The sequence below is a fragment of the Puma concolor genome, chromosome A2 (genome assembly GCF_028749965.1).
Source record: "Puma concolor isolate L17-30 chromosome A2, mPumCon1.1.hap2, whole genome shotgun sequence".
NCBI classification, from domain to species: domain Eukaryota; kingdom Metazoa; phylum Chordata; class Mammalia; order Carnivora; family Felidae; genus Puma; species Puma concolor.
Window position 1 is genome coordinate 27895448 of NC_141668.1, and position 139670 is coordinate 28035117.

General features: G+C 36.1%; 1 protein-coding gene across 3 annotated transcripts; it reads left to right on the forward strand.

The window, feature by feature from the left end:
- Positions 1–14085: 14085 nt before the first annotated feature.
- On the forward strand, positions 14086–94748 carry POT1 (protection of telomeres 1). Of its 3 annotated transcripts, none has more exons than XM_086691141.1 (20): positions 14086–14256; positions 15046–15230; positions 23525–23597; positions 27461–27552; positions 38037–38150; positions 38909–38956; positions 42319–42433; positions 56707–56837; positions 60024–60314; positions 64733–64888; positions 70261–70430; positions 71553–71641; positions 76733–76789; positions 78877–79033; positions 80397–80602; positions 83849–83984; positions 88572–88660; positions 90518–90609; positions 92247–92352; positions 94388–94748. In XM_086691141.1, the coding sequence occupies exons 2-20, from the start codon at positions 15108–15110 to the stop codon at positions 94498–94500; spliced, it is 2358 nt and encodes a 785-aa protein (XP_086547267.1). In that variant the 5' UTR covers positions 14086–14256; positions 15046–15107; the 3' UTR covers positions 94501–94748. The 3 variants fall into 3 exon arrangements, with proteins under 3 accessions (XP_086547267.1, XP_025785612.1, XP_086547270.1); XM_025929827.2 differs by lacking the exon at positions 14086–14256 and adding an exon at positions 14273–14556; XM_086691144.1 differs by lacking the exon at positions 14086–14256 and adding an exon at positions 14273–14500.
- The last annotated feature ends 44922 nt before the right edge of the window (positions 94749–139670 follow it).

Sequence of the window (139670 nt, forward strand, 5' to 3'; positions counted from 1 at the left end):
TCAACATGGAGAATTAAATCTGTTATTTTTAATTTATATTTGCCCTTGCAGTAGAAGAGAGAAATTGGAAATGAAAAGGAAAAGCAAAGACAGAGTCCCTGCCATATATTATCAGACTTAAGATGCAGAAAATACAATTGGCTAAAGAGAGAAATCAAGAATATTTATTTTTAACTGCTTATAAATGAGTGATATCAAGGCAGATGGCTTTCATTAAGAAAGGAAATGTGGGGGCGCCTGGGTGGCGCAGTCGGTTAAGCGTCCGACTTCAGCCAGGTCACGATCTCACGGTCCTTGAGTTCGAGCCCCGCGTCAGGCTCTGGGCTGATGGCTCGGAGCTTGGAGCCTGTTTCCGATTCTGTGTCTCCCTCTCTCTCTGCCCCTTCCCCGTTCATGCTCTGTCTCTCTCTGTCCCAAAAATAAATAAGAACATTGAAAAAAAAAAAAAAAAAAAAATTTAAAAAAAAAAAAAAAAAAAAAAGAAAGGAAATGTGTACCATAATGTAATTTAACATTATTTGAAATATATACCATTTATATCTAAGGTAAGTTCAGCCCAATAAAATTATGCTTACAAATGTGGTGGTGGGGGGGGGGGGGGGGACGGGAAGAAAACTTTCTTTATTTGTGTCCAGGCTCCATTATTTATTTTCCCAGGAAGGTAACTGACATGCTAAAAAGAATTGCATTGGGAAGATTTGTACGTATTACCACAAACCCACATCTGAAACACATTTTCAGAAATGTGCTCTAGGAAAAGAAGAATGCATAGAAATAGAAGAGAGTAAGTAGGAGAAACACTTCTTTTACCTTCCTGTGTTGAAGCTTCACAAGGCATATTTCCATATTAAAAGCTTCTATGAAGCTTTTAAGAAGTCCTTTTAAATTTTGTAGAAATAAGATAGGCTTATTTTTTTCAGAGCTAGCTATACTAAGGGAGTCAGCCACTATCATTTGTCTGCTGCCTTTACAGATAAACAAGAATCTAGAATAATACAAAATATTTAGTCACACTTCCTCTACTTGAGGATTTTCGAGAATTGTTTTACTTTGCTCTCACGCTGAAAAATGCTGTAGAGAAGGTTGAAACCAATCTTATGAGTGCCTCAAGGTGAGTTGATCTTTTATTTTACTTAGTTTTGGTTTCTTGTGTGCCACAGAAATCTTTCTTTAGTTTTAAGTCCAGGAAATTTATGTGAAAATGTCACAGTGTTAATAAGTCTGAGTCAATTTTAATTAGTCCACCTTCAATTTATGGAGTCAAGTGTCTTTTTAATTTCAGGAATTTTTTCTTGATTTATATTTTCAAGTCTACTTTCTGTCCTAATTGTTGTTTTCTTTTTTATGTGGACCCTGGGTGTGTGTATAATGGATCTATTTTGGTCAAGTTTTCACATCTTTTTCTTCCTAATTATTTAAATGCTTTTTTTTTTTCTATTACATAATTTAAGGTACTAAAATTTGTCCTTCATTTAGGTAGATATTTATTTTCAATGGTGTGGATGCTTCAACTGTTGCATCACTTATATCATTTTATCTTTGTTCCCACTTTTTTTGTTGTATTATTATTTCTTCTCTGAGTTCCTGTATTTTCTGTCTTGACATCTTCATGCATGGGGAACTCTTTTTTTTTTTTTTTTTTAACAAAGCTATTTGATTCCATAGGAAAATACTTCACCAAGGTTTTTATTTACTCTGTGTTAAAATATTTTGTTGGCCATCTTTGTTTATGGCTTTTCATGGTTTTTTTCTTAATGACTTTTTGCCTTGTATGTTCCTTTTATAATGCTGCACACCTGTGAACGTGAGACATTCTTTCTGGCCCCAGTTATTTACAGAATTTGAAGTGGGAAGAGACCATATGAGTACTTTGGGCTAACATGAAGAAGAGCGTGGTAAACAGCTTTGTTGCAAAAATGGAACATAGGTAGGTTTTTTTCCCTTCGGCTCTAACTCCCTTGCCGCTCCATGAGAACAAAGGATTGGGAAAGCTTCCTCAGCCCACACATTTGAGCCTGATTTCTAACACGAGAGTTAATTTCCCCCTGGCTGGCAGCAACCACTTTGGAAACCTGCTGCTCTAACAGGTTTGCTCGAGATCTGAAGTGGTCTGTGATCTCTCAGCCATCTATCTCAGAATGGTCCCTTGTTCAATGCACATCATATCCTTTATTAAAGTTTTTTAAAGTTTGGGATTATCTGTGCTAAATGTCATCTAACATAAAATCTCTACTTCCTATTTGTCATTTTCTTTGTTAGAAGTTGGCAGAGATTTTGTTTCTCCTCCAGCTTAAAAGTGAAATGTCTTCATTGTGTATTTTTTAAGAGTAGTTCTTTTATTCTCTTTTCCATTTTATTTATAATGGCTCGTTAATTCAGTTTCTTTCACTCTAGAGCCCATTTGAGCAATTTATATTTCCCCCCAAAATTATCCATTTAAGTTAGCCTTTAAATTTTATTGGTGTAAATATTAACACCAATTAATGTTGTTTCTTTGAGCTTTTCTTTAATTTTTAATTTTTATTATTTTTTTTAAACGTTTATTTATTTTCGAGAGAGACAGAGAGAGCACGAGTGGGGGAGTCCAGGCTCCGAGCTGTCAGCACAGAGCCCCATGCAGGGCTCAAACTCACAAACCACAAGATCATTACCTGAGCCAAAGCTGTACACTTAACCGACTCATCCACTCAGGTGCCCCTGAACTTTTTTCTCAATACACGCATTATAGCATAAATTTCACTCTAACACCTGCTTTGGCTGCATTCCATAGGTTTTGGAATATTGTGACTTTTTCTTTTGATTTGAGACGTACCTTTTTTTTTTGAGACATATTCTGATTTGCCATTTGATTTCTTATTTGGTCCATTGCTTGTGTAGCAACATGTTGTTTAATATTTACATATTAGATATTTCATATTTATAAGTAATTTTTACACCAAGTGTTTTATACTCATTTAATATTCTACATCTATAATAGGTCCCTTTTTTTCTGATATTTTTATAACATCTAGACTTACTTTGAAGATGTTAATTACATTCCTTTTAAAGTCTACTGTTTGTTCTCTAAAATCTTGAGATTAATTTCTTGTCAAATTGGGTTTGGTGACTTATGTTAAAACATATTTTCCTCAAAATATTGGTGTTTTTTTTTCACTGGCTCCTCATATTTTTGTTTGATGATTTGTTTTTGCCTGGCTGTGGATGTACATTCTGACATAAGAGCTGGCCTCAGGAGATTGTGGGAGCAAAGTGCTGGTAGACTATGCCAGAAATCTCTGTCTGATTATGTCTGGCTTCAATGATGCAGGCGCTCACCCTTGACACTTTGCTCCAAGGGCAAATGTAGCTGATGCCCAGGGAAGGAGAAGACTCTGTCCAGCTATTCCACATTCACTCACCCAAATAATCCTTCTCTGGGGGCCTCCCCAACTGTTTGAATGTGTTGCTCTGGGCTTGAAGCAACCTTTGGTACCATTTCACATCTGCTGCTCAATCCCCTTCTGTAAGCCTTTTGGGCTGTGGTTTACATGAGCCTCTTTTCTCTGTTTTCTCTATTTAATGGATTCCTCAAATGACAAGACTAATTGATAAAAGATATTCTAGTTTTCCATCACCATTTTAGATTTATTATTTAGTAATATCTTTGGGCACTTAAAGGTGATTTAGGGGCATCTGGGTGGCTCAGTAGGTTAAGCATCCTACTCTTGGTTTTGATTCAGGTCATGATCTCACAGTTTTGTGAGTTCAAGGCCCACATCGAGCTCTGTACTGGCATCACAGAGCCTGCTTGGGATTGTCTGTCTCTCCTCTCTCTGCCTCTACCCCACTCATACTATCTCTGTTTCTCTCAAAATAAATAAATAAATAAACTTAAAAAAAATTAAGGTGATTTGGTTTGGAGAGTTCTTAGGTTTTGTCAGCCATCTTCATCCAATATCCTTGTTCAGCACTTCTGTGACTACTGATTTGAACCTGTTTTATTTTTCTGTGGCCTGGATTAAACGTTTCTAAGAAGGTAATGTAGTGTCTGTATAGATTTATCTTTTCTAGGAATCTGGAGGTTTGTTTTAGTGGCATTTTTTTGTAAGGGAATTTGTCACTGGCAGAATGTTTTTCCATGTCTGTTTAAAGACAAGGCAGCTTATAAAGGCCATAATGGTAGAAGACTGACCTGATTTTACCTTATGTATAATTCATGGTGCAAAGATCTGAAAAATGTTGTTAGATATTTTATTATCTAACAGTCCTAATTGAAAGGGCCTTTTGTAAATTTTTAAAAAATTATTTATTTTATTTTTTTTTTTTAAATTTTTTTTTTTTTCAACGTTTATTTATTTTTGGGACAGAGAGAGACAGAGCATGAACGGGGGAGGGGCAGAGAGAGAGGGAGACACAGAATCGGAAACAGGCTCCAGGCTCTGAGCCATCAGCCCAGAACCTGACGCGGGGCTCGAACTCACAGACCGCGAGATCGTGACCTGGCTGAAGTCGGACGCTTAACCGACTGCGCCACCCAAGCGCCCCAAAAATTATTTATTTTTTAAAACTTAATTTTTTTTTTAATTTTTTAAGTTTATTTATTTATTTTTGAGGTGGGGGGGGAGCTCAAGCAGGAGAGAAACAGAGAGTGAGAGGGAGACACAGCATCGAAAGTAGGCTCCAGGCTCTGAGCTATCAGCACAGAACCCGACACGGGGCTTGAACCCACAAACAGCAAGATCATGACCTGAGCTGAAGTCATATGCTTAACCGACTGAGCCACCCAGGGACCCTGAAAGGAACCTTTTTAAACTTTTGATTTAGGTTACTTGGGGGCTTTTACATATTTAGTGGTGCCCATGTTTTTCATCTCTGTAGTAGTCATCACCACAGAATGCAAATATTAGGATGCAGACATAGTACAGAAGATGCTATGAAAAATGTGGCTGTTTGCACTACAACTTAAATGGCTGTTGTTTTTGTTTGTGTTGAGAAGGAAAAACTTTCTTCTACCATTGAAGATTCTTTTGTGTAATCTAAGAATCAAATTGACAAGAGACAGATTAACAGGAGAAAATAAAATTTAATTGTACATATACAGGGAATCCACATAAACATGAGACTCTAAAGACAGCAAGGCAAAGTGAAGTATATATATATATATATATATATATATATTTTTTTTTTTTTTTTTTTTTTTTTTTTTTCTAAACTAAGGACAAGGGGGTAAGGAGTCCGGGACTTCAAAGGGAAGGAAAGCAATTCACAGGAAAATAAACAAGAATGATCAAATGTTTGCGGATTTGGTAATCAAATTGTTGCTGGGCCATTCTGAAACAAATGACATACAGAGAAATTTTAATAGATTTTGCTGAATGCCTTTCTGTCTATCATACTCAGCTCATATTATACTGTAGTTATTTATGGTAATAGCTCACTTTCTGGAATATGTCCTCTATCTGAATTCTTTTAGACAGTTGGGGAGAAGGTGAAAAGTTCATCCTGAGCCTTCTGTTTCTTAAAAATAATCAGCCTAAAATAATCCACACGCCAAAGAGACATATTTTGGGGTGGCAAATTTTGCTCCCACACATTTTCTTGCATTAAAAAATGGGGGATATGCCAAAGATAACTTGGAAAATCATATTAAATCTTGGAGCTATCTGAATATAATCAAACTATGCAATTATAATTAGAATATACTTAAACCATCAATCTACAAATGTGACTCTAGCTGTACTGTGTATTTTACTATTTGGTTCTGAAGAAAGCTAGAAAATTGTAAAGTTTATATAGGCTTATAGAAATGATCCCATGTAAAATTTCTGGGAAGTCTTAGAATTTTAATATTTCATCCTTACATTAATTTTTAAACAGGCTTTCCAGGATTTATAATTGTACTAAAATACTATGATAAATAATTGTATTTACTAAAGAGTCCTATGAAACTGGAATTAGATTAACAACTCATCACAAATCCCAGTTATGTCCTGAAAAGTGTCTTTGTTCCTGTTTTCTCCCAGATTGCTTATTTACCCTCAAAAACAACCAGTTTGAATTAGGTTTGCTTTGCCTTGAGGTACTCACTGTCTGGACTTGTTCTTTTTTATTCAGTAATCCCTAAAGGGTAAATACTTTACCTCCTAATTCATATCCTGAAATAGTTTTAAAGTAGTCTTCAAAAAGTGGAAGAAAGATTCCTCGAAAGACATGCCATATATTCTCCCTGTGTCTTTCCACACCTTCTTGCCATTCTGTTTTGACCTGCTGCCCGGTTCCTGAGAAGGCTGACAGGTACAGACCACATTACGGCTATCCCATATCCTCTGGCTTCTGGATGGCTTCAGCCAATGGTAGCCCTGGTCGTAGACCTTAGGGACTATGGATCTGTGGGGTGGCCTGAAGTCAGCCGCCTTACTACATTGAAGTCCTATCTGTGCTCTAGGCAGCCTCCATTTAGCAGAGAGATTGAGGGGGTTATTTGAATACAAAGGTGAAGAGGTGGTGGGAGGCTAGATTCTTTCTTCTGGGTTGATAAATTTTTTTAAAAAATATTGCGTAGAGGAGTGTCATTTTCTAATTATATTATAATTTATTTATTTAATGTTTATTTATCATGAGAGAGAGAGAGAGAGAGAGCGCACGCACAAGTGGGGTAGGGGCAGGGAGAGAGAGGCCCTTCACTGTCAGCGCAGAGTGCAATAAGGGCTGGATCCCACCAACTATGAGATCATGACCTGAGCCAAAATCAAGAGTCTGATGCTAAACTGACTGAGCCACCCAGGTACCCCTAATTACTTTTTAAAAGACTCACTCTGGGTCTTATGTAGAGCATCAAATGTAAGAGAATAAGAAGTTTGGAAAGCATCCTGGATCCAGGATGGATATGTTCTGAAGATAGAGACAACTGGACTTGCTTACAGATTGCTTATGGGCTTTTATAAGAATTAAGTGTATCTTCAAGGCGGCTTGGACTAAAGTGATTAGTTGCATGAAGGTGGTGTAGTTTGTTGAGTTAGGGAAGCACAGTATTAAAGAGGAGCAATTTATTTATTTATAAAATAAAATCGAGTGTTCTTTTTTAGGCTTGGTATGGTTTGAAAGTTGGAAATATCTTCTAGACATCTGAGTGGAGATCTCTAGTATGCAGCTGAAAATATAAGTCTGGAATTCATAGCAAATATGAATTTTGGAAATATGTCTAGCATAGAGGACATATATTGGGAAGTCATGAGCATGTAACTGCTTTGAGAGTGGGAAGGGAGGGATTCCAGAATAGAATGTCAAGGTGTTGTAGGATGGTGGATGGACAAGTTAAAATCAGAATTCTTAGAGGCTATTTTTTTTATTCTCTCATTTAGTATTGGATTTTGCTAAGGGAAGATTTCTAGTGATGTTAGATGTCTCGTATCTATGAATTCAGGTGCTCACCTGATTTGACAGCCAACAACAAAAACCTGAAAACTCAAAATGATTTAAACAGTAAGGAAATTTCCTAGCTCATAGACCTAGGAATTCAGAGAAATGTCAGGTTTCAGAGTTAGTTGATTCAAAGGCTTAATACTATCATCAAGTTCGCATAATTAAAAAACAAAATCCAACATTCTGCAGAGTCACCATAGACTGGCTTCATCTTAAATTTGGTTCCCTTTTAGTCATGGAATGGGTGTTAGGGGTCACTGGTCTATGGGTTTCCTCACTTAGTACCAGGAAGAAGGGAGGTTGATATGTCATGTTATCTCTACAGAGAGACCAAAAAAAGCCTCAGCCAGTAGTCTCCAGCAAGTATCTCTTCATCTCTTCTTGGATTGCATTGGGTCACATGTTCCTTCCTGAATCTGTAACTGTAGCAAAGAAGATAGGATTTTTTAAATGGAGGAATAGGTAATTTAATACAAAGAAAATCATGCAGAAATGGGAGGTGGGGAAGAGGCACTTCTAATATAAGGGAAAATTAGGGAGGAGGTTGATCAAACTTAGTATCATTAGCACTTGGAAGTATAAAAAGAATAGAATTAGCAGATTACTTGGAGTACATAAAAAACTCTTAATGGTCAGATATAAATGACAAAACAAAAAAGAATATATTTCGTTTTTATCTTTTTTTTAAAACTCTAATACACTTACGAGACTGTTAAACAAACATGCCTCTAGACCTTGGACCTGTTTACACCATCTTAATATGAAAATAAGTAGGAATGGCAGAGTATTTGTTTTTATCCATCTGTTCTATTTCTTTGGCTGTGCCAGACTCTGACACTGCACTCTGGGTTGAATGTACCCTAATTAAACAGAAGTTTTTCAAATGTGATTATATAGTAATCATTTCTATTCTGCTCTAATTATAGGAAAGATGTCTTGGACTAATTTTTTACTATTGAGAACTAGATAAAAGTAGGGCCAACACAAATGATATTTTATCCTCTAATTAATACAGTAGCTACAACTTTATCATCCTAACAACATATAATCTTTGATGGGCAAGTTGTGGGAAGAAAAGATACCCTGTCACTTAGCCATAAAAAAGTCTCACTGTTATTGTACACAAGTGAAAAATGAATAAAATACCCTCAATGCTCATCAAGGGAACTCTGTGATGTTAACTTTTCCATTTCCTGAAAAAAGGTGTGAATATAATGAATAAATGCAGATTCTATTTAAACTAATAGAAGATCTGACAGAGTTACAAAATGTCTTTCTGTGTTAAAAATGCATTTTGAACCTAAAGCAAATGGTTCTCAATTATTCCAAATAACTGTGATGAGTTTAAAAAATATGCAACTTCCTAATCAATTTTCCATTACTTACAACCTTTTGTTATAAAGGGTTTTAAAAGTGCCTATTTTGGGTCACCCAAAAAAGAAGGGAAAAAAGAGAAAAATATCAGGCTAACAAATAGCTACCTCCTATGGTGCTCTTCAACTTCTAGACCATTGACTTTCCAAAACAAACATCAATGCAATTATTTATCCTAAGATTGCCTAGAAATAAGGTTCTAAATGTGAGTGTTATTGTATGATTTTTCAGGACACACCCTCATAGTATAAAATATAGGGCATGTAGAAAAGAGGTACTCCAAACGCTAGACATAAACCTTTACTTTTACAGTGTTAAGAAGCTGAAAGATCCTCTAATCTATCCTACATGTCTGTTAATTTCCAGCAGGTCTTTTCCTCTTATTTTTCTTCATCTGCCTTTTGTGTATGCTGCCTCAATTATAACTGGATCAATCGGAACATAAACCAAGTTCTTCACTTCCTTACTATGAGCTGAATAACTTCAGTAAAGATTATTTTTTCTTTTCAGAATGGGTGAATGGAGGACAAGACAAGCATCAGAGGGTATACACCTTCTAGTTTTCTTATGGTTCCTCCTCAATTTCTCTCTTCCCCACCTCCACAGAGAAACCTGAAGAATCAACCATATTCTTAGGCAACATGGTTCTTCTCACACATAGACACCTGTGAGTCTCATTTTTTTCTATAAGCCAGCTTGTCAGAGAATCTTTTTCTGAATTAATACTCATGTTAATGTTTGTGAATGCAGGTTTTTTTTCATCTCAACATGTATCATTGGTGTAACTCAACAGAAGGCTATCTTTGTTGAATCAGCCTACCTCAAACTTCTTATACACTGTGAGCCACTAAGTGCCACATGGCATGGTCCAAAACAGGAGAATGACCCCTTCCTCTTCATGTGAAAATTTTGGCCCTTCTTGCTCGGTCTGGGCCTTGATTTACACACTCGGATTCCATATTATGCTACCTTGGTGTTTAGTCATTTATTTTCTATTTTCACTGATTCACTTTTCCCTTAGTATATGGCTTGTCCCTTAGCATTCCTCTCAGACAGGGCTTTTTGCCAAATTTGATTTGAAGGAAAATGGAAGTTATGCATGTAAAATTTCAAAACTTTGACGCTAAAATACATAAGTTTTGGGGTGATCTCTTCAACAGACACTGATGTTTTTCTCAGTTTATGGTACTCAATATGATTTTAAAAAATCTATATCTTCTTAATACACCCTGATTACAGACTTCATTTAATTATAAATTAAACTTATAACTTACACCTAAATTTGCTATAAATTTGTTTGAATTATCTTGTTTCAAACATAGAACAATATAAAAAGCTGATACTTCAAATAGGATTTTATACATTGATCTAAATGTTCAATAGGATTGGACAAAAACACCATTAGGTCACCAGGAAATGAACTCCAACTGATGTAGACTAGCTAGGAAATCTTCTTGGAAATCTCAGAAAACAGTAGCAAATGATATTGTCATGTTGTAGGGATGCAACATGACAACAATGGCTTGCAGAGAGATAGTAAATCACAATGGGAATAGGTTAATAATGCAGCAATTATTGCAAAGAAAATAAATATAAAGTGTTGGGTGATTAGAACATGTAATTCCAAGTCTCAGGTTACAAAGTAAATAGTAAAGAGCATTTTGAAAATGCTAAAGAGGGAAGAAGTATATCAGGGAGACACTTAGCATGTCTGACTCCAAATCGCTTCTATTTCTTTTGCTGTTGTGACCTATGGCTTAGAAACTTCTGCTTAACTCTGCACATAGGCATGTTACAGCTAAGATCTGTAAAAACTGCTTTTTACCCAAAATCTACCTCACCCAAGGAGATAAGGAAATACATACAGAAGTGATTATGCTATGTTTAAGATTTACAGAAATGGCATGACCAGATTTCTGTATGCAAAGATCAACTGACCAAGGACAAAGAAGTTACACAACCTTTACTTGGATGTCTACAGATGTCAGTCACCTTTTGACTTGAACTTCCTCCTACTTTCCTCTTTTGCTAACATCAAAGATGCTGGAATTTCATGCCAGGGGAGATTATAGTTTGGGACTATACTCCACCATCTCCTCAGTTTGCTGGCTTTCCAAATAAAGTTGCTTTCCTTACCCCAACATCTTGCCTCTTGACTTATTGGCTTATTGTGTGGTGAAAGAAGGAGCTTGGACTCAGTTACAGAAGTACCAGATATTTTCAGATTAATTCCTTTAATCTCTGCTCAATTACTTATAAACAGCACCATATCTTTATATTTATGCTTTTATTAATAAAAATACCCACCCACTTTTAATGCTTATTATTTATTCGTGAGAATCTCATTTTAACTTTGTAAAAATTAAACATTTCACATTGTAGTTTGAAAACTTGATGTGACCGCAGCCATTTTGAAATAGAGCTTGAGTGGCCACAGCAGAGAAAGTGCTTATGCTGTCTTTGTTTGAACTGGGCCATAACTTTTGCACTAAACAAAACAGAAATTGTTCTAAGCAATTGCTTGAGAACAGACATCCTGATTACCAACTGATTGTTTGAACTTTCTGAAGATACAATTAGTAGCCAATGTAAAACCTAGAATTACTTGTTAACACCCACTGATAACTTTTTTTCCCTCTTCAACTCATGTAATTGGCTCCCTTTCTTTCCCTCATAAAAACTCTTATAATCCACAAAACTAAAAGTCAACTGACAGAATGGGAGAAGATATTTGCAAATGACATATGGGATAAAGGGTTAGTATAAAAAATCTATAAAGAACTTATCAAACTCAACACCCAAAAAACAAATAATGCAGTGAGGAAACAGGCAAAAGACAAGAACAGATATTTTGCCAAAGAAGACATCCAGATGATTAATAGGCACATGAAAAGCTGCTCAACATCACTCATCATCAGGGACATACAAATCAAAACCACAATGAGATACCACCTCACACGTGGCAGAATGGCTAACATGAACAACTCAGGCAACAACAGATGTTGGTGAGGATATGGAGAGAGGGGAACCATTCTGCACTGTTGGTGGGGATACAAACTGGTGCAGCCACTCTGGAAAACAGTATGGAGGTTTTCAAAAAATTAAAAATAGAACTACCCTATTACTCAGCAATTACACTTCTAGGTATTTATCCAAAGAATACAGGAGTGCTGATTCGAAGGGGCACATGAACCCCAATGTTTATAGCAGCACTATTGACAATAGCCAAAGTATGGAAAGAGCCCAAATGTCCATCAACTGATGAATGGATAAAGAAGATGTGGGGGCGCCTGGGTGGCGCAGTCGGTTAAGCGTCCGACTTCAGCCAGGTCACGATCTCGCGGTCTGGGAGTTCGAGCCCCGCGTCAGGCTCTGGGCTGATGGCTCAGAGCCTGGAGCCTGTTTCCGATTCTGTGTCTCCCTCTCTCTCTGCTCCTCCCCCATTCATGCTCTGTCTGTCTCTGTCCCAAAAAAATAAATAAACGTTAAAAAAAAAATTAAAAAAAAAAAAAGATGTGGTATATATATATATATGTGTATACATATGTATGCATATATATGTATATACATACATACACACACACACACACACACATATATATATATATATATATACACACAAGGGAATATTACTCGGAATAAAATTCCACATATGAGTAAAATCACATGATATCTGTCTCTCTGACCTATTTTGCTTAGCATAATGGATTGCTTTAACATTTGATCTCAGTGCCTTATCTAGTTGGTCCACTCTTGTGTTTCTCTCATTATCTTAAGTTGTATTGTATATCCATATTTAATGTTCAATTTTCTTCACTTGTAGAACAAACTAATTGCTAATGTGAGGGAAAGCCGTATAGGCTCTGGAGTCATATGTACCCCGGCTCTACCACTAACTGGGAGACAGTAAAGAAGAAACAAGACTGGAAGTTACTTGGATGTGTATGAAGTGTTTAGGTCCTAGAGAAAGAGAGAGCAATCACAACCAAAAAACCAGTTATAGATATCGTCATCAGGGCAGAATATGAACATTTATAGGCTAACTGGAGGAAGAGAGAAAAACTTTAAAAGATTCAGTTGATATAGGATGAGGTAAACTAAACATGTCAACAAAATGAAAATGTTTAGAAAGATAAGAAAGACTAAAGCATGTAAAGAGTGCCCTTTGGCTTAGCAACAAGGAGGTCTTCAGTGAACTTGGCAAAGGCAGATTCAGTGTAATGGGTGTGGAGGTAGGGCCAAGATGGAGAGGAGGAAGCCAGAGGTGAGGAAAGAGAACACTTTTTTCTGAGCATTTGTTCATTCAACAAATATTCAGCCCCTACAGTGTGCGAAATACTGAACAGGCTCTAAGCATATAATAGTAAACAATTCTCCCTGCCGGTAAAAAGCTTAGGCCGTGGAAGAGTATGTTTAAATGCCAATGGGAAAGAATAAGACGTTGAAAATATGTTGAGAGAAAATACATAACTGATGGTAGGAGGTGAAACAAAAGCGGCCAGAATCCAGAGCCAAGGTGGAGGCCTTCACTTAGGGAGAAAAAAACAGTATTTCTAAGCTGGGTAAAGCTAGAGTACGAACAAGGAGAGGATCTAAGCCTCACTTAGTCTAGTTTTCTACAAATGGACAGCTCAGCTTGCGAGTTCAGACTCCTGTCACCGCGGGTTTATGCATGATATGTGAATACATGGGGGTGAGGGGAAGGTGCGCTAAAGGAATGCTTCCTCCAAGAAAATAGTTACTTTAAGCAGCTATTTCCTCCTGCAAATAAGTATCTGCAGCAGATATTTTAGTCCAAATTAGCCTTGGAAATATTTATGTAATTATTACATCAGGTCTTTGCACTGAGGTGGTTTCACTTTCATCAAATGATCGGGAAATACAAATCAGAAATTCGCAAAGAACTCACATTTAATAATACGTCTTATTAATTATACTCCCAAACCATAGCCCTATAGATCAATGAAGAAGTTAATCCGATCTATCTAAAAATAGCATTACTCACTGATGGAATTATTTCTTTGCAAAACCTGCCTTTGGTTAATTGCTTCTGAGGTAGAAAACCTGCAGTTAAAGGAAGTTGCCCTGCCCACAGGAGCTTCTAATTTCAAATCCCGCCCGGGTTTGGGGAAGACTTTTTATTGGTTGCGGGATTTATGAATCGCGCTGCGGACCGCCCCCGCTTCCCTGGCCGGCGCCTACAGCCCGACCCCAGGCGGAGCTAAAAGGGAACCGGACAATTCCGAAAAGATACAGTGCCAGCCCCCCACGCCACCCCGGGCGCGGCGCCGTCTACTTATTCCGTGAAACTTCCAGGACACTTTATGCCTGGGAACCATCATGCAGTTTGTCCTCCGCGGGCGTAGGAGCAGTAAGCGTAGCCCTGCAGACCGTGTACGCATGCGTGAGACCTGGGCCGTCGGCGTGCGTGTGGCGTCACGCGCGCGCCCTTCTAAACTTCCTTGTTTTTCTCTAGAGTGGGTGAGTGAAAAAGTCGGTTTGCAGCTCGTTGTCTGAGTGCAGGGTGGTTCGGGTTGTGAACGGTATCCCAAAGAGGCTGATTTAGTTTAGATCAAAAGGTGGTGTAGTTATTGCAGAAAGACCCTTCATACTTTATCTATAGCGTGAGCCTGCTGTGGTTAGTAGCTTGCTTGGCATTTTGTGAGCAGCTGACTTGAGTTCATCCAAGTCCCCGCCCTCACGGAACTCAACTGGCTTGGGGAAGGTTGGTGCGCACACATTAAAATTAATATTGACACTGGTGGATGTCCCAGTCAAGAGGTATGACAAGATTGAACCTAGGAAGCACGATTTAATATCAGTTCAGTACTTTCGATTATGTATAGGGGCTGGAGAGAGGAGGCAACCGGTATGTTTTGGAGTAATAAGCTTTTGGTGCCCAGTTTGCCTACACAATATTACCATGGCCAAGGGGATTAAAAAACAAAAATTCAATTCCCCTCCCTTTCCCAAAAGTTTGTACATTTTAAAGCACAATTTTGGTAAGAGACATTGTTAGTGTGGTTTTCGCAGATCCTAAAACTGGCTTTTAGAGGTAAGTCTTTAAGTAGAAAACTAAATAGAAAAGGCTGGAGTCTCAGTGTCCTAGGGGAATGGGTGTATTGATCTTTGTAATAAAATTATAGACTAATCCACCCCACCGCCAACAGTGATTACTAATTTAGAGGAAAGGAAAAGCAAAACTAAGTCAAAGAAGCTTAAAGCAATTTTTGACTGCTTTTTGGGTAAAACGTTGGTCTTTGTTTTCAGCCGCAAGCTGTCAAATTCCCTAGTTGAATTTGCTCTGGACAGCATTTTGAAGCAGATCTGATATGCCCCTTGAATTAATAAAAGAAGTGAATGGAGTGCCCGAAGTTGAGCTGCTAAGTGAATTAAACAAAGTAGATTTCAGATCTCTACAGCCAGGTTGTGATTATAGCAAGAAATACATCCAGGTAAGAATTTTCATAACTCAGAATGCTTTTTGTCTTCAAAAAGGGAATGCTAATTTTTATGTTGAGCTTATAATAGTTGTTTTAGAAATGGTTTTGTGTGTGTCATAACGTGACTATTTTGATGCTGTTATTCTTACTTAGCAAACATTTATTGCATTGTTTTGTGATACACTGGAATAAATTTTGAGGGTACAGAGATGAGTGAATATGGTCCTTGAACTAAAGGGGACTGAATTTTTGTGGGTTTGGACAGGTAACCTAATCTCTAATTATAATAAGTTGGTATTAGAACTATGGTATGTGAACATTTAGGAGGGAACTTTTGGTTCTGACAAGTTAGGTCTGGAAACTAGAGCTGGAACTTAAAGGGTGACTCAGACTATACCTTTTATTTTGGGTGTAATAGTCCTAATGTGCATTTTGAAGAATTTAGATGTTACCCTAAAAACTATGGGAGACCCTTAATAGATTTTAAGCAGGACAGGGACATGATTCATGTTGAGTTTAATTTACTCTGCCTTCTGGGTGAAGAATATATCAGAGAGGGCAAGATTAGAGGAAGGATAATTAGTTAAGAGGTAGTTGCCATAATCTAGTTTAGAGTTGATGCTGGTCTGAAGCAGGAACAGAGGAGATGATAGGAAGGAGACAGACAATATCATAATAAAATTATAATAACAAAAATTAACATTGAGCTCTTTCTAGGAGTTAGGTGGTATTTTAAGTGTTTTGCATATATCAATTCATTTAATCATCACAAAACCCTGTGAGTTAGGTCCTATTATTCTTCATCTGTAAGTGAGGATACTGCATTTCCAAAAGGTTAAGGTTAATGATTGGCCTGAGATACAGCTCGTAAGTAGTAGAGTTGGAGTTACAATCTAGACCTTCTGCTTTGGAACTGACAGAATAAAGAGGTAGAATCAACAGATCTTGGAGAGCAATTAGATGAGAGAGGTCAAGAGTTCAGGAAATTTCCATGTATTTAAGTCCTGTCAGCCTTGGGAAGATAATAAGAGTCACACGTTTAGGAAGAAAGAGGAGTTAGTTCAGTTTTGGATGTCTTCATAGGTTTTTGGAGGTATCCAAGTGGTGATGTCCTATAGGCAAATGGATTTGGGATTCTGGAGCTTAAAGGGTTTCCTTCTCTGGGAGATTTGGTCCAAAGAATAGAATGAGGAGTGTTGAAGGATTTCAGTGAAAGAAGGTAGCATGAATAAGAGTCTGAGTTGATCCAGAGGTGTAGGAGAAAAACTAGGAAAGAATGGTGTCTTGGATATTTAGTAAGTTTCAAGGAATGAGTAATATTAGTAACTTTTACATAAATTGCCATATTGTAAGCACTCTTCTAAGTGCTTTACATGTATTCCCACTTTTAATCCTTGAAAGAATCCTATAAATAGATACTATTATTCCCATTTTATAGTTGGGAAAATGGATACAGTTTAAGTAATTCATTCAAGGTTAGATCCAAGGTTAGATAGTAAGTGGCTGAGTGTGATTTGAATTTTCATTGTCTTTGCTAGTAACCAAAGCATTATATTGCTGCTAGATACTCAGTCTAGTCTGAAAAGAATGTTTGATTTAACAACCAGAAAGTATAGATCATTTGGAAAGACTAGTGTTGCTGGGTTGGCTTTTTAGTGGTTTGAGAATTGAATGTGGGGTGAGAAAGTGACAGCAGGAAATGTCTTTTGAGGAATATGTACTGGTATTTTGATATTTTAATTATGGTAAATCATAGTCCTGAAATGGGAGTGGAAGACTTTAATTTTAGCCAAGTCAATTTTGCAGTTGGTTAACAGTGACTGGCTTTTGCGCCACCTGAAATCAACTTCATAACTAACTAATGCACTAAAGTGAAATAAATTCAATTTTTAAAAATTTATCCGCATTTCCTTTTCTCTTCTGTTCTCCCCTTGTCCCATCCCTCTTCCACCAACACACTTCCAAACTCAAACTCACAGGCCCTGGTCACAAACTTACTCCTATAATAGTTTAGTATTCTAAAAAGGAGTGGAGGTCCTGAAGATATGCTGACTGGATTTAAGCACAGATCCACCATTTACTAGCTATGTAATTGGAAGTGATTTTACCTGTTGATACCTTATTTTTTTCATTTGTAAACTAGGAATTATAATAGAACCTACTTCATAGAAATGCAATGAAGATTAAATGTAACTTGCTTACTTGGTAAATTCAAAGCATTTGGTAAATGCTGGTAACGATAATGATATCATCAACAACATGCCTTCGGGCAAGGAATTTACCTGGTATCGGTTTTCAGTGAAAATAATGTACCATAATCCCATTGATCAGTGACAAAATTATTTTGCAGTTAGTAAAGTTGAAGCTTCAAAGACTCTACTTGAACAAGCCCTTCTAAGCCCATGTTAGGGGTCTTAGAAATGAATTTACATTTTCACATATTTGTAAAATTTACACAAATGGGATGTTTTAACCTAGAGTGGTTAAGATTGGTGTCTCTTTCCATTTTGACTTCCCCTCCATCACATTTTCTGTCTTATCGAGTGGCCATTGGAGTGGCTGAGAACATTTTTGGAAGGTGGTTAAGGGGAAGTTGACTTATGGTATAATTTTAGTGAGATATATTTGTGTGGTTTGCAGTTACTTCTGCTTATAGGTAGCATATGCCAGCTCTTCTGGTGTAGGAATGTTTTCCAGGAACATTCCAACTCACTGGGTAGCGTAGGAGAAAAGTATGGGGACCGAAGTTGTACCAGGGTATGGATATATATTGTCACACCTAGCATAGGGTGTGTGTAGTTGGTGGACAAAAATAAGTACTGAAACTATGGAATCTGAAGCTACTTTGAGGACAATTGTTACAAATCTTACAGCTTATATAGGAAAGAAACTCAATAGAATTTTTTTTCAAACTTGACAACAGTCCTAAAAATTTACACGAGGTTACTAATAATGAGTGATGAAATTAAATACAATTGTTGTAAACTGTCAATAACAAAAATAAAATTTTAATCAACTATGCTATAGGAAAAACGGAATTTCTTTATATTTTATGTAGAAACCATACAGGGCTTAATCCCATGAACTGTGAGATCATGACCTGAACTGAAATCAAAAGTCAGATGCTCAACTGACTGAGCCACCCAGAGGCCCCCTATTTTTCAGTGTTAGCCCTTTATTACAATAATTCCTTTTAGACATAAGTGAACATGTTAGTATTCAGTAGGGTTAAACCAAGGAAACACCTTTTACTCATTTCTCATGATTATCACATTTTCATGAACAATGCTCATTTTTAAAAGTTAAGTCAAAGTATATAATCTCTTCTTTCATCTATCAGAATGAATCTCTTATTTTTCATATCTCAGTTTGAATCCTTAACCCTTTTTTAAATTTAAAAATACTTTATAAAAAAGTTTATTCTTGAGAGAGAGAGAGAGAGCACTCCTGCGAGCATGGGGGAGGGACAGAGAGAGAGGGAAAGAGAGACTACCAAGCAGGCTCTATGTCAGCACAGAGCCCGACACGGGACTCCATCCCATGACTGAGATTATGAGCTGAGCCAAAATCAAGAGTCCGATGTTAAACCGACTGAGCCACCCAGGCGTCTCACATAACCTTTTTTTAGCCTGCAAATATCTCTTACTTATGTTTCGTGAATTTTATTAAATGCATTTTACCGCTAAATTCACTTTTCAGTATACAGTTCTGCAAGTTTTGACAGATGTATAAAAACATATAACCACAAACATAATTAAACTGCATAACAGTCCATCACCCCCAAAATTTTGTAGTCGGGTGCTACTCCCAATTCCAACCCCTGGCAACCACTTTTTACCAATTTTCTGACAGTATACTTTTACCTTTCAAGAATGCCATGTAGATGGAATCCTGCACTAAGTAGCCTTTTGAGGCTGTCTTCTTTCACTTAGCATGATGCATTCAAGATTCTTTCAGGTTGCTGTTTATTAGTACTTTTCCTTTAGTTCTTAAGCAACAGTGTATAATCCACCTTTCGAGTTGGTGTGCAGATTTGGTTGGTCAGGAGACAGGGAGCCAAATAGATCAGGTTCCTACTGTGCACAAAAGCATTTGTATCCCTTTTGAGAGGCACTGACCTTAGGAAAACCCCACTCTTATAATGATGGGATGATACATTTTTTTTTTTTTTTTCAACATTTATTTATTTTTGGGACAGAGAGAGACAGAGCATGAACGGGGGAGGGGCAGAGAGAGAGGGAGACACAGAATCGGAAGCAGGCTCCAGGCTCTGAGCCATCAGCCCAGAGCCTGACACGGGGCTCGAACCCACGGACCGCGAGATCGTGACCTGGCTGAAGTCGAACGCTTAACCGACTGCGCCACCCAGGTGCCCCGGGATGATACATTTTTAATATCTAATACTAATTGACTTTTATCCTGGGAGCTAGCAGATTTCTGGAGTATAAGCCAGCTATTATTTTTACTCTCAGCAGTGACTGCATCAGTTTTCTATCCCCACCTTCCTCATTCAAGACAGTACAGTGAGGATCAAAAGTCTTCCTGTGTGTACAAAGGGGATTTCTTGTGCTGTAGAAAAGGAACCTTGAAATTATGAATCTGGGAGTTTATATAGGATAGCTATCCAGCTTTACCTTCCCCTCCTGAGAGACAGAGAGAAACCTAATCTCCCTAATGTACATACATCGTTTGCAACGTAGAGAAATGTCTCTAGGTTTCAACCACCCCTTATTGAAATGAAATGTAAACAACTGGGGACATAAATCCCCCCTGCAAGTCTCTCATTATACAGTCATCCTTAAACTTCAAAGCTTAATCTTTAGTTCAGCCTCCATTTTTCTCTGCTCACTTCAGCTGAAGACAGGAACAAATTTTGTATTATCGTTCTAATGGAATAACTCTTACTGTGAATAAAACTGCCTACTTTATATATAACTGAGGGCCACATAATCAACTGAGGGTGTTTTCTTAAACTTTTGAATATTTTTTATAACTATCCCTAGGAGCAAATCATACTGTTTGTTTTTAGTTAATTTCTGCTTTTCACACAGGAAGCACTATACTAAGGGCATACATGCTACCCTTGGAAACAAAGAGTTTACAGTTGTTAGGGGTCCTCAAGAAAGGATGTGGATCAATCAGGCAACATAAGTTAACAGGTCCTCTGTGTGGTCTGCCAGCTGGGAAGCCCTAAGGCCCCCAGTTTATTCCTAGTACTTCAGTTTAGTCCTTGTGTTCAGAGAGACTGCTTGAGGGCAGTCACTTAAATCTGGCCTACTTGTCCAGTTCATTTGCCCTGTAAGTTGTGGAATCATTTGAAAGTATCTTCTATTGAAGGTACAGGAGCTGGGCCATGCCCCTCAGGTGCGGATGCAGTTAGTTTTCAGAGTTTCCTATAGTTTCTGAGAGCAGCTCCAGGACCTTTCCTTTGTGGTGAGGGGACGGCTTCTGGAATAGTTAGGAAAGACAAAGATTAAAATTCCTTCTTTCCCCTTTACCTCCTGATGTTTAAGGAGTTCCTTTTCCAAGTTTGGGGGGGGGCTTCTCCCCAGGTGCTGGACATCTCTCCCTAGTTGCTTGAATTCTTTGCTCTCCATTATTATAGACCTGTGTATCCCATTCCAGAAAGCGTAACATCACATTTTTTTCAGTCATTCTGGACTCTCATTTAGAGCGTACATCCGGTGGGATCAGGTGCAAGAGTAACAAAATCATCTGTTTTGAGTTCGGTTTGATTAATTTAACCTGATTGAGGTTCTCTTGATTGCTTTGTGTCTTGACAGTGTTCTTTCCTGTTTTTTTTTGTTTTTTTTTTTTAATGTATGCCTCTGTAATTTGTTGTTGTAAACTCTGGCTCTTGTGAAGAGCAGTGGAAACCATATTCAGTAGTTTTTATTCCTGGAAAAGTGCAGGCCTTTCTGCTCAGCCTTTTGTGTGGTGTTGAGTTAATCCAGTTAGAAGTTGAGCGAAGTTTGGGATTTGTTGTTGTTCTGGTTACTTTGGTGCACTACAAGCTTTTAATTCCTTTAGAGTTACTTTGTATGTAGGATGGGGTCTGGTTGGCCAGAGGGGTTTTCTCATTGTCTAGTTTTAGGTCTTTTCTTTATGCTTAACCTCAGCTAAAGTTTCTCTCCCAGTTCTTTGCTTCTGTCTCAATAGTGGGTCATGTTGATTTTTACTGGACACTTGTTAGTCTTGCGATGAGTGGATGTTCTCTGTTCCAGTTTAGCCTCAGTCTTGTCGGGCAGTGCCACCTGAGTCTTGTGGGTGAGGTCTTCTTAGTGATTCTGGCCTGTCCTTAGTTGTAGGTCTGGCCCTCAACACCTGTACCTTTTCCTGCTTATCGCTTGAAGGGGTAGAGAGTGTTTTTTTTTTCCTACAGCAGGTTTTCACTGAAGCTCTAGTAAGATACATAAGTTTGTTGCTCTTCTCCCAGCAGTTCAAGGACTTTGTTCTGAGAAAGATGGGGAACATCCAGGCAGGGTTTCCTACTGTAACTCCTACCATCCTTGTATCCCCACCCCCTCTTGGCCTCAACTTTGTCAGGTTTGTGGAGAACAGCTTATAAGCGGGTGAGTTCCCCTTGTATTTGCAGCTCCCAAAAGCTTCATGTCCTGTCACTACCCACACTTGGCCTTTAGCAACGTATTAAAAATGTTAGACGGGGCACCTGGGTGGCTGACTTGGGCCCAGTCATAATCCCATCGTTTGTGAGTTTGAGCCCCCATATTGGGCTCTCTGCTGTCAGCGCAGAGCCCACTTTGGATCTTCTCTCTCTCTCTCTCTCTCTTTCCCTCTTTCCCTCTCTGTCTGTCCCTTCCTCCTTCGCGCTCTCCCTAGTTCAAAAATTAATAAACGTTAAAAAAAATATATTAGATGAATTTTCTGACACATGTCAGGCAGCTTTACCTCAGGTGAGCAAGTGGTTACCGCCCATCTCTCCCTGAAGATTTTCCCTTTACATTTCTGATAAGTTGGTTGCCTTGTGACCTCAACTCCCTGTTGCCCCAAGTTTTTCTCTTTTCTTAGATTTCTGATTAGTTGGTTGTCTTTTGACTTCATTTCTCTGGTGGGTCAAGAAAGATGTTGAAATTTGTACATTGTCCACCTTTTTGTTGTTTTTTCCAGCTTTCTGCCTCCTAAGTGGAACTATTTACTTTTACTTTTGACCAAATCCCGCACAACTGATAGCCTTATTTTAATTTTTTTTGAATTCCTATCTTATAAGTAAAATTGGTCTACACACATAGTTTTTTGTTGTTGGTGGTTACATCAAAGTCTAGAATATTAGCATGGGAGATGTGTTTTACGTGATCCATTTTAAAAGTCTTTTAAACTTTTATTTCTATATGGAAGTTTTCAAAGAAACCTATAATGTATTTATTGATAGAATCATTACATTTTAGAGCCAGAAGAAATTACAGAAACTACCAGGTTAAATACTTCATTTTGTCTGAGGAACTCTGATTAAGTAACTTTTTTAAGCAGATAGCTGGTTCATTACAGAAAACCGAGGACTAAACTTGATGTGTGCCTTCGTCCTTTGCGTCGTCCACACAGACCTTACTTACGAGATGACCATTCTGCACTTTTTAACCCTTCTTTATTTATTTAAAATTTTTTTTTTTTTAATGTTTGTTTATTTATTTTGAGAGAGAGAGAGAAAGAGCACCAACAGGGGAGGGGCAGAGACAGACCTGTCTCTGTCATATAAGTACTTGTACATATATATATATATATATATATATATATACACACACATATATATATATATATACACACACACACATATATATGTATGTATATATATATATATATATAAAAGGACGTTATATAAAGTAGGACAAGTACAAAGAGAACTCAGAGAGAGAGAGAGACTGTTGATCTCCTGAACTGTGAGATGATGACCTGAGCCGAGATCAAAAGTTGGACACTTAACTCAGCCACCCAGGTGCCCCTTCTTCAAATTAGTGTTTCTTTCTTTCCAGGAGCAAAATTTTTGTTTTTCTTTAGTAGAGTATAACTTTTTAGGTTAAAATGGAACTGAAGGTGAGCCTCTTCACTTTATCTGTAAAATGAGGTACTGGATAATATTTGACTAACAAGATTGTTTAACAGTTAAATTGTGAACCTAAATAATTAGGTCTTTGGACATTGCTCTAGTAAAATCACTTTCATGTCTTAAATATGGTGACATGAACACAGTACCTTGTTTTTTTGTTTTTTTTCCCCCTTTTTTCCTTATTTCTTGCTGTTATAATAAGCTCTTTTGGCTCTTCTGCATAACTATTTTTTTCTCATTTTAGGGAAAACTCTCAATTATCTCTTCTTTAACTTTTGGTGGAAATAGAACAGCTGTTTTGAAGATTGCATTACAAGGTATATAATATAATACGACCATTTCTGCTTAACCTTTTGCTTGTAATCTGCAAATGGATAACTTCATATATGTACATACTCACATAGGCACAGTAGTGTAAGAAACTATAGGATGAAATAATTTTTTTCCATTAAATTTTCCCCCACTATCTATCCTCTCTCCCCTCTCCCATTGCTTCTGTTTCATTTCAAATTTCTTTAATCTCATATCTAGACTGTTAAATAGCTAACTGATGCCTCTACCTTCTAGTTTCACTAGTGTGACCTAAACAGCCTAGCAAACTTAACTTTCTTAAAATACTACTTTCAGCATGTTATTTGTTACCTAGATATAGTTAGGAGATTATTCCTTCTTCCTAGTAACCTTCAAATAATCCTAGTAAGCTAGGAAGAGCTACCATGGAGTATTTGAGGACCAAAATAGATCTCATCTAAAGCCTGAAATTGGTTTGAAGAAGGGTCTGCAGCAGCGAATGGGAAACAGACTTTGAACTATAACATTCTGTAACTACTGAAAACCAGTTACATATGAGATACTGTTTTAGATATGGGAGATACAGCAGTGAGTGACCAAAACAAAGCCCCTGCTTTCATGATGTTTGCATTGTAGGGGAATAAATAATTACAAAAGTAGTTAGTATTAAGTAGAAATGTCTGAAGAAAAATAAAGCATGATCAAGTGGTAGGCCTGATGTATCATCCTTTTGATATTTTGTTAGTTTGATTTACTAATATTTGGTTAAACAGTTTATGAAGGATGTTGTTCCAACTCTGTCTTTTCTGTGGTGATTTTGACTGTGGTATCAGAGTAATGCTGTCCTCCTGAAAGGAGTGTTAAGTGCCTCCTCTTATTTTCTGGATGAGTTTATCTGCTTTTATTTCTTCCTTAAGTATTTGTAGAATTCATCAGTGAAGCCAGCTGTGCCTGGAAATCTCTATGGGAAACTTTTAAACCCTGTGTTCAATGTCTTCATTTTTTATGGGGCTTTTTGGGTTATCTTTTTTCCTTAAGTAATGTTGATAGTTTGTTTCTAAAGGAATTTTTCTGTTTCATCTTAGTTGTCAAGTATATTGGGATAAAGTTATTCCTAATATATTTTTGATATACTTTTAATGTTGGTATGATATACTTTTAATGTAGTGATGTTCTGTTTCATTGATTCTCTCTTTCTATCATTTTTTTTCCCCGATCATTCTGGCTAGAGATTTGTTTTGTTGATCTTTAAAATCAACTTTTCATTGATTCTTCTCTGTTTTTAAGTTTTCTGTAACAGTTTATTCATTTTAATCTGTTAACTCCACTCGGTATACTATTAACCTCTTTTTTTTTTAATGTTTTAAAATTTTTTAATTTTAAAAATCATTTTTTTATGTTTGTTTATTTTTGAGGCAGAGCAAGAGATAGAGTGCAAGCCAGGGAGGGGCAGACAGAGGGAGACACAGAATCTGAAGAGGACTCCAGGCTTCGAGCTGTCAGCACAGAGCCCGACACAGGGCTCGAGCTCACAAACTGTGAGATCATGACCTGAGCTGAAGTCTGATGCCCAACCAACTGAGCCACTCAGGCGCCCCAATTCTTTTTTTTTTTTAATGTTTGTTTATTTTTGAGAGAGAGAGAAAGAGTGTGAGTGGAGGAGGGGCAGAGAAAGAGGGAGACACAGAATCCGAAGCAGGCTCCAGGCTCTGAGCTGTCAGCACAGAGCCCAATGTGGGACTCAAACCCATGATCCGCAAGATCATGACCTGAGCCAAAGTTGGTCATTAACCGACTGAGCCACACAGGTGCCCCATATTAACTTCTAATGTTATATTTTTCTACTCTGAAAGCTCATTTTGAGATTTTTTTTTGCATCTTCCATTTTCTCTTCATGTTCATGGCTGATAATTTTTTTTATTGGATGCTGGATGCTTAGAATTTTATATTGTTTAATGTTGGGTTTATTTGCTATCCTTTAAATACTATTTGTCTTGATTTTAGGATATATTTAATTTTCTTAGAATCAGTTTGATTAGCTTTGTTGGGGTGTGTATAGAACAGCCTTTATCTTCAGGCTAATTTGGCCTTATTACTAAGAAAATACCCTCCCGACAACTCTATTCTAGGCTTTGCGTATGAGGATACCATTCTGTCTGGTTGGAACTAGAATAGCTCCTAGCTCTATGTGAGTGTCAGAACTGTTCTGCCTACTCCTTTCAAGTGGTTCTTCCGCTTCTTGACCTTCTTGCCTTCATGCCATTGGAGATCAATATTCCACGGAATATCTGTAGGCACCCATCTTCGTATCACTAGGGCACTCTCTGTCTGTGCTGCTGTCTTCCATTTGACACTCTTCTCTGCAAATTCTAGCCACCTTAGTATCCTTGTATCTGAGCTCTTCTGAATTCACTGAGGCTGCTGAGCTTTGTTTGAATTTGAGCTCCACTTTCTGCTGCCTGGAAACTCTCCAGGAATTAAGCTAGGGGTATTGCCTTATTTTCCTCCTCAAAGAGATTGCTCTCTGGGGTACTTGGGGCACTTGGGGCACATGTTCAGTCCCACTTGGGCTCAGGTCATGATCTCACAGTTCGTGGGTTCAAATCCCAAGTCAGGCTCTGTGCTGACAGCTGCTTCAGATTCTGTGTCTCCCTCTCTCTTTACCCCTCCCCCGCTCATGCTCTGTCTGTCTGTCTGTCTGTCTCTCTTTTAGAAATATTAAAAAAAGAAAGATTGCTTTCCTACACTTACTATTGTCTGATACCTGAAAACTGTTGTTTCATATTTTTTTTTCTTAGTTTCCTAGTTGTTTTAAGATGAGAATAAATCCAGTCTTTATTAGTTCATGATGGCCAGAAACAGACCTCTGATAGGTCGTTTCAAATATTAACAAAGTGTGTTATATTTTGATTAGAAGCCGCTATGTGTTTGAGAAACATTAGTGTTTCAATTTATGTATATACTTGCTTTGAGGAGTTGAAGAGGTAAGTGAAGGGAGGTAATGTGCAGCCATGTGTTAGTTATTTGACTGCTCAGTGCCACCAGATCTGACAGAGTAGCAGACTCAACAGTTCCGACTCACACAGAGGACTGTCAGTTTAGCAAAGGTCTTTCATGCACTGCATAGATTCAAAAAAATCTGAAATGATGGCAGTTTCTTGGAGTAGTTGAGTACTTGAAAGCTGATATGAATGAGACTTTCCTCAGATGGTATAACTGAGTCTTAGCACTTGGCCCTACCGCACTGGTTACAGGAGGTGACCTCTGGAGAATGCGGATTGTGCAGATTCTTTTCCAAAGCCTGGAAGATCCAAATGAGGTTACTTGTAGAATATTCATTCCTTATTTCCCAAGTAAATTTCATTTTCAGAGTCACAGATACTTTGGTCTTTACACACACTCTATTCTTTTCCATTTGTGAGTGTGGGAGGAGAAAATCACTTCTCTAGAATAAAACTTAATGTACTGACACTGTGGATTACTAGAAGTTCAGTAAAAGTGAACTGCTTTGGGGAAGATATGTTATACAGTATAAAAATTGAGTAATTGTTGTATTTCATTTCCGTTTATTACAAACATGGAAAATAAATAGAAAGTAGTTATCGTGTGCTGTTAATGTGATATTTATAGAAATTTATAAAATATATTCTAGTTGAAACTTGTTATAATTTTGATTTTGGTACCTAATAGCATTCTGTGCATTATTTTTGCAATACCTAAGGTTAACCTAAAAGTGAATGATAAAATTTTTAATTCTTCATAATTGCATTTTGAATTAACTATTGTTTTTAGAATATAGCTGTCATCAATTTTCTTGTGTGTGTAAAACTGCTGTATCTAATTAAGTGTTTTTTGTTTTTTTTTTTTGTATGTGTGTTTCTCTTTGTAGAACAAGAAAATTCAGATTCAGACATCAACACCATCAATGTATTATTTTTTGGAAAATTAGCAAAGGACTGTGCAAAAGTTTTCTATGAAGGGGTAAACCATTTTCATATTACTTTATTGTTCTAGAAGTAGATTGAAAATTATTGATACTATATTCATCCTATAGATCTTTTTTTTAATAGATTCATTATATATTTGTAGTTATGTAAAAAAATGATATTAAGCAACATCTTTAAAATTGCAACATTCTTAAGAGATTGTAAAATTTATCATTGACATAAAAAGCGACAAATTTTCCTCTCACTTCATCTTAATGTTTAATATTCAATATAGTCAGTATTCAATGTATATGTACATAATTAAAAATAATTCTTAATAACTAAAAAATAATATAAGCTATAACACTCTGTATTTTTGAGTTATTTTCTAATAATTGTTTCAAAATACATGCCTCCTAAATCCAACAAGATACTACCAACGGCATATTAAAAGGAATTGACAATATGACCAAGTGGGATTTATCCTAAGAGTGCAATTTGATTCATCATACAGCAATCAATCCTTATAATACATCACATTAATAGAACAAAGGGAAAAAACAAATAGTTGTCTTAATTGATACATAAAAGGCATTTGGTAAAATCCTAAACCCTTTTATAATCAAAACACTCAGGAAACACCACAGCATAGAAGGGAAATCCTCAACACAATACAGGGCAATTATGACAAACCCACAGCTAACATCAAACTCTGTGGTAAAGGAATCAAAGCTTCCCCCTAAGATTAGGAACAAAACAAGGTTGCTCATTTTACCACTGCTCTTCCATGTTCTACGGAAAGTTCTAGCCCCAAAACAAAAGGACAACTATTGTGTGTTTCCATTCATATGAATATGTGGAATAGGCAAATTCAGAGTCAGAAAGTAGATTAGCAGTTATCAGGGTCTGGGGATGGGAGGAGGGGATGGGGAGTTATTGCTTAATGGTTAAAGAATTTCTGTTTGGGATGATGAAAAGGTTTTGGAAATAATGATGATGGTTGCATGCATCGTGATTGTAATTAATGCCACTGAGTTACACACTTAAAAATAGTTAAAATGGCAGAGCTCCTGAGTGGCTCAGTTGGGTAAGCGTCCGACTTTGACTCATGTCATGATTTAATGGCTTGTAGGTTCAAGCCCCACATCGTGCTCTGTGCTGACAGATCAGAGCCTGGAGCCTACTTTGGATTCTGTGTCTCCCTCTCTCTGCCCCTCTCCCGCTCTCTGTCTCTCTGTCAAAACTGAACAAATATTTTTTTAAAAAAGAGTGTTTTAGACCAGGAAATTGCAAGTACAAACACTCTGAAGTATGAGTGCATGTTCCAGATGCAGTAGGGGTCAGAGTGTCTAAATCCTAGCAGGTGTGACTGGGGCAAAACACTTAATTCCATTCAGCCTTTTTTATTTTAATCTTTAAAGATTAAAAAAATTCTTACAAAGTTTTTTATTAAAAAAATCTCAAGTTAAACAATAAAAATTAATTTAAAAAAATCTTTAAACAAATCGTAAGATAGGGATAATACTACCTACCTTTCTGGATTGTTGTTTGGATTAGAGATAAATGTGCCTACTGCTGGGAATAGGTGGGAACTCAGTCCTGGCAGCTGTTGTTATGACTCTTTTTATCTTCTCTTACTGAAATTAGGTGCAGCCCCAATGAGGAAGAGCAGGGTGGAGAAAGGGCAACTGAGTCTGAGCCCCAGAGTGTGGCTTCCAGTTAATTACTGGATTTTGAGTAACCATTGATAATCTCCAGATATACATTTAATCAAATATGAAATGAGAATGTTGGATTAGCTGTGAATTCTGAATCAGTCCGACATACAGTAGTTTCAGAAACTGGTGATGTATAAATAGTTCTGTGGACTTGAGAAATGGTGCTATTTTGTAAAATCTGTCTTTGGAGTCTAGAATAAAGATCTATGTCAAGGAAACTGTAAGAAAATCTGCCTTTTTTTTGTTTTTTTTCTACAAGCATTTTGAGAATAGATTGCCAAACTCAAGTTTTGTCTTTTTTGCTAAAGCTTCTGTGAAGAGGTGGTAAATCAGTTAATTTCTTCCTAATTTATAATGTGAAAGAAGGGAAGGAGAATCAGCATAGTGGTTTTTCCCACCTGTGAAAAGTTGTTATTACATCACTGGTATATTTTAAAATCTTACTTTTAGAATTTAAGGAAATAAGGTATTTGCTGTGTAATTTACGTACTGAAACTCCTAGTACATTTTATCAGACTTTCTCTCAGAATGATAGCTAGAGTAATTTGGGGTACAGTTTTAAAAATTTGAGATGTATAGTTCTAATCTAGTTGATGTGGTACAGCAGAGTTCCAGAAGCAAATGTACTTAAAAGTGAAGTGTTACCTGACCGTCTGCTTCAGGCCACTTAGGTAGGGTAGTAAGCAGTTGCTCTATACGGCTGTTTTGATAGAGCACTTTTGTGGGTGCCTCCAGTAAAGGCATGTTCTTCTTCCTCTTGCCCTTGAAGACATGACTTTATTTCGGCTTAGGTAAAATAATTAATATTCAGGATGGCAGTTCTAAAAAATTCAGTGCTTAAGATCTGAAATCATGCCATTTTTTAAGGGAGATATTCTTCAGAAATGATGAGGTGAAGGAGAAAGGAGAATATGGATGAAAGTGAGAATATCAAGTAGGTGTTTAACAAGGGAAGTTTCACTTATTTGGGGGGAAAAAAAAACCTTACATATCCTTTTTCCTCTGAACTAGAAAATGGTATGTTACAGTACTTTGTTAGATAGGGAAAAATGAAACAATACCAGTTTGGTGACTAATTTGCATGTGAAACTAGCTTTAACAGATAATTTCTCTGGCTCTTCATCCTTGCAAAAACAAAACAAAACCAAACAAATGCTGTTAATGCTTCCTCATTTTTTATGCTACTAGGTATGCATAGGCAAGTTTTGCTCTAATACATTGAATTAGTAATATTTAATGTTCATGGATTACAGGGGATATGAAATACATATGAAATGTAGTTTTATGCTCTTAATTCAGATGAACTCTTTCCATCTGCAAAGAGGTATACTTTTAACAGAGAGATTTTGGAGATTTCACACACCAGGGCCAGGAAATTATAGTCAGCTTCCTTTCAACTTGCTCAGATCATTAAAGTTGCCTTTGCTTTCTTCTCTCCTGATATTTTTTAATAAGTAAGACATTAAATTATCTGCTTTAAATTCCTGCTGCAGAGAAAAGACAATTTTAATGCATGATCAGGAGGGAGGCTCTATTATCTTTTTTAAAGAGTCAACTAGCTATTAAATTAAAGCCTACTTAATTTTTGTGAAAGGACCATTAGTTTGTAGATGAAGATGAGTATTCTAGGATGCAGAGATTTCCAGTGAGCCCCCAGCAGTGTATAGATCATCAGAAGATGCTTTTGAATCAACTAAATGTGTATGTAAATGTACATGTGCCCCCCCTCCCCCCCCAGAAGGCCATTTATAACTCATTCTGAGAGATCCATGAACCCACAGCCATTAAGAACTGCTTTTTAAGGACAGAATTTCATATGATTCTATTATGGTATATAGTTGTGTTAATATTGAATTCTAATAGTAGTCAGTTATGTGACCACATTATACAGAAATGATAATGATTTGATATTAGAAATAAGTATCTTGTAAAAATCCTGTATTATTTTTAGAAGAATTTGTGAAAGTTAAGTGCTAATATGAATACAGTGTTTTACATTCTTAAATTATTGGGGCGCCTGGGTGGCTCAGTCGGTTGAGCGTCCAACTTCGGCTCAGGTCATGATCTCGCGGTCCGTGAGTTCGAGCCCTGCGTCCGGCTCTGTGCTGACAGCTCAGAGCCTGGAGCCTGCTTCAGATTCTGTGTCTCCCTCTCTCTGACCCTCCCCCATTCATACTCTGTCTCTCTCTGTCTCAAAAATAAATAAACATTTAAAAAAAATTCTTAGAAACATTTTTAAAAAACAATACAAAAGTGTATCTTTGAGGGAAATGTTCTAGGTAGAGTTTGTATGAGAAAAGTGTGTGTTATATTTTTTATGTATACATTTAAAAAATTATTTTACTTAAGTGTATGGATCTCTATCTTATACTTCCTCTTTACTCCAGGGGTGTTTCTGTGACTGTGTGCACATGCATGTGTGTGTTTATGTTTTTGTAAAGGGGTGGTTTAGAACTTTTAAAGAGGTTTTCTGGCTAGCATAGTTGGTTGCCTTGAAGTACAATGATATAAAGAAATTGTAAATATTGATTTCTGGTGATTTAAGGAAAATGGACTTCGGTGTCATCTGTTTTTTATTTTACATAGTTCAATAGCCAATGATAATGGCTATACTTAGGAGACTGTTAGCTAGATTTTGCTTAAGAAGTACGTAATAGAAAACATTTTTTCTTTTTCAGACATTTGTGATAGCCAGCTTCTACTGTTTAACTAGTGTTTTTTTTTTTTTCTAATCCTTTTATTTAGGATATTAAATTTGTATGGAATTTTATGGATTACAAAGTGCTTCTATATATGTTTATCATTTGAACTTTTAATAACCCTCTGTGGTAAGGGTCATCATAGTTTTAAGAAGATAACCACTGTGAAGCTAAGATTTGTTACAGGACTTGTAGTAGTAAGTGAAGACATGACTCTATCTCCACGACTGTGTTCTTTTCTTGCCTCAGGAAGATCATGTGGACTTGGGTTAAATCTTGTAAATATTTGGTTTAGAAGATTGTATTTTTCTTGTCTGGTCATGGTTTTATTTATTTTTATTTTTTTTTAATGTTTATTTATTTTTGAGACAGAGAGAGACAGAGCATGAACAGGGGAGGGGCAGAGAGAGAGGGAGACACAGAATCTGAAACAGGCTCCAGACTCTGAGCCGTCAGCACAGAGCCTGACGCGGGGCTCGAACTCACGGACCGTGAGATCATGACCTGAGCCGAAGTCGGACGCCTAACCGACTGCCACCCAGGCGCCCCATGGTCATGGGTTTAAAAAACATTCAAGTGCTATGGAAGGGTATAACCAGGAAAGCCAAAGCTGCCCCTTTCCCAGTGCCTAGTCCCTTTGTTAGATAAAACCGCCACTGTGCTGCTTCTCCTTTCATCTTTCCAGCTGTCCTGTATGTGTATAGTTATGTGTATACTTCTGTATGTGTGTATCTGTGTGTGCACACAGATGAGCTCATATATGCACATTTTTCGTCAAATGACAATATTATTCATGTTTTGTGAGTTGCTTTATTTTACAACATATCTTAGACATCTTTAGAGAAGAAGCGTTTTAAAAATAAATACATGGTATTAAATATTAGAGGTCTAGATTTTATATTTTATTTTATTCTATTCTATTCTATTCTATTCTATTATTTTATTTTATTTTCATTTAACTTTGAGAGAGAGTGAGAGCACGAGCAGGAGAGCTGCAGAGAGAGAGAGAGAGAGGGAGAAGAGAATCCCAAGCAGGCTCTATGCTGTCACCACGGAGCCCGACACTGCCCAATCCCACCAACCGTAAGATCATGCATGACCTAAGCTGAAATCAAGAGTTGGTCGCTCAACCGATTGAGCCACCCAGATGCCTGGATCTGTTTGTATTTTAAAGACATTTTCATCTTTCTTCTTTAAGTTTTTTAAATTAAATTCCTATTTGGAAACAAAAGAGTTCTAATATAATGGATTAGCAGAACATGGGCAGTGCATCTACAAAACATGCACAATGTATGAGATATTAGTATTTTACCTAACAGGCATATGAAAGGTGTTTTCTGCAGTTGAAATATATTTTAAACAGGTATTCATTAAAATAGAATGAACTACACTAGCTAATTAGTACTTGTCAGATAACAGAGGATGTTAATGATAAGTCAGAGTTTCTCCTTTTTAAAGTACAATGGTGAGAAGTCTGAGGTCACAGTTTACTTTAAAATCTTTCTGGGTTTAAATTCATGAATGCTGATCATTTGGGAGGTCTAATTAGGCTATTTATTTTAGAGTTTGTAGTATTAAGGTTAAAAATTGTTGAAAATCAAAAGTAAAACTTTTTGCATAAAAGAATGGATTTTCTAATTCAATTCTTAAGCCTTTCTCATTTGTCACTTGCTTATTCCCTTAAGGTTAGCTCCATATTTGATTATAACAAAAATCCTAAAACATTAAAATGAATTTTAACAAAACTATAATCCTTGCTTTGCTAAACTAATGATACATTTTGTAGGAATACACATACAGTAACTGAACCTCTCTCCATTTGAGGCATTTTTTTTGAGTTTAAGCTTTCCTTTAAAGTGAGATTTAACATTTAATAGATGCATATAAAATATGAGGAAAGACTTTCAAAGTATTTTGAAAGTTAAAAAAAATTTTGTCACAAAACCATCAGAATTATAGATGTTTATCAGTACATTGTTTATCCATCCCTGTGAGATTTAGTTCTGAAAGATGTAGAATAGTGAGGAGATCGGGATTCTTGTCTTAATCTACAACTCATTAGCTGGATGTGACCTTAGACTTATCCTCTCTGGTCCTTATTTTCTTATCTGAAAAATGAACATGTTTGACTATATGATCTCTAAAGTCCTGTTTTCAGTTGTGAGATGCTAAGATTCTATGCAGTAAGTTTTGTAGTACTTGCACAGTTTATTTAATGAGGGTTTTATATATATATCTCCCTCCCCCACCACGTATTTGATTATTCATTTAGTTGTCCAAACACTTGAGTGTTTTTGGTCTTCTGTACCGGATGTCAGAAACATCTTAACTGAATAAGAGGGTTATGGACCTTGCATCGTGGGAAAGTGCTCAGTGGAGTAGAGGGACTTAAACAACTGTTATGTGATTATTTTATCCAGATATGATACATAACTAAGAAGATTGAGTAGTAGAATGAGAAAAGTAACAGAAAGAAGGAAGGTGGGTACCAAGAGAGTGGGTTAGTCAGAAAGAACAGCGTATACAAAGGCCCTGAGTGAGGATCTTGGAATATTCAAGTATCATGAGAAGGCAGAATTCCAGAGTGTGTCACAACAATATATGGCTGGTGAGATGGTGGGCATCCGATCATACAGTGGTTTCTAAACCATTTAAAGATTTTGGGTTTTATGCCAATCTGACATATATTACTTCCAATTAAGTTCTTGGCATTATGTGACCAAATAGATGTTAATGCTCATGAAATATGTGTTTTATATTAGAAAAACATTTTCTGTCAGTCACTACCCTACCAATGACGTCAGATTCCTGGCTTCTCCCTGTACTCTTTCCTTCTTTAATGGTGTTTTGAGGTATGATAACAAGATTTGCAAGGTCACTATAGTAAAAATTACTTAATGCCTATTGAATAAGTGTTTTTCTTTTTGGACTATCAATTTTTTCATATTTTCTCTGTCCATTTTCTACTCAGTAAGTGTAACAGCTTGAGAATTTTGGATATACCATCTATTAAAACTTAGCAAATTAATTCACTAGTCTTGTAGTTTACATTTTTGTTAGTCACATATTAATTTCTTATTCCACCACTGATTATAAGATATTGGCATATAAAAATCACATTTGTTAATATGCAAATAAGTTGCCTGATTTTTTTTTTTTCTTTTTAGGTTTACTGTTGATTATTAAAAAACACTTCTTGATGTTAAAAAACTCCTGTGCTGATTTCATTGATCTTTCTGTGAAACTGGTTTGCAGTAGATGTATTCTTATTGGCTAAACCCAAAAGGAAATTGTTTAATAACAAAGGCTCACTCCTTTTAAGGCACTGTGAGAGAGTAGGTCACACACAAAAGGGAAATGACCCACTTGTTGATATCTGAGTATCCTGAGTAGGTTAAAAGATTTCAGGTATACCAAATGTGTTTTTATTTTTAGCGTGTTCATGCACAGATACTGATAAAGCCTTACCACATTAAGTCATATGGTATTCTTCTCAGGCTGGCTGCCTCCTAATACTTTTTTCAGCAGATGGAGATAAATACCTGCTTTGTATATCAGTATACACTCTTAGCACTGAACTGTGTAATTCCTATTCTTGTTTGAATGGCTTCAGTATGCTCTTTTCAGAAGCTTAGAAATTAGAACAATGCATATTAAATCTCATTTTCAGCTCAATCTAATGAATGTTTATACAAACTAATACTGCCTATTATATGTTTATCTTTCTTATCCTCTGTGCATTTGAATTAATTTAAAAGCTATTATGATTTGTAATTCATGGGAACTGGATTCTAAGAACTGTTCATTTTTTCCCCTCTTTTGTTTAGATTTGTACTTTAATTTTACCAGTATTAATTAATTTATTTAACATATACTCTTTTGAGCACTCGCTATGAACAGAAGCCCCTTCAGTCGCTTGTATGGGATATGTAGGTAGATAAGACATTCTTAGTCCCAGGGATCTTACAGACTTCTAAGAGCATTACAAACATTAAGAAATCTTTGTAAATAACACACAAGTGAAAAAAAATTAAAATACTGCAAAAGTTGAGTTCAGAAGAAGGGTGAATTTTTTTTTCTCAGACAATCTAGGATAGACCACATAAGAAAAGAAGCATTTACAGTCCAGGCTTTAAAAGATAGGATCAGCCATATGCAAAAGAGAACAATGCTATTTATTATTAGTGGGGGCTCAGGATAAGCAAAGAATGTATGTGAAAAAGCAGTAGGCATATAAGAGAATCTGATTTGTGTGGTATTGTATAGACGTATCTGGAAATAAAACAGGCCATGTTGGTGGGGATGAGATCTCTGAGGGCCTTTAGCAGTTTGTGTGTGTGTATATACATATATTCAAATATAAGTTCATCTTTCTAAATATAGTAAATAAACACATTGTTTTTCTTAAAGAATTTTGGTTGTTATTCTATGTTGATTTTGTCCTAGAAGAAAAGTTTTCTTATAACCTTTTACTGAATTGTATTGCTAATGTTAAAGTAGAATTACTTTTGAAAAATTTTTTCTTACTAATGCTAATGTCCTGCTTTTAATGATGTATTCTATTTAACATGTTTTCGTTATTAAATATTCATTATTCTTAAGTTTATACATAAAAATAGAAAAATATTCATCCGTAGCACTAACACTTGTATTTAGTAGATTTCTTTTCATATAATATTTAAGATATTTTCAAGTAAAATAGCAAAGGACATGAGATAGGTTAGTTTTTGTGCTTTTAAGAGAATTTAGAACTGATAAATCAATGATTCCCTACTTCTGTGTATCTTCCTGTGTTAGTTTGATTAAACAACTTTAAATCTTAGACTAAAGTCGTAAGTTTTCATTTAAATCAGAATATATTGGTCTGAAGTTGAAAGCATTGCATATTTTTCAGTTTATAAAAGTAATTTATTCCAGAAGCAATCTTACTGCTTATTTTATTTCCCATTAAAACTGCCTAAAAACATGGTAAAAACATAAAGAATATTCAGTGAGGATAATTTTCTCCCATTTAACTATGAAGAGTTGTGTTTATTTAGCATTATCAACACAGACAATTATGTTTGCAGTCTGATGTAAAGAATGGAAAAAATGCAGAAATTTTCAGACTTAAAATATCTGAATAGAGCTAGAGATCTTAGAAAGGCAATATAAGGTCTATACTTTGATACAATTTGTTCATGGAGGGCCTACTTTGGGCCAAGCTCTATAAATACAGAGCAGAATAACACATGACCCCTGTCTTCAAGGTGTTCACAGTCTTGTTTAATAGGTCTAAGTAGAGAATCCTGGGATTGACACGGGACCCTTTCTTGTATGTACAAAGCAAAAGTCAGTAATGCAGAAGGCTTCCATTTGGTGGAAATTAAGATTATTGAAGGAAGCTGCCTGAAGCCCAGGAGTTTTTATGTATCTTCAGATTTTGGTGTTAAAATTAGAAGAGTAGAATAATATATATAATGCATAAATATAAAACATGTTGAATGTATATGTTCCAGTATTTAGAAAATAAGGCGGTTTAACTAAAGAATGAGAGAGGCAGGAATAAATGGGAATTGGCTTCTTATTACTATTATAAACCTAAGTAGAAAGAAAATATTTTTTTCATATTAGTATATAAATGGAAATTTCTTATTTATTTTCATATTCTGGATTTATATGTACATACGTTAGCTTTGTGACAGTGTGGAGTTTTTACACTAATGAAATGTCTTTCTCAATGTAGTCTCTCAACTCTGATATTTAGTTTCATTTAAATTTCATTCTTATTACTCTTGGTTCATCTCTTGTCTCTTCATTATTTGTGCAAACTTATACAAATTGAGGTAAGCATTGATTTTTGAACTCTCACTAAATAGCAATTTTCAAGTGATTTAGTTGGTGTTTTCCTGGTCCATGAATTAGGACATTGCACATTTGGCTACATTTTTGATGCCCTTTCAGAGGAAATGATAGTCTCAATCTTATATTCAGAAAACATTAAACGTGTAGGCTAACCTATAAAAAGTTTTCCATTTTATAGAAATCATTCCTGTTTTTAAATAATAATAAAAATAAAAATTTATATGACATTCAGAATTACAGATACTTTGATGTTTTAAAACCATTTTTTTTCTATGTAGGACACCATTGCAGTGGCTGGATTTTCTGTCTTGTCAGCGTCTTCATCTACAGGCAGAGACGGTAAACATTGCTTATTTTTGAAAGCATTTGAGGACTTCAGATCAACTGTTTATGTAAGTGTGTAATTTTTAGTCTAATCATATCATGAGTTCAGGTGATAGAATAGGAGTAGTATTTCTATAAATCTGTAGATAAACAATTTAGTCTGAATTTTGTTAATTAAATATTTTAAGTTTAAAAAATAGAAATTCTTTTATTGGCTTTATGTTTAGAATCACTCCAGGTAGAAAAGAAAGATCCTTTAAAGTTAATTATTTATTAATGGAATTTTTAAAACTTCATAGGTACTCTAGACCTGATATTATTCTTTGCAGTTATACCATCAGACTCTTGATGGTGTACTTGATTTTGCTTTAAATTTATCAAGTGCTCCTTTTTAGGTAAAACTGATTTCCATTTATCTTACTCTTTATGAAGATGCCCATTCTCTACCTCCTGCTTCACCCCTCCCCCCACAGCCTCTATTGTGTGTGCACACACACAGAGACTACCTGTTTGGTCAAGGCTGTCAGAGAAGTAGAGTTGGGCCAAGCCATGTGCCTGCAGGCCACTATCTGCCTGTTTTCTCTGGTGTCCGGAAGGGCCTTGTATAGGCTAGGGGTGGTCCTGTGATATTTCAAATTGATAAATTAGACTTAAGCTAAGCTTAGACAACTTTACATGTGTCAGTCTTAATTTGTAAGACATAATTTTATGCTATTCTAGTGAATTTGAGTATTATACAGTTAAGTGTGTAGCTTTATTGCAATTAAAGGTCTGCAATCACATTGGAGGTTATTTGTATACAAATAAATCCTCTTTCTGTTTTCAGGTTTATGTTAAATCCGTAAGAGATTTTTCTACAGAATCAATGTCTTTGGTAAGATGACATGCAGTTTAATATAGAGTATGCACACATCTCCCACTCACACACACATAAAAATGCACACATGTATATGCATACATATATGCATTTTTTTGATCCACTTTACAGTCTGATTTTAAAATACTATCAATACAGTGGGAAAACATAATCTCTACATTTTTGATATCTAATAATGTTAAATTTGAGTTATGTATTTACCTGGTAATTAATACCTGGTTGTTCTATTGTCTGGAATATCTACTGATATTTTGTATAAGCTACACATACAAGAAAATTAAAATGGAAAAGAAGTTTTATTGTGTGAAGATAATGGGATAAATACTCCCCCCCCCCCACACACCCTGAGAGAGATTGAGAGAGAGAGAGAGAATTTATCTTAGCACAGAGCCCAACGTGGGGCTTGATCCCATGACCTGAGCAGAAACTGAGTTGGACGCTCAACTGATTGGGCCACCCAGGTGCCCCCATCCATCCATCCATCCATCCATCCATTTATTTATTTATTTATTGTATATTTTTTATTAGATTAGTACTACTTTCAAACCTCAGGCAAATTCTTTTGTTTCATCATCAGCTATATTTATAAGCAGATTATCAGGTGCCAAGTTGTGATTTGACAAATAATTTAATTTAAATTTTTTTTACTTAAAAAGTTTTTTCTTTAACGTTTATTTATTTTTGAGAGAGAGAGGTAGAGCACAAGCAGGGGAGGGGCAGAGAGAGGAGGAGACACAGAATCCAAAGCAGGCTCCAGGCTCTGAGCTTTCAGCACAGAGCCTGACACGGAGCTCAGACCCACAAACCATGAGATCCTGACCTAAGCCGAAGTCAGACACTTAACTGACTGAGCCACCCAGCGGCCCCTAATTTTAAGGATTTTATTATACTTGTGATACATTTTTTATTTTTATTTTTTTAGTATTTTATAAAATGTTGTTATAGCTGTAGGAAAGTTCCCATTTTTATATGTAAGGTACATGTAGCTGAGTGAGACTGGATAAAAGGTAATATATTGATGAAGTTTAATGTAAAGTTTACCTTCTACCTGTGTTCTTAAACCTTTTGTTTCTAATGGACAGAGTTCAGGGACTTTGTCTTAGTTAACAATGATTATGGGATATAGATTTTATATTCTGAATAATACTATATGGTAGAATAATTTAAATTTGTTATTTAGGGAAACGGTAACCAATTAAAGGGTCGATATACTTTTTTTTTTTTTTTTTTTTTTTTTTTAAATTTTTTTTTTCAACGTTTATTTATTTTTGGGACAGAGAGAGACAGAGCATGAACGGGGGAGGGTCAGAGAGAGAGGGAGACACAGAATCGGAAACAGGCTCCAGGCTCTGAGCCATCAGCCCAGAGCCTGACGCGGGGCTCGAACTCACGGACCGCGAGATCGTGACCTGGCTGAAGTCGGACGCTTAACCGACTGCGCCACCCAGGCGCCCCTCGATATACTTTTTTAAAAGCATGAATTAGCCCCAGGTATTAGTATTTGTGAAAATTGTTTTAGATTGCTTAGCTTCAAATATTTGATACATCCATGAGCCTGTATATAAGGAAGAAGTAAACAAAAGAGCCTCTGAAATTGGCAAAAATGCTTTTTCAGAGAGCCCAGGTATTCTGAACTCTTCGAATATAACTTAGATGCTGTACACAATATACTGGCTTCTTTACATGGAAAGTCAAATTATAATCAAGAAGTTGTTTGTTGTCCATGAATTAACAAGCACATTACAGGGATGGCCGGAATGGTTGATGTCATTGAGCTGTGCTGGCCTACCCCATTCATCTATACGTTAGGGAGATAACTTTTGAAGATGATATTTTGGGTCTAGTTATTTTGTCAGCTGAGCACATATCTTCTCTTTTCTGTCCCGTATGCTGATCATTATTTTTCTTTCATCATTGATGGGCTACACCTTTTTCTCTATCAAGGTTTGATGAGATTTCTTTTTTTTTTTTTTAATTTTTTTTTTTTTTTTTCAACGTTTATTTATTTTTGGGACAGAGAGAGACAGAGCATGAACGGGGTAGGGGCAGAGAGAGAGGGAAACACAGAATCAGAAACAGGCTCCAGGCTCTGAGCCATCAGCCCAGAGCCTGACGCGGGGCTCGAACTCACGGACCGCGAGATCGTGACCTGGCTGAAGTCGGACGCTTAACCGACTGCGCCACCCAGGCGCCCAAGGTTTGATGAGATTTCTAAGCGCTGCCTTTTCTTGTGTTGAACTGAGATATCAGTTTCCTTGAAAAAGTCAATTAACTTGTTTTGATTTGATTTTTAAAAGTTTAACTCAGTAGTGTGGTAGATAACCTTATTTCCAGTTGTGGATAGGATGGATGGGTGATGGGACTAGATGTCTGACTGCTTTTAAGGATTATTTTACTAATACGCAGACATGTCCTTATAAATCAGTTTCCCTTTTCTTTCTAAACTTCTGTGCAATTATTAAAGAAAATTTTTGTTTCTATTATTACCGTTAAAAAAATTTTTTTAAGTTTATTTATTTTGAGAGAGACAGAGACAGTGTGAGTGGAGGGGGGGCAGAGAGATAGGGAGAGAAGGAATCCCTGGCAGGCTCCATGCTGCCGGCACAGAGCCGGATGGGCTTGAACTCACAAAACGGTGAGATCATGACCTGAGCCCAAACCACAGTCGTAGGCTTAACTGACTGAGCCACCCAGGTGCCCCTCTGTTATTACCATTTTTAATGTCTTTATACCATTTATAATGAAAACCTGGCTTTATTTAGGCCTAAGTAAAATCTTTATAGTGTATAGGAAAAGAAAAAAGAAATACATATCACAAGTTTTGTTATTACTTAAGATTAAAATCCAGAACCCAAATCTCTTAAACTGCATTTCTTAGAATTGTATACAAATTGCATTATTTATAATCAAAGTTCTTTCTAAGAAAAACTGGGTGGTTTATATAGTAACCTTTATAAACTGTGTATATCCTTTTTTTCAGGCTATAGCCTCTTTTTAGACACTTAAAAGGAAAAAAAATGCAATTAGATGGATTTGTTAATTTAAAATTTTAATCAGGGGCGCCTGGGTGGCGCAGTCGGTTAAGCGTCCGACTTCAGCCAGGTCACGATCTCGCGCTCCGTGAGTTCGAGCCCCGCATCGGGCTCTGGGCTGATGGCTCAGAGCCTGGAGCCTGTTTCCGATTCTGTGTCTCCCTCTCTCTCTGCCCCTCCCCCGTTCATGCTCTGTCTCTCTCTGTCCCAAAAATAAATAAACGTTGAAAAAAAAAAAATTTTAAAAAAATAAAAAAAAAAAAAATAAAATTTTAATCAAAACATCATTCTAAACACTATATATATTTACTGTCTTCTCGTTCTTAGGTTCCAACAACACATTATATATATACACCCCTGAATCAACTTAAGGGTGGTACAATCGTCAATGTCTATGGTGTTGTCAAGTTCTTTAAGCCTCCATATCTAAGCAAAGGAACTGGTAGGTATTAAAATTAGCGAAGATTTTAATGGACTGGAACTACTTTATTGGTTTCAGAAACATAGCTCCTTCAGTACCCTAAGTCTTAGAAGCTCAGTTCTGATTTATAATTGCCACACAACATGGATGCATATGTTTTGGCTTGGCTGTTTTATAAAATAAGTATGGTCTTAAGATTCCGAAGACTAAGTTAAGAAAAGGATGCTAAGGGGCGTCTGACTGGCTCAGTTAGAAGAGCATGTGGCTCTTGATCTTGGGGTTGTGAGTTTGAGCCCCACGTGGGGTATGGAGATTACTTAAATAAATAAAACTTAAAAAAAAAAAAAAGATGCTAACCTGCAACATGACAGCATATGAAAGTATAAAATAGGCTAGGAAAGGTAACTATATAAACAAATGTAGAATATTTTAATATGTACCCCTGGTATATAAATCACTTCTAATTCTGGTTATAGAATTTAAAAAAGACAAAAGTATAAAAAAATAACTGCCTGTAAACACTTTAATGAATACACAATATAAAGATACAAATTACAGCATAAAGTGTATGTGAGGAGGAGTAGAAGTATAGTTTTTGTATGTGGTATTATCAGCTTAAGATAGGTTGTTGTAACTGTAAGTTGTCTTATGTAAACTCCATGGTCATCACAAAGAAAATACCTGCAAAAGGAAATGAGAAAGGAATCAGAGTATATCACTACACACAAAAAAATCAATGAAATACAAAGGAGGACAAAAGTGCTACAAGACAGAGAACAGTTACCAAAATGGCAGTAATAAGACCTTTCCGATCAATAATTACTTTAAATGTAAAAAAAAAATTAAACACCCCAAAGACATAGTACTTTGGTGGTTTTTGAAGATAATTAAGGTTAAAAAAAAAAAAAGATAATTGAGGAATAAGCTAATTAATTCTGTATAATAATACAAGCTTTTAAACAGAATTACATAGAAAAGAAAAAAACATGGATTTCAGTTTTCTGAGAGTTAATATGGTGAACACACCATTACACCTTTACCTTGGTTTAATTCAATTTGACTAAATTTAACAGTCATTAATCCATTTAATCTGAAACAACATTTGTAAAAGGCATCATTATTTATGTATGATTCAGAAAGCTCTGCCAGTTGAGTTATGCTTCACTGTCCATTGTAAGATGTAGTCGTATTTTAGAGATGTTAGAAATGCAAAATGATGTTGTTGATGAAATCCTGTCTTTGTCTGCTGCATGCCCGCCCCTGTGGCTCATGCTTAGAGACACAAAGATGTTCTCGTTGAGTTCATATTTACAAACTATTTTATTAAATACACATATGTACATTTTATTATTGTGGAGTGAACTTGAAGTGTACTCTTTCGTGGGGAGATGGGAGAAACATCTTATTTTTATGTGGTCAGAGTATTTTGTTAATGTAGACTGTGAAGACTTTGTGTGGAAACGACTGCGTGAAGACTGTTAAATCTAGAGAAGTTTGAAATCAGTGGTACGTAAGTCTGAAGAGGGATGTTTTATTGGAAACTGATGATGGGGCACCTGGGTGGCTCAGTCGGTTAAGCGTCCGACTTCACCTCAGGCCGTGATCTCATGGTTCATGGGTTCGAGCCCCGCATCAGGCTCTGTGCTGACAGCTCAGGGCCTGGAGCCTGCTTTGGATTCTGTGTCTCTCTGCCCCTCCCCTGCTCGCGTTCGTTCTCTCTCTCTCTCTCTCTCTCTCTCTCTCTCTCAAAAATAAATAAACATTAAAAAAAAAAAGAAAACTGATGATTTCTGTTTTAGCAGAAAGGGAAATATTAAACATTAAGGTTGGAGCGAGAAGTTATTAAGTATTTATTTCTTAAATATTTTCATTTGACTTTACTTTCTCCCAAAGTCTGTGTTCCCCGCACCATCATACTGTTCAACATAGACTTGCATACTTCCACCTTGGTGATTTTTTCTCATCTTCGGGTTTTGTTCCCCCTTGAATCTTAATATATGCCCATTCTGGGAATTCGCTTATAAAGGTGCGATGACTATGATCCTCTTCCAATTGCGGGTGTTTTCTGGTGGCCTCTAATTAGCCTGCTGAATTCAGGAATAAGCTATATTACTGCAAATAAAGGTCCACCTGACTTGATAGAAGGTATAATTTTAAAACTTTTTGCACTTGATAATGTTGCTAATTCTTGTCACTGAAAGTTTTTGCTAATCAGCAAATATATTCTAAAATAGCAAATGATAATGTAGAACAAAATGATAGCTGTTTTTATAACATTGATGACTATTAATTTTAAGTTGTTATTAGACAGCATAATCATGTTTTTTTCTGACAATGTTGTTAAATCATATGTATATAATGAAAGCCTTGGGGAGCTATATTTATTATATATTCATATGTATTTTATATCTCTATCAGATATGTTTAGTTGGATCCAGTCCCTAAATAAAAAAGTCATGAGTAGTAATAAACCATCTGTTATTACAATGATAATGTTTCTCTGTTTCTTCTGAGATACTAAATTAAAATGAATCTCATCAATTTTATCACAACATATTGAAACTAAAGTATATTTTAAAGTATATTGATAATGTCTTTACTACTAGCAAGATGGTAAAGTTTTAAATGATCTATCTTATATAACTTTAGTTACACTTTTTATTTCTGTTGATAGAACTCATCCTTCAACATACTGCAAGAAAGGGAGTCAGACGAAATAGCACTTTTTGTGTTGAGGAAAAGATCAACTTCATTAGTATTACCACTGAGATGTCCCTGAACAATCCACAGCTGCGCCTTTTTTATATTATGTAGAGCAACTTTATTTTGCAAATATGGGGCTGCAATCTTAAATACTACATCCAGATGTACATAACTAGTTCTGTGGAGGAAAATTACCCTCATGTAACTCAAATTTAGGTAAATGGAAAGAAGTTGATTCTGTTATATATCGTTTGCTAGAGTTTTCATTAAAATTTCTTTTAAAAATGTTAAATTTAGTGCCATACAGGCCATTTGATGCACTCTAGCGTTTGTACTTCTTGACTTAAAACTTCGTCTCCATAGTAATAATGATTACATACGACCTGTAGCACGCAGCTGTCTTCTTTTTGGTAGCAAACACTTCATTTCCCAAGCTTTATATTCAGTCTTGAACAAGTTGTAGCTTTTTATTCTTGCTGAAGTCTGTCAGTCCTGTTGCTAAAAGGACAGTAGATACTTACATTCTTCTTCAATTATGATCACATTCATCATGAAAACTGAGAATTTCTGAAAGATTATGGAAACAATATATATTAAAAGATCTTTGTATCATCGGAATTGATTTTACTAATGACTCATCAGAGGTATGTAATATGTCCTCATTTGTGTAGGCAGACAAGGTCATTGCTGCCTTCTTAGGAATTTGAAATTTTATAGCAGTTATCTTTGAAAGCCTCACATTTCCTTTTGCTTTAGAGAGCTGGCTAGACAGGTATGTACGTTTTTTTGCCTTAAACAGATAACATTGATTATATTTTTTTAGGTAACACTGATGAAGAAGTTTAATTTTAGCTTTGTCTCAGATTTTAAGAAATAGCGTACAGCTGTTTTTAAACGTGAGACACATTTACTCTGTTCTCATTGTCTGTTCTTGCTAAATATTATAAATGTATGCAGGCCATAAAACACTTCCAGGCTTAATAGTATGGGACTCATGCTTGCTTGTTATTGATAACATAATGTCTGCTTGCTCTGTGAGCAAATGGGAGAAGTAAAGGGAACCCTGTTTGTGCTTACTTTTCTAGTATTTGAGTCCAGAGGAAGGGAGAGGATAACCAAAATACTTATATCATGTTTTTGCTGTGCACCTCTCCTTTTTTGTCTTTTTCTTTTTCAAATTTTGGGACCCTGCAGCTCTCCGCCTTTTTGTGCCACATAATGTGGCACATTGCCTGTGGCTCCCTAGCCTATTTCTTCAAGAATGCTTTATGTCCCTAACTTACTTGTTTTTCATACCCTGCCTCCCATCAAAATCCTCCATTTTTGGAAAGCAGTTTGATTAACCTCAAACAGCTTTAGATGTTACAGTGTTTCCAGAAGCAGACCTTTCATTTGCTGTTCATTATCTTATGAAAGGATACCTGTTTTAGCCAATAACTGAGTATAGAATCCGATTTCTTAGAGGAGTATCCAAAACATTGCACTTCTGAGAGCCCCTAATCTATTTTGCTTCTTTTAGTTCTTGCGATAGAGTGCTAGGACATAGGGCCCTGGGAGTTTCTCTTTTCCTGTAAAACATCCCAGCTAATGCTAGGATGCTAGTCGTGGCTGGGTAAAAATATTTTCACTTATAGGAATGAATGACTCGCCACGTATACATTTATATCAAGTAGCATTATCGTTTGAATGTTTTTGTTTCGTGGGAGTGATAATTGTTGCAGGTTAAATGATTACGTAGTTAGTGTCTTTTAATTTTTTTAAAGCGTTAAACTCCTTCATATTTTACATTAAAATGGTTAAAAAATAATTTAATTATTGAAAAATAACTCATTGGTGTTACATAATATCCAGAACACTGCTGATTCATCAAAGATTAAAGCATGTAGTACAATTTAAAATTACATGTATGTTGAATTATATTTTTTATTTTATTTTTTTACTGTTTTTAATGTTTGTTTATTTTGAGAGAGAGAGAGAGAGAGGGGGCACGTGCAAGCAGGGGAGGGGGAGAGAGTGAGGGAGAAAGAGAATCTCAAGCAGGCTCTGCGCGGGGCTCAAACTCATGAACTGTGAGATCATGATCTGAGCCGAAATCAAGAGTTGGATGCTCAACTGATTGAGCCACCCAGGCACCCCTCCCCTTTTGTTTTTAAATTTATAATGCATCTTTGGGAGTTTTAACCCTTTTGCTGTCCTGCACCCTTGTGCAAACGAAGACAGCTATAGAGCTTGTCCTACAAAAATGCACATGCATGCCTAAAGACTTAAACATGCCATGTGGAAGTTCACGCCCCCATTCTTTGAACCCCAGATTGCAAGCTCCTTATCTGTGTTACGTTCATATGTTATTTGAATATTCAGCTGATATCAAGACCACAGCGTACGTTTTTGGTTTAATGTATGGCTTTTTAAATAGCTTTTTGGTTCACTCATCTGTTCCCTTATTCAGTAAACTTTAAGTACTTTCTATATGCTGTGTATCATATTAGACATGGAAAATTCAAACATATGTAAGTCATTGTTTCTACCCTTGAGGAATGTTTAAGACAGATAATAATTACAGTACAATGATTATAATTATTTATGATTTCACTTTGTTTTTAGTCTTTCCTTAATTTATGAAATTCCACTTTTATTCATCTACTTTATTGTTGGAGGTGTAAGATAGAATCTTCATTGTAAAACACACCATGCTTTTGAGTTTATATGTTAAAGTTGAATAATGGATTTACCTATTATAAAGGCTGGAGGTTGTGGATTGGGCAGGCGTGGGGTTTTACATTTCCTAAGAACTAAAAAATAACATCAAGTTGAGTGAGGTAAGACTCTTCTCAAGTGTTTGGCTATCCGACTTTCGGGATCAGGAAGGCATCTAGGGCATGGTTAGTCATCACTTAACCTCTTTAACGATTTGGAAAGTTGAGCTACACCTCTCTTCAAAACTATTTCCAGCTGTTTTGTCCATGCCAGTAAGAAGTAGGTTTCCACTCAGACAGTGAAGGTGGAGAAAGAGGTCACTGAACCTTTGTATTGCCTGCTTGCTTATATTCAGGAATGACTATGATGAAGCTTGAGGCCTCTATCTAGCTTTCTATATATATCTTAGAACTGACTCTGTCTTTTATGACCTTTTCCTCAAACAAATTATTAGCCTGCTTATTTAGAGAATTATCCTTATGTTTCATTAGTTTATGATTTGAATTGCTTTAATTGATCATAAAAATCAGTACTGTTTCTTCATTCTTTCTTAAAACTTAAGTTACATTCTTTTATTCATTCAACTAAAAAATTTCTTTGCCAGCCCTGTGTAGCCTTGTACTGGACTTGGTTGTTGTCCATAGTGGTAAAATGATAGAGTCTCAGAGAGTTTTTCCTGAGGGAGATGAGGAAGACCTGAATTGAATCAATTCGCTAAGGCACAGTTGTATGCTGTAACTAAAGAAACAAACAAAATGCTTTGGGAGCAAGAATGGAGAGATTAATGCCAACAGGGGAAAGGCTACTAAGAGATACGGCATTTAAGCTGAACTTTTGAGGATAAATTGGATTTTGATGGATGAGGAAGAAGAGGCCAGCATTGCAGGTGTTGGAATAGCAATAAAAGTTGTCAGACTTTTATAATGAAAATGTGAACTTTCAATTTCAAAATCTAACTGCTGAAGAAAAATAATAATTTTAAGAGATGGAACATCTGCAGTATGTTGATGCATAATTTTATGTTCTTGTAGCAGTCTTTTTCAGGGATCATTATTAAAGACTTATAATACTTCTGTTTTATACACTTTGTTTATATTCTAGATCAAAATTTAAAAAGTATTTTTTTGTACTTAACTTTCTGTATGTGGTAAAACTGATTGTTTTATGTATGTAATGAGCAACTTTATTTTTATAAAACTATAATACAGTTGGCAGTAGGTTTTTGAAAGATTATGTATTCAGAATTATTACAAATAAAATGTTTTAAGTGGCCATCAGTGGAATGCTTTGCTACATTACTTATCAGGTCAAGTGGATTCTAGTAATATTTAAGTCACAGATATTACTTTCAAGTTATAAATTGCTTTGATTTCTATCTGCATTTTTAAGATCTTTTTCAGTGTACTACTTTTCTTCCACTTTACCCTCATTGATTAACATAATCAAAATATATTTTCGTTTTCAGTTTGGTTGTCTTTTGTCAGCAATTTCTGGAAGCTTCTCATATGTTAGTGGTATTAATCTCTTTTTTGTCCTAAGTGTTAGATGCTTTTTCCAGCTTTTTAGTTCTGGTGCTGATAGTTTTCAAAACACAAATGTTTAACATACTTTTGGAGTCATGATTTTGTTTGGAAAGGCTTATTCATTGTAAGATTCGAAAAATATTAGTCTGTATTTTCTTAAAATTCTTTAGTTTTTTTTTATTAAAGTTTACTTTGAGAGAGAGAGAGAGAGAGCATGTGCACAAGCAGGAGAGGGAGAGAGAGAGAGAGAGAGAGAGAGAGAGAGAGAGAGAGAGAGAATGAATCCCAAGCAGGCTTTGCGCTGAGAGCATGGAGCCCAACATGGGGCTTGATTCCCTGAACAGTGACCTGAGCTAAAATCAAGATTCATGGACGCTCAACCGACTGAGCCACCCAGCCCCTTAAAATTCTTTAATATTTTTAAAAACAGATATATTGCATATATTACCCGGAATTTTGTTTTGTATGTGGTGTGTAATGGTCTGACTTTTTCCTGGTAACTTTCATGTTGTTTCAAAATCATGTATTAAATAATGTGATGTGTGTCACATATAATATGTGTACTTGTATATAGGGGTCTGAGGAGCAACGCCTAACAGAACTCCAGGTAAATTTTCTTCTCCCAATATGTGACTCTGTGATGGTTCTCCTTAATTAAGAGGAGGCCTGTTCAGCTGTCCAATTTTTAATCATTAGGCAGAGTATTTGCTACAATCTCCACGTGAACTTTTTGGAGATGTTTGGGTTGGTAAGATTCTTTATCTCCATTCTAAGTTTTCATATAATAATACAGTCTTCTTGTTAATCTTAGTTTTTGGTTTCTTCATTTATCATTTTAGTGTTTTTTTTTTTTAAGACTTGCAGGAGTATGTTGCTTACCTCTACAATATTCATACTAATATGCTTTCTTTCTCTGTACTACCTTTCTGGACACTTCATATAGATAGCCTCATATAACATGTGGTCTTTGCTTCTGGCTTCTTTCACTTAACATAATGATTTTGAGGTTCATTCATGCTGTAGCATGTATCAAAATGTGTAGTCAGTCGTAGCATGTATTTTTATTGCTGAATATTAATACACTTTGATAGTTATTTTAAAAATTATTATTGTTGTGCCTTTCTTATTTTAAATACAAATGCTGTGAAGATAGAGGCCATTGCTAGTCTTAGTATAAATCCTTACACCTAGGTAGACCATCTACTGTGGTTTCTCAATATGTGGGGTAAAATGTAAAACTCCTCCAGATGTAATTCCAGAATGACACTTAGGAACTCACAGACTATCAGCTTACATACCTACCTACCTAATTCGTATTTAATCTGTATGTGTACTCATACAAGCATGTGTATCTCTAACATAATGTTTATGCTTTCTCTCCTGTCTTTCCTTATCTTTACCAATATGATTAAAACGTGAGGGAAAATTAATGTAACTTCACACCAGCATAATTAAGGGAGTGCTATTATATTTTGTATAGTAAAACAGATAAACTTGTAAAACAAGTAAGATTGTAGCATATAATATTGTGTTGATTTAGCGATTTGCCTTTTATAATTTTTAGTTGGGTTTTCAGTAATAAACTTTTATAGAAATAGAAACTTACTGAAATATTGGTTTATAAATAGTACTGTAATTGGTAAAAGGAGATGAAATAACTTTCATGGAGGAATTTTTTTTTGTGGATTGTATAATTTATGCATGTATGTTTCTTTGATTAGATAAACTACCAGCTTCCTCTTATTATAAAACTTCAAGGCAGTTTACACTTAATCATATTGATGAAATTAGGTGAGTTACTCAAGATTGCAGAATATAGGACCTAGTTTATCATTTGTTATCTTCTCCAGATTTATATCAGGTTACGTGAAGTTAGAGTTAAAGTAAATACTTAGTCAACAGTTTACATATGAAGTCTTGCTAAAGCATTAAAGTCAAGACTTTCTCAAAGGTTTAAATATATGTTTTATTATTTTAAAACATTTTAAGGAATTTATATTTATTTTTATATTAGCACCTAAATGTACTATGTAGATAAGGTAAGAATACTGATTTATTAAAGTTCTTTCTACTCTTCCTATCTTTCCTGCTGGTGTTAGCTATCGAGAAAACAATTATCTTTTGGCTTTGTAGCTTTATTATTAAAATATGAAGTTGTAAGTTGTAATTTCACAAGTTATTTTTCCTTCATTTGAGAATGAGCCAAAAATGAGGCATGGGGAAAATAAGTACTTTTATTATACAATCATTTTTGATGGATTATTTGGTAAGACACTTTGAAGCAGGAAAATAAAACATTTAGCAGTTTGCCTCGTTAGTATTTGTTAAAATGGGTAGCTTGGTTTCTAGTCATGTCATAAATCAAGTGCTATTTGAAAGAACCTTTTGAAAGCTATTTAATATTTCATTTAGATTGTTGTTTTTATTGCAATTGAGAGAAAATTATTGGACAGATTTTTTTTAATGTCTTTTGTTTTCTTGAATGTGAATTTTTGTTTTCTTTCTTTGTTAATAACATTTTATTAAAGGGGTGTGCTTGGGTGGCTCGGTTGGTTAAGTGTCCAGCTCTGGATTTCAGCTCAGGTCATTGTCTCAAGGTCCTGGGATTGAGCCCCGCATTGTGCTCCGTGTTGGGTGTGGAGCCTGTTTAAGATTTTCTCTCCTTCTCCCATTGCCCCTCCCCTGCACGTGCATGGGTGTGTATGCTCTCTCTCAAAAAGTAAGAAAAAATAAAATATGAACACATGGTGGGTCTGTTTGGCTTAAACTTGCTAAAAGTCACAGATGATACTTTAAAAAAGAAAATATATAAGCCAAGAGAAAGAGTAAGGGGGACACCTGGGTGGCTCAGTCGGTTAAGTGTCCGACTTTTGATCTCACCATTCGTGAGCTTCTTTGAGATCGAGCCCCGCATCCGGCTCAGCACTGGCAACACGGAGCCTGCTTGGGATTCTCTCCATGTCTCTCTCTCTTTTTCTGTCTGTCTGTCTCTCTCTCTCTCTCTCTCTCAAAATAAACAAACTTGAAAAAGAGAAGAGTAAGGAACAGGCACTTAGCATATGATAGCTCAGATATGTGATGCACAGTGTGCTCCGTTTGAGGAGATGCCACTTTCATCCACATGGAACCACTTACATGAAAACATGCGGGTGTGGAGATTTCAGGCCCCCCAGTCAAGTCCTGATGCAGCTGGGGAGCACTCTTCTGCATAAATCTGTACCAGCATGTGGCCCCATTTCATTTATGGACTCAGAACTCTGAGCAACACCTACACACCTGGCAGACACACACCTGTTGCCATGCTCTTTGGGCATCCCCTGAGGTTTTCTCTCCCTCGGCCTCCATTCCCACCCCAGCTCTAAACCTGACACCCTGACCTCCCTCACTCTGAACCTGATTTCTAGGGAGCCTGGGAGGAAAGGCCTGGAGAAGGAATGTGTACATTGCAAGTGGCATATCTGTTCCTCTTCGGGTTTATGTGAAAAGACTGGAATGCAGATGCACGTGTAGGTGCAGTGAAGACTGCTTCTCTCATGGGCTCAGTAAAATTCCTCTGGAAAGCTCTTCAGGTTGTGTAGTATTTCTTTTTGAGAAAGGGGGAGGCTTTTTTCTAATTTGCAGGAAGGCACTGCAAAAGCTAGACCCTATAGACGATGCGCCTATGCAGTGTTTCTCAGGATTCAGAGTGGAGTCCTTTGTAGCCCACCAAGTCATTTTTTAGAAAGCTGACATTTTCTTAGGAAAAGTAAAACAATGAGACAGGTTCCAATATTTTGAGGTTTAGATTAAGCCTTTTTTAAATTAATATTTTGGTTTTTTCATTTATCCCTCAATATTGTGTATGTGCTGCAAGGCTGGTACTATGTCAGTTCATCTTAGCTAACGTTTAAATTCAGCTATTATTACTTACTCCTGCTAAATGTGCAGTTTTGTTTTTGCTTTGTAGCCCCAGTTTACATGTGGCTCGTTTTGAAGCATTTAAAGCAAGAAGAATGTTGTAGGATTACTACAACTTAAAATCACATTATGAATATAAGTAGTAAATAGTTCTCCAATACAAATATGATGTGTGAGATTGCTCATTCTATTACATATGAATCTGCAATGTGTGATTTTGCAGAAGCTGTCAAGAAAAAATGTGAAAAAAAAAAAAAAGTCAAGTTTGATGGTGCATACCTGAGTCGGATTTTGATGGACTTGTAATTTCTTTGCCCTATGTTTTGTCTGTCATGGAATTTTATGAAATTTAAAACCTTCAGAGCATTTGTGTTTTATTCTAAGTACATTCATTGTTAGCAGTGAGATCTAAAGTGCTCCTGTCTTTGCGTTTAGCTTTTGATTCATCTAATCATGGTGAAGGGACTGGCTCTGTCAATTTCCTTCCCGGTGACTATTGGCAAAAATTTCTCAGTAAGTGGGGGAGGGTCAGAGAGAGAGGGAGACACTGAGTCTGAAATAGGCTCCAGGCTCTGAGCTGTCAGCACAGAGCCCCATGTGGGGCTCAAACTCACAGTGAGATCAGACCTGAAAAGAGGTCGGACACTTAACTGTTCAGTTCTTAATTCTTTTTTAATTTTTTTTTTTTAACATTTATTTATTTTTGAGACAGAGAGAGACAGAGCATGAACTGGGGAGCGTCAGAGAGAGGGAGACACAGAATCTGAAACAGGCTCCAGGCTCTGAGCTGTCAGCACAGAGCCCGACGCAGGGCTCGAACCCACGGACCGTGAGATCATGACCTGAGCCGAAGTCGGCCGCTTAACCGACTGAGCCACCCAGGCGCCCCTCAGTTCTTAATTCTTAACAGCATTTATATAAAGAAGAAGAAACTCCAGATAGTGTCTCTGAACTTTGTCTCCTTGAAAGGTGTTACAATACTTGAGCAGTGCAATGCATTGGGGATGCTTCATTTCACTCTTGTGTCTGTCTTCTAAGCAGGGCTCTCATTTTTCCATTTAAAAAATCAATTTAGTATTTTATAGCATAGGTAGGAATAATGAACTAATTACTAGAGTAATGAAATAGCAGAATATTTCAACATATAGAAATATAGCTAAGGTCTCCTAATACATCTTAGATTTATAAAAGGGTACAATAGGGCCATATGATAATTGCAAACAAGAATGTTTATATTCTATTAAAAATAAGTAAAATTGGTCTTTGATTTTTTTTGTAAGACTGCTAAGAAAAAAAAAAAAACAAACGTGAAACAACACTCCTCATGAGTAGAGGTACTAAGAAAGGAAATTCTAAATATAAATTTGGGCCCAGTGGATCCTGCTGGTGTATCAAGAAATGAAGACGTAATAATTTTTGCTCTTTGAAGATGCTTATCAAGGTTTTGATTTTATTTATTTTTAAAATGTTTATTTTGAGAGAGAGAGCGAGAGAGTATGAACAGTGGAGGGGCAGAGAGAGAGAGAGAGGGCGGAGAGAGAGTCCCAAGCAGCCTCTGAGCTGTAAGGCCCAGAGCCCAGAGCCCAAGGCCAGGCTGCATCTCAGGAACTGTGAGGCCATAATCTGAGCCAAAATCAAGAGTGGGACACTTAACAACCAGCCAGCACTCCTGATTTTAAGTTTTCCTTTTTTTTAATGTTCTCTGAATTATTTCCCCCTCTTCACAGAATCAGGTTTCTTTTTCTCCCTCCTTCCTTAACTCTCTCTTCCTCCTCTCCTCCTTTTCCCCTCCCATTTCTATTCCCTGCCCCTCCCTTCTTTCTCTCCCTCTGCCTCCCTTGGCCCATTAGTCTGTCTTCCCTCCTTCCTGCCTGCCTTCCTACCTTCCTTCTTTCCTTCCTTCCTTTCCTCCTTTTTATTTTTGCCAGATATTTATTTTACCATAATTGTTTTCTGGCTTTACATTTTAAAATGTAGGTATGGCTTGTTTTAGGTTATAAACATTCATCTTGTTTGCTTTGTGTATAAGTACTTTGTTTTTCCATACAGTTTTGATTACTACAGCTTTGTAGTCTATCTTGAAATCTGAGATTATGATGCAGTCTTAGATTGTTCTTTTTCAAGATGGCTTTTCCAGCTGATCTCCTCCTTGAATGGGAAATCTGATAGAGACGAATAGTACTTGCATAGGGCATGTTGATTGACAGTGTCATTCTAGGGTGGGTGAAAAGAGGGCTGCCCATCAGGCTGTAGGCCCCCTAAAGTAATAACATGGAAGGATTTATTCTGGGTGATAACACCCAGGTTGGAAGACTTAGCACCCTCTGGTTAATCAGTGAAAAATGTCCTTGGAAAGCAGCCTGTGTTCCTGGAAGTGCTAGGTTTAAATACAGTGCCTCCCTACCTGAAATCATTTTCCTGCGCTATAGAGGTCAGGACAAGTGGTTACTGAAACAGTTCTGTATGTAAACTTTTAATTAACCTTGATTTGGCTCTACTTTTCACTCCCACCCTTAATCCCGGTGGCTTCTATCTTTATTCCAGCCACTTTATACTGTCTTCTGGATTTCAGCCTCCCTGTTTATTTTATCCCTAACCATTTGTTTTCCCATCTTCCTGTAACATGTTGCTACCTTCTCCCCTGCTCTGTCACTCCTTCTCTCTTCTCTTCCTTCACGTTCTGGGTTTATTCTTTTCTATCCCAGTACTGTAATTACTAGGGTACTGGGAAGGGCTAAAGTCAACACATTTCCTCAGTGTGCAACTTTCTGAAACATGCATATCTCAGAGTAGCATCTATTACAGTTTTTACTACCACCAGTATTTGAAGTTTTCATTTTCATAGCAACCCAAGTATTATTAGTGGTTTCTTTGGGTTTTTTTTTTTTTTTTTTTTTTTTTTTTGCCAGTTTCTTGTTCTAACGTGTAATCTTCTGTAAGGAACTGGCAAATCCTCATTTTTTTCTTTTGAGTTTGTTTTTGTTACTATAATTTTCTAGGAGTTGTTTGTTCACTTGAATTACATAGTCACTGTGAAATTCTGGGTTTTATAATCAGTTTTCATAGGGTTTCCATGGAGAATTTTGATTTTCCATCACATTTACTTCAAATACCTTCTAGTCTTTTGTTTTCACCCTAACTTTTATTCTTTTATAAGTTATGTTATTTGAATGTTTCATGATTTCTAAACTTTGAAATAATATAAAAGTCATACCCCTCCAGAGAATTTATATTAATTAGGATTTTTATTTTTGTTTTACTAAATTTTCTAAAATTTTTGTGGAATACTGTTGCAAAATAATTTGGCAGTGCATTTTGAGAGCCAAGAAAATGTCCCTATGTTTTGATCCTGTTCTCAGAAGGCTTAATTAAAAGGAGGGATAAAAATTTGTTTGGTGTTTTGAATTCACCCATATTCTTGTTTTGTCAAATTCTTTGAAATACCAAAAGGTAAAATATTTTTATGTTTTCCAGATTATTGCTCAGTTGTAACAATTGTGGACCAGACAAATGTAAAGTTAACTTGCCTGCTCTTCAGTGGAAGTTACGAAGCCCTACCAATAATTTATAAAAATGGAGATATTGTTCGCTTTCACAGGCTGAAGGTAAAATTCATACTGTCCAAACTCATATGTATTTGAAGAGGGCTCTGTACTTTTCATTAGTACTAGTTAGCGCTAATTATGTGGTTGCTGTGGTGGAACATGGCATCAGCCATTTCAAGAGGTAAGAAGAAATGTAAATAATACTAGACTTCAAATAATGAATATTAAGAAATCTCATTTGGACAAACTGTGTGCCTTCCTTCCACAGAAATGTGTTAGTTGCCATGATTAAGACTAGTTGCATTTCCTCTTCTCAGTTCTAAAGATAGATTGATGGTTTAAAGGTTTTCCAGGTAGAGTTGGGTTTAAAAAAAAAAAAGCCCTAGGCCGCTGGGGTTTTGTTTTGTTTTACTTTTTTATTAAAAACTTACACAAAGATTGGGAGATTGTGTTAATTCAAGTACAGTGAAAGCATTGAGATGTGAGTATAAAATCAAAGTAAGTTGATCTTTATGAAAAATGTATTAAAACATGAACATATTTCAGTTCTTACAAAATTATGCTAAGCAGTTAAACAAGTAAAGGTAAAAAAACCCCACCTTTATTGTGAAAGTACAGCTATTAAATACTATCTGATTTTTTAAAAAATTCAGTACTGTAATATTTTCAGTCCGTAGGTTTTAAGTAGTTTTGTCCTTTCATCTTTTCCTCTTGTTACATGAAGATTTCCATGCAACTCTTTCATTATCTTGATTGTCTTTTTTCTTCTCATGCTTCAGTTATTCTGTGTCCCTCATGGTCAGTGAGATGCTTATGAAGTGAGCACAATATTCTGGGTGTGTTCTATTCTTAGTTTCAGTAAGAATTAGCTATCTTGATCTCTTAAGGCCCTTTTCCTGAGAATAGAAGAGTAGTAGAGAATATTTTTGTAATGTTAAAAGAGAAGTAGAAATATTATCATCGTAGTGTTACCATTTCTCACATACTGTTGTTTCCTATAGTATTTGTATTCCGAGAGTGCACTCTTCCCTCCTAATGTTTTTAGTTATTATTCTTGCTGTTGTTTAACTGAAGTAGACTGTACATCTCTCAGTTCACAATATAAGTATAGTCTGTAACTAGCACTCGGAAACTTCCTTCATACCCCATCCAGGAATAAATACTCTCATAACTTCAAACAACATACATTAGTTTCATCTCTGTTTGCTCTTTATATAAAGAGAATAGACTTTAGGTTTTGTTTTGTTTTTAATGTCTGGCTTATGCCTGTGTGATTCAACCATGTTACTGCATATAATTTTACTTTGTTCACTTTCATCGGTAAGCGGTATTCCGTTGTGTGAATGCATCAGAATGTATATATTTTGTGAAACGTTTAAGTAGTTTTCAGTTTGAGGATATTATGCTGCCGTAAACAGTCTTATATCTTTTAGTGAGTATATATATTAATATTTTTATTAATGAAAATTTACTAGATAAGCTAAACAGATTAGATATATCATGTTTACTTAAAGATTGTGGAACAATATCAAATGGTGAAACCTGTCATTTGAGATGCACAAGAAAACAGTGTGAATGGGAAAAAATATATTTATAGAAATAAATAGAAAGGACAAGAATTTTTCCAAATTTGATGGAAAACATTGACTTACGGATGTTAGAAACTTGGTGCACTCCATGCTGGCACCTCAGAGAAAAAGCACATCTAAACAAGTCACTGTGAAATCATTGAAAAAGATTTAAAAAATCTTGAAATGAGCTGGCAGAGAAATAACACATTCCACATAAGAAACAATACCAGCCATCTTTGATTTCTTATCTGAAATGATGGCGCCCGAAGAACAAAGCAATGATAAAAGTGGTGATAGAAAATGTGTTCCCCTGGAATTTTGTATCCAAAGAAAATATTTTTCAAAAATGTGAGAATCCCCAGCCAGTGTATCTTCAGTACAAGTAAACGCTAAAGGATGGTTATTCAGGACAGAAAAGCATGCTACCAGCCAGAAACTTTTGATGGTTAGGAAATGACCAAAACTAAAAAAAGAAAATGGTGAAAGATAATGTTTTGTATTTCTTCCCAAAATTTCACTAAAAGATAAATGGCTATTTAAAAAATAATAATAATAATATTGGAAGATGGAGTTTATAAAATAGTAGAAAAATATGAATGATAGCACAAAGGATAGTTAAAAGTAATTATACCACTGAAAAGTTATTATCTTCAGATAATACTTTCAATAATACTTTCAGTAGAAAGTGTAAAACAGGATATGGGCAAGTGGAAATGTGACCTGGAAACTAGTCATTATGAAGTAGAACAATACTGATTCCAAATAGACTTTGCGGTAAAGATTCATTCATAACTCAGAGGAAGTAAACAGAACACTAATAAGGTCAAAATAAGATGGGGAAAGAACAGTAGAAGAACAAAATTTTTAAAGAGCAAAAAGGGGGGGGGGATACAAAAGGAAAACAAGACAGTAGACTTAAATATAACCGTATCAGTAATTTTATGTAAATGGACTAAACATTCCTTTTGCAAGGAAAAAAAAAATCGACCAAATAAAAAAGCAAGAACAAACACCACTCCCTACGCAAAATGAAGACACAGGCAAGTTGCAAAACTGTAGAAAAGATATACCAAGCAAACAGTAAGCATAAGGAAAATGAAATCACTATATTAATATCAGACAGAATATTACAGATTAAAAGGGGGGGGGCATTTCATAAAGACAAAATGATTGCTTCATGAAGAAGATGTAAGCATCATAAATGCATATGCATGTAATAGCAGAGCCTCAGAACGTGAAAGCCAAAGTCTTTGTCACTGTCTTGCCTCTCAGTCAGACTGATGAAACCTTAGCCTCTTGCGTTTTGTTCACTTTGAAGTCCTGTATTTTAAGTGTTCTGGTTTTCCTCGTAACATTCATAAGTAATTGTCACTATCCTTTTTCCTTTTGTAAATTATACCTTAATAAGAAAAGTAACAATTGTGAAAGTGCAAGCTTGATAGGATCAAGGAGTTGACCACCTAGACCTTTAAAAAATAGAAATAAATGTTACACAGTGGATCTTGATATAGCCTGGTTGATTTTATAATTTCATATGCTAACTAAATGAAATATATTAATTGCTTATATTCTTTATTAACTGTGCTGGCAAGATTTTATAATCCCTCAAGTATCTTACTTTTCGGGTTCTGCATCAGTAAGCTATTCTGTTTTCTACTTTGCCCGACTTTCTTAGATCCAAGTATATAAAAAGGAGACTCAAGGTATCACCAGCTCTGGCTTTGCCTCCTTGACATTTGAGGGAACTTTGGGAGCTCCTATCATACCTCGTACTTCAAGCAAGTATTTTAACTTCACCGCGGAGGACCACAGAATGGTAGAAGCTTTACGTGTTTGGGCATCTACTCATATTTCACCTTCTTCAACATTAGTAAAATTGTGTGATGTTCAGCCCCTGCAGTATTTTGACCTGACTTGTCAGCTCTTGGGCAAAGCTGAAGTGGATGGAGCATCATTTCTTCTAAAGGTAGGTATTTTAAATACTTGAAATTATAAGTTAGCACCACCTACATATCTATAAAGAGCTTATAGCTCAGTATTCTGAAGGAATAAGTATGCCCACTATTGTATTTTATTAAGAACTTTAAATCTAACTTACCATTTTTGATGAGCATAGATATTCATGCAGCTCTACTCTTGAACTTCTCTTTTTTTATGCATCCAGAGAAAAATAGTGTTGTCAATAGTTTAAATATAGTTGATGGTTTATTTATATATTTCTTATTTTAATATTAATAAAATATGGAGTTGTTTTCTACTGTTATATTTCAGTTACAATTTTACGTATGCATATTTCTGCTTCCCTGTCAAGGTAGCCTTGCTTCTCATTTATTTTCTTGGCTCATTGATGTTGGCTTCTCTTCCCATGTCATTTCACTGCGTGCCTCATGGGTAGATCACAGATGGTTTTGAAGTGTTTATTTTTGTTCTTGTTATGTTTTGTTTTTAAATCAGAAGGATTTAAAAAAGTAAAGTAAGACCTATCTAATCTTTCTTTACACCTGCCCCAATTTACTCATGAATAGCTTCTGAAAAAGACAGTTGTCCAATATTAACCTCACCTACCCACCCTAGTCAGAATGCATTTAAACAAACACTGCTTCAGCTCCGCGCCTATGGTTATTTCTTTAGCTTCTGACTCTGAAACAACAGGACAAGAAACTGTACCGTGGCACTTGGACAAGTATTGGGTTTAGCATTATTATCATTTATACCTTGCCCTTATTGAGGAGTTGGTGAAGATAAAAGTTATTGAATGAAATATGAAGTTTTTAAAGTTGAAAATAGCATACATATATACATGTGAAATACTTTGAGAAAAGTAATTACATGCTGTAAAAAAGGTAGGTAAGTCAAGTATGACACCTGAAGTTAAAGCAAAGTAAAATCATCCAAAGTTAGAAGAAATCATAGGTCAGCCAGTCATACTGATCACACTTTGGATGCCCAAAGTGACATCCTTAACAGTTGAACATTTGACAGGCACTGAATACTTCCAATGGCATATAATATGCTGTGCAGAATATACTCCATCTTTTCACTGCTGTGTAGAAAATTCTTAAATTCTGAGATAAAATCTGCCACCTTTTAGCTGACATGGCAGAATGTACGTTCATTCTAAAGCAACAAAACATACGCCTGCATTCCATTTTTATAGATAGCCTTTTCAGATAAGTGAAAACAGCTTTTATGTAGATGTTATTTTAAAACACAGCATTCGGAAGTGAATGTACGACTTTCTTGAAGACACTTTAAATCTCAGAAGTCTGTGTATATTCTTTGACTCAACAATTTTATTTTTGTAAATTTATTTTTGTAAATTTTCTAAATTTACTTCGTAAATGTGGAAAAATGAATTTAAGAGTATTCTTATAATGCAGTAACAAAAATTAGAAAACTCATACTAACAATAGAGAATTAATTGTGTGAAGTGTTTCCGTATTATGGAATACTCTGTTACAATAAAATGTCATTGTAGATGTATAGCTACTAAGATAGATATTTATAATATTCTATTTAGAGATTAATGCAGTTTTATATACTAAAATGTATTATATGCATAGTAAAAATATATTAGGAAGAATATATAGCAATATTTTACTCATTACCTCTGGAAAATTGAATTTTGAGTGATTTGTTTTTCTGAGATTGATTTTCCTATCACACAGCAGAAATAACTTTTTAAATTATGTTTTAAGCACAAAAGGAGCCAGACATTATTCCAAGTGAGTTGTGGAAAGCATGGAATGCAACAACATAATTATTTCCAGTGTTTGGGCATCTGGTCTCATATCCAGCCTGAACATGGATATGATACCAATATTTATTCCTTTATTAGTAACTATGATACTAGTTCATTTTAATCATACCAGTAGACATGTTACACCAATAATGTATTCAAACAGTAATACACTGCAATCCATGGTTTATTTTAGAAATCAGAAATTTAAGGAATTAATTTTAGGATAACTTAAGGAAAATTACATTCCTCTTGGTGAATGTTCAATACATTTGTGAAAATGTATAACAAATTATGTCAAATGTTTAGAATTAGAAGTATGCCTCCTTAACTTGATAAAAAACTTCTCTTGTAATCAAACAAAATATTTAGTGTTCAAATTTTGGAGTCAGTAATGCCAGGAACAAGACAAAAATACCCAGTATTTTCTGTTACCTAATGTTTTTCAGGAAATCTTAAGAAATTCACTATGAAAAAAAATGAGAGCTATAACTCTTTAAAATTTTTTTTATTTTTATTTATTTTTGACAGAGAGAGAGAGAGACAGAGCATGAGCGGGGGAGGGGCAGAGAGAGAGGGAGACACAGAATCGGAAACAGGCTCCAGGTTCTGAGCTGTCAGCACAGAGCCCGACGCGGGGCTCAAACTCACGGACCGTGAGATCATGACCTGAGCCGAAGTCGGACGCTCAACCTACTGAGCCACCCAGGCGCCCCAGAGCTAGAACTCTTTTAAAAGAAAGAAAAAGAGAAGATCATTAGTCACAAGATGTAAAACCCAAACAATGAACTGAAAGGCTATTTGGATTAATAAAATTATTCCGTGAGATAACTGGTTTAAATATTAGTAAAATGTAGCTTTGGTACCTATCAGTAATAAATAGAACATATACGTGAACAAAAGTTCTTTCAAAGTCACAACAGCTGTGAAACAAGCCAATTCATGGAAGAAATCCCTGATATTCTGTGAAGAAAACTACAAAACTTCATTGAGCATATTCAAATATTTTTTTATTCTTTCTTAAAGAATAAAATGCTATTTTAATTAAAACCAAATTTTCTAAATTGACTGTAATTCTAAAATTTATTAGAAACATTAAATGGTCAAGAATAAAACAAGCTTGATTAAAAAAACTCAGATATCTGATATTAAAGCATATTATGAAATTATAGTAATTGATATTATTGTGAGACTAGTTAATCAAAAGATTAGGAACCTCTTACACTGTACATACAAGACATACATGATAATAACATAACATTTCAAATTGATGAAGACAGATTGCTAAATGGTGATTGTATCTATTTAGAAAAGAATCAGATCTGTACATAAGATACAAATTCCTAACAGATTAAGTTTTGATACAAAATTACAAAAGTTGGGGAAAACATTAAAAAAAAAAAAAAAAGACTTCTAGGTGATTAGAACTGAAGCATAAAAACAATGTAGCTGCACTCTACTCTCTCAGCCCCTCCCCCAAAAGGCTGGGAGATTCATCTGTAAAGCTATTTTAAAGTCACAAAAACAGTATGAAAGAACACATTCCAGGTGGAGAAAAAAGTTCGTGACATACACTGTACCTGCTCCCAGAGTGTGTATCCTGGTTCTTTGAATAATTTAGGGAACGGTGAGTGACCCAAACTCAGTGATTGTTTATTTGAAACTTGGAAGAGTCACCAACGTTATTCAGTACTTCCTCTGTAAGCTCACGCTGGCAGACAGCTGAAATGAGTGTATTCTGTTCAGAGAGCCTGTTTCTCTTGTCCAGCCAAATTTCTCACATGCAAGGGCATTCTTATCTCGTGCCAGATGTCTTTTGTCATACCCTTTTATAACAAAGCACAGCCATCTCTTCAAAGCCTAGCACAACACAGCCTAGCTCACACCCTAAGGATAGGGTAGCACATACTCCTCCTGTGCCCATGTTCCCATCCTCATCTTAATGTAGCATACGTAGCAATCCAAGATGTCCTTTCCTTTTCCAGCACCCGCGATTTTCATTCATTTGTGTTCATAACCTCTAACTTGAACAGAACGTTCCTATCTGTACTTTTAAAAGCCTCTTCCAAATGAAAACAAAGTGAAAAAATAAGCAAAGGTTAGAATACATTCCTGAAAGTTAGGGATTTATACTTAAGAAAATGAGCAGATGTAGTCATAAAGGTGTATTTTAAATTATTTAAAATAGCAAATCACCAGTACAGGGATCAGTTTAATAAATTTTTGTATATCCACAGCATAAAACGAAAGAAGCAATTGACGATCATATTTTAGAAAAATATTTATATTAGCTGATAAATTGCTCAACAGTAAACTAAGAAATGCAAAGCAGAATATAATGCCAGTTAAAAGCAGAAAAAGACACATATTATAAATACACAGAAGAAAAAAAGATAAAGAAATTCAACAATGTGTTAGCACTTTTTTTCCAGGTAGTGTGAATTTTTTTCTTTATAGTTTCTACATGACCTATATCTATGTAGTCCTTTTACAACCAGAATATACACCATTTTTAAAGTTTAGCAGATATTTGGGGGAATACATGTAATACTTGTAAGTTATATTACCGGAAAATAATGTTCTTTTTAAAGTCTCCACTGTTGCGCAGAAAGATCATTAAAGTTTGCTTTACCCTGTTATGGCAGGTATGGGATGGCACCAGGACCCCATTCCCATCTTGGAGAGTCTTGATACAAGACCTTGCACTTGAAGGAGATTTAAGTCACATCCATCAGCTACAGAATCTAACAATAGACATTTTAGTCTATGATAATCATGTTCAAGTGGCAAAATTTCTGAAGGTGATGTTGAGTAGCAAATGTTTTCTCTTTTGTGTTTTTATAAATGTGGGGGTGAATCACATTTATAGATGATATTTGAGGTCTAGAAATTAACTCCAATTTTATTTTTCTTTAATTTTTATTTGTAAAATGTATTTAAAATAAATTATTAGAAAAAGGAAAATATTAGAAGATTTCATTAAATTATAATGGCTTGAATAACTTTTAAAAATTAAAGAACATTTCCTGGATATTTTAAGACTGTATACAACTTTACCATAAAAGTAGTAAGGAAAAATGTTCTGGTATATGGTTGTATAAAATATTTGTAAACTTAAACATTTAAGCTTTATAAATTGGGTTTTGAAAATTTAGCCTACAACTTTCTACTCATTAGTTTAAGAAATTGTTGATCCACCTCTAATATATGTCATAAATTGTGTGTGTTTATACTGTATAGTTTATTAGAATTTGCTCACTGCTTTTGAGTTACTGGTTTTTTTTAGGTAAAAGCTCACTGTTGAGATGTGGCACTTGATTATTAATATTTTAGGAAATATTTTTCTTCATTATATTGTGTCTTTTATTTGGAAGTATCTTTTCTAGCAACATATGGCATCATTATAACAACAGTGATAATAGCAACATTTGTTGAACACTTCAGATGTATTTAGCACGATCCTGTGTAGTCAGTATTGCCACCATTCCCGTTTTACATATGAGAAAACTGAGGAGTCAGCTGTTAAGCCCAAGATTTCACGGCTACTTGTATGTGTATCTATAGTGTTTGGTTTCCAGAGCCAGTCCTTTTAAGCAGTATAAAGAAATGATTTTCTTTATTGCAAATAGCTTCGATCCTACCTTTAGGGAGTTATACAGCCTGCTTATAGAAAGTTATATGGCCTACTTATAGGAAGAAAACAGTAAAAGTGAATTGCAGCTGTTTTTGATCTGAATTTTATGCCCAGTCTCCCTTTGTAAATAAATGTTCTTGGAGAAGGAAGTAGTTCCTCTAACACTGCGTTACAAATAAGCCCCCCCAACTTATCGATAAATGAGGCTAAAGTCTGGGTCCAGGAGGGGTGATAACTGAACTGGCTTGTCCTTTATATATATATATGTGTGTGTGTGTGTGTGTGTGTGTGTGTACACCTTTTCATACCTAACAGATCAGAGAAAATTGACTGTTGAAAATATATTTTTGATGCTTCTCCCTGATTTTGTCTACACTGATTATTTCAAAAATACACATAATGATAGAGTCAATTCAAAGTCTTATTTTTTTTAAATTTTTTATTTTATTTTATTTTATTTTTTTTTTTAGCGTTTATTGATTTTTGAGACAGAGAGAGACAGAGCATGAACAGGGGAGGGTCAGAGAGAGAGAGGGAGACACAGAATCTGAAACAGGCTCCAGGCCCTGAGCAGTCAGCACAGAGCCCGATGTGGGGCTCGAACCCACGAATCTTGAGATCATGACCTGAGGCGAAGTCAGACGCCCAACCGACTGAGCCACCCAGGCGCCCCTCAAAGTCTTTTTGAAAGACAGATAGAGGGGCGCCTGGGTGGCGCAGTCGGTTAAGCGGCCGACTTCAGTCAGGTCACGATCTCGCGGTCCGTGAGTTCGAGCCCCGCGTCAGGCTCTGGGCTAATGGCTCGGAGCCTGGAGCCTGTTTCCGATTCTGTGTCTCCCTCTCTCGCTGCCCCTCCCCCGTTCATGCTCTGTCTCTCTCTGTCCCAAAAATAAATAAATAAACGTTGAAAAAAAAAATTTAAAAGACAGAGTTCTTTTTTGAATGAAAAAGATTTACATTTTTTTTTTAGATTCCGCTTTCACAATTTAATTCCCTCTCTTTCCTTATGCTGCATTTATAAGTTTTCCTATTCCTTCTCACCTGTCCAAGACTTGAATAACACCTAGCACAGTGCTTTTCTTACAGTAAAGATGAAGTAAATAGTATCTGCTGGTGAGTTAATAAATCAATGAGAGCTGTGAATTTTTTTCAGGTCCCTTTTTGTTTACCTTATCTTACCCACTAGAGGGTGCTCTGAGCGCACATTGCTAAGAAAATATACAGCACTTAATCTTTTTCTAAAGATATAATATTACATTATTTATCTGCACTGTAATAGAAAAATGGAAGGGAATTTCTCTGTATAAGTAAGGCAACTGTAAGCTTTTAGTTAATGTATATTGACATCACATTTTATTTATACTAAGGAAACCTGTATACCATTTCATATTAACTTAAGAAATTCCCAGTCAGATGACATTAATACAAATGAATTCTTATCAATGCTTGAAGACAACTGTTTGAAATTGCATTTTTATACTGAAATACATGGAACACATGTATTTTTGTTGCATAGGAACAGGAAAAAAATATGTTTTTAATAAAGAGAAGACAGTGAAGGCAATCTAAGTATAATATAATTGGCTTTTATATGCAGTACATTTTACAGTTGAAATCGCCCTTAACATTCTTCCTAAATTTTGCTTTTTGAGTGTTACACATTCACACATTCACAAACCCACCTATATGTGGGCACACACACATGTGCATAAGCACACACACATCGCAAACTTTTTGTCTAGAAATTAAAGCAGTGTATTTCTAATCCCCAGTCTTATCCTGACACAATTTAAACATAATTATAAAAAATATATAATCATAATTATGTTTTGGCCTTCAGTGACCCAAGAGCTATATAGTTTGGTTATTTTCAGACATATACAGGTAATTAAAACTATTCAAGGGAACTTCTCAATAGTTTAGAGGGAAGATTTAAATTATTTCTAAAGGGATAGTGATTTCTTAATAGCTACATTTGCTTTGCTTTTTTATTTTGCTAGCGGGGAGGGACAGAGGGATAGGAGAAAGTCTTCAGCAGACCCCTTGCTCAGCATGGAGCCCAACACAGGGTTTGATCTCACGACCAACCATGAATGAGATCATAACCTGAGCTGAAATCAGGAGTTGTAGGCTTAACTGACTGAGCCACCCAGGCACCCCTGCTTTACTTCCTTTTTGATATTCACTGAAAGGGATATTTATCACAATTTGTGAAAGTATATTTTTATAATTTTTGGTTATGACTCCCTCACTTGTAATTTTAGAATCTTATCACATTACTGACAAGACTAAGCAATGTGTGTCTATTATAGTAGAGCATCTGGCACATTTCATGGTATATTTAGCCAGCTTAAAAAAAATACAATGCTGCCTCCAGAAGGAATTTGTGGAAATAACAATTTGTCATCTTGATAGCCTATTTATATAAATAAATTCTTTCATGGTCTTTAAATATTGTTTTGTTATGAAATATAGTAGTGGAAAAGATAGTGTAATAAATACCCATGTGCCTACCATTCAAAGTTAATATTTTTAAATGTTTTGCCACACTAATTTCAGGTGCTTTTAATTTTTAGGACATAAATCTCTACATGTTGAGTCTTCTTTGTACCTCTGCTCATTCTCATGTTTTGCTCCTTAGTATCTTTCTATTTATCCTAACATGTAGGTATATACACCCAGGTTTATTATGCTTTTATTTTAATAATGTACTTTTCTCTGAAAAATGCATAAGATATATATATTATTCTGTAATTTACTTTTTTCTTTTATATTTTTAAGATATATCCATGTTCATACAAGTGTCTGCGTTAATACCAGAGAGTCTTAATTATTACAGCTTTATTTTTAAATGATTCTACAGATCAAGCAAACCTTCCCCGCCCCCACCCCCCACTCCCACAGTTTAGTCTTCAAACCTGACTTGCTGTTCACGTCTGTATGCATTTTCAGATCAGTTTTTCAAATTTCATGTAAGACACTGGAGATTTTGATTGAAATTATACTGATTTTAAAAATTAATTTGGGGGAAAATTACTATCTTTATAGTGTTAAAGCTTGTTATTTATGAATATGATATCTTTCTCCACGTTTAGGCCTTTAAAAGCATTTTTTTTTTTAATTTACATGGAGCATTTTATTTAGAGGGAGGTGGTTTTTAATATGTTTTTTTTTTTTGTTTGTTTGTTTTGTTTTTTCCTTACGTGACCTCTTCCTCCAACATGGGGCTAGAACTCAGGACTCCAAGATTAAGAGTTACGTGCTCTACTGACTGGGCCAGCCAGGTCCCTGCATGTTTTAGGCCTTCCCTAAGTGCTTTTTTTATATGTGTACTAGTGTATTACCTACTTTGAAAAGGAATCACAGAATAATAAACATCCAGAAAAAGTGAGATAAAAGTAAATAGAAATGGACTGTTTTGGTTTTTTTTTTTCTTCTTCTAGTATTTCACTTTAGAGACCATGAGGAAAACTAGTTTCGTCTTCTTTTCCTTTGGAGTTTTCTTTCTCTGACTCTTTTTACCCTGCTCCTCTGCCATGTTGTAGATGTATGTCAGTGGAAGAAGTCAGAGAAAAAAAAGACCTAAATGTCCTATCTCCTTCTCATAAAAACATGACTGGGTTGGAAAAAGGTTATGTAGCTTCTTCCTTTGAGTAGGTGTCAATTTCTTTTATAAACATTCTGCATCTGTCATTTTAAGTCTTCTCCCTTAAACAAATACTCTATAAAGACATTTTTAAGACTAAATAAAACATCTAAAATTGTAGAACATTTAGTTAAAAATTATAATTGGTTTAGTTTTGTATTTGAACTCACAATGTATTTCACGTTATGGTGACAGAGTTCTTATTACAAAAGTTTTCTTTCCATAAAACTTGTGGAATAGGGGGATATTTTTGCTATTTCCATAGAACTTGTGGAATAGGGATATTTTTGCTATTATAGTGCATTAAAAAATATTTTCTAGTATTCTCATAATGAGAGTATTTTAGCAACCGTATTTAATGAAATCTTACCTTCAAGTAGCTAAAGCAAGTTAAGAAACCTTAAACAGGCTTCCAAATCAAATAGAGGGCTTGGGTTTGATTTAGGTTATAGGTTTCTTAACTAGTGTATTTTATCACTGCTAAGATTCAGTTTTATTTCACACTTCAGTATCTTTGAAATGTCTTTCATTGGAAAAAACATATGGATAGATAGATACGTAATATGCATATGTACATATACTTATATACTACATATACACATCTACATAAATACATGGGTCTACGTATATGTATGTATATACATATATACGTGCCTAAATATACACGAACATGTATATGTATATACACATGTGCGTGCACACATAAAACACATTTTGGTTTTGATACAGTGTCCTTGAGACTGATATTCAGTACACATCAGTATCGCATACCAGTATCCTGATAGGTCAGCACTTTTGACTGTTGGTCTGTGCCCCACATTTGTTAAGTATTTTATGTATCGGAAATTGTTTGATTTTTCTCATTTTTTAAATCCTAAATAATCTATTTTTAGGTTGGAAGCTTTCTTAGAATTTATAGCCTCCATACCAAACTTCAATCAGTGAATTTGGAGAACCAAGCAACATTGTTAGCTCTAGAGTTTCATCTCCATGGGGGTACCAGTTATGGCCGGGGAATCAGAGTCTTGCCAGAAAGTAACTCTGATGTGGATCAACTGAAAAAGTAAGCAAATGATACACCTATTAGAAGTTGTAAATAAGGTATTAATTAAGCTGATTTCCAAGATACTATTGTTCTGTGCTGGGGTGGGTGGATTTGATAAGTTCTTTGTAATCAATCCTCATAGGCTACTGTGCCATTATCCATTTGTCTAAATAGGTGAACCAAATGAAACCAAACTCAAGTGATTGCAGGTTCGAATAGCTAAACAGTAGCAGAGCTAGGGGTGTAATGTCAGGTTTCCAGCAGTTCTTGTGCACTTATGTCTACTCTGTGTGCTTATTCTCTTCTTCCACCATGGGTCACATTCCCCACGTAACACCAGCGAACAGTTGAAACTGGAGCTGAGCTCAAGTTTGGAAAACTTGATACATATCTAGAATTCCCAACGTACTTAATCCTGCCATGAAAAAATAATTATCTTTCTAAAGTGCCTAGGACTGATCAAATAGGTAACAGAAATGTTTTACAGTGTATTTTAAAAACTTTGAAATGTGCCCAGAAAGTGAATAATGCCTTAGGTCCTGCTACATATTCAGTTCCCTTCTTTGTGAAGTGTTTCTGGTGCTCATTGTGTACAGAAACTTTATGACCAGGATTCTAGAGGAATAAAAAATAAATCTTCTGCATGTCTTCAAAGAGCTCTAGAAAATGACCTGTTCAGTAAGTTCAAATGAAATAATATTTTTATGTTTTAATATATTGAAATAGTGTGACTTTTAAAGCCAATTAAATTAGCTACTTTAATAATCTTCTATCAGTTGTACTTCTTTATTTCTCATATTTCCATATATAGAGCATAGTATTTTACTTTTTGAATCTGGAGTAAGATTGTTCTGACAGAATGCCATCCAATAAATCCCTGGTTTACTTTTGTTTGCTGTATTTCATCATCCTACTGTTTCACTCATCTTTGTAGCATCAGGTTTTTTAAATTGGGAGATCTCAGAACTCCCAGATGCTCTGAAGAAAGCTGTAGACTTTCTCCTGAAGAAGCTGTACTACACACATACGTAATTTTTATACAATTTCAGTGATTTCTTATATTCTAAGGATAGAACGGAACTGATCATATTGACTTTGTTTTATACAACTTGATTTGAAATTATATTCTTTCCATTATAGGGTTTTAGAATCTGCAGATTTGACAGCCGGTCAGTGTTTTGATGGTATATGTCAGTCAGAACATGAGGACAGCTTTCGGTCTCTTTCAAGTAAGGACAGTTTTTAATGTTAACAGTTTAGTCTGTGCTAAGTAAAATGGCTTTATCAATCAATATTCTCTTTTTTTGAATATCTTCCCATCTCTGCCTCTTTCTCTTTTTTGTTAAATCCATATTCATTGTAAAGGAATAGGCTAAATCTTTATCTGTGTCCTATGCAAAGTAAACATTATTCTTCCCTTATTGTGTAATTGCATTTTCAAATTGGGATGGTAAGGATTACTTGATTTGTGATATATGTAGTATTTATATGTATATATTTATATGTGTATGTATATATATTCATTAAAATTTTGTATTTCCTAGGCAACCATTTTGCTTGTCAGTTTCTAATATGAACAGTGATTGTTTTTGCTGCTTTATTTCAAAGAGCTCAATTATTTTTTGATCATACATATTTCAGAGATGCATATAGATCCCAGTCTTTATCAAGTTAATCAAGTACCTAGATACAAGATCTTAAACACACACATAGTTCTGTATTATATATTATATTATTGTATACTGTTCAAATCTAAATTTTAAAAATCTGCAAGATTTTTGTCCTTTACTATTTTGCCTTACTGTCTTAATGTACAAGGGTACATTCTGGGACCTAGAATCTATGCCATTTATATATACATATATACACACACACACACACATATATATATATACACACGTAAGTTATATATAAATATAATTACATGATATATATGTGTGTATATATATACACACACACATATTTACAATCTATTTTATGAGTATTTTTTTCTATACTAGTAATAATAAGCATTAAAATTAACATGTATTGCTTGCTGTAGGAACTTACTAAGTGCCTACATGCATTAATCCTAACAGTATTCCTTTGAGGTTGAAATTGTTTTGTCCCTTTTACAGAAAGGAAACAGGCTTTGAATGACAGGGGTCGTGTAAGTCACCCAGGGTTACTTAGCTATTAACTAAAGGCAAAGTCAGATTCAACTGCAGATTATTTGATTTTTTTTGTACCTTTTTTTTTTTAATTTTTTTTTCAACGTTTTTTATTTATTTTTGGGACAGAGAGAGACAGAGCATGAACGGGGGAGGGGCAGAGAGAGAGGGAGACACAGAATCGGAAACAGGCTCCAGGCTCTGAGCCATCAGCCCAGAGCCTGACGCGGGGCTCAAACTCGCGGACCGCGAGATCATGACCTGGCTGAAGTCGGACGCTTAACCGACTGCGCCACCCAGGCGCCCCGTACCTTTTTTTTTTTAAGTTGAGAGAGAGAGAGAGTGCAAGCAGGGGAGGGTAGGGAGAGAGAGAGAGAGAGAGAGAGAGAGAGAGAGAGAGAGAGAGAGAGAGAATGAGAATTTTCATCAGGCTCCATGCTCAGCACAGAGGTTGGTGCAGGGCTCGATCCCACAACTCTGGGATCATGACCTGACCTGAAATCAAGAATTGACATTCAACTGACTGAGCCACCCACGTGCCCCTGATTTTTTGGACATATTTTAAATTTATTTCTTTATTCTCTCTGCCTTAAAACTCTCCACATTTCCTAGCACCTAGCCAGATCTGTGATTAAACTACAATTAGGAGGGCAATTTACTTCAACTGACAGTCATTTGGAGACAGCATAATTTGTAATTACACTTTTTGAAATTTCTTTTCTCCTTTTTCAGAGATTTTTAAATTATTTTTAAACTATAAAGTTAATAATACATGCCATAATACCAAGTGACACAGCTTCCTCATGCCTTTATGCCCACTACTGAGGTAATGTTAACAGTGTGGTTTCTTCAGCACTTTCATGTTTATAGAAATATATATGCCTGTACATTAACAGATATGACTTTCCCCTCTGTTTAAAATATTTTAAAAAATGGGACATACTACATAGTTGCTTTGTCAGTGTATCATAGATCTCTTCCTGGGCTAATCCATCTTAAACTCATTTTATTTTATTTTATTTTATTTTATTTTATTTTATTTTATTTAAAAAAAATTTTTTTTTAACATTTACTTATTTTTGAGAGACAGAGCATGAACGGGGGAGGGTCAGAGAGAGGGAGACACAGAGTCTGAAACAGGCTCCAGGCTCCGAGCTGTCAGCACAGAGCCCGACGCGGGGCTCGCACTCATGGACCGCGGGATCGCGACTTGAGCCAAAGTCGGCCGCTCAACCAACTGAGCCACCCAGGCACCCCAAATCTTAAACTCATTTTAATAGTTGCATAATGTTTTGTAATGTGAGTCTAACATTATAAATGTAGCTATTTTCCATTTGATAGACCTTCAGGTTTCCAGTTTTTTGCTCTTACAAATAATGCTTTAATAGCTATCCTTGAACAATTATAAATTCCTGCTTTTCTTTCTCTAAAATAAACTCCTAAAAGAGGAGTTGGCAGATCAAAGGATAAGCACATCTTTTATTTTAATAGATGCTGTCAGATTATATGACAAAATGCCATAGAATTCATATGCAAATAGCAGTGTAGCAAATATAAGGTGATATCTTACTTAGTTTCCTTGAGTACTTGGGAAATAGAAAATATTATATATTTTATCAGCCCTTTTTACTTCCTCTTCTTTGAATTGTCTGCTCTTACCTTTTACCTGATTTTCCATTGGGTTTTTAAAATTATTTTAATCAGTTTGAGGGAGACCATATATATATTTTACACAGTTTCTCTGATTTTCTTCTTATTCGACTGCTTTTAAGGTTTTTACAATTGTTTTCACTTCATGCAGAATGGCTAATACTAGGTGATCAGATTCATTGAAATTCTACTTAGCCAGCTTATGATGTCCAGTCAGGTTCTCTTGTCATGAATTCTTATGCCATTTATTAGTGATGTTGAGGAAGAAGGACTATTAATGCATGTTTGTATATGATGCCACATAAAAAAAATTATAAAAACATACTATAAAATTGTTTCTAAGTTTATTTATTTTGAGAGAGAGTGTGGGGGGAGGGACAGAGGGAGAGGGAGAGGGAGAGAGAGAGTATCCTAAGTAGGCTCCACACTGTCAGTATAGAACTCAATATCAGGCTTGATCTCATGAACTGTGAGATCATGACCAAGAGTCAGATGCTTAACCACTGAGCCACCCAGGTGCTGCCCAAACATACTATGATATGCAATAGAATGTAAGCCAAAGTAATTCCAAAATATGGATACTTTTTTAGTCTCAAATTCATTTTAGAAAGCACTATTAAAACTTACTGCTGTGTTCACTTCCTTTGCTTTCTTGTTTTTTTAATTTTTTTTTCATGTTTATTTATTTTTAAGAGAGAGACAGAGTCAAGCAGGGGAGGGACAGAGAGAGATGGAGACACAGAATTGAAAGCAGGCTCCAGGCTCTGAGCTGTCAGCACAGAGCCTGATGTGGGGCTTGAACCCTTGAACCGTGAGATCATGACCTGAGCCAAAGTCAGACACTTCACCTATTGAGCCACCCAGGCACCCCTCCTTTGCTTTCTTGTTAAAGTAAAATCCTATTTTATGGTGTTCATCAAGCCATCATCTTATTAACTTTAATAACTTTATTGTCTTATCCACTTCTCCATTTATTTCTTTCACAATGTGTTTTTCCAAAATAATAAAAATTTTCAAACATGCAGAAAAATTAGAACAGTTGTACAGTGAACACTCATATACCTGCTCTCTGGATTCTCTTTGTTCTGTCATATATTTCTCTCTCACTCTCTCCTAATCAACCCATCTTATAATTTGATCCATGTCAAAGTAAGTTGCAGAAAGAAATACACCTCCTCAAAACTTCAGAACAACATCATTAACTAGAATTCAGTATTTGTTGATGAACCTTTTTGATTTTTGATGTAAAGTTAAACGCAGTGGACAACTCAAGTGTACCATTCCACAAGTTCTGGCTAATACATAAACCTGTGTAACTTAAATCCCTTTAAAAATGTAAAATATCACCCTTGTTGCAGGAAGTTCCCTCATGTTCCTTCCCATTCAGTCCATCCCCAGAAGTTCTGATTTTTTTTTCCACCATAGATTGTCTATAACTTCAAATAAACGGAATAATATATTCTCTCTTATGTACTGTTTTTGAAATTCATCTGTATTGCCTGTATCGCTAATTCCCTTGCAATACCCAGTAGTACCCTATGAGGTAGACATTGTTTTTAATATGAATTTCCAGTCTTTGCACCATTAGTTTTTTTGGTTTTTTTTGTTTTGTTTTGTTTTTTGTTTTTTTCTATGAGATGGGTTGGGTGTCTTTGTCAAAAATCAAGTGAGTGTAAATGTGGATTTATTTCTGGGTTTTCCAGTCAGAAATACTTCATAGTATGGTATGAAGTAAACTTTTTTCTCCTAAAACTAATTTCCAGTTTTTGTAGCACCAGGGTTGTGCTTTCTCTTTGGGTTGTTTCCTGCTTTATCAGAAATCAAAGTGACCATGTAAGTGCTGGTTTATTTCTAGGCTTTCTATGTAATTCTCTTGATATGCTTGTCAGTGTTTATGCCAATATCATATTGCCTTGATTACTGTAGCTTTATAATAAGTCTTTAAGTCAGGTAGCATAAGTCTGCCAGTTTTTTTTTTTTTTAATTTTTTTTTCAACGTTTTTTATTTATTTTTGGGACAGAGAGAGACAGAGCATGAACGGGGGAGGGGCAGAGAGAGAGGGAGACACAGAATCGGAAACAGGCTCCAGGCTCTGAGCCATCAGCCCAGAGCCTGACGCGGGGCTCGAACTCACGGACCGCGAGATCGTGACCTGGCTGAAGCCGGACACTTAACCGACTGTGCCACCCAGGCGCCCCAACCAGTTTTATTCTTTTTCAGAATTATATTTTATATTCTGGATTCTTTGCATTTCCACTTAAGTGATAGAGTCTCTTATCTTTTACTGTAATAAAGCCTCTGCGATTTTGATTAGGATTATATTGACTCTGCAGATCAGTTTGGAGAGAATTGATGTCTTAACAAACAGTTGTGAGCCTTCTAGTCCATGAACATGGCATGTTTTACTATTGTTTAGATTTTCTTCAGTTCTTATCAACAATGTTATATAGTTTTCAGTTCCATATGGAATTTTTCATGGATCTTAAAACTGTATAATTCTTCCTTTTTCTTTCCTCTAGGCTCTGGATCAGTATCACTATATGAGGTAGAAAGATGTCAGCAACTATCAGCTACAAGTAAGACTATGTTTCATTTTTGAAATAAGGGTGTAATAGTGTGCATAATAAAGTCTGTCCTTACATTTATCAACTAATTTGTTCCTATATATTATTGAGAGCAGATATCCATGAGGGCAAAAATATACACATACTTATCTTTCATTTCCGTGCCTCATCCTAACTGGCATAAAATGGAACTCAGAAAGATACATGTTTTTACATTGAACATATATTTTAAGTCCTACAGGTATGAGGTTTGTAAAACATATTCTACTATTTAACAGTGCAGTGGGGCTTATTTCATTTTGAGAATGTGATAAAATATATGACATAATTTTTATCTATTCACACTATGAATTTAGCGATGTGCCCATAAAGGCAGTATACCCCAAAACTTTAATGTTAGCAATGATAGTAAATCTGTCAGATGCCCTCTTTCTGTTAGTTCAGCTAAGATGAAAAAAATTAAGAAAAAAAATTATTCAGCATGAGTCTATTAAATGAAGCTCTGTAATATACTATTATAATAATACGAGTTTCTCATTGGAGAAAGAACATATAACTGTGAAATGAGGGAAAGCCAGAAGAAAGAAACTTGTGGTGTTGTATTGGAATAGGAAGGGTCAGTATGGACTCATGATTTTATAAATAAATGTAGAAATAGATGTAGATGTCTGTGTGTGTGTGTGTGCATATATATACATGTATGTGTATATGTATACATTTATACATGTGCAGGTGCATGTGTGGAAGTATAAGTATGAACACATTTGCATGTATATCCTATCTCTGTCCAGTTAAAGGGCTTCAAAATAATGGCAACCCAATAGCAATGGATGCACCTCATGCACAGATCTTGGTTTATAAATGATATTCCCCCTTAAAAAGAATCAGGGCTGCTTGGAGAGATAGCAGGCTCCAGGATTGGGACAGGAGAATTACAAGATGAATCCAGAACATCTTGTTGTGCCAGAAGGTAAAGAAGTTCTCAGTTAATTATGGAGCATGTCAAATCTGATACAATTTGAGCATCAAAATAAAAAATACTAGTGATGGAGTAAAGCCGAACAGTAGTAGGGATCCATTAGTCCGTGTGGATAGTAAATAAAAGAACAAATGAATGAATGAATAAATATGTGTGATTGAGTGGAGAGCTCCTAGTTACAATAGAATGACAGCTAACAAATGTAAAAGGAATGATGAAGTTAGGAAAAAAAAATCATTTTGCAACCATGATAGTAATAACTGACTTAGTTGTAAATCACTAGTGGGTTCTAAACTAGCAGGATCCTAAAATGTTTACTGAGGAGTGAGATACTTCTATTTCCCCAAGTACTTTCTTATTAGTTATAAAGGGGGAAATAATAAATTTATAGTGGAGAAGAAACCTGTTGAACACCACTATAACCAAGTGAGCAAAGTTAACATCCCCAGGAATGAAAACGCTGGTGACTTGTATGCCTCTTGTTCCGATGCAGAGAGGGACGCCTGTATCACTTGCAGTATACTAGACTGCCAAAAGGGCATAATCTGTATCTGACCATGAGCAGAACCAGACACACCCAAGTCAGTGGCCTCTGCTCAAATATATCAGTGTCATAAAAGACCAAGAAAAGCTGAGGGACCGTTCTACATTAAAGGAGTCCAAAGAGACAGGAAAAATAAATGCAATGCATGGTTCAGGACTGGCTTCTGGACCCAAAAATAAAGATCTAAGGAAGAACATTATAGGGACAGTTGGAAAAATTTGAATAATGTCTGTTGATTCAGTGATAGTGTTACATATTCTGACGTTGAAAATTGCACTATAATATGCCAATCTTCAGAATCTTCTGAAATACACACTGAAGTATTTAGGGATAAAAGAGCATGATATCTGGAAATTATTCATAAATGATTCATGTATACATATGAATATGTAAGGAGGTATATATGGAGAGGGAGCTACCAGATGGAGATGATGACAAATGTGGCAAAATATTAACAAGCTTGGCAATAGAACTTAAATAATTCAGTTTTATTGTATCTGGTTCAGGGGAATTCGTATTATGAATACTCTTATTATTCTTGTAGGTTATTCTGACTTAATCTAAAATTATTTTTAGTTCTTACAGATCATCACTATTTGGAGAAAACCCCACTATGTGCTATTTTGAAACAAAAAGCTCCTCAACAGTATCGTATTCGAGCAAAATTAAGGTCATATAAGCCCAGAAGTCTCCTTCAGTCTGTTAAACTTCATTGTCCTAAATGTCATGCACTGTAAGTATTTTCTGTAATAAAACGGAAGTTTTTATTTCATAATTTTGTGAATATACATTTTCATATATACCAATCAGTTTAAGTCCTGGCAGTGTGTAAATTGTGACTTTGTATATTATATTTTGAAACAGTGGTTAACATTTTTAAGAGAAAATACTAAATTCTTAGTAAATCCTTCTGATATTTCTTAGTAGTAATAAATAAAAGTGGGTGCTGTTTTCAGATCTAAATTCAGTTTAGTAGCTTTAATACATGCATGAATACATACACTTATATATTTATATAAAATAAATTTATATTAGAATGATTATGTACTTACTAACTCAAGACATTCTGAATTTATTTTTAATCTCTTTTTTCTTTTTTATGCAATTTGACTGTCTTCCCTTTAAATATATAATGTGTAAATATAGTACATTTCCTTTATATTTTTGTGTGTGCATGTGTGTATATATATTATAAAATTATATAATTACATAGTCCATTATATTTGTGTATATAAATATAATTTGTGTATGTACATTAATATATGTATATTTTGCCCTTCACAATCTAAGTATAATACTATTTGTAGACAGTTTTGATCATCAAACTTTAAATAAAATGGGGACCATCTTCTACCCATTTGAGCTTAAAATGATGGTCGGAATTAAAATATAAATACAGATTTTATATAATTGTTGAAGAATTATTAAATTACAGTTTGTTAAATTCTGTAAAGTCATATAGCTTTGCCAAACAAAACTACCGTCTATGAGCATTTTTTTAGACAAATAAGAGAATCATGTCGAAAAGGTGAAGTGGTGTTACCTGAAGTTACACAGCTGGTTGGAGACAGAACCAAGGCAAGGACATAGACATTTTGGTTCCAGATCATGCCATTTCCATTGTATACATACTTTACCACGTGACTTTTTAAAATTATTAGTCTAGGTTAAAAGGAATTGAAAGGAGTATTGGTTTGTAAAGTGGGTGCCCTGTGAAAGAGATTACTTAGGTGGTAAGTGAATATTTAACAGGAAGCTGTATCTTTTTCTCCCCTGGAGAAGTTTAACATTCCTTACAGAGGAGAATGAATTGGTGTTAGAAATAGTTATAGGATCCTTGGTATCACAAAACCAGATAAGGAAATTGCTAGCAGTTAATATAGTTATGATATGGATCTACTTAGTTGTGAAGTATCATCAAATCTTTTTCTGTGAATAAGAGTCATTTAATCGGCAAAGTGAATTATCTCCACATTTTAAAATAAGTAGCTGGTGCATCAGCATGTAAACAAATTTGTCTTAATTGGATAATTGTTAAATTTGAATTTCCAAGCTTATACCAATTGTTTTGTATTATTCATTGTCAATGATTTTAGGCAAGAAGTTCCACATGAGGGTGATTTGGATATAATTTTACAAGAGGGTGCCACTAAAATCCCAGATACTAAACTACAAAATACATCATTATATGATTCTAAAATGTGGACCACTAAAGATCAAGGAGAACGAAAAGTAGCTGTTCATTTTGTGAAAAATAATGGTATTCTCCCACTTTCAAGTGACTGTCTGATTTTGATAGAAGGTAAGGTATTTAAGTTACTGTTTTATTAGAATACAGCTTTTGCTTGTGTCTTTCTGTGATTAATGATTGTTAAATATATTTTAGGGGCAACCTAGGACATACAAAGTCAAAATATTATTAACTTAAATTACATAAAATAGAATATATTATATATAACAAATAGATTTAAATATATATATATACACACATATAAACTAATCTGAATTACATTTGGAAATCGTATATTGAACTCAAGTGTTTGCATTTGTCTATCTTGTTGAATTCAGATAGAATCTTAATCAGATTCAAGCTCATTGTCGAGCAGTGTTTCATCAAGAGGCTGCTTGTTATGTACAGTTGTTGTTACCTTGGCCTCTGGATGTCACTGTTGTTCCATAAAAAAAAAAAAAAAAAATGAAAGTCATCTATTGATATTTAGGTCAAGGAAGGGACCCTGGAAACAAGTAAAGATAACTTGACAGGTTTTAAAAGGAAGAAACTGAGTCATATATATTTTTGCATTTCCTTTCCACTTTTCACTAATTTTAATATCTATCTAATATATATATATACACACACACACACATATAAACTTATTTTTCCCCATGCCAAATTTAAAGTTTCATAATTTTCCTTGAGACTTTTCTTCCTCAGTAATATTCTATAATAGAAGGAAAACATCATCTTTAATTTGCAGAGAAATCTTTAGTTTTATTTTATAAATGAATTAATCTCTATTATAGTGGATTATGATCATTTTTGTTAGTGACATTTTTCTATTTATAAAAGTAATATGTACCTGTTTTAGAAAATACATATATGTAAATACATATGAATATGACCATTGGTATCCTTTCATGAACATCTCTTATTTTAATACACTTACAGCATACCAGAAATGATTTTAATTTCTATGTATTAATTAACCATGACAATATTCCTATTCATTTGGTCCTATTGTAAGCTCTTTTTTATACACGAGAAAACTGAATCATAGAGAAGTTGTGGCTCTTCCCCACTACAGGTAGTAAGTGGAACTGAATTGTTTCTGATTTTTTGACATATTAACTCTGTGATGAAGTTTCTTCTCCCTGAATGAAATGTAATTGGGGGGTGGGAGGGGGCACAAAGAATTAAGTAAATGTTGCCCAGTTACTTTCCAGTAAAGCTGTCGTAGTATTCATATGCTTTAGTAGCATATGAGATTATCTGTTCCCCCATCTTCATCATCATATACTAGCACTTTAAAAAATGTGTCCACTTTGATGAGTGAAATGTGGTATCATCTTAGTCCATTAGCAATACTGGAATCTCTACCAGTAAGTAGATATAAAAACGAAGCACACAGACACATGCACACACACAAAAATGGAGTAAGACTATTCGTATGCCCTAAAAATAAAATAAAGCTTTGAAACTATCAGTTTCTATAAGTATTGTCCTTGTAGGGCCAACTAGGAGGATATCCAGTACACTTTAGTGTTCTCCTGTGAACTGCCTCCCAGAGAATTCTGTGTTAAAGCCAAGTTGACCTTGAGGGTCCAAAAGAAGCTTGAATGAAGAAGTACCTTTAGCTCCTGATCCTGTCACTCATCCCACAAACTTTCAGTCTCACCTCCTGCCATTCCTCAATTTCCATTACACCCTCCAGCCATATTGAACCGGAGGCAATTCCTAAACCCAGGGTATTTCTCTGTACCTCTTTGCCATTCCGTTGCTATTCTCCTGAGAATTTCTGCTCTAATGTTCATAAGTAACTTAATAATTCCCTTTACTCAACAATTCATGTGAAATATTTAATGAACACCTACACCTACCAAGCACTCTTGATTCTCAAGGCAGATTTGAGTGGTTTTTATTGCATAGTGTATGAACTTTCAGTAGATCACTTTTCTTCCTGTATTGTATTTGTATTATATCTGTTTATAGACTTGTTTGCTTACTAGACTGTAACTAGGGTCCATGTTCATTTTAATCTTTGTATCTTTAGCTCCTAGGGTAGGACACTAGGCATGCAGCTGGCTCTCAGTAAATATTTATTGAACAAATAAATATATCCAGAGTAATAACACTGACTTACAGAGCTTTTTAACGAAACTCAAATGTGAAAATATATCTGAAAGAACTTTAAAATATAAAAGGGTTTCATCAAAATGCAAGCTATTTTTATTTTATCATATTTCTGAGTATTATAACCCTATCCAGGGGCAAGGACCTAACTGCAGTGCGACACGGCAGAACTGTGGCTTCCAGCTTCGCAAAGCTGTGGAAAGAGGAATGGGAGCTGGGCAACTTAGAACACCACAAAACTTGTTGTTACCAAGATTTATCTGCTTTTTCTGAATAAACACTCCTTGGATTGTTGCAAGGCTTTGGTTAATTTCTAGAGTTCCAAAAAAAAGTCAAATTTGACAGTTTTTGCCAGTGTTCTTTTTCCTTGTATGGAGCAGTGTATTTTTGGACGTCCTTATTCTGCTGTGCTGGGAGTACTTTCCCCTCACAATTGAATTTAACGTTACAAGTATTAGGAAATACACAAAAGTATTCTTATAAATCATATTCTCTTTCCCTAGGAAGGAGGAATGCTCAATCTAGGTGAAAAATACACCAGGAAAGGAACCAGTAGGTTTGAGTTATTCTAGATAATCCTGCCTTCTAGTAGTATTGCACCCCTGGGCTTACTCTTTCTTCTTAGCTAGTGATGGCTTTCATGGCCACTGTGTCATACAATTAGAAATGTAATGATTTTTTTAGGAAAAATGAACAAACACTATACATGAATTGTAATTACACAAACTTTTCGCAGCTATATATAAATTTAATGTTGACCTGGAAGTTTAAAAGACTTATTTCAAACTCAAGACTTAATTTACCTAGACATTATTAGTATATAGCAAATTTAATAATGAGAATCCTGTTATATTTTGGCTCTCAATTTTATTTTCTTTTGAATACTTAAACCAAAGTGTTATAGCATAAAAGAGCAGTTTGTATAAATTTAGGAAGATGGTTAAAGTTTCACAAGTCTTCTATTTTGCTCAAGTCTCAGCATTTCTGTGTAGTGGTTTCTTTAATCAGTGCAGGATACTAAGTTTACAAATTATTATTTTTTATAATAAATGTATTAATCATCTAAATTCTTCATTGTATTTTTCTTTCAGTCCTTTTAGTCTTTTACTATACCTCATGTGTTCCTTAAATACACACTCAATTTTGCCTTCATTATATTTGTACTACTTGAAGGATTTATTTATTCTGTGTTCATAGGAGGAACACTCGGTGAAATCTACAAACTCGCAAATAAGTTTCATAGTGTAATTCCTGTGAGATCTGGCTATGAAGACCTGGAAGTCCTTGATCTTTCAGTACCATTCCTTATACAAGGAAAAGTACATCACTATGGGTATGCTTTCAGATCTGGGAATTTTGAGAATTAATAACTGCTTAGGAGTAATTATTATTTTATCCTACTAGTTGCTATATATTCAGTGGATACTTATTGAATACCAATTTATATGTACAAGATTCTAGATTTTTCTGGTATATATTTTATTCTTCTCATAGCATATATATCGAATACCAACAATGTGCTAAGTATAAGGCTAGCCCAGAGGTTAATATTCATTTGCTTTCTTTCACAAAGATTTAGATACTAATACAGAGAAAGGTTTAGAGCTGTATCCTAGTAAAAATTAAGTGATTGAATTCCAAAATTTCTGTGCCACGAAGTTACAGATTAGTTGCCACTGAGGAACTGGAAGATATCAGGATATATTGGGAGCTAGAAGTAGACATGCATTTCAAGAAATTTACAGTCTCTCTCTTTACCTTTTTAACTTTATGGTTTCTTTTGTTTTACGAATTTGTAAAATATTAATACAGTCAAATTATTTAAATGCTTATAAAACCTTAAAGGCTTTACTTTAGGTTTTAGTTATTTTGCTCAGATTTCTGGACCTGATTCTTTGTAAACAGAATTTTAAACTAATGCTTTAGTTTATTTAACAGTTATACATCTTTTATTTTTTTTTTTTATTTCTTGAATCTATTTTATTAATGAATTTTTTAGAGTTTCATTTCTTATGTAAATTTACATTTATTGACATAAAATTGTTCATAGTACTTTTGATGATTTTTAAATTTCTACTTTGTTCCTGAATCCACTTAATATTATTTGCACCTTTTTTCCTTGACTTTTTTTCTGCCAAAATAACTAGCTTTTGTTTTGTTGATACTCTCTGTTGTTTTATTGTTCTTATCTTTAGTTTCTGCATTTACTTTTTCTAGATTTCTTCATTTTTTTGTTTTTTTGTTTTAAGTTTATTTATTTATTTTGAGAGAGAGAGAGAGCAAGCAAGTATGCATGAGCAAGGGAGGGGCAGAGTTAGAGGGAGAGAAAGAATCTCAAGCAGTCTCCCCATTGTCAGCACAGAGCCTGACAGAGAGCTCAAACCCACAAACCATGAGATCTTTACCTGAACTAAAATCAAGAGTCGGATGCTCAGTGGACTGAGCCACCTAGGTGCCCCTAGGTTCCCTTGGTTTTTCTTTTTCAAATGTTTTTAGTTGAATGCATACCTCACTTAATTCATTAATTTTAGTATATTTTTTAATATTTATATTTAAGTCCATAATTTTTCCCCTGAGAAAATAGCCATAGCTTTAACCCAGGATTTGATATGTAGTAGTTTTTTGTTTTTTGGTTTTCTTTTGTCACTTCTAAATGTTTTCTAATTTCTCATTGTGACATCTTCTTAGGCCCATGAATTACTTAGCTGTGTGTTTTAAAAATTTCACGCACACAATTTAGGTGCTACATCTGTTTGTATTTTAGTTAGATTACTTTTTTAACCAAATCGCTTGATACACTTCATAATGATCTTTGAGATTCATATACCTTTGCTGTATCCTAGAATATGTTCAGATTTTGTATATATTGCCTATATTTTAAAAAGAATGTGTATTCTTTAATAGTTGTGTTTAGTCTTTAAAAGTGTTTATTTGTGTTCAGTACACAAGCTTGTTAATCATATTCAAAACTTCTTTTTCCTTTGTAACTTTGTTTAATCACTTCTTAGAGACTGTGCTTAATGTCCTTTGTGGTTGTAAGTTTGTGATCTTTAATTCGGTCAGTGTTTGCTTTCTACATTTTGAGGTTCTTTTGCTGGTTTGCTTTCATGTTTCTTTGTGTTCTATTTTAGGAAGTCTCATAAATAAATAGGACTAGATTTTAGTTGTATTTTAGTAGATAAGTTTAAAATATGTTCATTACTGATATATTTAGGTTTTATTTCTACATCTTATTTTGTTTTCCACTTACATTATTACTTCTTCCGTCTCCCTCCCCTTTTTTGGTTATTATTTAGCTTATTTTTTTCCTCTAATCTTCTATTGGATTCATTTATAAAAATGTTCTTAATTTTCCCCTCTTTTGTCTTTTATTGCTTTGGAAGTAATAAATCTCTACTTAATTTTTACTTGTTACCCTTAAATTTTAATTTATATACTTAATTTTTAGTTTACATACTTGTTTTATCGATGTCTAAAGTTAATATCCTAGTCTTTAAGGAAGTAATATTTCTTTATTCTATTGCCTTTTTTTCCCCATAATTTTATTTAAATTCTAGTTAATTAACATGTAGTATAATATGGGTTTCAGGAGTAGAATTTAGTGGTTCATCATTTGCATATAGCATCCAGCGCTCATCATAGTAAGTACCTTGCTTAATACCCTTCACCCATTTAGCCCATTGCCCATCCACGTCTCCTCATCAACCCTCAGATTGTTCTCTGTCATTAAGAGTCATTTATGGTTTGCTTCCCTGTCTTTTTTTTCCCATCCCATATGTTCATCTGTTTTGTTTCCTAAATTCCACACGTCAGTGAGATCATATGGTATTTGTCTTTTCTCTGACTTATTCACTTAACATTACTTCTGTAGCTCCATCCATGTCATTGCAGATGGAAAGATTTCATTCTTTTTTATGGCTGAGTGTAATATTTCACTGTGTAATATATACCACATCTTCTTTATCCATTCTTCAGTTAATGGATGTTTGGGCTCTTTTCGTGGTTTCACTGTTGATAATGCTGCTATAAACATTGGGGTACATGTGCCCCTTCAAATTGGTATTTTTGTATCCTTTGGGTAAATACCTACTAGTTTAATTGCTGGTCTTGGGTACTTGTATTTTTAACTTTTTGAGGAACCTCCATACTATTTTCCAGAGTGGCTCCACCAGTTTCCATTCCCTCCAACAGTACAAGAGGGTTTTCCTTCTCTGCATCCTCGCCAACACCTAATGTTTCCTGTGTTGTTAATTTTAGCCATTCTGACAGGTGTGAAATCGTATCTCATCATGGTTTTGATTTGTATTTCCCTGATGATGAGTGATTTTGAGCATCTTTCCATGGATCCTGTTAGCCAACTGGATGCCTTCTTTGGAAAAGTGTCTATTCATGTCTTCTGCCCATTTCTTCACTGGATTATTTGTTTTTTAGGGTGTTGAATTTGTTAAGTTCTTTATAGATTTTGGACACTAACCCTTTATCAGATATGTCTTCTGATATTCAATATCAGAAGACTCAAATATCTTCTCCTATTCCATAGGCTACCTTTTAGTTTTGTTGATTGTTTCCTGTACAAGCTTTTTATCTTGATGAAGTCCCAGTAGTTCATTTTTGCTTTTGTTTCCCTTGCCTCTGATGATGTGTCTAGTAAGAAGTTGCTACGGCCAAGGCCAAAGAGGTTGCTGCCTGTGTTCTTCTCTAGGATTTTGATGGTTTCCTGTCTCACATTTAGGTCTTTCATCCATTTTTTAATTTATTTTTGGGTATAGTGTAAGAAAGTGGTCCAGTTTCATTCTTCTGCATGTTGCTATCCAGTTTTCCCAAAACTGTTTTTTTTTTTTTTTTTTTTAATTTTTTTTTTAACGTTTTATTTATTTTTTTGGGACAGAGAGAGACAGAGCATGAACGGGGGAGGGGCAGAGAGAGAGGGAGACACAGAATCAGAAACAGGCTCCAGGCTCTGAGCCATCAGCCCAGAGCCCGACGCGGGGCTCGAACTCACGGACCGCGAGATCGTGACCTGGCTGAAGTCGGACGCTTAACCGACTGCGCCACCCAGGCGCCCCCGAAAACTGTTTTTAAAGAGACTGTCTTTTCTCCATGCTTTTTTCTCTTAAAGAATAAATTTCTATGTATTTGAAGGCTAGAAGGGGAAAATATTTAATATAGGTACCCTCTACTTTTCCGCAGATTACAAATGAAAAGGAGTCTACGTAAATCTTTTGAACATTGATTTCTTTTTATATTTTTACTCAAGTATATTTTCTTAGTAGCATCTCCTAATCTTATGATAATATATAACAAAAAATAATTACTTATATTTAAAGTACGTTTGTATGTAAACAAAGCAAAATACCTATACTAAATCATGTGCATTCTTAGTATATTGTGTAGTTTCAGATTGACTTATATTATGAAGGATAAGTATAGTATTGGCATTATAAACTGTGAACCTCTAAATACATGCTTACTGAATATATTATCCAAAGTCTTGCTACTACTGACTTCTTTAATGAGAATAATTTTCTGGTATTGGTTACATTTATTTAATACCTTAGCTGCTATCAAAGAGCCATAAAATGAAAGAGTCCTTAGAGATAATCTCTTTTTTTTTCATTTTACCAAATTAAGAAATCAGTCAAATTAATTAACAATCTAGATCTGGACCCTCTCTCTTATTCTCAACTTAGTGTTGTTTATTCTGAACCATACTATCTTTGTGATTGTTTCAAATGTAAAAATCTTGTTTTTTTATAATTGTTTGTAATATGTGTGTTGTAATGTGGAAGGTGCAACACTACTTAATAATTAACTTTTTAAACTGTGTGTTTTGAACAGCAAAGGTAAGTTATAATTAAATGAGTTATAATAATAAATTATTTTTAAATCTGTATGGTTTTTTTTCTGTCATTAATTTCAGATGTAAACAGTGTTCTACTTTGAGACCAATACAAAATCTAAATTCTCTGGTTGATAAAACACCTTGGATTCCTTCTTCTGTGGCGGAAGGTTAGCTAAATTTCTGTGTTCTACAACTGCAACTGTCTTTGTGTAAGGTGATCTCACTGATTATATTTCAGTGTTTGTGGATATAGTAAAACCAGACAAAGACTGAGCTAACGTTTAACTTTACTTAAGCAAAACTGTTCACGGTGATTATAATAAGAGCATAACATAGTTTAAACGTATTTGAAAACTTGCTTTCAGGCATCTGCCAGTATCTTTAATCATTGCTCACATTTTAATGTTCAGTAATTTGTTTTAGTGTTAATCATTAATCACAAATACAGATTCTGAAAAATTCCTCCAGTTCATAGTATCTTAGGATTCAAAACAATTTTAGAGACAGCTATTACACTCTCCACCCAATACACATCTTTAGTTGGAACGATAAGAAGCTTTTTATATCCTGTTCTTAACTGTGATCATCCAGCCTTGGCTTAAAACTCTTTCAGTGATAGGGGACTCATTACACTGCAAAGCAACATATCCCCTTAATTTTTAAGTAGTTCTTAGCAGTGAAGCAAAATCTACCTACTTAAATTTTAACATGGCCCACGTTCTATCTACTAGAGTTAGAGCATAGGTCTTGTAGAAGATCAACAGCTTCATGCATTTGAAGATATCTGTCATGCCTTCATTGAGTCTTTATTTCTCCAAGTAGGCACCCTCACTTCATTTGGTATTCACCACATTCCTTACTATTCTGTTTCTCTTCCTTAGTAAACATTTCACTTTACCAATGCTCTTCTCAAAGTTTGCCCTTAAAAGCTGCAAATAGGGCTACAAATATTGGCCAGTTCAGAATATAAAGAAAACCTTTATTTCTCTAAAATTGGACACTTTGCTTCTACTAGCCTGAAAATTTTATTGTATGTATATTTATTTGTATACTTGGTTTTGTTTTCTTTCTTTTGTAATCCAGCTCTGTGGTACTTCTGTTTCCTGTTTTGTTTGTGGTCCAGTCATGTGAGCCCCTTGCTATCCCGTTTGGTCTCCTCATCCCATTCTAAAATGCAATTCTTCGTTTGTGTGGTCCCTCAGAGTAGGTTCTACATTCGCCCTTCTTGGTTTTAGCTCAATTTTAACCTGTCGAGACCTTTAGAATCCTAAAAATCAGTTCCTCTGTATTAACCACCTTTTGTCATGTCTATGTGTTCTAATTCATTTCTCTGTATGCTGACTTACTCTTCTATTTGCCCCTTAGTTAATCCTTTTAAGTATGGATTCCACAAATGAAAGACAGTATTTCATTTTTTAAACATATAAATGTCTCCCATTTCCAAACACAAAGTAACATTTTAACCCATGGATTTTTGTATAATTTAGTATCTCTTCAATTTCTTTTTCCTCATCTTACCAAATTATTAAATCCCGTATTCTGACATTTTTGGCCATTCAACCAGATGAGATCTCTTAACATACGTGATCCTTGTGTTTATAATATAAAGGAGAGAAACATTTTACAAAATCATAAATATTGAGCCACATGCTATTCTTTTTAGAACATTCTGGTATTTTAATTTTGTCTTTCATGTGGCTAACGTGATGAACTGTAGTTCATGAATTCGTTTTTGTGTTTTCTATCAAGTTATCAGCTCATTGTAAAGATACCTTATATTAATATTTAATCAAAAAGGTAGAATTGCTCATGAGTCATTGTCACTACATAGGTATGGTTTAATATTCCAAAGTGAACCTGCTAAATGAGCTTAATATATTGTTACTAGAGAACAAAAGGCATATATATTTTTTAATCTCAAATTATATTAGTAAACAAAATTAACATCATAAAACAATTTTTATCTTACTTTGATCATAAAGAATAGAAGATTCATATGGTTTGATCTTTTCTTCCTTCACTAGTGCTGGGTATTGTACCCCTTCAACATGTGTTTGTAATGACATTTATTCTTGATGATGGAACAGGGGTACTGGAAGCTTATCTCATGGATTCTGTAAGTAACGGAGTGTAGATATTTCTAACAATATGTTTTTGATTTTAATATGTTTATTCATACCAACTTTATTACTGAGAGGATTTAAGGCAACTTAGAAGAACAAATAATGCAAGCACATAAATCTTGAATTGTCTGTATATCCTGTTCCAATCTGACTCTATAAATTTAATATACAAATAATGAAAAAATCGAAGAATAGGAATTTGAGGAGAGAGTCTTCAGAAGTTTTACTCCAGGAGCCAAAGGCAGAGGTATGGCTGCACCTTCTGGACATTATCTAAGCAGCATTTTACCAGGTTTTTGGAGTCTCCACATTTCCGTAGTAGAGGGAATGAAATTACTTTGGAGGAGAGATGGTTATAGCATACGAAGCTAGAGAGCTATCCACAAACCTCTCTCATTTCTAAGAACAGTTCTAAGTTTGGGAGTTCTCAGGACCACCTTAGTTTTGATAATCCCCTAGAAAGTCTCATGGAACTTCCTGAAAGTTATTCTGCTATTATTGTTTGTTACACCTAAAGATACAAATTAAAATCATCAAAGGGAAGAGGTACGTAGGGCAGAGTCCAAGAAGTTCCAGACGTGGGGCTTCCAGTTGCCCTTTGCTGTGGAGTAGCAGCCAGCGTTACCAGCCTAGCAGTGATGTGAAACGGGACACAAGCGGTACTGCCAGCCAGGGAAGCCTCACCAAGTCTTGGTGGCTAGAGTTTTTATTGGGGCTCCATCATGTAGTCATGGTAGAGACATGTACACAGCCCATAGGCTCATCTGGTTTCAGTCCTTCCAGAGATCGAGCTAATACCACATGCCCCAAACTTTGTGCCCTAAATCACGCTGATAGACTTAGCTAGTAGGACAAAGACATTCCTAACAGGCCTGATATTCCAAGGACTTAGAGGTGATTTCCAGGAGCCAAGGGCAAAGACCAGATTTCTTTTCGCAGTAAGGGCAAATTGGTTTACTACACACGTTGGGAAACAATCTGGGGTAGGTTTGAGAGAATGTTTTCTCTTGCCAAAACAGTTCATTGGTCCATTTATTGAATAAATATTTAATGAGCACCTGCTATATGCCAGATACTGTTGTATGTGATGGGGATTTAGCAGCGAACAAAAGCAAACAAGATCCCTTTCTTCTTTTAAGAAAGTATAACTTATAATCTGATCGAGGAGAGAAAAATTAAATATACACTATACGTTATACTCTTTTAAATTTAACACTAGATTTTTTTCCTGTACACAAAGAATGATAAGCCTCACTCTTTTCTAATTACTATTCTTACTTCCATTTATATATATATATACATATATACATACACATATATATGTATAAATATATTTATATATGTATAAATATATATGTGTGTATATATGTATGTACATGTATATATATATGTATATATATATATATATACACATATATATATATATATAAATGCTGTTTTTAGCTTAAAGTAGTAAACCAGATTTTAGAGTTTAGGCTAGAACTCTAGTTTATGAAGTCTACAATCTTCACAGAGTGAAATAGTCTAGATTATTTTAATTAGATGATATTGAAATGCTTTTATATTAATTATGGCTTTTCAAAAAGATTAATATAGTTTCCTATTTTCTCCTATAATTTTTTTTTTTAAGGACAAATTCTTCCAGATCCCAGCATCAGAAATCCTCATCAATGATGACCTGCAGCAAAGTATGGAAATGATCATGGGCATGTTTTGTCCTTCAGGAACAAAAATTGGTAGGCACGAGTATTTTAACAATCTCATTCATTGTTTTTCTTGAAATAATACCTACCTAGCACATATCGAATCTGTAGACATAGAGGTTTGAAAACTTTAAAATCTGAATACTGTTACAAAGTACTAAGTAAATTATTGTCTGATTTGTCTTTTCATGAAGACATTGGCAGGGAGAAGATAGGTAAGAATCATAATTCCTGAAATGAAAAGATTTAGAAAATATTGTTGAAATATAACAAAAGGAGGCAGTTTTGCTTGATCACAAGCACATTTAATATGATGTTTATGTATACAAGCATTTTCATTGAAATTATACCAACAAAGATGAAATTTTGAGAAGAAACATTTTTCTGTAACAGACTACATACAGCCAGTGTAATTCATTCATGAATTTTCTTTCTCTCTCTCTCTTTTTCAAATGTTTATTTACTGAGGGAGAGAGAGAACATGAGTGGAGGAGAGGCAGAGAGAGGAGAGAAAGAATCCCAAGCGGGCTCCAAGCTGTCAGTACAGAGGCTGACGTGGGGCTCGATCCCACAAACCGTGAGATCATGACCTGAGCCAAAATCAAGAGTCAGACCTCAACTTACTGAGTCACCCAGGTGCCCCTCATTCATAAATGTTCTATTAATATTAACTAGTTTCAGATTTTATGCGTTTTTATTTTACTAATTATTTTTATCAACTTTAGTTGTTCTCTGGATAACATTTGATTAATCAACCAGATCTTCAGGTCAAATTGTATTGATTCCATCTACTGCCACTGAGTTTTCCTTTTGTGGTCATTATTTCTGTTTACATTGAAGTTTGCAAATCCCTCTCATAGTTAGTTTGACACTATTAACAATTTTTCATCAGTAACAAATTTTACCAGCTGCAGATTTAGCTGCTGTCAGTTTACCTTTTAGAGGTCATTATTATTATTTTTTTTAAGTTTATTTTGAGAGAAAGAAAGAGCATAAGCAGGGAAGAGGCAGAGAGAGAGAGAGAGAGAGAGAGAATCCCAAGCAGGGTCTGCACTGTTGGCACAGAGCCCGATGCGGGGCTCCAACTCACAAGCCGCAAGATCATGACCTGAGCCAAAAACCAAAAGTCGAACACTTAACCCAGTGAGCCACCCAGGTGCCCCTTATAGGTTATTTTTAATCAGACTTTATTTTCCCCTGGTCAGTCTTTGCATTTTATAACAGTTCCAGAAAGATAGCTTTTATACATCTTAACAAGGTTTAATTTACACACTTTTTATTTGGTGTCAGTTTTAATTTTTAGTTTCAATTCTTTTGGATAGATTTCTGGAAATAAAACTGCCATATCAAAAAAGATGGGTTTGGTAGGCTTTTGATACATGCTGCCAGATTGCTTTTCAAGAATATTTTTACCTATTTATAGTTCTTCCAGCAGTAGAGGAGAGTGCCTATCTTGCTCGACTCTTGCCAAGATTGACTATATTAAGTATCTTTCAAAGTTGAACTTGAAGAAGCGCTAAGAAACTTTTCTAGAAGTTTTAAATAGATTTATTGTGGTCATAATCAGAGCTTGGGAATAGCATCTGCATTGTCTGGACTAAGTGCTTGGAACTTGATGGGGAGTTTCAGCTAGACAGGTGTTAACGGCCTGAGCTGATGTGAACTTGGGGTTCACTTTCTTTGCAGTCAACCAAGAAAAAAAGAAAAAAAAAAAAAAAAACACCTGGGGAGGTCAGTAAGCAATCAGCAGAAATAAAGAATAAAGAAATAAAGAAATAAAGAATGGGAATGAGATGGCTGCTACCTTTGCAATCAGACGTTTGGGAAACTCCACATTTAATTATTGTGTCCTGTGGGGGAAAAGATTAGTTAGGGTTGTTACACAATAATATGAACCCAGTGTGTATTTGGAAGGGTAGATAATAATATATTTGGTGAGTGTATTTTATTTACTTCTCCAGCTAAATTAAATGTGTTAATTTTTCTAGCTAATCATTATGCTCAGCTACCTATTTTAGAGATATTTGTTTAGTTTTAATGCATAAATAACATTTTTTCTCATCTGTAGATGCATACCCATGGTTGGAGTGCCTCATCAAGTCGTATAATGTCACAAGCGGAACAGAGCAGCAGATTTGCTATCAGATTTTTGACACCACAGTTGCGGAAGATCTAATCTAATATTGTCATTTAGCTTATTAGCACATGTAAAATACTATAATTTTAGAAAACATCATTTTCTGTGAGATTATTATAAAGATTTAGCTGTATAGTTTATTTTCCACTTTAACCACAATTTAAAATTCTTTTGGCAAATAGACATTGTGTTATCAAATGCCTACTTGTGGGTAAGTTAAAAATGGTCCTGTTGCTCAAAATTTCCAGTATGATGGCTGCTAGGGATATAAAGGAAGAAGTGAAAGAAATAAGGACTGTGTTTTCATTTACCCCTTGCAGCCCTTTCAGAGAAGCTGTTTTGTTATCCTGCTCTAAGTTTGTTTTTTCCATATGTCAGCCACTGATTTCTCTGCCAGCCATCATCCTAGGCCTTCCTTCTTTCCTGCCCTGATTTTTGTATCAGCAGTGTTAATGATTTTAGCACAGGTATGGGGTTAGAAAATGCCCTTACATTAAATTACTCAGCTTTTACTGAGTGCGAGGGGTGTAGCAGCTGAGTCGTTTTGTTTTGTTTTGTACAAAGGGATCTGCTTACACAAGCACTCTTGTTGAGAAGTGCTCTTCTGAGTGAGCTACAGCATACTTAAAGGAATGATTTACTTTAAGTGTACGTGGCAGAATTGCTTTCTTTCGGTACTATTGACCAATTTAGGATAAATCCATTTCTTAAGACCTGAATTATGTTCTTTTGATTGCTCGTTTCTCTACATGAAGTTATTGCATTCCACCTCGATCTAATAAACCAGTCAGATTTATAATGTTAGTGACTTATGTTACCATTTTTTAATAGTCTTATGTAATGTGTACTTATATTTCAGGTTGAACATAAAATGAGGTATTAACTCAGTATCATAGTCCACTTTTTACCTGACAGTGTTCGTGAAGTTTAAAATCATGAATATTCAGTTTTATACAAATACTTCCATATATTTGTATGTATGTATAGATTTATGTATATTATTTGGTAAAGACTAAGACATACAGATCTGCCTAGTTCAGTATCAGTGAAGAATAAATTAACGCACATATTTCAGCTGTTTTCTTTGTTTGCCCTGTGTTGAGTTGAGACATGATTGGAGGCAAAGAAAGCAGGAATGTCACTATAATAGATATTTAGGACCGTCTATACACTAGGTACTGTACAAAGCATTCAACATGTATTTGAGTTTCATAAAAACCCATTTTCCTCATAAAACTGATTTCCTGATAAAACTTGATTGATAAGCTGACTTCACTAAGTTCACGCAATATGCTAGTCAGTACTCTCATTCAGGTAATCTGTGTTCAGAGGCTGCTCTGCTAACCACTCTAGGATTCTGGGGCAAAAGCTAGCATGGGTTTTCTACAACTGCGTCCTCTCTTAAATATTTGAAATGACGTTGGAAGCAGATTATGAGGGGAGTCAGTGTTACATTTTCTTACCCTATCAAAAAGCTTTTAACATTTTATTGGCAAAAAGGGTCAAATACCTGATTTCCTGTGTTTATAATAACTCTAAATTATTTTTTTTAATGTTTATTTATTATGAGAGAGAGAGAGAGAGCAAGCAGGGGAGGGGCAGAGAGAGAAGGAGTCAGAGAATCCCAAACAGGCTCCACACTGACAGTGCCTCATGCCCAGCCCAGAGCCCAACGTGGAGCTTGAACTTACAGGCTGTGAGGTCATGACCTGAGCTGAAATCAAGAGTTGGATGCTTAATTGACTGAGCCACCCAAGTGCCCCAATAACTCCAAGTTCTAGTTCCTGAGTAAATTAGCCCATCCCCCGACCTAACTACCCATCTCCCATCACTGAATTATCAGCTTTTTGGAGATGGTGAAAGAAGCTGATGCTGCTTTTTGGGGGGATGTAATCACTTGGTTCAAAAACATCTTCAGGGAAAAGTTTTAAGAACCGTATAGATGAATAGATCTCAGTACCAATGGTATACTGAGGATACAAAGGTGAGAGAGCCATTTTCTCTACAGGAAGTGCCCACAAGAGGAGAGGTCAGAAGGTAGGGCAGGTCACAGTGCTGGCTCCAAGTTATCAAAGTCAGATGCCTCATATGAGTCTTTACAGTGATAGGTCACTTCTCTCTTTTCTTTTTTTAAATAGCCCCCCACATTGTCATCATTTGTTTTCTTTTTTAACTTTTTAGCTTTGAACAAACAAGAAGAGTTCTGTCAACACCTAGTGTTTGTCCAGCTGTGATGTATGCGCCATACCTGAATCAGGAATCCAGAATGCTAGGAGAATTCTATTTCTGGAGCAACAAGTAGGCAGTAGTTCATTGTGCCCTGATTTGAGCCATGTCCTCTTTATTGTCCATGTGAATCCTGGTACCTTTCCGGTCAGACTCAAAATTACATAAATTTAAGAAAATAGTTTGTGTACAGCCTCTTTGCTCAATTTCCAGTCCCTGCAGCATCCATTAGATACTACCAGACTGTCTCTTACAGCCCCTCACTCTTTCGTGGGAGGAAGAGAAGGCGTAGCCTAGACAGTCTGAGGCAGTCGATTATACAGTAATGAGAAGTGCACTGTTCACACGCCCTTTCCTCTGTCCCTACCCTCCATTTTACTGCTTTCTTTAGGGGAACTCTACAGGCCAAGATGCAATGCATCATTCCCCCTCTTTTTTTTTTTTTTTTTTTTTAAACCCCTGGTCATGTTGCACTTCGGGAGTTGTTTCTGAATGAATATAGAAAGACTGGTGTTGAAATAGGAGCTGAAGACCCTCTGCCTCCCTGAGAAAGCCGTCTCCACGCACTAGGGCACCATCTATGTCCCGTGCTGCCACTTTTTGCAGGTCACAGGGATGGACCAGAATCCTTCACCGGCTGTGCTGTTTGGTTTCCAAAGTTAAAGCATGAGTTTGTCACGACTTGTGACTCTCATTCCAGCCACTTCTCTTCTACACTTTCTGGAAGCTTTCCTTGGGATCTGGTGAAATAGCTAGATTCTTACTGTTTTCACTGTTTTAAATTTTGCCCACGTGTTTCATCAAGTTTTGTTTTTATCCAGAATTTTGTAAAATGAAAACAGTATGCATTTGTAAATATTGAAGCAACAAAGTATATGAAGTTGGACTAATTCTGACTCTTAACTAGTACCCCAAAGCAAACTACTTTTAACTATGTGGTGTATGCTTTTCCAGACTGTTTTCCCTAAGAATGTGTAAATATGTGTATATATACGTTTTAAAAATAACATCATGTTATAAATATATTTCTGCAACTTGCTTTTGTCACTTTTATAGAGTTTGTTTTTTTATGTCAATACACATAGGAGAAACTTGTTTTTAATTATTCAGCATAAGTAACTTTTTAGTGGGAATTCTCTGATTATTTGACCTATTTTTGTCGTGGTTTTGGGTCTGTTTATGTGTTTCTATTATTGTGACAGTTTTGGAATTTTATATTTTTATTGTTACCTATTTTGTTGACTTTGTTGCCTTATACTTATTCATAATAATATTTTGTTATTATTTTAGTGTGTGTTTTTGTTTTTTGGGTTTTTTTGGTGTTATTTTCCTTTTAAATAAATCTGAAGCCCCTGGGACCTGGTTTCACTGTATCCACTGGCGGTTCTTAGGTGATCAGAATTTTGAAGTCCTACCCAACTTCTAGTACAGATTAGGACTCTGCCATGACAGAATTGTCTTGAAATATGCTTTAAAAGACTCATTGTAATATATACATACATACACATACACACACACACACACACACACGTTTATGTATACATAATATATATGTTTGTTTATGTATGTGTATATACACATCTATGTTAATGTAAGAAAGGAGAATGCCTCCTGTAATGCTTTTCATTATGAGAAAGGTGCTATGGTGGCTATGATGAGTCACCCTAAAGTTGTAAAGCATCATTTTAGAGGAAATAAAGATCTCTCTTCCTGTGCTTGCCCTTCAGGATGTCTGGATGGTGTCAAAGCTTCTACCCACTTCAGGAAAAAGAACTAGTCAGCTAGTAAAATCTGGGCCTAGTGATATTCCTTCTCTTCCCTCTGATACTTGGAAATAGTATCAGAACTCCCTAAACAGGAAGTCACCAGTGTGTTCAGGTATGTGAGATCGTATCTTGCCTTGGCAGCCAGGAAGTGAATTAGTAGCACCATGTATTATTTTTCTCTGCAGAAAGTGATTTAAGCTGTTATGAAATTTGAGATCATGTAAGGTTTCGAAGTGATGGTCATCTTACATGGAGATAAATGTCCTTCCATTTAGGACTGCTTTTGATGGGTTGAGAAGTGTTAGGTATCAATTACAGTGATAAGGATAATGCATTAATGTATATGGGAGCTCTCCCTCAGATGCTCCAACCGATGAAACGTGGATAGTTCAGAGACTCCTCTGCTATTTTTGGACTGTAACAACATCTTAATGTCTATTTTTTCCCCTTGAAATCTAGGCCATAAAGGCACATTGGTACAGTGTGTGCATATGTGTGTGTGAGCACACGTGCTGCTTTTATTCTCTACTTTGAATTCACTTTGCAGGGTACTACGTTAGAATTTTCCTAACAACCTAGTCCACAACTACCAAAGAAAGACATTTTCAGCTTGAGTGAAAAGTTTCTTTTATTTCATCTGTTCACAACATTCTGAAGATTTGGAGCGTGTATTTGTTAAATACCTTATTATCTGTTAATATATTCCATCAAACATTGTTAACAGTTTCTAAACAAGTACCCTTTTATATACAACCTTAAATCTATGGTATATACTTTTTTTTTTTTCTATACCTTCAGAATGATTGTTCCCTTCTTTGAAATATGAATTCCCAGGGGCGCCTGGAGATGCTCACTCAGTTAGGCTTCCAACTCTTGATCTCAGCTTAGGTCTTGATTTCAGGGTCATGGGTTCGGGTCCCACATTGGGCTCTGGGCTGGGAAGGAGGCCTACTTAAAAAAAAAAGAAGACATAGGAACTCCCAGATAAAAGCCAATTTGTTTTTACATATGACTCTCTTCCTCAGCAGATTTTTTGTCCTCCATTAGAGGGCAAAGTCCTTTTAGAATGTAAAACTTGTATCAAGTTTAGCTACCTCTTAAATGACTTTCTGTTGCAGGCTTCCATAACAGTAAATAGAAAAGACAACACATTTGAAAATCAAAAGTATTCATTTGTGAGTCACATGAAAACATAGCTTGCAGTGGATAGGCATGGTGGTGGCTTTTATTTGGTTGGTTAAGAATCCTATGTGTTCATTCCCATCAGATGAGGTTCAGGAGCAATAAACTTAATACTTAAATTTTGGAATCATTGGCAAGTATTTCTGCACAATGATCAAAGCTTGAATGGAGGTTAAGCAAAAGAATACAGAGTACAAAATCGGTATGTATTTAAAAGTCAGCTGATACATTTATATACATTTATTATTCATATGGTGTCTGTCTCCATAAAGGATTTCATGTGGTTTACAATAAAAGACAGACATGAGACACAATCTTTAGAAATAGGGCAAGAGGACAAGAGCTAAATAGAGGGGTAGCTATTAACTCATTATCCCTAACATATGGGATAGTTATAAAACCTAAGCTATGGGTTTTGAACAAAACTCATACATGAAAATGCAACAGATTTCCTGGCTCTTATTCACAAAGTTATTATCTTATTAGGAGATACAAGCCTTTTATTTATCTCAATATTAAGAGTAACAAGGTGGATTTTTATACTAGGCACACTAAACAACAATGTCTTCTTGTAGTGATGGTTATTTTAAAATGCAGAAATTTGTTCCAAAATGGTAGGATGTAAACTCTGCAGGTGGAAGAAATAGAGCAAGGGAATTTTCCACTGGCTGTCCACTTTTTGGCTCTTCCTTGAGGCACTTTCTTGTTTTGTTTTTATTACTAATGATGAATGTAAAATGTTTCCAGTATCTCCACATGCTCAAGAATTATTAGAACAATTAATTACTACAGGACAGACTTATATTTTTCTGGTATTAAATCAGTTCTCTTCTGATATAAAATATCATTGAGAAAATTAGCTTTTCTTACCTTTTCCTATTGTTGTTACAGGTAATGAAAGACTTGTCTCATTTTTAGTGTTTAATGTCCGGAAGAATGCGGGTTTTAATGAATCACAGTCGTTTGGAAGATGTGTACTCCCATATTTCACCCTCAGTGCTTCATGGGAAGTGTTGCTTAAGTCCTAAGTAAAACAAGCTTCGCACTGGTGTCCAACTAACTGGGAATTTGCTGGGAGGGTATTTTACCTATGCCAAATTTCCTAAGCTCTAAATTCCCAAACGTTAGATCTAGTCATCCTTGATCCCTCTCTTTCATTCATGGCCCACACCCAGTCCATTTGAAAAATCATCAGGATGCACTGTTTAAAATATATCCAGATTTTGACTACTTACCACTTCCTCTACTACCATGCTGGCCATGCTTCCATCTTCCCTTGCCTGGACTACAGCCTTAGTTTCCCAATTGGTCTTCCTGCTCCTCCAGCTTCCCCACAAACTATATCTATCCTCTATACGTAGCTAGGCTGGCCCATTAAAATGTAAGGCGGATAATGTCATTTTCCAGTGTTTTCTAATGTCACGCAGAGCTGAGATTACCGTGGCCTTCACCACCGTGTGATCCATTTCCTTTCTACCTCCCTGACATATTATGACCTTTCTCCTCTCACTCTGTCCAAACACTGGTCTCCTCGTTTTTTCAACATACCAGTAAACTTCCCCTTCACAGGCTTTGTACTTTCTGTTGTCACTTTAGTCTGGACATTGTTGAGCTATTCCAGGTTCCATGATTCACTCTCTCACATCCTTTGTACCAATGTGACCTAATTCAGAAAGTCTACCCCTGACCATGTAAAAGACCATTCGATTCCATCATGCCCCCCTCCAACTGACTTTTCTCCATTGTACTTGCATAACATACATTTGTTCACTTGTACTCTGTTTCCCTTCCCTAGCAGCATATGAGCTCCTTGGGGAAGGTGTTAGATTTGTTCCCTGATGTTTACCCAGTGCCTAGAAGTTCCTTTTTTATAACAGATGCTCAAGAAATATTTCTAGAATGAATAAAGTGATCATCTCATATTTGAGAGCCCAACTCAAAATCTGAGACTACTAGAATGTATTAGCACGTAAGGTGATTTTAGAGCAGTGGTTCCCAGGGACTCAGAAATTTGTGCTTAAACATAAAACCAAGATAATTTTGATATAGGTCGAACGAAGATTTTATGAGGCTGCGGCTTAATTTGCATTTTTAACAGTCTCCACAGGTGATTCCTTTGCAGGTATAAGATTTAGTACCATTATTATAGAAATTAGAGTATGGGATCTATATCTGCTTGCTTCAGACATTGTATTACCTGCCTGATCCTGAAAGCATTTGAGCTGAAGTACCTTGATATGGAATCTGGACCAGTCAGTGCTTCTTGACCTTGGCTTCATATTATAATCATCTGGGGAAAGAGCTCTCAAAGCATCAGATCCTGGGATGTCCCCCTCAGCTGTTGTTTAAGACTGCATGGATTCAATCTCCGGCTGCACTTCTCACTGGCTTTTTGACCTTAGGCAGGTTGGTTACCTTCTCTTGGAAACTGTGAGTAGTAACAGTGCTCCCTTTCAGAAGATCATGGAGGGGCCCCCAGTAAATGAAATCAAATTATATATGTAAAACACTTAGAATCTGGCACTTAGGAAACCCTCATAAAGGATTAGATAGTATTACTAAGTTTGGGTGACAAAAACTGATCATCTTTATTGCTATTCTCTTACAAAGAATATTTGAGATTTATTCTATTCTACTTTGCTGATTCCTTAACTTCCAAGCAAACCCAGCTGCAGTGGTGACAAAGGGAAACAGCTACATCCTCGGGTCATTTCAGGCCCAATCTAGTGAAGCTGCTACCTATATGGGAACGGAATGGAGTGAATGGCAGTGGACCAACTGACCAAAGAATCCTCTCCTGAGATGGTCATTTTGGATAGCTTTATTTTTTCAAATCCCATTTTCTCAAATATCTCATTCTTACTGGGAGAAATAAGAGAAATAAAATAAATTCAAGAGAAATATCCATCATTATGTACCAGTAGGACTGATACTTATTTTAAAATAGGGGCTAGCTTGACTGAGTAACAAGGGGAGGAATCTGAAAATAGCACAGTGTGCAAGCGCTAAAAAAGAATGAAAATATTCTTGTTCCGTTGAAAAAACACAGCTCTGAAACAATGGTAGAGATGGAAGAAAATGTCATGGGGAAATTTCACGGGGAAATTATTGGGCAGTATAGTCTGTTTATAAAAGTCTCTTCGGTTTCTTTGAGTCAGTTAAAACTAAAATACAAGTAAAGCTATGGATTTCCCAGTGTTTTTGTCACTCAGAAGTGGTTATATTTAGTGCCATTGACTAGCTATTAGTTGTTTTTTGGAAAGTCATCAGGAAAGTTTTTAGTTAATATTTGGTAAGATCTAATTTTGGAATGGGCTTCTATGACTCCATGTACCTGTCTCTTCTTGTAACAAAGTTAAACAAAGAATAATGATGTAGTACACTACAAGTGTTGAGTCCCTATGGTTTTAGTTAAATCTAAATGCAAATCAAAATGCATTTTTTATGCCAGGATATTTGGTGAGCTACTTTAATGCTTATTTTATGGTTCCACAGACCATAACTGACACCTATTTGAAAGCACTCAATTTCCAGTATTGAATGTACAAAATTGCTTTCTACTCTAAGATCACAAAAAGGGCATGTGACGCATACCATAATTTATCTGCCTCAGAAAATAAGATTTGGTGCTTACAAAGAGGACACATGTTAGGTACTTAAAATTTACTGAAACCTGGCTTGCATGTATTCCTTAGGCTTGATGATACAACATTTGGTTATCCTAAGGTAGTAAGACAAATCTTTCAGAGAAGACTACACCCGCAGGATCATGGCAGAGGAGGTCAAACCACATGGCATTATCCAGTTTCTTCCCTTTAATTATAAAGGAAGCCAACTCTACAGACATTCAGAACCTGATATGTACCTCTGGGTCTGATTTAATACAACTAGTGCTAATCACTGAATTCATCTAATCCTAAGCAAAAGTAAGGAATCAGCACAGATTTCTCATGGGTGATTGTATAATTTTTTAAAGCTTTTTGTAATGTTGAAAATAGTTTAAGACCCTTACGTTCTACCTATTACTTTTCTAATGCCCTCCAATAGTTCACAAATTCAGACTGTAAACCAGTCAACCAGATGATGCTTAAAATCATTTCTTTCCTCTTCCAAAGTGATAATTTCTCTTTGGCATCTGAAAGATCTTTCTTGGAAGACTTTAAGTCATCCACAGTCATTTCAGTATTTTAAGGAAGAGGCAAATCAATTACTTAGCTCCTCCTTCATCTGAATGGAGTTGTTTCTATTGTTTTTGTTTTGTTTTTACTCTTGATTTTAATCTGTAGTGGGTGGGTCAAACACTAGTGTTCTGGCAAACCAAAATGTAATCATTAATATTGTTTAAGTTCCCTGGCGGTTCATTTAGGAAGTAGGTGATATTTTAAATGGAAAATTACAGACTTAAAGAAATAGTAGTGTACATTCGAATGACCCTTTACAATTTACAGTGCACTTACACAGAGTCCAGATTGGTGGTATTGATCTGCTCCAGATTCTCCTGTGTACCTCCTCCAACCTTGAGCAATGATTAATTTGATTTTCTTCGTTTGTAGAAAGAATTTGCAATACAATTCTAGGTATGTGTAATGTGGTTTGAGTTAAGTGGATAAAGAGATGAATATGATATTACAATGTTTATTTAGAGTCTACCTCTTCTAGTTTAGGAGATTATGAGGAAACCTTCAAAAGGTCTTTCCTCCAATGAAAATAATAAAAACTATTGTGCTCATGTGTTCCCATCTTTGTATTAGAAATTTTTTCAAGGGGCGCCTGGGTGGCGCAGTCGGTTAAGCGTCCGACTTCAGCCAGGTCACGATCTCGCGGTCCGTGAGTTCGAGCCCCGCGTCGGGCTCTGGGCTGATGGCTCAGAGCCTGGAGCCTGTTTCCGATTCTGTGTCTCCCTCTCTCTCTGCCCCTCCCCCGTTCATGCTCTGTCTCTCTCTGTCCCAAAAATAAATAAACGTTGAAAAAAAAAAAAAAATTAAAAAAAAAAAAATTTTTTTTCTGAAGATATATTAAAAAAGAAAAAAATAGCCTCTAATGGTGTTAGGAGTTGAACTTTTTCTGTAAGGTTATTTAGTGGCACATAGTTAAAACTTTAAAAAAATTGTCCTCTATATGCCAGTTTTTCCTCTTTTATGATCTGCAAAAAATTGAGAATGACTGTAATGCCCAAAAAATGATGTTTAAAAAAAAATGGAAACAACTATAATGTCCCCAGAATGCTGATTAGAGAAATTACCGATCACCTTAAAAAAAAAAAAAAAAAAAAAAAAAAAAAAAAAAAAGTATAATGCAAACTTCAAAGATCATGTTTTAGAATACTTAGAAAATTCTTCTATTTATTGTTGCATGAAAAAAGTATATCAGCAGCTTGACCCCAGTTCAGTCTGTGTGTCTATGTATTTATTCAATGATCAAATTTCACTGAGCATTTACCTTGTTCAGAGCTCTGTGATGAGAACTGGGATAGCAGCAGTAAATAAGACCGTCCCTTCCCTCAAAATCATACGCATGCCAAATAGTACAGGCAGAACCAGTCAGAGTGCTAACGGTTTGGGATTTTGGTGTCTATTTCCTTTTTTAAACCTGACTTGACTTCTCCGAATCCTAGCAGGATCATGTATCAACTCATATTCAGACTACAGCATAAACATGTTTTTGTAACTTTATTCACTTCATGCATATTCAAGGAAGACCCTAGCAGAATAAAAGTTATTTTCTTAAGCAGCTGAAGAAAAGCAATCTCAGTGTAGCATAGCATTTATGATAGTCTCCACCACATGTTGCTACTCTCTAAGATAAAGAGCGAAACTAATGCAAAGAGCACTCTGGTGTCTGGTATTTGCATTTTTCGACTAAGAGAGGCATTATTTTAAAACCTAGTCAGATGTTTCTAGGGAGAATTGATAGAAAAATAGAAGAACTCTAGAATATTACTAATGCTTTGGCTATCCAGAATTTGTGTAAAATCGCTAATTTAGTATCTGTCCAATAAGTCAAATACTGTACATGGATGTCACTTTTAATTATGCTAAAAATCCCAAATAGTTTAAGTATCAATTCATAATTTTCCTTAGAAAAACTCTTGATTCCACTGGGCTTCTCAATGTATTGCATAATTCAAGGAAACAATTGCTGGTTTTAAGTTAACATTATGTAAAATAAGTCACATATTTTTCATAAGCTTAACATTAAGCAGAATTTATTATTTCTTATGTCCTTAGTGACGAGAAGGTTAATTTTGTTAGGACTTTATGGATGAAAAGAAGTTCAAGTTAATATTAAAAGATTTGACAGGAATCTTTGCTGCCTTTTTAGTTGTGAACTCGATTAAATTTTGCTCCCACCTTAAAAAAATCATCAAAATCACGCTACAGAGATAATCAAAATCAACACTTACATTTGTGACTTTAGATCTTAGAAGTCTTCACTTACTGCTTAAATGACAGTAGGCCATTTAAGCCTTCCTCACAAAATTATGATAATTGATATATGTCATTGCCTTCACGTTAGCAGTTTTGGATTTGATAGGCAGAAAACAATCCATTTGATAGATCTTTTCTGCAATACTCAAATTTTTGTTTCACTGATTCTGATCAGATGTATGTGGTTTGTATACTTTGGATTTGTTTATTCCTCCATATGAAATCTATTTGAAATTGCTTTCCAAAAGGAAAAGAGGATGGATTTGGGGCTTGTGAATGCTAAACAGAAACTTATTACACATGTAACAGAGATGTGCTTTTGACTTCAAGCTTTAAAATACTGACTTTGTATCAGTATACATCTCAGGGTACATCAGATGCATAACATTTGAGTCATGAGTATGATGGAGAATGTCAGAATACTAATCAGTTTTGCTGTATAGCCACTATCCATATATCTCTTTAGAGAGCAACTCCTTTTGATCCCAAATAAATCTGAGTAAAAGTATCCTAAGTTCAATGAGATTAGTCTGGCATTAAACCCAAACCAAATTGTCCTTGCTCTTGCCCTGCCTTACCCTGATAAAGCAAATAGTCTAAAACAAGAGCAACAAAAAGAAAGAAAATTATCAATTGGAAAGTCATTATTCATCTAAAATTTGAAAACCAGGCATGAATTCAGATAAGTTTAGGAACGTTTGATTCCATAGTTTTAGTCTCAAAAGTGAATTTTACTGAGTAGTTTATGTGGTCTCCTTTGTCCTTTCATTTAACTCATATGCATGAATATCTGCTGTGTCAGAATAATAATTCATCATCCACTATGATTATCAAGAACAAATTGAGCAACTCTCTTTGAGATTCCAAAGAAGGATGGAAATCTCTACTAGGCCCAGAATGTTCTTATAACTGAGAAAAGTCAGCTGGACTGAAATGTCTTATTGGTTCTGGCATTAACTTAGTGTGCGATCTACCATAAATGACTCTGCTTCCTTGGGCTGCATTTTTTTTTCCAGGTTCAGATATTTGTCATCTTTTGAAGCACTATTAACTACCTGTCTTCTGTAGTGAACTTTTGTAAGAATTAAAGAAGATGCTCCTGTGAAGCTTTTCAGGGTATTTATTTGTCGTAAAATCGGTGCAAACCACTTTCATTAAGGTCAGCAGAAAACTCTTCTCAAGATTTTAGAAACCTTCATTTTCAGATCTCACATGCAAATATATTTGGCCTTTAAATTTCCTCCACAAATTAAAATAACAAAGATTATTTGCAACTTTGTCCTAAATGCCAGATTTTGGGCTTCTGTAGTAGTAGGACGAAATAGCAAAATAAATACTTTATGGATGTGTACCTTCATGTAAGAAAAAATGTGTTGTGGTTGATTTTATTTCAAATAGGCAGAGGCAGAGATAGTCTAATTTAGTTTGATGGTTGTCATCCTTTTTTAAAGTCCAGACTATAACTTTGTGTAAATGTAAGGTGTACGATGTATATTGATGCACCTGCATATTACAAAATAATTACTTCCATAGCATTTAGTTAACACCTTCATCACATCAAATAAGTCCTCTTCATATGTTTCGCACCACACATCACAATTGATGAGACCTCTCTCCATGCTCTTAATGTATTTACTTGAAACTCGGGTTCTCTCTAGTATGTCATTCTCTTCTTTCGTGACCTTTTCTTAGAAATGAGAGATTATTTGATTAAAATGAATCAGATTAGGATTTCCAGGGAAGAAGGTGGAGTAGGAAGATCCCAAGCTCATCCCGTGGATGCAACTAAAAACACCCATATTCGTGTAAATAACTCAGAAGATGACCAGAAGACTGGCAGAACAAACCCCCCACAGCTAAGTGCAGAGAAGAGGCCACGTCAAAGTGGGTGGGAAGGGCAGAGATGCGGTCGGGAGCCAAACGGACCTGTCAATGAGAGAGAGGGATGCCGCGTGTGCATACCGCGGGGAGGATAAGATCCTCAAACCAGGCACCACAGGCACAGGGAAGACGAACCTCCATGGCATTTGGCTTTGAAAAGCAGAAGGGCCTAACAATCCATGGAGCTTAACATGTGAACTTTAAAAATGAATAGGCTCTGCCCTGGGGGAGCAGTGAGGAAACTGAGTCCCTGTCCATAAAGAGAGAGCACAACAGCCCCTCAGAGATACAGCATAGAAGCAGTAGTTTGAAAAACGCCCGGGCTATACTGGAGGGACATTTGTTTCCTAATCTCGGAGCATGTGCTGGAGGAGCAGGGAACTTTGGAAGACTTCGGGAACAAAGAAGTTGGTGGGCGCTATCCCCCCCCCCCCCCCCCACCTCCCAGCCTGAACACACAGACGCCTGCAGGAAGCAGCTCAGTGCCACCACACCACCTAGCCTGCTAACAGTGTGCCCGTCCCCATTCTGTGCTGTGGACGTGCTCCCTCCAAACCAGCACCTGGTGGGAGCTCTCCCCTCACACAGCAAACCAGCAAGGACCTTGTGGCACCATGAGCCCCACCCCCATGGTCTCCTGGGCACTCACCTCTCCAACCCTGGAGTTTTCTAAAGCAGCTCCAAGTCCCCTCCACAGCAGACCCGTGCAGACTTTAACACCGTGTACCCTCATGTTCTCCAGTAGTCCTGCTCCCTCCAATACACCATTGGGTGGAGCCCATCCAAAGTGATGTCACAAGTCTGGCAGCATGCAAGCAGCCCTGACGGGGGGCCAGCACAGCTTCAAAGTGACTCCTGCCCTGTGGAAAGGGGAAGACAACCACACATACCAGTCCGACTGAGGCCTCAGTGGCGGGCTGGAGCCAGACATCTGGTCTGACTGCAGGCCCCTCACACCAAAGAAGATTTCTCAAGGGGACAACACAGGAAAAATGCCCTGAAGGACCCCGAAGTCCAGTGCAACTGCATCTCTGGCAAATGCCTGGTGTGACTAAACTCAAGCCCAAGGTGGCCCCAGACAGGCCCATTAACACAGGGACAGAAATGCCCCCAATAGGCAAAGAAAGCCATTGCAAATGACAGTACCAAAGGCAAATGTGTCTCAGCCACAATTGCAGGGTACACATAACACACATAGGAGACACCCTTGAAGTGCCAAGTTCTAATTAATAGGGAGACATTGCTCTTCAGGACACTACAGGCCTCTTCTTCATAAGGCTGCTAGTTTCAAGATCAGGAAACCTAGCCGACTTTGCTAACAGAAACACAGAGAGTTAGACAAAATGAGACAATGGAATATGTCTCAAATGAAAGAACAGGACAAAATCACAGCAAACATCTAAATGAAACAGATGACTAATATGCCTGGTAAAGAATTTAAAGCAATGGTCATGAAGATATGCACTGGGCTCGACAGAATAGTAGAGGACTTCAGTGAGACCCTCAACAAAACAGGAAATCAAAAAGAACCAGAGATGAAAAAATAAGTGAAATTAAAAATAGACTACATGGAGGAAATAGACTGGAGGAAGCAGAAGAATCAATGAGCGACCTGGAGGACAGAACAATGGAGAGCAATCCGGCTGAACAGGAGAGAGACAAATAATAGTAATAAATGAAAATAGACTTAGGGAACCCGGTGACACCATCAAGCATAATATTCCCATTATAGGGTTCCCAGAAACAAACTTCATAGGTACAAAAAAGAGGTTGGTGTTTGCCAGAGGCTGGGGTGGGGAGGAGGTATGGGGGTGGAGGAGCAGTGAAGGTGAAAGCCACTGCTAAGTGTTATGGTTTTTTTTCACTGTTGCCTTTATGGGGAGAATTGGTTGATGGACCCAATACCCATCTACTAGCCCCTTCTCTCCACTACATTGTAGCTAGTGATGACCATGTGATACATTTCTGAGTCATAGATATGTTTACTATTTTAGGGGTTTGCTTTCCTGATAAGAGAGAAGCTGAGCTGGCACCCCACTCTAATTTTATGCCTTTTGCTCCTTCCTGCTTTTTCCTGTTTTCTAGTGGAGAGGTGATAGCCAAAGATACAGCATCACTCTAGAATCATGAGGCAATAACTATGAGTACAGAGACCTCCACACTGAAGATTGTCGAGTACAACATCAAAAAAGAGCCTGTGTCCCCGATAGCATCTTTGGGAAGCTGAACTAATATCCCACCTCTGGACTTACTGTTCTGTATGAAAAATGGATTCCCATTTGCTTGAACTTTTATTTTTGTTTTTGTTTTTGCTATTTGCAGCTGCGTTCATTCCTAACCAATTGACAATTTTAAATCTTTCAGTTATCTGCCATTGAGTACCTGTGTGCCAGGCACTGTGCTAAGTGTTTGATATATATCAATTAATTTCAGCCACATGACAGCCATGAGGAAAGTGACACTTCGCTACAGATAACATGCCGGCATATGGGCGGATGGATCCCTGTGTGACTGGAATGGATTTATCAAATGAAGGAACCAGAGCACCAAAGTGTTAAGCGACTTTGCGTAGCTAGTAAGTGGCAGTGCTAGAATTCAAACAATGTCAGTCATATTACCAAATTTCATGACTTTATAATTTCCTTGACTTAAACTCATTTTTGCTTAAATTTGATTTATGGCAATGCTGAGGTTCTTTTCAAATGCATTTGTCTTTATCATGAATGTTGCCCACTTTTCTATCAGGGCATTCCTATTATTAGAAATGGGTCTGAACCTCTTCCCTTCTTTCCTATTTGTCATTTGTCATTTTCGGTTTGCTCAGGGGTTTTATTTGTCATGCAAAATAATTTTATTGTGAAGTTAAATTCATTAATAATCTCTTTTATACTTTCTGGTTATTATATGTAGAAATTTCTTAGACCTCTAAGAAAACCATATTTATAATTTTATTCAAATACTTTTATAGTGTAATTCTTTGATTTTATATCTTTGATCTACCAAGATGTTATTTTGGTGTAAGACATGGGGTAAAATTGCAATTTTCCCAGTTTTCTAGAATGCCACATCTATCATGTGTAAAAACTGAACAAAAACAAAGAAAAAAATCCTGCATATTTTGTCTATAACTGAAGTTTCTGTTCCTTTCTATCAATCTCTTATGATAAAGGATATCTCCTTCATAACTGGGGTCAATATCATAAATATCATAACTAATAGAGAATTATGTGAAACCTTTTTGTTTTATTTTTAAAAAATACGAGAATGTGAAACAATTCTATACCTTCTTAAGATTCTGGAGATTATGGCCGATGTATGAAGTTATGAAGCAGACCCAGTAGTATAAACACAGAGAAGGAAAACAAAATATAAATATATGCAAAACATTCTATGATATTAGAAAATCCAAGCATTAACTGGAAATTTATTAGAACTAATCAAAACAACTGAGTAAATTGGCAGAACAAAATTTACCCTCAAATCATTAGTTTTCTTAAATATCGTTGAGGCTAGATAATGTTTCAAGATTATGCTTTATGTTTCTTCTTTATCTACCCCCTGAGGATCCACAATTTAAGTAAATCTGAGTTCTGCATTTCATTTCCTCAGGGGAGCATTGACTGAGCAGGAAGCAAAGACTTTTTTGTCCAAAGACTTTTGCATAATACTTAGGAGAACTTGGAGGGTTTATGGGGAGGGTAAAGGGGATGTAAAGCCAGAGTGCCTTGAGGTGTATATTATCAAGATATTGGAGGCCTATCCATAGAAAGTTATAATCCATCTCCTTTCTCCTTTTTTATGCATTCTGCATTGCAGGTTAGGATTGTGGTCTTTTTATTATTATTATTTTAGAGAGAGAGCACGGATGTGCAAGGGGAGGGAGGGGGCAGAGGGAGAGAGAAAGAGAGAGAGAGAGAGAGAGAATATCTTAAGCAAGCTCTATGTTCAGCGTGGAGCCTGACAAGGGCCCCGAAACCACGACTCTGGGATCAGGACCTGAGCCAAAATTAAGAGTTGAACTCTTAACCCACTGAGCCATCCAGGCGGCCCCAGGGCACCTGGGTAGCTCAGTCGGTTGAGTCTCCAACTTTTGATTTTGGCTCAGGTCATGATCTCAGGGTTGTGGGATCCAGCCCTGTGTGAGGCTCTGTGCAGAGACTGGAGCCTGCATAAGATTCTCTCTCTCTCCCTCTGCTCCTCTCCCCCTCTCCCCCCACTCTCTTGCTAAAATTAAAAGCATACATACACACACACATACATACATACATACATATGACACCTACTCCTGAGGGTGGAGGGAAGCAGGACTTCATGATGCTGTCTTGAGGCTGATGCGTGCCATGAGGGCCAGGGTGCTCTGAGTTCTTTGCCTCCTTTTGAATTTCTGCCCTTTTCATGCACTGGTTTTAAAGACCTAACAGAGGCTCTTAAAATAAGGCTGTGTGATTTTTCTATGCAATACATTCTGATCTGTTTCTAAAACAGTTCTTTTTTTAAAAAAATTTTTTTTTAATGTTTATTTATTTTTGAGAGAGAGACAGAGACAGAGCGTGAGCAGGGGAGGGGCAGAGAGAGAGGGAGGCACAGAATCCGAAGCAGGCTCCAGGCTCTGAGCTGTCAGCACAGAGCCCGACGCGGGGCTTGAACTCACAGACTGTGAGATCATGACCTGAGCCAAAGTTGGAGCTCAACCAACTGAGCCACCCAGGCACCCCTGTTTCTAAAACAGTTCTTAATGTGACTACTTAAACATTTAAGTCTTGTGGGACCACCAAAAAATCCCCAAATAAATGGGAATAGATTTTTTTAATGTGTTAGACTATCTAAAAATTTATTTTTATTATTACAAATATTTAAAAATACAAACTTGTGCTTCCTGTAGTTAAAGTTCAGTTAATAGCACATGTTTGCTAAAAATATGGATAAGAATTAGATCTTCTTGTCTTCATCTCTCATCAGTAAGCCTGAGTGGTTCTATGAGACTATCCATTTTTTCCCTTCCCATTTATAACCTCAAGTTTGGGATTTTGGTTAACTTGAAAGTTATTAAAAGCTCTTACATAGTTTTACGGCAATTCTGGACTGCCTGCAATGTTTCTTTTAGCAATTTTAGGCAAACAGAATATGTATCTACCAGGCCATGTGAATTCATTTATTGAATCATGTGTAGTAATACATCTTTTAGCATCTACTATGTAGCAGGCATTGTGTGATTGACTTTACAAAGGAAATGTTAAGAATATACAATCTCATAATCCACTTAGGCAAACAACATAGCTTTTTAGGAAAAGATAGCCATAATAATGGTTCTAGGCTCCTCCAAACGGGCTCATGCAGTTGTTTAAGGTGTAGCTATTCTTTCACTGATTCATATGGTTACCCCGGAAGATTCTTTGCATTTAATCTGTAAACCAATCGTAAACCATGTAAACATGTAAGAACTATATTCAAACTTAAGAATCAGACAAACCTCAAGAAACCCGTCCTGTTTATTGCAATTTTAATCTCTTAATGATTAGGATAATTCACTTGACCATGAATCTAAAATGTATGTTTGAGCTCTTTGATTCCATAGATCATCTTCCTGTTTTTGATTTAGATGTATTTCATCTACTACATACAATACTGGTGGTCTTATAGTTTCTTTCTTATATATATCTGGTTAAAGAATTTAGTGTTAGCAGAGCATGATGACTTTAAGCAACATTTTAGTCAGAACATCTTAAAAATGTTATCACCGCTTTTTAGTGTGTGTGTCTACATGGGTTTTTACTGATCTATTTTAAAAAGAAAAATTTTTAAGAAAAAAAAAAAGACAGTGTTATTGTACTCCACTAGCAGAGTGCTATTGTTTAGGGACCAAGTGAGAAAAAGAAACCATTCTCAGTATTTAAAATAAAGAATTTAGTGTAGGAAATGGATGGAATGGGTGATGGAAATTGCTGACAAGCTATCCAGAGCCAAAGAGGCTATCCAAACATTGGCAAAATCAAAGCTCCCACCATTTGCAGACTAAAGGACAAAGGAGCAAGAGGTATGATGGTAGCCCGTGGCCATGGGTTACTGCATGAAGTGTGAAGCTAGAGGGCGTCTCTGACAGGAGCTGGAATCTTGAAAGTGAGGGTAGCTACTGTAAAGGCAGAAAAAGCAGTTCCTTGGCTTTTCCCTTCGTCCTGCCCTCGAATCTGCAGATGGTCCTGGAGCCTGGGAAAAGCAGATCGCAGAGGTCAGCCTCCCTGGATACAAAGCAGAACTGGGTACAAGAACAGACATGACCGGAGCAGACACAGAGGGCATGCAATTCAAGTGGTTTCCAAAAGTGGGGGTAGATTCGCACTGGACAGCGCATGCTATTTCTCCTGTGAGTCCCTTACCCTCACTGTTCTCATCCTGTGGGACAGCAAAAGGGAGGCGTGCAGCAATGATGTCAGAGCCCCTTGGAGCTTAAATCAATGACACTTGTCTCACTGATAATACTGCATCCTGTCAAACAAACCAAGCCACATAGAAAGTGACTTATTTTCCATAGCTTCTTTTTGGAAAAAAAACGTACATTGCCTCTTCACCATGTACCTTAGCAACAGCCACAGAGAATACTTTCGGACTATGGTAGTACAAAAGAATTCCCTAATTAAGAAATGTATTTATTAAAAAAAAAGTGTTTATTTATTCTCTTAGTTCTTTAATTTATAGTTTTATTTATGTGTGACACATGGAACAATTGAACTAAAATGAAAATACAGAAAACAGTTAAATGATGCTGAGTTTGGAACTTGAAAGTTGGATATCAATCAAAGGGAAAAAAAGCCAGTAAACTACATTAGTTGCACTGCTATGCAAAAATAATTAAATCAATCTCAAGGAAACCATGCTATGACATGTACAAAAACTACATTAATAGCAATGGCGTAGGATAGTCTGCTGTTCAGGAAAAGATTCAGTATAGACATCAATTACATGCAAGATGTTTCATGACTTGACAGCAAATATTTTCTGCCTGTTTTCCTGCTACTTTCTCATATATATCCCCTACATCATTTTGCAGTACCATAGGTTTTGAATCAAGCAGCATTCTTTAATATAGAGGTAATGCCTTTAAGTTTCTAAAGAATGTTCAAGTATTTTAGAAGGGAAAAGGAACTTTTTCAATACAAGATGACATGGTGCATAAGTGTGTATTAGAATATGTTAACCAACTGATCGAGAAATTTTTATAGGGAGCCAACATATCCAACGCCTTTGTGAAAGGCACTGGACAATATAAGTAGGTATAAGACTATAAATGTTTATTGGGGAAGCTTACAGCCTATTTGTGGAACAAGGTATGGGACTGACAAGTAGTGCAAAGAAAGTACTGTAGGAATTCCTGTGTTAGATAAAACCAGATCTGATCATACTTCTTAGGCTTAGAAACTGTTAGTCAATAGGATTTGAGTTCAGCCTCCTTAAAAAGACATACAAGGGACTTCATCACTGGTTACAAATATTTTCTCCATCTTTGCCAGTTACCTTTACCGCCTCACATTTACCCTTCTCTGCACTAGGTTTCTCATTGTATCTAAATGCAGCAAGCGGAGCACACTTTCTGTGCGCGTTAGCATGATGTGCCTGCCCTCTGCAGGTCGTGTCCACTCCTGTCATCTTTTTTTTTTAAAACAAAAAAATTTTTTTAATGTTTATTTATTTTTGAGAGAGAGAGAGAGAGACAAAGCATGAGCAGGGATGGGGTGGGGGGGGGGCGGGAAAAGAGAGAGGGAGATAGAATCTGGAGCAGGCTCCAGGCTCTCAGCCCTAAGCTGGTCTCAGACCCGTGAACCACATGATCACATCCTGAGCCAAAGTCAGATGCTTAACCGACTGAGCCACCCAGGCACCCCTTCTCCTGTTGTCTTTTGGCGTATGATCACTCATCTTTCAAAGGTTATTTCAAATGTCATCTCCTTTCTGTCATTTTCCATGACCAAATCTCCATGAAGGAGATAGCTTTAATAGGCCTGTCTCCTGTAATACTTAGTTCGTGCTACTTAGTATACTGAATTGTGGTGATTGATGATGAGTCTGTATCTCCCACTAGATTCTTTTAAGGATGGAACCTACCTGGATGGTCCCTCCCTATGTTTTAATCCCTGGTCATTATCACAGTGGTAGTGCATAATAAATGCTTATTTCATATTTGCCTAGCTGAATGGAATTGTGAGAGAGAACACCGTGGACAGAGGAGTACAAGGGCAGTCCTCAGAGTGATAATCCTAGAGGAAGGGAAAGAACTGACTCCCCAGAGTGATGGAGTGAAGGCAGACATGGAGCACATGTGAGCCAGTGAGAATCATGGGGAGTAAGGACTTTAGAATATTAGATAATTAAGAGGCGAATTGAACTGGGGATCTTTACGTTGTCTCCTTGCAAATATAGAGTAACTAGGTAATGTTATGGTTAGTTTTATAGTATTTCAAATAATCAGCATGATACAGTTTGTAGTTGTTATAAATACTTGTAATAAGGTGTTTTTAAGTTGTAACATTAGATTACAAAATGGCTTTTAACCATTTTGGTTTAAATGTTACCCTGTGCCTTTCTTATTATATGCATTTTTTATTTTATTGTAAAGGTTTTGATGATTTCTTTTTTCAGTAATGTGCATAAACATTTGAAGGGAGAAGAAGAATAGGTATACCTCTTTATTCTGTTTTAACTTTTTTATGGAACTTATCACTAGACGACATTACTTTCTATTTTTATATATATTTTTTCTGCCTCCCTACTTCACTAGAATTTCAGCTCTCAGAAATGGGGGAATTTATCTATTTTGTTCACTGTTGCATTGTCAGGAAGAGTCAGGAAGAGTCATCAGCATTTAAGATGTGCTCAGCAAATAAATGTTTATTTAATGAATGAAGCAAAGAGAAGTTTTATTTAAAAACCAACCAGCCAACTGACCAAACAGATATTCTGGTTCTGATAATGGTGGAGTAGGTTGTATTTGATTGACGTTCCCCACACCCCACCTAATGTAACAATTATAAAATCTTTTTTTTCCAGCTTTTTGAGATATAATTGACATACAATATTGTATGAGTTTAAGGTGTACAACACAACGATTTGACATATATATATAGATAGATATAGGTAGATATAGATATAGTGAAATTATTAACATCCATCACCTCACATAGTTACAAATTACAAAATCTTAGAGAAAAATAGTGAAGCCACTAGAGAATGAGCAAAAGTAGAATTTGACCTTTGACGTAAGGGTACTGCACTTGTCCTTCTTTCCCACTACTTGGCGTAGTACAGGGCAGCAGGAACTCAGCAGACAGCTGAGTGTCCAGGGACAGGATTTAGGGCTGCCTAAGTGTCTGAGAATTTCTCCACAGGAAGGAAAGGGTTACAAAGGAGGGAACACCACATTATAAAGATAAACTTTCCTTGGAACTGTGCAAGTGTGAGGGGAGAATCCAAGATCAGTGGAAAGCAGAAGTTGAAAAGGCTCAGTAGAGGTAGAGATGTTAGCTGCTGCCCACCACAGGGAAGACAAACATTTGGAACGAGTCATGTGGCAAATTAAAGGGCTTCAAAATACCTTGTTTTGTTTTTTTATTTATTTAATTTTTAAATTTTTTTAATGTTTATTTATTTTTGAGAGAGAGAGAGAGAGAGAGAGAGACAGAGTGCAAGTAGGGGAGGGGCAGAGAGAGAGAGGGAGAAACAGAATCCAAAGCAGGCTCCAGGCTCTGAGCTGTCAGCACAGAGCCCGACGCGGGGCTCCAGCTGACAGACTGTGAGATCATGACCTAAGCTGAAGTCAGATGCTTAATCAACTGAGCCACCCAGGTGCCCCACCTTAGGGTTTTTACTGACACATCATACTTTCAGACTAAAAACTGTATTGTGGGATTAGCCCTATGGGATTTTCCCTGAGATATAACAAATCTAAAATTATGCCTGCTTTAACAATATATAAAAGCAAACATTCACAAGTTCAAGGTGAGCAACCAATAATGTAACTGCTAGAGGAAAAAAGTAGCACTCAGAGAACAACACAGAATCCAGTTTCTCACCAGTGTACCATCCATCATGTTCAGAGTATTACGAGCATCACTAAATATGCGAAATAAAATTATGACACTAGATCAAGAGGAAAGCAATAGAAATAGACCAACTGACCCAGAGATGGATAAGATGCTGGAATCATTTTAATAATTTTAATTTATTTAAATTAATTTAAAAGCACCTTTGAAGTTGCTTTTATAAATATGTTCAAGGGCTGAAAGAAAAGATGGTCATGTTGCGTGAACATGTGGAGAATCTCCCCAGAGAAATGCTGACCATAAAACAGAATGTAATGTAAACTTTAGAGCTGAAAATGAAAATATCTGAAATAAAAATATCACATGATGGATTTAACAGTACATAAAAGGTGGTGGAAGATCAATTAAAAATTATCCAGTTTAAAGAACGAAGAGAAAACAAGATTAAAGACAAGGAACAGACATTAAGAGATATGTGGGATAATATCAAGTTGTCTAATGTATGCATATGTGAAGTCCCAGCTGACAAGAGAGAAAATGGGAGAGAATGAATTCAAAACATAATACCTGAGGTATGAAAACATACCTCAGATTTCAAAATCTTAGTAGAATTAATACAAAGAAAACCATTAAGTGTACACATCATAAACTAATGATAACAAAAAATAAAGAGAAAATCTTGAAAGTTGTCAGAAGTATGTGTGTGTGTTAGAATATTAGTATATACAGGGAAACAATGATTCAAAGATGAATTGAGATGATTGAAATCTCAACAGAAGACAATGGAACAAAATGTTTAAAGTGCCAAAAGGGGATCCTCTCAACTCAGAATTCTTTCTTCAGAAGAAATCTCTCTAAAAAATAAAGGCAAAGATTTTTCAAATAGATAAAAGCTGATAATTTCCTACCAGAAGACATACGCTACAAGAAATGCTACGGGCTTTTCTTCAGGTTGAAGAAAAATAATGACTGGCAAACTCAGATCTCCAGGAAGGAATGCAGGAAGAAAGATGATTATGTACATACATGTGAAACAGTTATCTTTTTCTTCCCCCCCTTAACTTTTTATTAAAAGACCACTGCCTTTTAATGCAAATATGATAAGCTTGTATATTATTTAATTATTTAATGGAAATATTATAAGCTTGTGGTTTACAATGTATGTGGGTTTGAAATATATGTCAACAATGACAGAAAATGGGGGTCAATGGGATCATGCTCTATTTAAGCTCTCATATTTTAAGTCAAGTGGAAAAACATTAACTCTAGAGTGATAAAGATGTGCACGGTAATTATACATAAACTACTTAAATCAACACAGAGGTGGGGCTAAAAGCCCAAAAGATTTAAAATAGAATGATAAATAATAGTTAACCCAAAGGAGGGCAAGAAAGAGATCTGTGCATTTCACTGGATGTAAAATTTAACTTTAATAAGGCATAAGAAAAATACAAGACAAAATGCACAAAAATAGATCTTGTGGATCAGAATTAGGGAGTGGGGTTCAAGAATTTGTATAACACCCACTCCCCCCGAATATGATGGTCACTTGGTTTGAAACTACTGATGTAGATTGACTTCACCAACCTTCCTGTGCTTATGAAAGGACAAGGCCTCTCTCGGGCCATTCTCTCCACACAGACACATCACTCCGTTGGAAGATGGAGCGTCAGGAACCTCAGACTTTGTCAGCTGGAAGAAGCTGGATGTGGCCTGATGGTCTGCAAGAACTATGTTATCAAAATGACAGCAGTTACCACAGCCTTGGAGAGCTTAACAGCTTGCTATTTTCTCTTTTATTCTTCTGTACCGCTTGCTAACTTTTATCTTCCCTCAATTTGTCTGCCTTTTATAGGCATTTGATGGGGAGAGAATTATCATAATCTGACACTTCCATTTTTACAGGAAAAGGAGACTTGTAAGGGAATATCGGTGCTCTCTGTCAACTCACACATTTACGGCCCGAGCAGGTTTGGCATTGAGGTTTTAAGGAGACAAGTCTGTGGCACTTACTATACTTATATAAAACCAAAGCTGTGTGAAAGATGGAGAATCTGTCAGAAATGCTGGAGAGTCCGACGAGACGTGTGCAGTACATTATCAAGCAGGTCATGAGAGATTTGATATAAGCCTCTTTCTCATGCCCTAGATGTCACCTTCTATCATGCTGATGCAAACATGTAAAAGAAATCTCTTCAGGAAATATGCTGATTTGAACTCATGAGAATGATTTATAGTGGTAATATGCATGAGCTGAGCATGGAGATTACATGTGCAAACCTCAATGTGGATTTTTTTTTAAGTGTAGAATTCTTGGACTATAAATGCTTATTTAATGTAATATAAAGTAAAGGCAATTTTAATCATTTTGGCTATACTGATTTTTTTTTTTTTTTTCCAGTAGCCTTCAAGGATGGCAGATAAGGTTCCATATTTCCCGGTACATAATCTCATAGGAACCTTCTAGTTTCTTAATTTAATACCCTGATTTATGGTTATGTCTACTTAATGTCTCTATTTCTGACTCTCTGAGTTGTCTTTTTTTTTTTTTTTTCCACTCACTTAATATTTATTCAGTAGCTAGTATATTCCAGACTGTGCCAGGCCACGGGGATACCATCCCAATCCTTATCTCTCTAATCTAATGAGAGGTGCCACAATTAGAGTTACGAGATATTGTGTTAAGCGCTATGATAAGGAAGTACAAGCACATAGGAAAGGGCATGTAATTCAGACTCGGGAGATCAGGGAACGCTTCCTGAGAGATGGGAGATCTCTGAGAGATCTCTAAAATGAGACTTAATGATTAGCATTTGGGAAGTAATGGAAGAAGAAGATAACGTACAGAAGAATGTTCCAAGAAGAGATTCTAGCATATGCAAAAGCCTATAGGTGGGAGAAGGCATGGGAAATTCAGTAAACCCAAAATAACTCAGTCTACCTGAAATATGGAGCGAGGCAGAAGCAACTACAAGTTGTTGCAGTGTTTTAAAAAGGGGAATGACATGGTCAGATTTGTGTTGTAGAAAGATCACTCTGGCTGCAGTGTAGAGAATGGGCTGGGAGGCGGGGTAGGTTTGGAAGGACTAGGGTCAGGAAGACTTATGTGGATATTGTTAGTTAATCTGTGTGCAAGGTAATGGTGACTTGAAATGGGATGGTGACTGTGGGATAGAGAGAGGAGTGTAGATTTCTGAAATATTGAAGTGGTAGAATTGCAAGTCTTGCTATATTTAAAAAAAAGGGTCATTGGAATCTAAACTGTTATAAAAAATGTGAATATCAAAAAGGAGTTCATCGAAGTGGTTTCAAGAGCACTGACGTCACTGTGAAGTAAAACTTCATGTTTAATGAAAGTCACAGATTGAGAAAGCCGAAAGAAACTTTGTGCACAGAGTGGGACTTTCCAGTCAAGATCCCGGAGGTGGAGGAATGTCACGTGATGATAAAGCCCAGGATGTGCGATGGGGGGAGCTTGTGACTGAAGTTAAGTGGAGGTGAAGGTCATGGGGGACAGAGAGCCAAGGAGGCAGTAGGTGTAGCAGTGAAGAGATCTTCACGTTTCTTTTGAATTTTATTTTATTTTTTAAAAAATTTTTAATGTTTATTTATTTTTGACACAGAGAGAGAGAGAGCATGAGCAGGGGAGGGGCAGAGAGAGAGGGAGACACAGAATCCGAAGCGGGCTCCAGGCTCTGACCTGTCAGCACAGAGCCCGACGTGGGGCTCGAACCCACAGACTGCGAGATCATGACCTGAGCCAAAGTTGGATGCTCAACCGACTGAGCCACCCAGGCACCCCATATTTCTTTTGAATTTTAAAATGAAAATTGAGGTTGACATAAAAACCATGAGTCAGACACTAAAGGCTTCGGTGAATGCGAGGGAGTTACCCGGAAGTCAGTAGATGACAGAAGTAAGGAGTAGAGGTTAGTATAGACTGAATGACATTATAGTAAGCAAGCCTGTCTATATAACTCAGAAGAAACAGAAAAAAATTTCCTTCAGTGACATTCTTCTCTAGCTTGCCAAGTCTCCCAGATGGAAGCTGATGAGTGCAGTGTTGCTTTTATAGCCTAGTTACATCTTTGACATCACTACCTCATTTAGCCTCTGCTGATTCACCGTTATAGGATCCCCTTGAATCCTAGTCCTCCAAGAGTCCTACTTTAGTGGTTTCCCTTATTCTAACATGTACAGATCCTTGGAAGTGTGTGTGTGTGTGTGTGTGTGTGTGTGTGTGTGTGTGTGTGTGTGTTGGGGGGGGGGCTTGGGGGCAAGGATAATGGTCATTCTGCCTGTGCAGTTTTTGTGCTCCAATTTTAGCTCGTAGAAATGATTCTTTGGGAAGATAAGAAAATGAATCCATGACGAGGTCAGCTGAGTATACAGATGTAGTCAGGAGTATATAGACGATTGCATATGCACAATGTAGTCAGGGTGGGCATAGACAAGCACTAAAGATTGAAAACATGAGAAGTCAGAGAATCACGAAGAGCAGCACTGAGAGGAGAGATGTTTAGTCTCTACCCTGTTTTAGATAGACCACTGTGCTTGAGGTTCTGGGTTCTGAGGACTTCTCTGGAGCCAGAACGAAATCATAGGTTTGCAGGAGTTCATCTTTCTGTTAACAGGGGCATGGGAGAAACAAAAGTGAGATGGAGGGGCAAATCATATTTATAGAAACAATTATGAAGGCCTTTCATGCCCAAAGTAAATGCTATAAAATAGGGGAGGCCTTTTACATGTCTCCAAACAATGAGATCCTTGAAAGCAAAAATTGTGGCTTACTATCTTTACTTTGCCTTTAAGGGTCCCTGCAACTTTATTATAAGATTTGAAGTATGAATTTACAATTTTCTGCTGGGGATCCATTGAACAATTCATTTGCTGTATAATTATATTATTTAGTTTCTTTAATATTTGCTTTCTCAATTTCTTAAAGTTCTCTTTCTTTAATTAAAATCAGGAGTGCTTTAAATGAAAATTTCCACTCAGACTTTCTTCAGACCACAAAAGTGATAATTTGGACTAGAAGCTCAGGTGAAAGCTTGCTAATGGTTATAAATTGTCAGAGGAGACATTACCTTCTTTGTTGTACTCTTCTAAAGAGAGGATTTAGTCCTTATTCATCTTTACTTTGAGAGTTTGGTATACTGGGGTACATGCTGTGTTTAGGCTGTAGCTTTCACCTCCTGTCTCCTTCCACCCAGTCCTGCGATGGGGTTGTTAGAAACCACTGATAATAAAGCTAATTTTGTCACTTACCTCCCGTGTTCTCACTTTCACTTCAGATTTTGACTCTAGGCCTCAATTTTGTGCCAGATTGGGTAGGCACTGAAAAAGATTTTTTGATGTTATATCTAGCATTTTTGTTGTCTCAGTAGGAGGACCATTCAAGGTATAGAACTCGAAAGCCTTTGAGTTCACTGTCAAGCAGGAGGAAGCCAAATACTGAAAGAGACAGGATGCGAGAGGTTCCTCAGAGTGGATAGTAAAAGTTCCTGGGAGTAATGGCAGCTAGAGTCGTGCAGGATAAAGCGGGAGTCTAGTCTGATGAGCACAGAGGTAGGCTCAAGAGCTGAAACAGGGGTGGTAAAGGGAAGTCTGGCTTGTGTTAAGGAAACGTGCTATGTGCCATCCAGGAAGAGCGCAGTTATATCAAAATGGAAAAAAACATTGCTTCCCGTCAGCAGTTTAGCAGGGTGTCTGCTCTAGAACATATAAATCGAATGCGTATTATATGGTCAAATAAAGTATCCCTCTTTTATTGAAAATCAGGGGGGAAATGCCAAGCGTAATGAATATGAAAGCAAATGATAAATCTTGCCTCTGAATTCAATGTTTATTCCTTTTTATTCCTTGGAAAGAAAACAGAACTATAAAAGCAAAAGAAACTCGAGTGGACATTAAAGTTGTCACAGGAGGTAAAGGTAAAATGATAGCATTACTTCATCTTGGGGGAGAAGGAAGAGGATGAAGTGGGTGGTGGAGGTCAAGAAGGAGAAAATTGGGAATGGAGACAATAAGGCTTGAGGACAGAAGTGGAAGGAAACATCATGAGCAGGAAGAAAGCAAGAGGATAAATGCAGATAATGTAAAAGGGAAGGAAGACTAGGAGCAAAATGCAATGAATGTGCTTGAAAAACTGAGAGACTGAAAGAATTAAAAAACAAAGAAACAGACCCAAGAAGTAGATAAAGATGAGGAATAGAAAATTTAAAAAGGAAAAGAGTTCAAAGGAGAGAAGAGATGAAAATCCTGAGAAAGGAAAGGAAGTGCAATCAGTCAGTGTTTGTCCATGCCTCTTGGATTAGTTGTGGGAATGTTTAGGCATGGCTCCAAAAAACATGGTCTCCAGTCTTTGGAGGAACTTACAGATTGTCCATTTACAGGGAGCTTAAATGTTTCTTCCTTAGTAATACAGAACAAAACGAATAGGAAAAGAGGTGTAAACAGCCCATGGGCAGTGAAACAAACCATAAATAATACTTGCTCAGAATTCTTTAGTTTTTATAGGATTTGACTTCCTTTATAACTCTTTAAAATGGGTTTTTAAAAATTATTTAAATAACATGTAATTTGAGTAAATATCTAAAGGAAAAAGTACTTTTCCTGTTCTTCTGTAAACTCTGCCAACAGGTGTTGTAGGACCCACTGAGTTTAGATTCCTATACAGACAGGCTCTGTGAGAGTTCAGTGGAATTTGTGACACACAATTACAAAGCAGACAAAAACATTAGATCTAATTATTTGTAGGCAGATAAAACATTTACAATCTGATTCTTGCTTTGCTATACAGTGTACTTAAAAGTACTTTGAGATATACACTAGATTTGCAAATATGGAAAGAAAAGAAAAGAGGAAAGAAAAGGAAGGAAGGAAAGACAAAGAAAGAAAGAAAGTGAAAAAAAGAAAGAAAAAAAGAGAGAAAGAAAAAGAAAAGGGAAGGGAGAAAACACCTCACAATTGCTTCGAGGATTTCCCACATACATTTGTTAGCTTTGAAAGACTTAATTTTTTTTTTAAGTTTTATTTATTTATTTTGAGAGACAGAGCAAGTAGGGGAGGGGCAGAGAGAAGGAGAGAGAGAGAATCCCAAGCAGGCTCCGCATTGTCAGCATGAAGCCCGATGTGGGGCTCGATCCCATGAACTGTGAGATCATGATCTGAGCCAAAACCAAGAGTCAGATGCTTAACTGAGCCACCCAAGCGCCCCTGAAAGACTTAAGTTTTATTAAAAATGTGTGAAGACAGTCTCAAGAGTGTCTTAGATTTAAGATGGCAACATTACCATGTATCTAAATCTCTCTATGTAGATTGCCATTGAATTGAACAGTGTATTATTTAACCAAAAAAAAAAAAAAAAAAAACAACCCAATAATAATAATTAAAAACGTAAAGAAACCCTTCACTAGAGCAGTTAAATATAGAATAGTGATGGCCACACTCCAGAAACAGATTTTTCTCCATGTAGAGCAAGGAGGAGAATGAAGGGCAAATGGAAACTGCCACCTCATAGCCAAGTGTCCCTGGGAATACGTGGAGAACATGTCAAAGAAAGTCTGGATGTTCACCAACTGGGGAGCCTGTGACAGAGTCACAAAGAGTGTGCTCCATCCTCCATACTTAATGTGTCCTGGTGTATTGTGCACACAAAAATGGTGGCCTACCATAGTTGATTTCTGGTTGCCAATCAAAACAAAATTTAAAAAGCTAGTATCTTCAAAGGAGAAGAGTGCCCCTCTTTATTGCCTTCAGTCTGTTGTATCTCTTAGCTAGCTGGTCAAGTAAATGTACAGCCTAAATTAATCCCTTTTCTCTTCCTCTGCACCCAGAAGATTCAGGCAGGGATCTGTACCAAGGTCCGATGGACCTCATTTCAACTACAGACCTTCCTTTAAGAGGTAGAGTAAATGGAAACAAAATAGGTCATTATTAGACTCACAAAAACACATTCCAGTTCACAAGAAAAGTGCAAACATTTTCTTTGTAAAATGAATGCAGCAGGAAATTTTAGAAAAATTTCCCCATTTCTTTCAATAAGTATGTGTAATTGCTAAAACTAGAAGTCATATGCAGAATGTTTCCAATGTAGCAAGGAAGCAATAGCCGTTTGAATAGACGATTCAAAATCGTCTCAGACATCTCCATTTATCAACTCCCTCCCTCCTTAGACTTAAACATGTGGCAGCATTTGGGATCAAAGGATGTGGGTTCAAGTCTTGACTTTTTAAATTCTATCAGCTGAGTGTTCTCCGAAATGTTGTTTGGTACCTTCACCTGTAAAAATAAGGAAAAAATATTCTTCGATATTTTACACTTGGTGCAGTTAATACGAAAATTAAATGGAGTGAAACATATAAAAAATGCCTGTCCTGTGGAGGATTCTAAACACAGCTTCTCGTTCTTTGTCTCACCTTTTCCATTCTCCTTTCCTTGTTTCCATCACCCCTTTCCAATTAGTGGTTCATGCTTCTCCTCCACTTCATAATGAGATTTCTCTAACAGGCATTTTACATTTGTCAGCTTTTACTTTTTTACGCCCGTCCCACTCTCTTCCTTTGTGTCTTATTATCTCATGGAAGCCCTAACATTTGTTAAGTTATCTCTACCCAGATCCATTTCTCTTCTTTCTAGTTATCCTCTTTTGACTTCTTGTTGTCTCTCATACCAAAAGTGAGTATTTCTCCTTCTTGCAGTCTTTCCTAGGCATCGTAGGTGCTATTGTGGATCCTCAGCTCCAGTTCCACACTGAATTCATTGACCAGTACCGTACCCAGGAAATGGCAAAGGATTGTGGGAGAAAGCAGTTATTAGTCAATGGTTTAGTCCGAAATCTACAGTGTAGTGGTTAAGTATAGGAAGTCTGGAATCAGACCTTGATTGAAAACATAGTTCCACTACTTCCTGGCAGTGTGAGCTTGGTCAAGATATTTGACTCCCTCGGCTTCAGTTTGCTTAGATTTCCTGGAATTCCTGAGGCTTAAAGGGGGTAATAAATGTAATGTAATTAGCACAATGGCCGGTACATAATAGTAGCACATAAGAGTACATAATAAATGGCCGGTAACATTTGTGGAACACTCCGTAAGTGTTAATTCATACTAATTTGAGGATCTTCCAAATGAGTGATGAGAATTAAGTAAAGCACAGATGAGTGACATTATAGAAAATTACTTTAATTACTTTTGTGTTTATCTTCTAATCTCATACTTTTTCATAACAACTCCTTCCTAACAGAAGTTGAACTTTCATGGTTAATATTCAGAAACTGTAATACATTTTCAAATATTTATGAACATAGAAAAAGAATTTGATCTCAGAATGGTTACTTAAATACACTCATTTTAATTCTGAAGACATGTCTGAAAACTCTATTTACTGGAATGAATATTATAATAACACATTGTGATGGAGGTGCCAGGTAAGGTTCTGAGTACAAGAGCGTTTTCCTCTGGCATTTTGAGTATTTATATTTTATATTTCATCTGTTACTAACAAGTGAAAAACTACCTGGTATTAATTAAAACTCTCTTGACCTTCAGTATGTCTACAGGTAAGACAGATCTTTCTGTGGTTTGTGTCATTTTCATTACAGGGCTAAAGCATTAAACTTTAATATCTGGTATTCATACATCTGTCAAAATTCATTTTAACTCATGCATAAACATGTCATTTGCATGTTGATTAACTGCCACAATTTCCTCCGTAACAATCTCAGATTGCAAGTGCACATAAATCACAACGGAGCAGATTCCTATTAATTCCAAAACTTCATATGAAATAATTGTTGTTTTTCTGGAGAAAATCTGTAGTCAATGTGCAAATTATACATTTTGTTTATACATGTGATCTATAGTTGATGTTGTAATTAGACATTTGTTTATACATGAAACTTGGATTTCCAAATGAAAGACTATAAATATAAAAAAGATTTAGCCAAGCCAAAGTGCAAACTTTGTGTGATCAAATTAACTAGTTTGGCTGCAGGAGGCAGTTGACGAAGCCACCCTGGCGATTGCCCGCAGCGGCATTACCTTCTAGAGGCAGGCGAGGGAGCTCTTCCCCACAGTATCCTGGTCTAGTGGTCCCGGAGAGAACCGGGCGTGAGAAGCCAGCCCAGTCAGAGGAAACACCCCACAAGTTTGAGCAGCATCATGGCAGTGCTGTGTTTGGAGACCTTGAGAAACATAATTAGGTCCATCACAAAAACGGGAGGCCATTTTTGGATTCTATTGAGGTTTTCAGAGATTCCAAATGGTTTAGGAGGAATAGGGAAGTTACGGTGTCTACTCAGAGCTAAAAATGGAGGGCTTTGAACTCAGGAGGTTCATTCAAGTTCGTTCCCAGCCTACAATCTGAAGTGTGCTGGAGTCAAGCTATACTATGTGGGTGGGGGCTTTGTGATACAGACAGTGGATTTTGACTTTGGATTCTGGATCGCTTTTTTCACATATCCTTTAAGCGTTCTGAAATACAAAGAAGTTTGTGATCTTTGGAGGGCTGAAATTTTGAACTGCCTGTGCACTCTTTAAAGAATGGTTTTAGCTATATATTTTGGGAGCTCAACAAACTCCTCCTGCATTCTTTTTATTCTGCTTTAATTTGCACTGTGCTTGTCACGAGCCTCATTGCTTTACTTAAAGCATCACGATAGCATGGAAATGCTTATTTTTGTTAACAATGAGAGGGAGTATTGCATAGTCCCCATCCTTAAGACTGAGTATCTGCTGATAACATCTAGGCCTACTTTTAAAGGAGGGTTGATAGTAAATTGTGATGGGGTGAATGAAAAAGCTCACATTAAATTTGTTCTCAGAAATAAATGGAAACATCATCTGTAAGCTTAAGTTATCATGTTGAAATGATGACATCCTTCAATAGGTTTCTAACATTCAGAAAATAGTCAAGGGGGTTATGTATGTTTTCGAGGAAAAGTTAGGAAAATGGCACCCAAATGGCATTTTATGGGCAAATTGACATCTAGCTGTTCTTCAATGAAAATCTTTGGCCAGCGAGGCAGTTTGGGCCGTAGCAGAAGCAGCAGGAGAGTGAAGACACCTGCTCCTGGGTCTACCAGTAATTAGCTGTATCAATGCGATGTGTATTTTCTGCTCTGAGTCTCAGGCTACAGAGATGTCAACTGTGCAGAATGGGGCATAGTCAGTTAAGGAGTTAAAATTATTCACCCTTATACGGTATTAGGAAAAAACGAAAGTATATATTATATATGTGTATATATCTATACAGCTATAAAGAAAGAAGACCTATATGTTAGATACAGGTAGATACTAATACACACAAACATGGCCTGATAAGGCAATATGGAAATAGGAATATGAAATATGAAAATAAGAATATGGAAATAAGTAAAATGTACAAAAGCTGGAGACAAATAGTTTGTGGGTAATAATTCTCTTCTGTTGTTTTCATGGCACAGTTGCTTCCAAGTTTCTTGAGTTAAAAGGAAACAAAATGTAGAATATTTCTATCCTATAGAAATAAGTTTTGTTTCACTTCCAAGTTGAATGGACTACTTTGACTTAATTACTTAAGTCAAAAAGGTTTTCAGAAACTAATACATAAATTTTGCTAAGCAATCTCATTCTTCACTGTACCCTCAGCTCCTGGAATAAGTGCCCGGGGTTATCAGAGATGCTGAAGAAGTATTTGATGAATGTATAAGTAAATGGAAAAAATATAGGATATGACCCCACCTTAATAGTCTGTACACCATTAAAGGCTGTATATGTTGAGACATTTATATCCTTAAAATGTTATGTTAATGCTGCCTGTATTAGTTAAGGTTCTCTAGAGAAGCAGAGAAAGAGAGAGATTTATTGATGAATTGGTTCACACAATTATAAAGGTCGGGAAGTTCAAATTCTGCAGGGTGGGCTGCCAAACTGGAGACCCAGAGAAGAGCCGATGTTACAGTTGAAGTCTGGAAGCAGTCTGCTAGCGGAATTCCTTCTTCACTTGATCTGAGCCAAAAGGCCCAGAAGCGATGTGGAATTCCTTCTTGTGTGGGGAAGGTCAGTCTTTTGTTCTATTCAGGCCTTTAACTGATTGGATGAGGCCCACCCACAGTATGGAGGTGCTTTGCTGAAGGTCCACCAATTTAAATGTAAATCTCATTTAAAAACACCCTCACAGAAAGAGTACTTAGAATATATCCCCCAAATCACCAAACTAATCTTTTCACCTTAGTTAAGTAATGAAATCAGTCAGCTCAAAAGGCATTTTGAAAGTTTACAATTTTATTATTTACATGTCTACTACACGTGTGGCCCTTTGCTTCATACTGGCCTTACGTAGGTGAATGAAATAGATTTCCCATATTCACAGAACTTACCGTTTGATGGTAAGATAAACATATTTGTAATATCACATTATGATTTTCATGTGCAATGTGAAAAAAAAATGCAACCTAAATTTTCTCTCCTTAGTGTCACAATTACACACTTACGACACCGACTTCTTGCTCTTTGTGCAATGCTCACCCTATCACTGTGGCCTCAGCTCTCCTGCCTTTTCTAACAGTTGCATCCACAAAGGCCACACTTGTGTTGATCGGGACCTCGGCACTATTGCTTGTTAATTTGGATGAGTTACCGTAATGCTCAGAGCCTCCCTGTCTTCATTTCTAAAGTAAAAGAATTTCCACAATGTCACAATGGGATGGTAATGTGATGGACAGAAAGATAGAAGGTTTTAGTGGCAGTTGGTTAGGAACTTTACAGAGATAGCAAGAACAGAGAGCAGTTACATACAATAGGGGTTAACACGGGTTTTAGAGGTGCAGGTATGGCTTCTCATATTCCCCCCGGAGGCCAGTGGTATCCTGCAGCTTTGGGTGACGCTGCCCGCGTGGAATAAGGACCCTACCAAGCAGGAGAAGCTTCCCTTGCCATTTTCAAGCGTTCTTTATACACTGCTGTTGGTATCAATCAGGCTGTTGTAGAGACTCTGGCTGCGTGCCTGCCTCCTCACTAGGTGCAAATAACTAGTGCAAAATAAAATTAGCACCTTCCTGAGCCTTTATATGGAGGTGGAATGAAGTGAGGTTCTATTCCCCACGATCAGGCTTCAGCAGGCCTGGGCTTCAAGCTCTGTGAGGGCCTTTCCTGCAAACAACTAGCTCACAAAGATGCAACATGGAAATGTTTAAAGCACCTGGCATATAACAGGCACTCAACCATTTAAAAACTGGAATTCCGTGACATATACGATGCGCATAATTCTGTAGTTGTATTACTGCATTATTAAATTGAGTTGAAAAGACAATATTCTGTGATCTGGGTTCTCTTTGTTGCTGACGTCAACCATAACAGCAAGTTATTAAATTACTACGAACGTATTATTCTGTATATTATCATTCAGCGTACTGTGCTCACACTGTATTCAGATTTTTCATATTCCTAACCTCTTGTGCATTTGCTATATTTTAAATTCTCTAAAAGAGGAACACTGTTCACCTTTGAATGTCACCAGATATTTTATTCATTATTTTGCTCGGGAACAGCAGTGTATATGCTTAAAGGTGATTATTCAAACATTTAATTGGTTTTAGGATGAGGTTTTTTCTCAATTCTCTTCATCTTAAGAATAGCAAATTGTACTACTTTTGAACACAAATTGTACATTTAAAAGAGGCATTTGGTTGTGTTATGTTACAAGTGAACAACATGCAAAACTTGTGATTGTGTTTTATGTCTACTGACTTAATATTCTCTTTATATAGGCTGCTATATTTGTGTTTTTCCACAATCTAGATATAAATCACTTTATATTCAACTCCAGTTGCTCTTACCATAGGAGAAACTGGTAGCAAGGACAGTTGTCTGTTGGTAAAATTCACGAGTGATCAAATAGAGTACAAAAGTAAACGTGACTGCCACTCAAATAGCCTGACACCGCCCCCCCCCCCCACCCCAGCAGACACACACACGAACGCTCGCACGCACACCACTGAGCACTCCATTGACTTTATAGATCTTTCAAGATGCAAGTAAGCCCTTTATCATGTCATGCCTTGATGCTTCATGGCTTGGCTCCTTTGTCTTGAGCCCTGTCTCCAGCCACAGCACTTTGGCATGCTCTGCTTTAGCCACAGTGACCTCCTTCTAGTCTCTCAACTGATCACGTGCCTTAGGACATCGATGTTTCTTCTGCCTGGAGTATCTTTCCCTTCCCTTGTTGAGTAGTTAGCTTCTAAGAGTCCTTCAGAACTTCTTTATAGAAGCCATCTTAGACCCTTTGAATTGCTTCAAAGACTCCAGTCATAGATCCTAAGCATCACATAGCTGTCCTCTGTCAAATTTGTCTCTACTAAAATTTCACATTTACTTGTGTGAACTCTTAATTGCTATGCCTGCCTCTCCGCCTCTGTTAAGCTATGGGCTCTGTGAGGGAGTATTTGTCAGTGTCTGCTCACCATGACAATTCCCCAGTGCCCAGCACTGTGCCTTGGAGTAGCTGAAGCTTGATAAGACTCTTTGGAGAAAGAGTGAAAAATGAGTATGAGTAGAGCATGAAAGCATATAATGTTGGCCAAGTTTCAAGCCCACATATTTGTGCGATTGAATATCAGAAGACATAATAGATGGTTTAATTTATGTGTTTGGAATTTAAAATCAAAAGGTTTCAATGAAGGAAGTGTTATTTATTTCTGCCCTTGCTTTTGATTCCTTAGGGCACCTGCTAATTTGTCAAATGCCTTTGATGCAACTGTTTGCATTTGGTTTAATTTTTTATTTGTTTTCTTGTCATCCTCAGGGAGCAGAATGTCTGTCTGACTCACCCTGACAGATCAGCTATGGCAGGTCTGCTGTTATAGAAAATTCTCCACCCCAAAGGCTCTCCTGCAGGGAAGCCTCATGAGCAAATGCTGTCATTAGCAACCGTGCATTGCTGAAGACACACAGTGAGAAAATATGTCAGGCATTGTTTCGATGCATAGGTTTAAGTAGGAAAGTATAAAGATTTTCAGGATATTGAATACAGATTAAAGCAATAACCACCTTTAACCTGAATCTTGAGAGTTTCCCTTTTCGTTTTTATTTTTTGATTTTTCTTCCCCATCTTTTGAGAATTCATGCATTTGTCCTTGTATTTTTCAGGAGAAAGTACTTTCATCAGAGAATGTTTTAGCTATATGATTGGATTTCCCTTCACTTTTTACATAGTCTGTTTCATACTTCTTGGTAAGATCTCTTTTTTCTTTTTTAAAAATGTACCTACAACCATATCGCACTGTCTTGTGCGTAACAGATAACCAATGAGTGTTTGTTGAGTTAATATTCTGCCCTCACGAACCATTCTGGGAAATAGTAATTTTTTTCATTTAATTTGGTGAAGGTATAATGTTTATTTTTTAATTTTCAAAACTGTGCACTAGTGGGATAATACCCGGCTCTGCATGGGACAAAAAGTTGGATGAATGAATTCCTGATTTGACCAAGAATGAAGTCTCTTAAAAAATAGCAGTAATTTTGGGTGCCTGGGTGTCTCAGTCAGTTAAACATCTGACTCTTTGTTTCAGCTTAGGTTATGATCTCACAGTTTGTGGTTTCAAGCCCCTCATTGGGCTCTATGTGGAGACTGCTTCAGATTCTCTTTCTCTCCCTCTCTCTTTGCCCCTCCCCTGCTCACATGCTCACTCTCTCTCTCTCTCTCTCTCAAAATAAATAAATAAACTTAAAAAAATAGTACTAATTAGAATAATAGTCAGGATTAAAAGCAGATTATTAATGGGTACTTTGAGATAATTGTCTTACAGCTGTTTTCTTCCTGGTTGTTATAGTTCAGGAGGCATCTATGCTTTGCTGGTAATTAAAGAAGGATTTGAAAAGGGAGGATGGGTTTGAGATTCATTTGTAAGTCTAGTAGGAAAGGAGTCACAGAAATATTATTTATCCTACTATATCTAGAGAAATAGTTGTAATAGGAATTTTCTTATCTGATTCAAGTAGATCCTATAGTTGGTTACATCACTGAAGAACAGTCAGTGTAAGGAATCATCAGAAAGTGATTCGTGCATGCCTTAAATATTTTAATCTTTATAAAACATAAATCTGTTGTTTATTTAAATCTATTTCTGAATATCCTTCACTTGTCTTTCTAACTATAGACTGCTTTTCTGTGTGCCTTTATCCTCATTGGAAATATGGCTGCCAACAACACCTGTCTGAAGATCTACCTAAATGGGAGCAACTCCCCATACCTTCTCCCTGTTTCTTTCATAGTTGGAAAAGTTCCAGACATGGGATTAATTGGCTAAACTTTGGTTAATTTGACAGAGCCAGTACTAGGACAATAAACTGGGTGGGCATACTTCCCAGAAGAGTGTGTGTGTGGTTGGTGGTAAGACAAAACAAGGGGTCCTTGCAAAAAGTTCAATATCTTCATTGATATTCAAGCAACTAAAATAAATCAGTTAAATAACAGTTACCAGCTATGGATGTATGTGAAAGTACACTCTGATTTTACATGCAATACCTTTTCCATCATTACAGCAACTTTTCTAGTCAATGCAGTGAAGACCCATGACTTTTCCCATTCAGAACCCCTTCTCTATTGGGAAATGCCCCCACGATTTTTCCGTGAATTCACTTAGCCATTCTACATATAGCACACACATAGTTCCTGGCATAGAGGAGGTAAGCAGTAAGTGTTATCGAATAAATAAAAGATTAATATGGATTTAAACATTGCTAGAATCAGAATAAGTAGATCTCTAAGTCAAATGTCATCTAAGTATTGCCCTAATTGAGCATCCCTCAAAAAGTAAAATTGACAGTAAACTTTTTTTCCTTAAGAACACAAATTCTCATCCATTATTCCCAGAAACCCTGAACTGCTTGGTGTTCTCTATACTTCAGCATTTTTTCTGTTCTCCCTATTTTTGCTGGACTCAATCCCTCTTTTTGCACCATGGACTCTTCCTCCTCCCACTTCAATAACTAACTCCTACCCTTCTGCCCTTGTACCATCCACCTCCTTCAGGAAGCCTCTCTGAACCACTGGCTGGTGGTCCTTTCTCTTCACTCTCAAAGAACTTGGGTTTTAGTCCAAGTTCTGTTCTGCACTGCATGATATAGGGGAAATTACCTCACCCATTTTGGTTTCAGTTATTTCTAAAACAAAGGAGGTTGTACTAGATGAATGGTGTTTAGTTTCTTTTTAGCAGCCAAATCTCTTATTTTATAAGTAAAATTCTTTCATGGAGTTCAATATACACATCAATGGAAGTCATGTCAGAGGGTGCAAGTATCATGTTTTCTCTAATGATCTAAAAAGCATCTTGAAATTATGGAAACTACTCCACTCTACACTGCCTAAAAGAGGCCACCCTTGTGGACACCTTGTAATCCCAGGGGCACCTCGCTTAGAAGGTAGAGCACTGCAAGGGACTTCAATCATATTACATTATGTCCTCTCTGTCATACAAGAGGAGATAATCAGCTTCTTTGTTTTCTGATAGTTGAAATGAAAGCCTTCCCTTCTCCAAAAGGTAGATGCTCAGGAAAGGATATTGAGTTCATGAAGGGATGAGCCTAAAACCGGTCCTGAAAAAGCACTCTGTGGACCAGCTGGGGCCTTGGAAATGGCTGCATACGGTAGCCTGAAAATGCAAACACTAAAGAACTAATCTCAAGTACAAATTTAATTGCCTTAGCCAAATCTTAACATTTTGTTAATTTAACCACTCAAAAATTTTCTGTTATCAGATCAGTTTGTTGTAGTGATAATACTCAGTCACACCCTCTCAATATATCAAGTTAAAAATCACATAAAGGAGGTCTTCTAGGGGTTGTCTGGCTGCCTCAGTAGGTAGAGCATGCAACTCTAAATCTTTGGGGTGGGGTTGTGAGTTCAAGACCATGTTGGGTATAGAGATTACTTAAAAATCACATCTTTAAAGGAGATCTTCTAAAAAGGGGAACACAAACCAGAAAAAATTATACTCAAAAGGTTTATTGTTTCCCTTTTGTTGACCAATCTTTGGAGTTTAATGACTCTCACTCACAAAGCAAACCTTGTTTTAGAACCGTTTATATTTCAGCTGCTAATCAAGAAAATAATTGCGAAAAGTGCCAAGACTCAAGGCTTAGATGTGTTCACTGAATTGATGTCTTTGCTGGAGCTAAAATTTAAAAGGTTGCTGAGAGACAGCCAGCTCAGTGATGTATTCTCTTTTAAAATCCTTCTAACTATCTCAGCTCTTCACTTTTCATATAGAAATGCATGATCTTCCTTATTGGCTTGGTACAGAAAAATTGCATTCTGGTCAAATTTACTAGTATTTTTAAGTTTTAAACAAAGATAATGCTTCTCTAGCATTAAAAGCTTGGCTTGACTTGCTTTTATGCTTGAGTACTATTCAGTACCAATGTTACACAAAAACTGATTTAAAGAGTGATGTTTGGTCAGAGATGGGGCAACAGTAGAACAGGATGATTTGTTTTGGAGAGTCTTAGAAGGAATCTTATTGATACAATATACAACATGGATCCAAACATTAAAAGAAGGAAGTATAATGTATCTTTTATAATATTACATTTTCTTTGGATAACTGTTGAAAAGTTCTGCTTACTGTGATTATTTACAGGAATAGAACTAAAGTAATAAAATTGCTAGGGAAGACATATTATTTGAGAAGTTATGAGGGACCAAAGCCTGAGGTACTCTGGTTTCCTGGGATATCATTATTGGCTCAGTGCCAACTAAATATCATTGCTTCTCAACGAATTTTCATAAAATGGTGGGGCTGCATTTGATAAAGAATTACCTTGATGAAGAGACGTGAAAGGTTAGAATGTTTGGTTATATAATCTTCAATTTTATCCTTTTCTGCATTCAAGTTTCTTTCCAATTAACAACAACAAAAAAAAGATTTAGTTATGCAATATAGTGTAGTGGTCTAAACATAATTTATGCAGCCCAACAGCTACATAATTTTTTTCTGGCATAAGTAAAGGACCATTTTAATTATTGTTTCATTTAAAATACTTTACATACTTTAATATTGACACTTTATTTTTAAGATAGACATAATCATATTAGTGTTTTATCCCAAACAGAACATTTTTTTCCATTAATTCTAATTAAGCTCTCATATGTGGCAAAGGGAGGGGGTAGAGTAGGTAGTCAAGGAAGCTACCAAACTAACATTTAGTAATTTAGGGATAGAGTTCGCAATTACAAACTGTAAAAAAAAAAAAAAAAAAAAAAAAAAAAAGACATATTTGAATCTCAGAAGATAATAAACTATTGTTTGCATGTTATAATTTCTTTTAGAGAGGGGCGCCGGGGTGGCGCAGTCAGTTGAGCGTCCGACTTCAGCCAGGTCACGATCTTGCGGTCCGTGAGTTCGAGCCCCGCGTCGGGCTCTGGGCTGATGGCTCAGAGCCTGGAGCCTGTTTCCGATTCTGTGTCTCCCTCTCTCTCTGCCCCTCCCCCGTTCATGCTCTGTCTCTCTCTGTCCCAAAAATAAATAAACGTTGAAAAAAAAATTTTTTTTTAAATAATTTCTTTTAGAGAAGTGGTCCATTTGAACTCTCTGAAGCCGAAAGGAAAGAAATATTATTTGAGAAGTAAATTGGGTGCTGAGTAAAACTTCCTCTGTTCAGTCATGTATCTTAAAAGTTGAAATAGTCATTTCTCTGATTTTGTAATGTGTCCTAACTTCACACCAAACACTAAACAAAGTGTAATAGATTGTACAGAAATGCCAAGACATGTAATAATTTACATGTTCTGTTTTGTATTTAAAAAAATCAATATTATATATAATAAACCCTGTGGGATGCTGACACAGAAAAATCCATGTTCAAATCAGTTCTTGTGCAGATAAATGACCCCTGATGTAAATCAGACAATGATTAGGCAACATATTTTCTGATCTATATATCTATAGTAGAAACTACAGAAATAGATGAGTTGTGACTATTCCTATTTTAAAAATTATGGTTACAGATGAGATAAGCTTTGGGAAAAGATTCAAAGACATTTGTTTCTTCTTTTTTGCAGTGAATGCTTTCTAAATTTAACCTATTACTTCAGACTTTCTTTTATCAACCATGATCTCCTTCACAGCTTGTGTATTCCTGTTGTCATTTAAATTTTGCTAATAGCAACAAATAGTTGAATACTAAAAGGAACAAAGACAGATACTGTACATTTTATGAAGTGTTTTCATATTTGCCTAATCATCATAATGACTTGGGTGGGCACAGCTGAGAACAGGTGTGAATATCATTGTTGTACAGATAAGAAAATCGTTGCCAAGAAGATAAATGATTTACATTGTTCCAGGCTCCAACAGCGTGGCTGGAGCTCTCCGTAGTTTTATTCGTGGCCACAATAAGCCTTTACTTAAGGAGCCAGAGCATGGTAGCCATCCTAATAGAAAGGCATTGTTGTTCAGGCCGGTTAAGGAGGTATCATCTCAGACCAGCAAAGGCAGCCAGGACTTCCCTAAGCAACTCCCCAAGCTGGATACCTTAGTTCTGCAGCTTACCACTCTGAGAATGATGCCCACCTGAGGGCAAGCACGTGTCAGTTACAGTGGGTTTCTGGGAAGGGTGCAAAGAGATTTTTTCCTATTGAGTTTGGCTTCCTTTCTGGGTAGAGGTGAAAATTAGTGACACATTATTGTGATCTAGAGTAAAAAGGATATAAAAATATCTTACCCTTATTAACCCAAGCTTCAAACTAATGAGATAAGAGGGGAGGCAATACCTCTGGTTTTATTTGGGCAACTATTTTTTCTTGTTCTGGAATTAACCCAGATTACCCCCTCTTGAATTGTTTTTTTTTTTTTTAAACAAAATATGAAATGCGACAGAGTAGAAGCTCTCTCTCATCCCATTCCTGTCCCTCTAGCCCCAGAGGTAACTAATATTCTGAAGCTGATATGTATTTTTTCCTCCATATATTTTATACTTTTGTGATATATCATGTGTGGTTTACCATAGCGTTTTCTGTTCTTTTTAAGAGTTACACAAATGACAGCATAGTATAGTTGACATTGAATCTTGCTTTTTTCCCCTGACATTTATATTTCTCAGATTCAGCCTTGTTGATATGTGTAAGTCTGGTTTGTCCTTTTCATGAATATACTACAATTAATTTTTCCATTCGTATATTGATTGACATTTGCAATGTTTCCATTCTTTTTATTAAAAACAAGTATAAAGGTTTCCTTATGCCCACATTCAAGAGCTCCTCTAGGGTTTATTCTTAAGGGTAGTGTTTCATGTTCAGAAGGTATAAACATCGTCAACTTTTTTTTTTTAATTAAAATAAAAATTTTTAATGTTTATTTTTGAAGGAGAGAGACAGAGCATGAGCAGAGGTGGGGCAGAGAAAGAGGGAGACACAGAATCTGAAGCGGGCTCTAGGCTCTGAGTTGTTAGCACAGAGCCCCATGTGGGGCTTGAACCCACAAGCCGTGAGACCATGACATGAGCCAAAGTCGGATGCCTAACCAACTGAGCCATCCAGGTGCCCCCTTTTTAATTTTTTTAAATGTTTATTTATTTTTGAGAGAGAGAGAAAGAGAGACAGAATCTGAAGCAGGCTCCAGGCTTTGAGCTGCATGTACAGAGCCTGACGCGGGGCTTGAACTCACGGACCCTGAGATCATGACCTGAACCGAAGTTAGATGCTCTATCAACTGAGCCGCCCAGGC

What these genes read in the sequence shown, in the direction of transcription:
- POT1 (XM_086691141.1), top strand. Translation starts at nt 15,108, where the DNA reads ATGCCCCTTGAATTAATAAAAGAAGTGAATGGAGTGCCCGAAGTTGAG. An exon ending in ATAGCAAGAAATACATCCAG is followed by an intron (nt 15,231 to 23,524) that starts GTAAGAATTTTC and finishes TTCTCATTTTAG; the next exon opens with GGAAAACTCTCAATTATCTC. An exon ending in GGAAAAGTACATCACTATGG is followed by an intron (nt 83,985 to 88,571) that starts GTATGCTTTCAG and finishes CATTAATTTCAG; the next exon opens with ATGTAAACAGTGTTCTACTT.